At 39.7% G+C, this 144,179-nt stretch overlaps 3 protein-coding genes and 2 pseudogenes across 4 annotated transcripts; 3 read left to right on the top strand and 2 right to left on the bottom strand.

Moving 5' to 3' along the window:
- The first annotated feature begins 28,397 nt into the window (after positions 1-28,397).
- LOC100933769 (mas-related G-protein coupled receptor member X1-like) lies at positions 28,398-29,519 on the top strand. The gene has a single exon (XM_003774271.3). It carries the CDS (start codon positions 28,584-28,586, stop codon positions 29,517-29,519), a length of 936 nt encoding a protein of 311 aa, XP_003774319.3. The 5' UTR covers positions 28,398-28,583.
- Positions 29,520-50,328: 20,809 nt separating this feature from the next.
- LOC100933516 (mas-related G-protein coupled receptor member A-like) lies at positions 50,329-65,598 on the top strand. The gene is made up of 2 exons (XM_031942225.1): positions 50,329-50,550; positions 62,210-65,598. Exon 2 carries the CDS (start codon positions 62,234-62,236, stop codon positions 63,191-63,193), a length of 960 nt encoding a protein of 319 aa, XP_031798085.1. The 5' UTR covers positions 50,329-50,550; positions 62,210-62,233; the 3' UTR covers positions 63,194-65,598.
- LOC116420088 lies at positions 64,171-78,509 on the bottom strand (annotated as a pseudogene).
- Positions 78,510-81,177: 2,668 nt separating this feature from the next.
- On the top strand, positions 81,178-119,506 carry LOC100931439 (mas-related G-protein coupled receptor member X1-like). Of its 2 annotated transcripts, none has more exons than XM_031941747.1 (2): positions 81,178-81,293; positions 116,968-119,506. In XM_031941747.1, the coding sequence occupies exon 2, from the start codon at positions 116,992-116,994 to the stop codon at positions 117,955-117,957; it is 966 nt and encodes a 321-aa protein (XP_031797607.1). In that variant the 5' UTR covers positions 81,178-81,293; positions 116,968-116,991; the 3' UTR covers positions 117,958-119,506. The 2 variants fall into 2 exon arrangements, with proteins under 2 accessions (XP_031797607.1, XP_031797608.1); XM_031941748.1 differs by lacking the exon at positions 116,968-119,506 and adding an exon at positions 92,144-93,630.
- Positions 95,093-96,675, bottom strand: LOC111721510 (annotated as a pseudogene).
- Positions 119,507-144,179: the final 24,673 nt, after the last annotated feature.

Here is a 144,179-nt window from a genome sequence, read left to right as displayed (position 1 = left end):
GCTGCTCCTGCTCCTTCGGGATGCGGTGCCTGACCCCGGCGCTGCCCCCTTCCCCCCATGAGTTCCTGCCCGTCCTACTTTGGCCGTTCCCAGGTGTAGCACCTGAACTTTACCGTCCCGCTGGTAGCGCTTTGGGGGCGCAGGGACATAGGAGGAGGGGGAAGCTGGCTTCCTCTTCTTCCTCTCGCATATTCAAGCCCCGACTAATCCTGCGCTTGGAGCTCAAGGACCTGTTGTTCCTTCCTTCCTTTTCCTCCCCTTTCGGGAAGAAGGTTTAAATTATGTCTGGAACCTGGGGCGGGTCCCCCGGACCCTTACTTCTCCTCCTCTGGGGAGCTGGGGCCCAGGGGGTTGCGCTCCGGCCAGATTTCCTCCTGGTCCGGCTGCTCATTCTCGCCGCGATGCGACTTCGCACTTCTTCCTCTTCTCCCTGAGAGCTCGTGCAGCCACCCCGCGAGGGTCCCGGGACTCAGTGTTCAGCTCCTATTCCAGGGGAGGACGTGTGCTGGAGGGGCCCAGGGCACACTGCAATCCAACGCCCCGTGCTTCCCCCTCCTCGCAGAGAAGGTCGCCTCCATTTGATTTCTCCAGCGATAATGACCTCACTCCTTCCTCAGTCCTTTCAGATCCCATATTTTATCTCGTCTAGACATAGAATAGGGGGATCACATGATAATTTTAAACTTTTATCATTTATATGATCAATTATGTTGATAATATTCTTCAGGTTAAAACATCCTCCCTGTGTTTCTGATATAAAAAAAATTCATAAAGTATAATCTTTGTAATATAGTGTTAGAATTTTTAGCCAATGTTTAGCATTTTTGCCTCCATATTCATTTGTGAAATTAGTCTATATTTTTCTTCCTCTGTTTTTACTCTTTGTGGGTTAGGTATCCATATCATATTTATTTCCTAATCGAATCTGGTAGGATCCAAACTTTGCCTACTATTCCAAACAATTTATTTAATATTAGAATTAGCTGATTTTGAAGGATGGATAAAATTCTCATATAAATCCATCTATATAGTTTTTTTACCCCAGAATTTCAGTTATGGCCTGTTTAATTTTTTTTCCTAAAATATGGCTATTCATAGCACCCTATACCAATATAAGTTTAACACGGCTTCAGTATATAGATATAAAGGGTGATACCATAAGCAAATTATGGGAACAACAACCAATCTACCTCTCAAAGAAAGGAGGAATTAAGGCCAAAGAAGAAGAACTAGAGAGCATCATGAAAGGCAAAGGGGATAATTTTGATTATTATAAATTAAAAGGTTTTACACAAATAAAAACAATTCTGCCGAGTTTAGAAAGGAAGCAGAAAGCTGGGGAAACCAGCCAGTGTTTCTGAGAAAAGCCTCATTTCTAACATATGAAGAGAATCGGCTCAAATTTGTAAAAATACAAGCCATCCTCCCACTGATAAATGATCAAAGGATACAAAGACACAATTTTAAGATGAAGAAATTAGGACCGTTTCTAATCATGTGAAAGAATGTTCTGAATCATTGTTGGTTGCAGAAATGCAAATTAAAGACAGCTCTGAGGTACCATCTCTTAGGTACCATTTCACACCTCTCAGATTGGCTAAGATGACAGGAAAGGTTAGTGATGAATGTTGCAGTGGATGTGGGAGGACTGGGACATTAGTGCAATGTTAGTGGAATTGTGAAGTGACCCAGTCATTTTGGAGAGCAATGTAGAGCTATCATCAAGGGACTATAGGACTGTGCATGCCCTTTGATCCTGTAGTGTTTCTACTAGGTCTCTATCCCATGGAGATCATGGAGGGGGAGGGGGACCCACATGTACAGAAATCTTTGTATTTGCCCTTTTTGTAGTGGCAACGAGCTGGAGATTGACTGGATGCCCAGTTGGGAAGCAGCTGATTGGGCTGTGGTATATGAATGTGATGGAGTGTTGTTACTCTGTCAGAAGCAATGAGCAGGCTGGAAAGACTTGCATAGACTGCTACTGGTAAAGTGAGCAGAACCAAGATAACATTGTGCACAGTAACAACAAAATTATGGGACGATACATTGGGATGGACTTATCACTTTTGAAAAGTATGGCAATTCATATGTGCAAAAATGTTTGTGGCAGCCCTTTTTGTGGCAAGAAACTGGAAAGGGAGTGGATGCCCATCAGTTGGGGAATGGCTGAATAAGTTATGGTATGTGAATGTTATGGGATATTATTGTTCTGTAATAAACGACCAGCAGGATGATTTTAGAGAGGCCTGAAGAGATTTACATCAACTGATCCTCAGGGAAGTGAGCAGAACCCGGAGATCATTGTACACGGCAACAACAAGATCCCAGCCAGCAGGGTCCCTGCCATCCTGCTCCTGCACACTTGGGGACGGGCTAGTTCCTTCTCCTGCATGACCCTGTTTTGGCCTAACAACTGGACCTAGCATTCTTTCTCAGCAGAGGTTCCCTGAATCTTCCCCTATGGAGAAATACCCCACTCTCCATACCACCCAAGAGGTGGAAATTCCTGAGGCTGAGACCAAGTCCTCCTCCTGCCCAGCTCTCCTTATGCTTGCAGCTTGCTGTTTTGTGGCCAAATATAAACCTGAAGGAGTTTATACTTCACTTGGGATAAGCTTCCATCCTGGAATCGTCTCCATAAACAGAACAAAATAGAGTATGAGAGAATGTGAAGAGCAAAAATTGGAGCAGAATCTCCAAGAACAACGATCTTGGTAGGGTATACTTTGGAACTGTCTGACCCACTCTGCCATCTTCCCAGAATCCTCTCTCCCAACTTCCCTTTCAGAGAACTTCTGTGAGGACTAGAAATGGGGCCAATGAATCTGATGAACCCCAGAGATCATTTCTTCCTTAAACTATAGGAAACGCGACTGATAAGTACCCAAGATTAGAAAGATCAGTGGATGAAGAAAAATGGAACAGATGACCCAGCAGTCATTCCTCTGATGCCCTTGTACACAGATAAGTGTTTAGAAAAAACTGAAGTCTTTGCCAGAGACAGTATGGGGCCCTTTGTCTGGAGCTAAGCTGAGGCACCCATCCTGGGTATAGGTAGAATATATGTGGGACTAGGCCTATGGTACTGGGGGAGGAAGGAGGAAAATCAGAGAATAAGAGAGGAACTGCCTTAAACACTGCTCCAAGCCCACCCATCATCCCCAAGTGTCTGGCCAGATGGCTCCTGAGAATATAGGCTCCAGCAGCAGGACCAGGAAACAGGAGAGGAAAAGGGGAAGATCTCAGTCTGAGTCCTTTCCTTATATTCTTTGGATCTGGGGAAGTTTTCTCTGTAGCTTTAATTTTTCCTTAATATTTACATTGATCTCCAATGATGGACAGAAGCAGCTACACCCAAAGAAAAAAAACACTGGGAAATGAATGTAAACTGTTTGCATTTTTGTTTTTCTTCCCGGGTTATTTCTACCTTCTGAATCCAATTCTCCCTGTGCAACAAGAAAACTGTTTGGATCTGCACACATACATTGTATCTAGGATATACTAGGACATATTCAACATATATAGGACCGCTTGCCATCTAGGGGAGGGGGTGGAGGGAGGGAGGGAAAAATCGGAACAGAAGTGAGTGCGAGGGATAATTTGTAAAAAAAAAAAAAAAAAAAAAAATTAATTACCCTGGCATGGATTCTGTCAATAAAAAGTTACTATTAAAAAAATATATATATTTACATTGATCTCTTCGATGCACACAATTGTAATTCTAAATTATATACTTATTTAAATTTTTGTCTTTCTAAGTCAATCTAACTCTCAAGCTCAAATCCTATGAGTTTGACAGCACTGTGAGGACTCTGTGGGGACTGAGGAGCATAGGGGCCATCGATGAGGAAGAGGAGCTGCACCTATGAGTCATATCTATATATTTACACAACTCACACATATCTAGAGTCCATATATACATTGTTCTAAGCATATCTATATGCATGTTTTTATTATACCCTATATACTATACTATACTATATACTTTTTATTATATACTATAATAAACTCTTTGAAAGTAGACACTACTTTGTTTTGTTCTTTATCCCCAGCAATTAGCAGAGTTTCTGGCACTCAGTAGGAGTTTCATAAAATACTTCTTGTGTGTTGGACCTCCATTTGACTGAAGAGTGAAGTGCAGCATATATATATATACATATATATATGTGTGTGTTTATTATTGCTATGTGTGTATATATGTACCTAAACATGTCATATGAATATACATCTGTATTGTTTTGTGTTATGAATATTTTCTGTAGTGTGATGATGCATATGGAAGCCTCTTAAAAACAATTTCTTAATAATTGAAGAAATACTGATATTAAATTACAGGTTAATGAAAATGAAGATAATTTTCTTCCCTCCAAGATTACAGAACAACAAAAAGCTATTCATCGAACTTGGTGTAAATAGAAATAGATATATGTACCTAAATGGTTATGATGAGGATAGGGTTCCTGGTGGTCAGGGAGTTAAATAATGATGTTAGTAGCAGGTTTGTGGTTCAAGGAACCAAATGAAGAGGTTTGGTTCCCCTAGATTCCCCTAGATTTGGCACAGGGCAGGGAGTTGTCGGAACCCCCTTCTGGTGGCACAGAGGTCCTTTCTGAAGAAATTTACAAACCCCAAAAGCTGGACTGGTAAAAGAAGTTTATTATTGGCATTGGGAGGTCAGCCTTTGCTATGCATGAATAGAAAGGCTGAATTTCTTAATGGCAAGGTCCTGACAGAGAAGTAAAATTTCTAGTGGAGGAGTCCTGGCAGAGAGGTATAAAGTCTTGTTAGGGAAATAGGTGAAAAAGATAAAGACAAGGTAACACTGAAAGATAATATCATTTCAACGGGGAGAGGGTTGCTGCTATGCCAGGAAGAGGTTCCTTGGCATGGCATAATATGTCCTCTTCAAGGACTGAGCCCCAAGTTGGCTCATTTTATAACAAAAGCCTAGGCTAGCAGCTCTTGCTGGAGGCTGAGTGTAGCCTGGGCTGGAATCAGAACAGAAAATCTTGGAATTGAATGAATATCTCTGGGATAATTTTCACCTCAATAGGAACCTTCATAAGTAGTGAGTGTTATCAGTGGGGGTGGTACCTGCCTCTCAGGCTAACAGAATGAAGTTGTTTGTCCTGTTTCCCTCGGGTGGAGTCTTTTATATGGGCCAGGATTCAAGGAGACTTTTCTTCGGAATTTTGGAGAGTTTTGGGGTCCCCCTTCAGTTTTAGGCTCCCCTCGTCAGTTATAAATATGTATATGTATACATATATATATATATATATAGTATGTTTATATGTGTGCATTCTGATATGTTCATATATATCTGCTTATATTATATGTATAAATTTTGTAAATGAATAATATACATAAATGCATATCTGTCTTTATGAGTGTATATACATTTCTTTTCCTTATTATAATCTTAAAATCCAGAGCTCCTGCCAGTCCAAACTTCACTCTAATACAAACCTAAAGTCTAGGGAAATAGGAGACTCTTAGATTTGATGGAAAGCTTAGGCATCCAGAGAATACATAATTTCTCTTTCAGAAAAGTTCCATTAGAGCTAGAAAACAGCCCTCTGGGCACCTGTTATAGGAACTCTGTAGGAACTACAACCCTACTTGTAGAACTGTGCTGCTAAGTATGCAAGAATAATGGGAAAGCCCCAGTGCATTGGGGATAATAGTCCATACCAGTCTAACAGTAATTCCTTTTATGCGCTACTATGTAGGTTGATGTTTAAAGAGAATCAAAGTTTTTACTAGAGAGACACCATTCAGGAAGCTTTATCTGCACTGGAAGGCTGTGGGGAGTTCATCTCCTGAGGCTTGTGCTTGTGAATTCCCCACCCTATGTGCCTGAAAGCAAATAGCAAATCATTTGTCTAGGACTATGGGATTGGGAGAAGAGGGAATGGAATATAAGGGCAAGAGAAGAATTGCCCTTGATCTGGCTCCTCTCCCATCCCTTATGCCCCTGACTCTGATCAAGAGATTCCTGAGATTCCAGCATCAGCAGCAGGACCAAGCATAGGAGTCATCAGGAACCCGGAGAGGGAAAAGGCTAATTCTCAATCTGGAGTTTTTCTTTGTAATTATTTGGGATCCTTGGATCTACTGAAGAATTTTCTGTGAGTTTAATCCTTTCTCTATATATTTTCATTGATCCCCTCAATGTGCACTGTTGGAACATTGGTCAATCTAGGAAATGGAGGTTGCAGAAGTTTCTGCTGCAATATTCTAATGTTTTCTTTTCTTCTGAGAGCATGTCTTCGGACATACTTTAATATGGCCCCCAGTAGGAAAGAAAAATTTAATTTGGAGTATTTCAAAAGTTCATACAGCTTTGGAGTATGAAAATTCTTGTTCTCAATTCTCCAGGTTAAGGCTCTGGCTCAGGGTGAGGGGATGCAATATCTCCTTGATTTTTCTCCTAGTCTCAATCTAGATTCACAGATTCACCCTTTCACAGATATTTGTGCCTAAAGAACATAACTTGTCACCAAAGACAGGCAGAACCCAAGGCAATGAAAAATCCAGACGCCTGCACTTATTCATGTTGTGTGCTAGTCATTGGCCTGGTTGACCATAAGGTGAGCACCTGCTACAATATCCCCTCCCCTCTGCCTACCTGGATGTTTGCTACCTCAGGGTACGGACAGTATCTCAAAAGAGTAAGTGATGAACAAAAGTTTATTACAGTTTGGCACAGAAATTAGTGAAAAGATTATTTCATTCCCTTCCTTCTTTTCTAGAAGTGGAGGACTATGGGTGTGCAATATGGTATATTATTGGACTTAGTTCCTAAGAATGTTAGTCGTTCTGATGTGGCATCAAAATTGTGCAATCTAATAAGAGACTGAAGCAGAGGTCTGAGTCACTTCCTTAAAGTGTCCATGGTCCCCTCTAAGAAAGAGAGCTTCAAATTTTCTTTTTGAGTATAGGTATAAATATTTATTATTCCCTTGGTTCATTCAAAGACCCATTAGATTCTCTAAGTTGCTGCCATTGCAATTTTTTCAAGCCAATCAATTTTTATTTCTGAATAAGGCCAATAACTAAACTTACTGTTCACAAATTCTATTATTTTTGGTTGGGTTATGTTGCCAAAAAAAAGCAGTGACATGCCCAACTTCCTGTTACTACTTTTCTTCAAATTTATAGAGGAACAGATTTCACCACTCCAGGGGGTATCTCAGTTGTCTCAGCTGCATACAACTCTATTCTCCCTAATTGTAATCCCTTTCTTCCATTAGGTTGCTTCCTGGCTGGTTGATTGTGTAATCCCTTTCTCCCATCATATGGCTTCCTGGCTGATTGATCATATTGGGGTATTGGACTTCTAGACACTCTCTGGGTGCACCATTGGCTGCCATCATGCCTCAAGTGTTTTTTTGCCTGGGGCCCTGGGGGTGGGCCCCTCATCCTGTTTCCCTGAACCTGTCTACATTCTGAGGCCCAATGGAAGCCTCTGTTGCATTTTGGACATGAGGTACTGGGTCTTGTTCTCCCACCCTGTTTTCTCACTCTGCCTCTATACCAACATTGAGCTTTCAGATGCCCTACTTTACCACACTGAAAGCATTGACAAATCTCTCTGGAAGTCCCTTGCCAGAAGGGACCCTGTCTTCCCATGTTGGGATCTTGGGAAGTCTGCATCATAGTCTGGCTATAAAAGGCATTTGTGCCCACTGTGGCATAGCGTCTTATGAACTCCTCTAAAGGAGCATCCTTGCACAGTCCTAGTATAATTCTTCTGCAGACCTCATTAGCATTTTCCTTAGCAAGTTGCCTTATTAAAACATCTGTTGATGCATTTTCCCCATTAATTCTTGTGATAGCAGTCTGCAAATGTCCCACAAAGTCAGCAAAGGGTTCATTTGGCCCTTGTGTTATTTTTGTGAAGGCCTCAACTTTGTCATTTTTATTGTAAATCAAAGCCCACACTTTTATTGTAAATCGAAGCATTAGCAGCAATTTGCTCATATGCTGCTATGGAATAATTAATCTGTACTGTGACATCTGCATAGGGACCTATACCTGTTAGTAGGTCATGGGTGATTGCAGCATGAACTGCATTTTGACTATTTTGTTGGGCTTGTATCCTACAGAGCTCACTATATTCAGAAAGCCACATGTAGTTTTGTCCAGGTTCTAGGCATACCCTTGCTATAGATTTCCAGTCATTAGGAGTTTCAAAAGCCAAATTCTGTAATAGCATCTTAACATAAGCTGATGTAGCCCCATAAAGAGTGCAAGCCCTTTTCAGGTCTTTGAGGATCTCTGTGTTAAAAGGAGTGTATCTTTGACTTTCTTGACCTGAGGAATTAAACTGGGAAATTTCAGGAAAAATATGCGTTTGGAGTTCTCCCACATCTATACCCTTTTCTTTGGCTTTCATTAAGCCTTGTTGCAATCTACTCAGAGAAGTAGTTGGATGCTGAGGGGGAGGTGCTGGTGCTGTCACTGCCCCCCCCCACTGCCCCTTCTTCCTCCATCCCAGAGGGTAGAGTTGATGGAGGAGAGTCAATCACTTGCTCCTGAGGTGGGGATGAAGCTGCCTCCTGAGGTGGAAAGTCACCACACCCTTGCTCAGTTAAGTCTCCATACCCTGTGGGGATATGGTCATTAATCTCTTCATTGTCTTCCTCAATATCAGGCTTCCACATTTGGCTACTCTGAGCAGCAGCTTTTTTCTTTCTTCTAGGGATAGGGTTTCTTAGTGCTAACTGAATTATATTGTATAAATAGAATGCCTCGATGGAAATTGAATGAGGACCGTTTTCACTGTAATATGTGGACATCTGTTGTCCAACCAGGGACCAGTTATCTCAAGAGATCTGCTCCTGCTCTACGAACCAAGGGGAGATGCGGTTTAATGGACCCACAAGTCTAGCTGCCTGTTCCCAAGTTATAAGTAGCCCTTGTCCTTCTATCAGCTTAAGCATGCTTTCTATAGCACTACTCGTGGGTGGGGTTGAAGGGGTTGGGGGCGGGGATGGAGAGTCTTTAGCTAGCATTTGTCCCATTTCAGCCAAAAAAAAAGATTACTAGTTTAGTTTTTAAGAAAATAAGTTCCCTGTTTGTCTATTAACAATACTCACCCAAGTTCCTGGTCACCAGAGACTTCTTCAGTCCTTGGTTCCCACCGTTGGGCGCCAAATGTGAAGATCGCATATTTTAAAATCAGCCAGAGTCAGGAATTCAGGTTAGGGGAAAATCGTCAATCTTTATTCTCAGTGAAGAAGGATTGGAGGTAGAAGAGAATGGGCAATAGCAATGTGTGCAGCTGAGTCAAGAAGCTAGCTAGACCAGCAGCTACACGACCAGCAGCTATGAGCATAGAACCCAGGGTCAATTTTTCCCAGCCTCTCTTCCTGTCTCTCTGCCTCCACCCACCAAAATCGTCATTTCCTATACAACACATCAGGACTTGCACAGAAAGTGGGTGGGGGCCATTCTTTATCCAATCATGTATATTAATAGAGTATAGCCCAATTACTATTTAGCCTCACGTGCTTGGGACCTCAGTGCATCAACTCAAGCCTCAGCCCATTACACCCTGGTACCTCTGTTCACGCTCCAGGAACCCCCCAATTTACCTATCCCCACCAGAGCTCTCTCTAATTCTTCTTTTCTCAGCAGGGTCTAAACTACTCTCCATTTGTTAAAGAGGTGCTTGGAAACTGCTTGAGTTTGTTTGTTTTTCCACCAAGAATTCAACAACCTCCTGTGTAACACGGCAAATGGTTTAATATCTCTATGACTCAGTTTATTTAGCTGTAAAATGGAAAGATTGTCTAGAGTTTCTCTAAAGCACAGTCCAGTCCAGAAATCTGTGGTCCCATGAATGTATCCAGATTCTCTCACATTGGATAGCATCCTAAAATGTGTCTCCATGAGCACAGAAATCTTATAGAGCTGTCAAACACACAGCCCCAGGGCCTAGAGCTGAATGTTCCAAGCCAGATTACATTGTGATTGGGAAATGTTTAACAAATAAATTTTTAAAAGATATAGATAATGTTAATTTCTTTTCTAAGTCAATGTATGATGTTCAGGCTCCTGTTTCTATTTGAGCTTGATAGTATTTTAAGGATGGTGGGACTCTGGGAAGGGTGAGGACCATTGGTGAGGGATGGGAAGCTTTCATTCAAATACAAGTCTTTTCTGCCCTCTGGGTTGTATTGGTTGTTCAAATGTTTTTAATCATGTTTAAGTAAAATTTATTCTGTGATCTCTGCATTCCTAGGCTGCATCTTCCCATGGGACTTAAAGTGCTTTTGCTTTTTTTTTTTTTTTAATATTAAATATATTTTTTTTAACTGAAGCAAATCACCAAGATTGAGTTGGATCCTTCTAGAATGAGAAGCCATTCAATCTGGGAAGTGGATTTTCTTCTCTGTACCTCTAAGCAGTGAAAAGGGAAGTCAGAGAAGGCTCTCATTAGCACTTAATGGATACTTAGAGTTGAAAAATCTCACTTCTGAAATCCTAAAACATCTGTAGGATAATTATTTCCAGAAAAGAATCTTGGGCAAAAGTTCTGCCTGGATTAGTGTTGTTTGTTGGATAATTGTATTTTTAATGTGGAGAAAAACAAGTATTTTCAGAAAATGGTACCAAAAAAATACAATCATACATGAAACTGCAAATCTATGTACAATTTGCTATTCCTTTGAAATATACAACAAAATTATCACATAATTTTTTATTATTTTTCCTCCCTCTCTACACTAGATATGACTAATATTAGACCCAAATAGGTATATACGCATGCATATGTGTTTGTACATATACATGTATGCATGTGTATATATGTGCATACATGCAACACATACATATATATATATATAATTCTATATGTGCTTCTATTTGTCAGTTCTTTCTCGTAATACAGACAGCATCTTCTTGTGTCTTTTAGAGTTAATTTGGGTATTAATAATAGTCAACACAACTTACACACTCAAAGTTTTGTTTAAAACAATATTACTGTTTTTGTATATAGTGTTCTTTTGGTTCCACTCATTTCACTCTTCCTTATTCCATGCAAGTCTTTCTGTGTTTTTTAAATAAAATCATTAAGCTCATCATTTCTAATACCAAGTAGTATTCCATCACAATCCCACACCACAACTTGTCAAGCCCAGTTATGCCCAGTTTAATGGGCATAATTGCAGTTTCCATTTCTTTGACACCACAAAGAAAGCTGCTAGGAGTATTTTAGAAGGTGTAGGTTCTTTTCCCTTTTGTCCAAATAAGATTTGGAATTAGATCAAGTAGAGGTACTACTGAGTCAAAGGTTATGGGAAATTTAATAACTCTTTGGATATAATTCTAGATTGCTCTTGACAAAGCATTTTGTTCAATCAAAAGAGCTTAATTTATGTCCTGGGGAAGAAAGGAGGGGAATTCATCCCTTTGTCCCACTTTTCTAGAATAAGTATATTTTCCAGATCTATCTATCTATCTAGGCCTAGAGTCAGAATGGCCCGAGTTCATATCCAATCTCAGATCTAGCTATGTGACTATGGGCAATCATTAAAACTCTTCCTATCCTAATTTACTCCACAATAAAATAGTAGTACAAATAGCACATGCTTCACAGGGCTGTGATGAGGGTCAAATGTGATAATATTGGTAAGATCTTTAGCATAGTTCCTAGCATACAGTATTATACCAATGTTTATTCTCTTGCCCTTTCCCTTTCCTCTGTTCTCCTCTTCCTTCCCCTCCCCCTCCCAGCCCATCTCTCTGACTCTGTATATGTGTGAGAGTATGTCTGTTTGTCTCCATCTCTCTCTGTTTTTTTCTCTTTTCTCTTTCTCCCTCTCTTTGACTCTCTGGCTCTGTGTCTGTCTGTCTGTCTGTATATGTGTGTGTGTGTTTCTGTCACTGTCTGCTTCTATATATCTCTTTTTTGTCTCTCTGTGTTTCATTCCCTCTCTGTGTCTTTGTTTCTCTCTCCGAGTCTCTCTCTCTTCTCTAAGTGTCTCTGTGTGTGTGTGGTGGGGGCATGTTTCTGTCTCTCTGTCTATGTCTCTGTCTCTCTCTGAGTGCCTCTGGCTCTGACTCTGGCTCTATCTCTGGCTCTATAGCTCGCTTTCTCTGGTTCTCTCTCTCTCTCTCTCTCTCTCTCTCTCTCTCTCTCTCTCTGTGTGTGTGTGTGTGTGTATGTGTGTTTGTGTGTCTCTGACTCTCTGTCTCTATCTCTCTCTACATATATATGTATATATATAACATGTGTGTATATCTATACATATAAAACATAATTTTATAAACTATACCTCTTCTCACATTAAATAAAGACTTTTAATGTCTATCCTTGGTGAATTATCTGAAAGAATGATAGGGAAGGAAGGTGGAAAGGAGAATGGAAACAGACTTTTTAAAATTTATTTAATAGCTTTTTATTTACAGGTTATATGCATGGGTAACTTTACAGCATTAACAATTGCCAAACCTCTTGTTCCAATTTTTCACCTCTTACCCCCCACCCCCTCCTCCAGATGGCAGGATGACCAGTAGATGTTAAATATATTAATATATAAATTAGATACACAATAAGTCTACATGACCAAACTGTTATTTTGCTGTACAAAAAGAATTGGATTGTGAAATATTGTACAATTAGCTTGTGAAGGAAATCAAAAAAGCAGGTGGGCATGAATATAGGGATTGGGAATTCAATGTAATGGTTTTTAGTCATCTCCCAAGAGTTCTTTCGCTGGGTGTAGCTGGTTCAGTTCATTACTGCTCCATTGGAAATGATTTGGTTGATCTCATTGCTGAGGATGGCCAGGTCCATCAGAACTGGTCATCATATAGTATTGTTGTTGAAGTATATAATGATCTCCTGGTCCTGCTCGTTTCACTCAGCATCAGTTCGTGTAAGTCTCTCCAGGCCTTTCTGAAATCATCCTGTTGGTCATTTCTTACAGAACAATAATATTCCATAATATTCATATACCACAATTTATTCAGCCATTCTCCAACTGATGCGCATCCACTCAGGGAAACAGACATTTATTACTTGCCTATTTTGTGTGACCCGCTGTGCTATGAAATTTATAATTTTAATCTCATTTATTCCTCACAATAACCCTGGGCAGTAAATGACATTATACTCCCTATTTCACTGTTGAGGAAACTGAAATAGAAGTTAAATGCCTTGTATAAGGTCAGCCAGGAAATATCTCAGCCTGAATTTGAAGTCAGGCAGATCTTCCAGAGTCCAGGCCCAGTTCTCTACCCACAGTAGGGACCTGACCAGTTCCCTGGCAATGTCTCTGACTTAATCTTCTTGTCTCTGGAAAGGCCACATTTAATAAGTGTTAGTCCTTTATAAATAGATATTATGAATCACTTGAAATTGAGAAGGGAAGGAAAAGATCTCACCCAGTACAATAAATTGATACAATTATGAGTAGATAAAAACTCTCAAGGGAATTGGTGCTTGCGACTTTGCCATTCCTGAGGTTACAAGCAGAGGCAGGAAAACAAGAAGTATATAAATCCTAGGAAGAAATGAAGTCCAAGATGTCAGACTTGAATTGAGAGTGACCAAACGACAAAAAAAAAGTTATCTTGGACTCCTCATTACCACTCACTTCATAGATTTCAAACTATCTCCAAGTCTTGCTGCTTCTACCCCCATATCATTAATTTATAATCCCATCTCTTCCTTCAGACAGTGACAGAGATCAGTCCCCTAGAACCCAAATTTGTTTTTCTGCAAGACAAATCTGTACACATCACTCTGTAATTTCCATCAATTCCAAGGGTTCCTTTTCATGAGCAGAATCCAATATGAACTTCCCCATTTCAGATTAACAGCTACTGCTAATTAAACCAGAACATGCTTCCCAGCTTTATCGTTCACCCCTCCTCTCTACACTCACCCCAGCACAGCCAGAATTGTTTCTTGCATCATTTGTCAATAAAGAGAAGGTGAAACTACAGCAGTGAGCAATCTAGACATCTGCAGTTAGTCATGTTCTGTAATGGTCAATCACTTGGTTGGGTAAGGAGAAATCTTTCCTGATATTCCTTTCCTGGAGGAAATTACCCTACAAATAGCTTAGGGTAACAGGAAGGAGATATTTCAACTGTGAGTATCCATTAAATGTTAATTAGATCTCTTTGTGGCTTCCTTGAAGTAATTATTCACCTCTTAGTGTTACAGAGAGGTGTGATCCACTTCCCAGAAGGAAGGACTCTTTCCAGTGTAGAATGATGTAACTCAATCTTGGATATTTGTTACAATATTTTTCCTTGTTCTGCGACCAGATTTTCCTGTAAAAACACTGATTTGGGTCATCTGTGCTATTAAAAATGAAAAATTTCCATGGGAAGATGCAGCCTAAAAAGGCAGACACCAAGGAACAAATTTTATTTAACATTTACTTAACATTATCAAACATTAAATTTTATATATAATGCAATCCAGAGAAGAGAAAATATTTGTATTTTAATCCATAAATTATCATGACAGCTCCCCTTCCCTCATTAATGTTTTCCACAGACTCCAGGCCCCAGGCCTTAGTGTTGTCAAACTTAAATAGAAACTGATATATGAAAACCACATATTAACATAGAAAAATAGAAGATTAATATTATATGTATACATATATGCAGTATGTATATGCATGTGTTTTAAATTTTTTGTTAGACATTTCCAAATCACAATTTATTCTGGTTTGGATCACGCAGTCCTGAGCCCAGCACCTATGTGTTTGAAATCTTTGTAAGCTTCCTGTGCTCATGGAGATAGACTGAAGAGTATTTTCTCATGTGGAAGAATCTGGATACATTTATGGGATCATATAATTTTGGACTGAATTGCACTTCAAGTTGTGTGTTTATATATGTGCATTATTACATGGTCATCATATATGTATATCTACATATGTTTTGTGACTATATAACTATATATATGTATATATCTATTTTCACAAATGTCTATATGTTTCTTCCTTATTATACCTTTCAAATCTAAGGCTCCTGTCAACCCAAGCCTCACTCCAATATCCATCTGTATTCTAGGGGAATATAAGGCACTTAGACCTCCATAGAAAGATGAAACAAGAGGAAAACATACAATTTCTCTTTCAGAAAAGTTCTTGAGAGCTAGAAAGAGAATTGATGAACCAGGTGACCCACAGGGAATTTTTCATCCATAAATTTCAGGAAGCTTGAGATGCAGGGATAATGAAAAGAACCAGTGGACTACAGATAATGCACACACCAATCTAACAGTAATTTCTATTATGCTCTAGTAAACACACAGATATTTAGAGAGAATGAAAGCCTTTATCAGAGAAATAACATTTAGGAGACTTTATTTGGACTTGAACACTTTGGAGTGTTCATCATGTGAGGTCAGTGTTTGGAAATCCCCAGCCTTCCTGTCTGAAAGCAAATAGAAAATCTTTTTTGGCTAGGTCTATGGGAGAAAAGGAATGGGAATATAAGGGCAAGAAAGGGAAAAGACTATGTGCTAAACACTGTGCTCATTACTTTCTAGATATTATCCCAGCAGAAGTGTGGGAGTCTGGCCCAAATTGAGGAACAAGACGTTTGTCTCTGAACCTCATTTAATCAAGGAGTGTTCTAAGCTATGTCTGTGATTCTGTGATTGAAATGTACCCTTCATCAATGACCTCATGGGCCATGGCTGGTGAAGGGAATCCCTTTTCCAATGACCAGAAACTGAAATATTAGTTGATAGCTAGATGGTGCCGAGGGCCTGGAGTCAGAAAGATCTTCAGATCTGACCTATAACATTTGTGTGACTCCGGGCAAGTCACTTTAACTCTACTTGTCTCAGTTTCCTCAGTTGTAAAATGGGGTTAATAACAGCACTGACATTGCACTGTTGGGAAGATCTAATATCATAATATTTGTCAGGGTGTCAGGGCCATCATGAGCACTATATCCTATTTACTATTTCCAATTTTGAACAAGGGTCTCCCATCCTATAGGTTTCCCATGTTGGGGGCTTAGTTTTTAGCAATGAGATATCATGTCATTAACCATGGAAGGGGCTGAGGTCACAGACATAAGGATTAGTGATTGGTGGGAGCACACCATGCTTTGGTGACTGATTGATGCTCACCATCGTGTCCATCACATAAGCAATGACAAGAGGACCTCAGGATGCCCCGTCACCATTCTGCTCCTGGACCAGGTGAAACATGGACCTGAAACCACTGAGGAGAGAGGGAGGTCATTGTCACTGGAGGATTCTTTGGGGCTGGATGGTCTCTCCTAGTCAGGATATTCTGGAGGAGATTGTGATTGTGTGTATGAATGTATAATTGTACATCTATGTCTATTGTATGATAGGTACATTTGTGTGTGTTAATTCTGCAGGGTGTGCAACCTGTATAATGTTGTGTTGTGTGAGATGTATGTGTGTGAGAGGCTGGGTCCCCTTCCCCTGCCTTGGTTTCAATGGGGTGCTCCAAGTCACATAACACCCTGACACTACCTTCTGCGCACAGGGACCTCATCAGGAACAGGGTGATGAAAAATGAAGGAGGGACTGGAATAGAGTTCCAGAGACAGAGAATCACAGAGACTCAGAGAGACTGAGACCTGGAGAAAGAGAATGGAAATGAGAGGATGCTGAGCTCCAGACTTGAACTCTAGAGAGAGATACTTATTAGACTAACTCTCTATGATGGGAGAGGAAGCGGGAAAGGAAAGAACCCTTGGGTAGGAAGCTGGAATCTTCTCCTTTTAGGTCAGGAGTAGGGGAGGAGACCTGGGGGGACCTGGGGATTAATTAATCCTGAGAGAAGACAAGGTGGGGGAGCATGGCCCCAAGAAGTTGAGGAGTCTAACCTCTAATCCTCTGCCTTCATTTATTGAGGTTGACAAGGAGAGGACAGGGAGATCTGGCACCTTTTAGGACAAGTGTCCTCTCCTCTTCTTCAAGACAGGGACAGAGACTATCTATTGAAGTGTTCTCCTCTGAACTGGTGTGACATTTGAGGCCTGGACCTCAGTGGGTAAATAAATCCTGGAGCTTCCAATCAGTTAAGGGGCTCCAGAGTGCACAGTGGGAGTGAAGTCAGGAAAACCTGAGTTCCAATCAATCCTATCTGAGATATTCACTAACTTTGGGACCCAGGACCAGTCCTTGACTCTCTGCCTATCTCAGTTTTCTCAATTGTAACATGGTGATCCTGAGAATACTTCCTTCCCAGGGATATCGTGAAGATTCAATGAGATATTTGTTCAGTGTCTGGCATATAAGAGGTGATTAATTAATGCTTGTTTGTTATAGGTCAGAACTCTGAACTTGACACAAAGGATTCTTACAAGGTACTAAGTCAGTGGAATTGATAGAGACAATAGTTATTTAATTTTGCATGGTTCAGTACGATGGCTTTAATCCTACAAGATGTTATGGGCCAGAAGTTGAAACAAGGTACTAAGTGGAATTGAGGAGACAATGGTTAAATCTAGTTTAGCATTGATTTAATCCTACAACAAATAATGGTTTCCTAGTGATATAATGATTGGTGTATACTCGTGTGGGGTATATAAGGAGAAGCTCTTGGAGGTTGAAGCACAAGCCTTTATCAGGCTCCCTTCCTCTCCACACTCACACCAGCACAGCCAGAATTGCCTCTTGTTGGTTCCCATTGTATCTCGTTGGCTCTTTCAGCTGAGCATTTGTGGGGCTGTTCCCAATGTCTGAAACACAGTCTCTCCCCACTCCCCTCCCTCAGAATCCCTCATATACTTAAAGGCTCAGCTGAAGCACATCTTGATTATATTAGTGATCCTTCAATTCCTGCTTCCTTCCACCCCAGTGTTGTCTTTTACCTAGTTTCTTTCTTTTTTTTTTTTTTTTAATTTATTTAATAGCCTTTTATTTACAGGTTATATGTATGGGTAACTTTACAGCATTAACAATTGCCAAACCTCTTGTTCCAATTTTTCCCCTCTTATCCCCTCCCCCCTCCCCCAGATGGCAGGATGACCAGTAGATGTTAAATATATTTAAATATAAATTAGATACACAATAAGTATACATGACCAAAACGTTATTTTGCTGTACAAAAAGAATCAGACTCTGAAATGTTGTACAATTAGCCTGTGAAGGAAATCAAAAATGCAGGTGGGCATAAATAGAGGGATTGGGAATTCAATGTAATGGTTTTTAGTCATCTCCCAGAGTTCTTTTTCTGGGCATAGCTAGTTCAGTTCATTACTGCTCCATTAGAAATGATTTGGTTGATCTCCTTGCTGAGGATGGCCAGGTCCATCAGAACTGGTCATCATATAGTATTGTTGTTGAAGTATATAATGATCTCCTGGTCCTGCTCGTTTCACTCAGCATCAGTTCGTGTAAGTCTCTCCAGGCCTTTCTGAAATCATCCTGTTGGTCATTTCTTACAGAACAATAATATTCCATAATATTCATATACCACATTTTATTCAGCCATTCTCCAAATGATGGGCATCCACTCAGTTTCCAGTTTCTAGCCACTACAAAGAGGGCTGCCACAAACATTCGTGCACATACAGGTCCCTTTCCCTTCTTTATGATCTCTCTGGGATATAAGCCCAGTAGTAATACTGCTGAATCAAAGGGGATGCACAGTTTGATAACTTTTTGTGCATAGTTCCAAACTACTCTCCAGAATGGTTGGATTCGTTCACAACTCCACCAACAATGCATCAATGTCCCAGTTTTCCCGCATCCCTTCCAGCAATCATCATTATTTTTTCCTGTCATCTTAGCCAATCTGACAGGTGTGTAGTGCTATCTTAGAGTTGTCTTAATTTGCATTTCTCTGATTAATAATGACTTGGAGCATCTTTTCATATGACTAGAAATAGTTTCAATTTCTGCATCTGAGAATTGTCTGTTCATATCCTTTGACCATTTTTCAATTGGAGAATGGCTTGATTTTTTATAATTAGAGTTAATTCTCTATATATTTTGGAAATGAGGCCTTTATCAGAACCTTTGACTGTTTTACCTCCAGCCAGTTCCCAAGCTCCAAGAGCTCCCTCTATTTATGTGATCTCCCAAAGGTTAATTCCACCTTCTGGAGGGAGAGGGATTCTGGGTTTATTTCCAGAGTGCTCTCTGGCTATAAGGGAGGTGTGAATTCGGACTAAGCCCTACTAAGCCCTGCATCCTCCCAAACTTGTGAACTCCATTGAGTACTTAGATACTTATGAGCTCTCTAAAGGTGTGAACACAAGCATATTGTTCTATCAGTTCCACTTAGTACCTTGTTTCAAGTTCTGGCCCAAAATATCTCTTTCTAAGATCAAATCAATCACACTGAACCATGCCAAACCAGATAACTATTGTCTCTATCAACTCCAATGTCTTAACACTTTGTAAAGATTCCAACACTCCTCTAGTCCCTTCTTTGCTACATCTTCATTAGTAGAACTTCTCTGATTTCTGTTGGCTTTTTCTTAGACAAATAAAATGGGCTACTCACTGTTTCTGGTGATCTTTGTATGCACAGGTCATGTCAGGATGGCCTATCTACTGTCTTTAGATGTGGAGTTGACCTCAGATTATATCTGGCCTTCCACCTATGAGCCATGCTGATATATTTACACAACTTACACATTTCTAGAGCCCATATATACATTGTTCTGAACATATCTATATGCATATTTTATTATACCCAATTCTATAGTAAACTTTTTGAAAGTAGAAACTATTTTGTTTTTTCTCTTTATCATCAGCAGTTAGCAGACTTTATGGCTCTTAGTAGGAGTTCCATAAAATACTTCTTGTATGCTGGACCTTCATTTGACTGGAGTGAAGTGCAGCATATATATATCATATTATTATAGTTATATGTGCATATGTACATAAACATGCTGTCATATGAATATACATCTGTATTGTGTTTTGTGTTATGAATATTTTCTGTAGTGTGATGATGCATATGGAAGCTTCCTCTTAAAACTAATTTCTTAATAATTGAAGAAATACTGATATTCAATTATAGCTTAAAGAAAATGAAGATAATTTTCTTCCCTCCAAGATCACAGAACAACAAAAAACTATTCATGGAACCTGTCATAAATTTTTAAAAAATATGCACCTACATGATTATGAATGTTTATATTATAGTATATGATTATATGTATGCATTCTTATATGTTCATATATATCTGTTTATATTGTATATCTAAATTTTGTGAATGAATAATATACACAAATGTATATCTGTCTTTATAAGTGTATATACATTCCTGTTCCTTATTATAATAAAATCCAGAGCTCTTGCCAGTCCAAACTTCACTCAAATACAAACCTAAAGTTTAAGGAAATCTGAGGCTCTTAGATCTTGATGGAAAGCTGAGGCAATCAGAGAATACATAATTTCTTTTTCAGAAAAGTTCCATGAGAGCTAGAAAGGAGTCCCTAGGGCATTTCTTATAGGAACTATGTAGGAACTACAACCCTACTTTGTAGAACTATTCTGCTACGTATGCAAGAATAATGGGAAAGACCAGTGCATTTGGGGATAATGGGCCACACCAATCTAACAATCATTTCTTTTATGCTCTACTATGCAGGTTGATGTTTAAAGAGAATCAAAGTTGTTTGTTTTTTACCAGAGAAACACCATTCAGGAAGCTTTATCTTCACTTAAAGGCTGTGGGGAGCTCATCTCCTGAGGTTTGTGTTTGTGAATTCCCCACCCTCTGTGCCTGAAAGCAGATAGAAAATCATTTGGCTGAGATTATGGGATTGGGAGAAGAGGGAGTGGAATATAAGGGTAAATTAGGAATTGCCCATGATCTGGTTCCTCTGTCACCTCTAAAACTTCTGACTCTGACCAAGAGATAGATACCTGAGGTTCCAGCATCAGCATCAGGACCAAGTAAAGGAGTCATCAGGACCCTGGAGAGGGAAAAGGCTAATTCACATTGTGGAGCTTTTCTTTGCAATTGTTTGTGATCCTTGGATCTACTAAAGAATTTTCTGTGAGTTTAATTCTTTCTTTCTTTATTTTCATTGATCCCCTCAATGTGCACAGCTGCAAAATTGCTCAGTCTGGGAAATGGGGGTTGCAGAAGTTTCTGTTGCTATATTCTAATGTTTTCTTTTCTCCTGGGAACATGTCTTCAGACATACTGCAAGTAGAGAGAATTTAGTTTGGAATGTTTCAAAAGTCCCTTCACTTGAGGGTGTGAAAGTTCTGGTCCTCAAATCTCCAGCTCCAGAGCCTGGCTCAGGGTGAGTGAACCCCATATCTCCTTGATTTTTTTCATAGTCTAAATCTGGATTCACAAACCCACCCTTTCACAGATATTTGTGCCTAAGAACATAATTTGTCACCAAAGACAGGCTGAACCCAAAGCAATGAACAGTCCAGACTTATTCATGTTCTGTGCTGGGCAGTGGCCTGTTAGACTATAAGGTAAGCACCTGCTGCAGCATCCCCTCCCTTCTGCCTACTCTCCCTGGATGTCTGCTACCTCAGGGTGGGGATACTATTTCAAAAGAGTAAGTAATGAACAAAAATTTATTACAGTTTGGCACAGAAAATCAGTCAAAGGATCATTACATTTCCTTCCCTCCTTTCTAGACATGGAGGTGGGTCTGAAGCACAGTATATCATTGGATTTAGTTCCTAAATTAGTTAGTTGTGCTCATGTGGGTATTAAAATTGTCCAGCCTACTAAAAGAGACTGAGGCAAAGCTCTGAGCCAACATTACTTCCTTATAGTCTTCATGGTCCCTTCTAAAAGAAAGGGCTTCAACTCTTCAACTCTTCCTCCTGGGGGATAGGTGTAAATATTTATTATTCCCTTTGTACATTTAAAGACCTAGTAGATTCTCTACTTTGCTACCATTGCAATATTTTCAACCCAATCAATTTTTATTTTCGAATAATGGCAATAACTAAACTTATTGTGCATAAGTTTTATTATATTTTGTTAGCTTATGTTAAAAAAAAAAAATCAGTGACGTGCTCAACTTCCCATTACTGTTTCCTTAATTTTTTGAGTTACTCAAAGATCCATACATAGTTGCTTTAAATTTTCTAAATTATTAGTCCATTAGCAGGACTCTCTAAACCAGAGAAATTGTAAAGCCAAAGAAACTGAGCAAGACAGAGATTAGAGACCAATTCAATAATTTATTAAATGGAGAGAAATACTGGGATCCATGTTGATCCCAGGGCTAGAGGAGACTATCATCTCAAAGAGTCTAGCCCCGAGTCTCTGGGCAGGGAGCCTTTTATGGAATAGCAACAATGGAGGGACCTAGGTGGGGATAACCTCATAGAAGGAGGTTACTGATATTCTAATGACATTAAGGAATGTCTATAAAACCTTTATCTCAACCATTAAGAGGGGACGGTCATAACCTTAAGGCAGAATTACCAAATAGGACAATTGGAGGAACTGGTCACCCCATTAAAAGGGAACTTTGGCATTACAAAATGAGATAATCTTTTCTCTCTTAAGCAATTAATTAGCATGTATTTTATGAAACACACTTTATACTCATAAAATAATTGGAGAAGGAAGATATGCAGTCATTTTCAAATATTCCTGAATATTTTTATTTCAGTGGGATTAAGACTTTAACTGAAATTTCCTTTTTAAGACTCCAAAACCTTTTCTTTCAAACCTATAATGTGCACTGAAAATTCATACTGTTTCTAATTGGTCTAAGTAACTGATTTAAACTGCAATATTAACATTAAATTTCACCAACTTTCCTTGTTTTCTTATTTCAAAACAAGTTTCCTTTTTCCTGAGAGCACACTGGGATTCACCTTCAATAGGGAGTACCAATCAGGACTTGCCCAGTGCCCTCAGGGGGAACACTCCTCCACAGCCTCCCAATTGTTTAAAAGCAAGAATAACAGAAGGGAAAATGACCTCCAATTCTATCTTTCTACTATTTATTCTTTTCGGAAAATGGTCTAACTTTGCCTTATTCTGCCTTCTATAAATGAAAATTTTCTTCCTACAATTAACTTATCCCAAAATTAAGTAAAGTTTTTATGGATACCTTTATTCTACTCAAAAGTTAAATCTAATTTCACACATTGATACACCAAAATTTCTGACTTGGAGATTGGTTAGCTGAAACTTTTTCGAGCTTAGCAAATGAGATACAGAACTATTTAAACTTACAAGATTTTTAATCTAATTTCTGTTTTACCATTTCCTAAGTTTTTCCTCTTGAATTCCTATTTTGCTAATTCCTCCTGAAGATATCCAATGATAAATGAAGTAGTTCTCAAAAGGCAAACTTTAGAGTTAAATCTATCTCTAATTATTTTAACGATCCCTTTTAAAGAATGACTGTTCTGTGAATTTTGTTGTTATTACACTTTATTAATCTTTAGGTTTTTATAGTACCCCATGTGTTGATCCTAATAATTTACAAAGAGATGCAAATTTTAATTTCAAAATTTAAAAAAAAATTGGTTTTTTTTTATAACTTGGTTTCCAATAATCTCTTTTTTTAGAGGGATTTTAATTTTCAATTTATTTCTGAATCTTTTATCTTAATCTCCAACAAGGCAAATATGGGAAGAAAGAGAAATTTATCTTCTTTTAAAGATTTTTTTTTCTAAACTTTATTGTTTTTCAATCACACCAAAGAAAAGACATGGTTAAAACACCTATTAGTTTTGGGTTCGCACAAAAAGGAACCAAACAAAATATTTATTGGCCATTCTCTTAAAGATATTCCTAATTGTAGAAAATCCCTTTCCATTAGAAATAAAGAATCCACTATTCAAAAACTTAGTTCCATCATTTACCAAACAGAAATACACAGAATATGTAACGAAACCTAACTTTAAATTATACCTGAACTTCTCCTATTTTTCTTTAGGGGATTTTGAAGTCAATATCTTATCTGTCTCCTAGAGAAAGTATAGAACTGCTGAACATCTTATAGTTGGGGTTCTGTTATCAGCCTGAGAGAATTCTTCTATTCCTTAATTATGCTAATTCTTTTTAATCTAATAATAATGTAATTGAGTAACAATACAAAATGGTGTTATTCTAATTTGCCAGTTGGGTTCACCATTTAAAGTATATCTCCTATTTATTTCCTAATAGATAGAAGAGCTGGTTAGATTTCCATTTCTCAAACTTTTTGCCAAACTATAACCACAGGAAAAAAAATTGAGAATGAGAAAAAATTGAACACTATCAATACTTCATTTGTTCAAAGGTGATCTTGAGAGATTGTTCAATAAAATTCTGTATCTTTCTAAGTAATTAAAAGTTCTACACTTTGAACAGAACAATCCACTCCACCCTTTTTTAATTCTCCAATCAAACTTCAGAACTTAATATGTCTTTTTTTAGTCATCCTCCCAGAGGGAGTCCACCCTGTCCCAACCGGCATCCCCTGAAAGAACTGGGCTTGGCTTTTGAAGTATCCATCTTTCAGCTTATGCCTTCTGAGATATTCCCCCCCCCCCCCCCCCCCCCCCAAACTGGTAGAGTCTATTATGATTTAAAGGAGGTAATGTTCTAACCACTTGAGTTCTATCTGTCTTTTACAGTAATATTCAGGGATTCATTCTGGCAAATCTCCAAAACTTTCAATTCTTAATTTCTTGGTTTAAACTCCAGGGTCCTAAGAATGGTCAACCATAGATCCTTGAGAAGTGAATATTCAGCAAATTTTATACCTGTTTTCTTTAAAACTTTCTGAAAATTGAGCTCTGATGGTCGCTGTCAGACTGAATCCTAAGCAAATACAAGTGAAATAACCCTTGCCATTCCTCATTTTTATAAAGCCAAAAAGAGCCTTCTTCTCAGGTTAGAGGAGGGTGGGATTCCTCCCAGGATAGCTATAGACCTTGACAGCTCCTTACTGAGGTGAGGTGAGAAACCTGTACCCTAAGGCTATAGCCTAACTTTTGGCTCCCTCAAGATGTTGTTAGAGCTCTCTAGTGGGGGAACACTCCTCCACTGCCTCCCATCCAGGAACTGATTAGTGAATCCTTTAGATGGGTTCCTTATCCCATTTTGAAAGACTGAAAGTTCCCCTTTGAGTGCATACAATAAGAGGAAATAAAGACCTCTGAACCAGTTTCTGAGGTGGAGCCATCAGCGAAAATTCTATCTGGAATATACTTCCTATTTGGGTCTTTTGAAGGGCTCAGACTTAAGAGGTTCAGTTCCATACCTCAGCATCCCATTGTAGGGTACAAAAATTATGGGAAATAAAAGAATCCAATCTACAATAAGAGAAACTTAGGTGGAACTCTGGGCCAATGGTCCATAGTCCCCTCTAATGAAGTGGACCTTAGATCTTCCTTCTGATATAAAATGTCCTGTTCTTCCAGTGCCTTGTGTTTATAATATTTGATACTTAAATATACAAAAAATGGTATTGTGAAATAGGGAAATCATTGGCTGATAGAGCTTGCTCTTAAAGTTAAAAAATTACAGAGCAGCATGGGGTCACTGATTGGTGAAGCCTAAGGCATCTCCCCTAAATAAGTGCTCATGACATGATCAAATAATGGTCATCTGCTCATGTTGGACAGGAGAAAATGGTTCTGGGATACCAAAAAATATTGGAGGACTTTCCATGGAATTGAGTCTCTTCTACCACGATGGGATTATCATACTGAGAAGGAAAACTAAGGGAAAGAGGACCTCTAGTTAGATCCATATGACATGACCAGGTAAACTTGCAATCTGCAGCTCATATTTCTGGGGTTTAATACACAGAACTTATCATCAGTATCATTTTGTAATCCTCTGAAATGGATTACTATTAATAGAAACACAGTAGGCATCCAAATGAATTATTTATCACACTGATATATTTTCCTCTTTTTTATTTTTTATGGGTGTGTGGCATGGCGAATACAATTGAAAGGTACTCAAAGATATCTCAAATGAAGAATAGAAGTGTTTATTAGCATCTTAGAATCTCATGAGAAGCGGATGGTCCACTAACTGTAATCATAGAGCGTGGTCGATTTCCACAGCAATTGAAGGGGGTTATATAGAAACAAACACAAAAAATCCATGACACCCCTCTTTCCCTCATCAACCAGTTCTCTCTGCTTAGTGGCAGAAATTTGCCAAATTCTAGTCAGGCCCATCTGGTCAGTTTTATTGTCCGCATCTGTGTTTTCCAAACTTATGGATTTATGGTGGTCAGTTTCACAAGGTTTACAACTGTTTATTTGAGCCAGTATGAACATCCCATTTCATTATCCCAAACCCCTCAGATAATACTGAATCCAAGTTATAGGTTCAATTTACCTGAGTTAATAATTTTATAAGAAACTATATAATCCCCCACAATAAGGAGATTTGTTCAGAAATAAGTAATCCATTAAGCTAGAATAATCAAGGAGACTCAGTTTACCTCAGGCTTCTTCAATCAACAAATAAAGATTAGCCAGTTTATAGACCTCTCAGAATATCTCCAGGCCATTAAATAGTTAGATTTTTCTATAAGCAGTTAAGTAAAGATCCAGGAGATCATCTCAGATATTTCTGCTAGAAGAGTAAGTATTTTATTCTGCTTCCCAGAGCCTTAATGACGAACAGACCTTTGAAATTAGGTATGAAATTACCAAGTGACTTCTGAGAAGCCCTCAGTTTCCAGTTACACTCATGGGGGACAGGATACTAAACTCCCCCTTCCTCAAACTGACTACTTGGAAGCATCTCCTGATAAAAACATAAAGCATTTATTTGGTCCTTAAGCACATCAGAAGAAGGTCCAAGAAGAGGTCCAAGCACATCAACTTGGCAGTGCAGCATGGTGTATGGCACATGGGAGAAACAGAGAATTAATTATGTAGCAGAAGAGATGTGGGTACATGCCCCCTCCTGTTGATTTTTAAATTCATTGGCTAGACTGAAAAGGACACAATCATTGTTCAATGGTCAACAATTCTGTCTACTTCCTGGGGGTTGACTTCCTGAAGTTTAGACCTAAATTCTGACCTACTTTACCCTCTAGTCTCTGAGGAATCTTCCCTGATCCCATTCACTTTGGGTTTAAAAAATTGCTTTTCTATGGGGCAACATATACAACAATATAAATTATGTATAAGGAAAAGTTATTGATAAATATTTTACAGTGTAAATAAATAATTGCATAGATGAATTTATGAATTGATCAAAGAGTAAAGACACAAAAAATGCATGCAAACATCCATGAAATGAATAAACAATTGTCCATTGTTTTAAATTAACTGTTTCAGCCCATCCTTAAGATCAGTGGTTCTCAGAGTCTGGTCCAGAGCATCCTTGAAAAATCCTTTCAGAGAGTCTACAAATTCATAATTGGTTTTTATTTTTAATGTGATCAATATCTATAACTGTAACCCACATAAACAAAAACTCTTTGGACAGATCCTCAATCATTTTTAATAGGATAAAGATATTGGGAACAACAGTTTGAGGACCACTGCTTAAGACTGTCCACATAGATTTTTGAAGGAAGACAAACCTCCATGTACTAAAGAAAGAGGAGAAGAGAGAGGGAAACAAAGGGTGAATCTAACTGTGGTCAGAGAAGAAAGGTGAGACAAGTGTACCCCCAATCTTCTCCAAAAGACTCATTTCTATACCTCTCTGTCACACCATGACAATAGGAAGAGCCAAGAGGGAAAATGAAACCAGCTTTTTTTACTGGCCTACTGGGGTCTTAGGCACCGTGTTTAGAACACCACAAAGCTGTCCCATTTGCTCTTCTAAAGATCTCTGTGAGATTCCTGCTAATTTTGGTCTCATTTTGCAATTTGAAACCAGAGGGAGATAAATGTTTAAATAATGTGTCCAGGGCTACACAGACAATGTGAGTAACTGGTGACAATTTCTGGATAATTAATAGTTTTTTTTTTTTTTTTTTTAATTATGGCTAGGAAATAAAACATTGCTATCAGGACCTTGGCTGGAAGCCAAAGATGCCTCTGGAGAGTACTGAATTTTTAAAAAGTCTTTAGAAAGGGGGCTGTGACAGAGGATGGAAATCAACAATCCCTGAGGGGATGGACCAGGAGCTGGACGAGAGTCTTCTTCTCCACCCCCTGAGGAACTGAGGAGCTTTAGGTACCGCCAGGTTTCTGGGCAAAGACATCCATCTCTCCCCAGCCAATGAGCCATGAACAGTGTTTGTGTAAGAATAATATCTATATAAACTACTAATATCTATATAAACTACCTGGCCGCGATGATGGAAAATCATGTGCCTTGAGGATTTGAGCCAATTCATGCATCAGCAATGTCCTTCAGAGACTGACTGAATACCCTACAAGGGACTGCTTTCTGAAGGAGGAAATAGGAAGGGAAAGTCTTAACCCTAATTGAATAATCAGTTATTAATATCTGTGAAATAATGATTTGTTTCGCTAATAAGTTCTGAGACAAGTTTCTAATTCATTTTTTACCTAGACCTATACCGCTACACATTGTGACGCCCCCTAGCTGCACCCTGGAAAAAGGCAGTGAGGAAGAAGAGGATCTGGCTCTTGAAGGCAGAGAGAGGCACAAATGGCCGGGAAACTCCCTGATGTCCTTCTCTGTCTCTGTGTCCCCAGGGTGTCTGAGAGGAGCAGGGCTCCATGGAGCGCGGACCACCCAACATGACGGTGTCCCCCACACCTGAACATCGTGTACATGATTCTGAGAATTCAACGAAGAGTTCATCTGGGAGCCTTAACTTTGCTGCCTGGCTGAACATCCTCTCTCTGCTCATTGCCCTGCTTGGGCTGGTGGGAAACTGCGCCGTCCTGTGGCTCCTGGGCTTCCGCATCCGGAGGACCCCCTTCACCGTCTACATCCTCAACCTGGCGGCGGCCGACGCCCTCTTACTTTGTTTCTACTTTCTGATCAGTATAAATAGCTATTTTAGATATTTTTTTGATCATTTAACACGGGACATACTGTCATTCCTCACATCCATGTACTACACCGCGGGCCTGAGCCTCCTGGCCGCGATCAGCACCGAGCGCTGTCTCTCCACACTCTTCCCCATCTGGTACCGATGTCACCGCCCCAAGCACACGTCGGCCGCGGTCTGCGCTGTCCTCTGGGCTCTGGCCGGGATGTTCACAATAACATATATTTTCCTTTCTCATGAGATCCGCTTCATCATCTACGCAGGGTATTTCCTCCTCCTCATGTGTGTGATGTGCGTGTCCAGCCTGACTCTGCTGCTGAGGGTCCAGTGCAGCTCCCGGCGCCGGCAGCCGCCCAGGCTCTACCTCCTGGTGCTGCTCACGGTCCTTGTGTTCCTGCTCTGCGGCCTGCCCTGGGGGATCTGGTCTACCCTGAGTTCCCACTTCCACGTAGATCTCATGCATTTTCATCTCCTACAGCTCCTGGTCTGTGTGAACAGCAGTGTGAACCCCCTCATTTACTTCTTTGTGGGCAGACTAGGGAATAAGGGGAGGCAGCCTCTCAAGGTGGTGCTGCAGAGGGCCCTTGGGGATGAGCAGGAGTTGGGAGATGAGACAACAAACACCCCCCACATCAGCAGCCAGGAGACTTCATTCTGAACCTAAGAACAAGATGTTTAGACACAGCAGCCCTTGAAAGGAGCCCCCTGCCCCAGACCCACTAGCAGCTCCTCCCTCCCTGTGAGGAAAATCAGGATTTTCCCTGCCATTATTTATGTGGATGCCTAAAATGTAAACTCTAGGCAATGAACATTTATTAGGTGCCTATTGGATACCAGGCAGCTGGATACCCAAAAAGGACAGAACTCCAAGGCCTGGAATGGGAAGAATCAGATCATATCTAGTCTGAGAAACTAGCTGTATAACTGCACAAGTCACTCAACTCTGCCTCAGTTTCCTCATCTGTAAAATGAACTATCAAGAGAAATGGCAAAGCTCTACAGTATCTTTGCCCAGAAAACCCCAGATAGGGTCATATAACTGAGCAACAAAACTATACCAGGAACTGTACTACTAGGCCCTTCAAAGTATCTCATTTAATCTTCACAATACACCTGGGAGGTATGTGGTCTCCAGATATCCATTTTACACTTGAGGAAACTGAGGCAGGCAGAGGTTCAATGACTTGCTCAGGCTTCCAAAACAAGTATCTGAGACTGGATTTGAACTCAGATCTTCCTAATTCCGTGCGTATTTTGGAGCTCCATAGCTTTCTGGAGGCTCCTTTACCTAGGGACTGATGTCCAGGGTCTCATGTGTCAACAGCCCAGAGGAAGATTTACACAACAAATAGTCACTGTCCCTGTCCTGGAGAGTAGAGGAAGAAGAAACACACACACGCGCACACACACACACACACACACACACACAATTTCCTGTGTAATATTGTGGGATAAATCATTCAGCCTCCATTTGATTTCTCTAGGGATAATGACTTTACTTCTTCTTCTATCCTTTCAAATCCCATATTTGATCTGGTCTGGACACAGAATAGGGTGATCACATGATATTTCTAAAATTTTATTATTTATATAACCCATCTTGTTGATATTTTTCTGTACATTAAAACATCCTCCCTACATTTCTAATATATAAAACCCACTTAGTTATAAAGTATATTTTTGTAATATATTGTTACAATTTTTAGCTAATATTTTATTTAGTATTTTTGCCTCCATATTCATTAGTCAAATTAGTCAATATTTTTCTTCCTCTGTTTTTACTCTTTTATTTTTTATTTTTTCTTATCATATTTTTCTTAATAGGAGGTTGGTAGAAACCCAACTTTGGCTATTATTCCAAACAATTTATTTAATATTAGAATTGGTTAATTTTAAGTGTTGGATAAATCCATCTATACCAAGTGTTTTTTTCCTCAAAGCTCATTTATGACCTGTTCAATTTTTTTTTTCTAAAATAGATCTATTCAAAGCACCCTATACCAAGATATGATTAAAATGGGTTCATGATTTAGACATAAACCACAAAACCATAAGCAAATTATGAAAACAACAAATAGTCTACCTCTGATCTGAATCTGTGGAGAAAGGAGGAATTTATAGCAAAAAGAACTAGAAAGCATTATGAAAAGCAAAATGGATAATTTTGATTACATTAAATTAAAAAGTTTTTTTTATAAAAATATACCCAATAAATGCAAATTTAGAAGGGAAGCAGAAAGATGGGGAAATAATTTTATAGCCAGTGTTTCTGATAAAAACCTCATTTCTAATATATATAGAGAGAATTGGCTCAAATTTGTAAGGATACTAGCCACCAGAGGCAGCTATATGGCACAATGGATAGAGTCCCAGCCCTGAAGCCAGGAGGACCTGAGTTCAAATCTGGCCTCAGACATTTAACACTTCCTAACTATGTGACAAAGGACAAGTCCCTTGACCCCAACTGCCTCAACAAAAAATAAAAAATAAGCCATTCTCCCATGGATAAATGATCAAAGGATATGAACACACAATTTTCAAATGAAGAAATTAAGGCCATTTCTAATCATGTGAAAAAATGTGAATCACTGTTGATTGGAGAAATGTAAATTAAGACAACTTTGAGGTACTACCTCTCTTAGTCAATCGACTAAGATGACAGGAAAAGATAGTGATGAATATTGAAGGGGATGTAGGAGGACTGGGACATTGGCGCATTGTTGAAGGAATTGTGAACCGCTCCAGCCATTTTGGAGAGCAATTTAGAGCTATGCTCAAGGGACTATAGAACTGTGAGTGCCCTTTGATCCAGGAATGTCTCTACTGGATCTATATCCCATTGAGATTATGGAGGAGGAAAGGGGACCCACATGTATAGAAATCTTTGTAGCAGCCCTTTTTGTATTGGCAAGGAGCTGGAGATTGACTGGATGCCCATCAGTGGAAAGCAGCTGACTGGTTGTGTTATCTGAATGTGATGGAGTGTTGTTGTTCTATCAGAAATGATGAGCAGATTGGAAAGATTTGCATGAACTGCTACTGGGTAAAGTGAGCAGGACCAAGACAACATTGTGCACAGTAACAACAAAATTATGTGATGATTCATTGTGATAAACTTATTTCTTTTGAACAGTAACAAGGAAATACCAATGGACTTGAGATAGAAATTACCATCTGCATCCAGAGACAGATGGAGTCCAGTGTCTGGATTAAAGTATAGTATTTCCACATTTTTGTTGTTTTTCTATGTTTGCTTTTTTCCATTTCTCACATTTTTTTTTCCCCTTCTGACCTGTCCTTTCTCATGCAACATGATGACTATGGAAGTATGTTTGGAGGAACTGCACACGTTGAACCTGTATCAGATGGCTAGCTATTTGAAGAATGGGAGGTAGAGGGAGAAAAAATTTGGAGCACAGGAATGTACAGGGGTGAATATTAAGAATTATTTTTCCATATATTTGGAAAAAATAAAATACTATTTTAAAAATGAAAGGTAAAAAAACTATACATACCTACACACACATACATAAAATGTGTGTATATAGCTATTCTATTTGTACTTCTAATCTTGGCAATTTATATTTTTGTAAATATGCTTCCATTTCACTTAAATTGCTAAATATATTGACACATAATTGGACGAAATAACTCCATATAATTGATTTTGTTTCATTTTCATTAATGGTAGCTTAACACTTTTCACTTTTAATATTAGTGATCTGGTTTTCTTCTCTTTTTTAAAAAATCAGTCAATTATCAGTCAATTATTTACCTAATTTATTGAGTTTTTTTTTCTTAAAATCAACTCCCTGTTTTATTTCTTAATTAAATACTACTAAATTCATTTTTGATTTTTTAGGATTTTCAATTTAATGTTTACTTAGAGTTTTTCAATTTGTCCTTTTTCCAGTTTAAATTGAATACCCAATTCCCTGGTCTGTTTTTTTCTGTATTTTATTGATGCAAGTATTTAAGGATAGAAATTTGCTTTGCTTGTATGCCCTGGGTTTTGACATGTTGTTTCATTATTGGTATTTTCTTTAATCAAGTTATCATTTCTTTGATTTCTTTTTTAACCCACTCATTCTTTAAGAATAGGTGGTTTCATTATCATTTACTTTTTAATCAATGTATTTGTGGGCTCTTATTAAATGTAACTCTTATTGAATTGTGTTCTGAAAAGGATACCATTAATGTTTCTGATTTTAACTGTAAAATTTTAATATCCTGATAGATGGTGAATCTTTGTAAAGGTACCATAAAGTGCCAAGGAAAATTTGTTTATTTATTTCTGTTTCTAGTCAATTCTTTCCAGATAGTTATCATATCTAGTTTCTCTGAAATTCCATCCATTTTCTTAACATTTTTCTTATTTACTTTTGGTTAGATTTACCAATCTCATAGCTAAAGATTAAAGACTCACACTATTAAGTATCTATCTCCACCTGTAATTCATTAACTTTTTAAAAGTTAGTTTCTAGAATTGCATATGTTTAACATATATTGATTACTCATCTAGAATAAGGAGGTTGGGGAAAGGGAAAGAGAAAAATCTGGAACACAAGACTTTTGCAAGGGTGAATGTTGAAAGCTGTCTTTGCATGTATTTCAAAAATAAAAAGTGATTATAAATAAATAAATATAATTTGTTTCCATTGTATTTGGTGCATATGAGTTCCATACAGATGTTGAATCATCAAAATATATAACTCTGTTTATATTTTTAAATGAATCAATTTTAGCCTTAACTTTATTAGATATCATGATTGCTATCCCTGCCTTTTTTCCATCAGTTGGGGCGGAATAAATTGTTTGCCACTCTTCATTTTAACTTTGCCTTTATCTCCCATTTATAAATGTGTTTCTTTTTAATAAAATATTGTTGGGCTCTGATTTTAGCTTCATTTTTCTATCTACTTTTATTTTAACTTATCCAGCAAAGTTAAATATAACCTTTCATTTAAAAAATGGACATTTAATAAATGAAATGACTTTTAGGTATTTGTGACATCAATATCAGAATTAAATGGAAATTTTGAAGACTGATTACAAGTGACTCATTAAATTCAGATACCAAATTCAAAATTCTAATCTATGAAAATGTCATCATTATTATTCTTAGGGCTATCATCATTACCAGGTAGTTTGAAACAAAGGTTGAGGCTGGATTGAATGTTATGGAGTGAGTCTAAAAATCAAATTTGGGAGGAAAAACTAAAAAGGGGGAATTATTTTATACAAAAATGGCATGAAAGGAAGAATTGACTTCAGAGTAAAGAGATGGAAGGGAAGATTTGTACTGTTAGAACCTTACTCTCTTGGGAGCTATGTTAAAAAAAAAAAAGAAAGGAACAACATGTACATCTGAAAGAATATTTGAGAAAAGCTCTTCTAAATTTGTAAAGCAATGAGGATGAAAGGAGATGATAAGGGAGAGGCTTTTAGAATGGAATATAAATTAAGATTTAGGAGGGTAGAAGAGAAAAAGGAACGGACTCTTAAAAAGGTGGCTAGAATAAGGAATAGAAGTATAAAGGGAGAGGGTAAAGTAAAGGAGATAAGAGTAAAAAGAGGCTTAGAAAGCCAGTAATGAACAAATATAGGAAGGAAATTCAAAAATGAAAAATTATAATTTTGAAATACTCTATTTTCATGTCAATGATACATAACCTTTACATGAGAAACAATTCCATTCAGAATGACTTTGGCTGCTCTGAGAGATGATTAATAAAGTTCTCAAGTCATCAGTACATCCTGTCATGGTTTCAATGGCCCTTGAGAGTAAGGGGAGCACAGTAACAACAGATTTACTTAAAAATCTGGGCCCAGAAGAGGGAGATTTAATTCAGGGAAAGAGGTCCAAGGAGCAGCCAGAAGGAGATCAGAAAGGGTATTGGAAATTGCTTAGCTAAGTATTCCTTCATAAGCTGGGTTTCTGAAGAACACTTTGATAAAAGTTGTTAATTATAACTAACAAGAAGGTTTGCACAACACTTTCATAGCTTAAAAGTGGGCTGATTCCTTAGAGTCCACACTGCTCTCTATTGTAGTAATGTGGAGCACAGACACCAGCAAAAAAAGGGAATTTCATCAGAAGTCAAGAAGACTCACTCAAGGAATCCCTGCCCATGTTCTGAGGTGGGCATCCAGTCCATCAAACACAGTGAGAAACAGCCTCATTGAGCTTCTGAATGATTTGACTGTATTCCTTCATTATATCTAAAATGTAGATGCTACTGGTCTCCCCATTTTAGACATTGGAAAACTCGAAAGGTTTAAAGAAGCTTTATTAACTAAATAGAGTCAAATATTTAATAAGAGGCAACCTGAAACCAAATTTTCCTGATTCCAAGTTCAAGAATCTGCTATCCTAGAGTCCCTCACATAATCCAAGGGAACACTGGTACTGAGGCAGGTGTAGACAGAAATGTTTGCACTAAAATGATGGAATTGTTTCTGGATCTAAGAAAATAGTGAGTGAACTTTCTGATCTGCCTTATTGTTAGGACACTGATAAGGAGAAAGGCAGTTTAGACATTTTAATTGTCACTCAGTCTATACGTTATCCAAATGTCCTTGCTAATAAAATGACCCAAAGCTTGTACCACTTCTTTGGTTAATAGTTTCTTTGCTGATGAAGAAGGTCTCCTTGCTCACGGTCAGCTCCACTCCTGGACTCTGGACCTCAGGAAATCAGGGGATTGCTTTATCCCTGAACACATTTGCTAGAAGGTTGGTATTTGGCCATCTAATTAGGGGAGGAGAAGTAGAAAAGCCTGCCAGAGTAGCTGGTGCAAAGATGTCCAACTGAAGCTGCTTTCCACAAGAGAATAGCAATAGGATAGGAGCAAAGACCACGTGTCCCTTATTATGGGAAATCTGAAGACAGAGTGGGCAATTTGTCTCAAAGGGGATTTGAATCAGCAGTCTAAGAAGTTCTTTTCTTCTCCTTAGATGTCTATGAACTATCAAAGTCTCCCCATCTACACCCAGTGACAATGGCTTCGTTTCAAACTATCCTGATCCTTCAGCACTGAGTCACTCCATGCATGGAAGTAGCCTGGTTCATCATCTGTGAAACAGCCATGATGTAGGGTAAAAGGTAGGCAGAGAGGACCAATAAGAACATGGTCCATGGAACAACTTAGCAGGAAGGCACCATGAAAGCAATCCCCTTCTTCATCCTGATCAGAATCCCTCCCAGAAAAGGCGGCTTCTCCATATAACCTTGGCAGTCAGGGTCTCCCGCTGTTGGAACTGAAGCATCCCTGAGGCTGGAGAGAGAAGAGCTTGCTTGGGAGGGGTGCTCTAGGGATTCAGGTGTGGTTGGCCCTAGGAGGAAAACAGCAGATGGCTGCTCTACCTGTCCTGAGGAGGAAAGCAGAAGGAATAGCCTCCTCTGAAACCCTGTACCATTCCTGGCCAGTGTCTGCATGGACATGTTGCCCTCAGGGCCCCTACCCAACCCCCTGTTTCTGCAGTGTCTGCTCTCTTCCCTCCCCACATCACTCCCCTCTCCTCCATCATAAATGATTCTCTCATCTCACAGGCAACACTGATGCTTAATATCCTCTCTCCCTTTCTGTTTTTACTTTGCTTGACCTAGTTCTAGATCTGATCATTGTTCTATGTGTGTGATGTAGCAAATCCTAACTCAAAATGACTTCTCAGAGGTCTCTCAAAGTGAAGAATAGAAGCTTTATTCAGAAATTTCATGAGAACTGGAAATCCAATAAACTGGGGTTCCCCAGTAAAAAGGTCACTCCTTCAGAAGTCACGGGAGATTATATAGTCACAACCCACAAGAAATTATGACAACTCTCCTTTCCCCTTATCTGGTCGATTCTCATTATCTTGCTTAATGCCTGGAAGTAACATGGACTTTGTTAAATTTTGACCTGAATTTTATGATGATCAGTTTCACAAGTTTTACAACTATTTTCAAGTATGTTTTATTCGGGTCAGTTTTTTAACTGTTTACAGCTGCTTTACTTTAGCCAATATAAGCACCGTATTTCCCAAATTCCCCAGGTAAACTGAATCTAAGTTATAAGTTCAATCTACTTTAATTAATGGTTCTATAAGAAATCATATAATCCCCCACAAAGAGGAGATTTGTCTAGAGGGAAGTAGTTCATTAAACTAGAATAACCAAGGAGACTTAGTTTACCTCAAGCTTCCTCAATAAATAGAAAATACCCAATTTATAGATTTCTTAGGATATCGCCAGGTCATTAAATAGTTAGATTCTTCTCTAAGCAGTTAAGTAAATGTCCAGGGGATCAGATATTTCTACTAGAAAAGCAAATCTTTTGTTATCCTACCCAGAATCTTAATGATTAACAGACCTTTGAAATTGGGTCTGGAATTATCTGAGATGTCCTCAGTTTCCCGTTCCACCCATGTGATTCAGATATGGCACAAGTTACCTTATTGCAGTCAAAAAAGGAAATAATCATTTTTTTCATGTCTTATCCATGGGAATAGCTCTCTCTGTCTCTGTCTCTCTCTCTCTCCCTCACTCCTCATCTCTCTGTCTCCCCTTCCCTTCCTTTCTATTTCCCTTGCTTTCTTCTTCTTTCCGTCTCTCTTTTTCTCTATTTCTCCCTCTCTCTCCAAATTGACATATAATAAACTAAAAGATTTTTAGGTATCAGAATTAAGTGGAAATTTTGATATAGAAGAGTCAGAAGAAATATAGGAAAAACATTAAAGACTGATCATAAGGCATTCATTAAATTCAAATATTAAATTCTAAATTCTAATCTATGAAAATATTATCAGTCTTGTTTTTAGGGCTGTCATCATTACCAGATACTTTGAAACAAAGATCGGGGTTGGATTAAATTTTATGGAGTGAGTCTAAAAATAAAAATTGGGAGATAAAGGTTAAAAAAAAAGGTATTTCATACAAAGAGGGTATGAAAGGAAGAACTGATACGGAGGAAAGAGATGGAGGGGAAGATTTGTAGTATGAGAGAGAACCTTACTCTCAAGGGATCTGTGTTAAAAAAAAAAAAAAAAGGGGAAGGAACAACATGTACTATTCTAAATGGGCTGATAGAATGAAATATAAAAAACAGGAGAGGAAAAGGAAAAGTTCTCAGTCTGGGTCCTTTCCTTGTATTCTTTGGATCTGGAGAAGTTTTCTCCATGGATTTAATTTCTTACCTTACACATTTACATTGATCTCTTCAATGCACATAATTGTGATTGTAAATTATATACTTATTTAAATTTTTGTCTTTGTAAGTCAATCTAACTCTCAGGCTCAGATCCTATGTAAGTTTGACAGTACTGTGAGGACTCTGTGGGGACTGAGGAGCATGGGGGCCATTGATGAGGGAAGGAAGCTGAAACTTTGAGTCATATCTAGATATTTACACAACTCACACATATCTAGAGCCAATATATACATTGTTGTAAGCACATCTATATGCATATTTTTATTATACCCAATTCTATAGTAAACTCTTTGAAAGTAAAAACTACTTTGTTTTGCTCTTTATCCCCAGCAATTAACAGAGTTTCTGACTCCTAATAGGAGGTTCATGAAATATTTCTTGTGTGTTGGACCTCCATTTGACTAAAGAGGGAAATGCAGCATATGGGTGTGTGTATGTAATATTTTCATGGCTATGTGTGCACATATGTACATGAACATGTCATATGAATATACATCTGTTTTATGTTTTGTATTATATTTTCTGTTTTGTGATAATGCATGTGGAAGCCTCCTCTTAAAAATAATTTCTTAATAATTGAAGAAATGTTGATATTCATTTAGAGGTTAGTGAAAATGAAGATAATTTTCTTCCCTCCAAAGTCACAGATCAACAAAAAACTATTCATGGAACCTGACATAAATAGAAATAGATGCATGTACCTATGTGATTATTAATGTGTATATTATATTGTATGCTTATATGTGTGCATTCTTATATGCTCATATATGTCTGTTTATAATGTATGTATAAATTTTGTGAATGAATAATATACATAAAGGTATATCTGTCTTTATGAGTGTATATACAATCCTTTTCCTTATTATAATTTTAAAATCCAGAGTTGTTGCCAGTCCAAACTTCACTCTAATACAAACCTGAAGTCTAAGGAAATATGAGGCTCTTAGATCTTGATGGAAAGTTGAGGCAACTAGAGAATACATAAATTCTCTTTTAGAAAAGTAGCATGAGAGCTAAAAGGAGCCCCATGGGCACTTCTTATAGGAACTATGTAGAAACTACAACTTTAGTTGTAGAAACTATGTTGTTAAATATGCAAGAATAATGGAAAAGACCAGTGCATTTGGAGATAATGGGCCACACCAGTCTAACAGTAATAACTTTTATGCCCTACTATGCATGTTGATAGTTGATATATGCATGTTTAAAGAGAATCAAAGTTTTTACCAGAGAAACATCATTTAGGAAGCTTTATCTGCACTTAAAGATTATGGGAAGTTCATCTCCTGAGGCTTGTGTTTGTGAATTCTCCATTCTCTGTGCCTGAAAGCAAATAAGCAAATCATTTGGCTAGAACTATGGGACTGGGAGAAGAGGGAGTGGAATATAAGGGTAAGAGAGAAATTGCCCTGGATCTGGCTCCTCTTCCACCTTTTATGCTCCTGATTCTGACCAAGAGATTTCTGAGGAAAGGTGTGAGCATCAGCAGCAGGACCAAGCACAGGAGTCATCAGGACCCTGGAGAGGGAAAAGACTAATTTTCAATCTGAAGTTTTTCTTTGTAATTATTTGTGATCCTTGAATTTACTGAAGAATTTTCTGTGAGTTTAACCCTTTCTTCATATTTTTTCATTGATCTCCTCAATATACACAGTTGGAAAATGGATCAATCTGGTAAATGGGGGTTGCAGATGTTTCTGCTGCTATATTCTAATGTTTTCTTTTCTCCTGGGAGCATGTCTTGAGATATCCTGTAAAATGGTCCCCAGCAGGAAGGGAGAATTTAGTTTGGAGTGGTTCATAAGTTCCACTTGGATGTGAAAGTTCTTGTTCTCATTCTTCCAGTCCCCAGCACTGACTCAGGGTAAGGGGACCCCATATTTCATTGATTTTTCTCCTAGTCCCAATCTGTATCCGCAGACTTACCCTTTCACAGATATTTGTACCTAAAGAACATAATTTGTCATGAAAGACAGGCTGACCCCAAAGCAATGAACAATCCAGACACCCGTACTTGGTCATGTTCTGTGCTAGTCAGTGGCCTGGTTAACCATAAGGTGAGCATCTGCTGCAGCATGTCCTCCCCTACTCTGCTACCTCAGGGTAGAGACAGTATCTCAAAAGAGTAAGTAATAAACAAAAGTTTATTACCGTTTGGCACAGAAAATCAGTCAAAAGGTTATGGCATTTCTTTCTGTGAACTATGTGACTATGGGTGTGCAACACAGTGTATTGTTGGATTTAGTTCCTAAAATGGTTAATTGTGCTGATGTGGGGATTAAAATTGTCCAACCTATAATAAGAGACTGAGAAAGGGCTCTAAGCCATCATTACTTCCTTAAAGTTCCCATGGTCCCCTCTAGAAAAGAGGGCTTCAAATCTGCCTCCTGGGAAATAGGTGTGTATATTTATTATTCCCTTTGTACATTCAAAGACCCATTAGATTCTATAATTTGCTATCATTACAATATTTTCAACCCGATCAATTTTTATTTAAGAATAGTGGCAATAACTAAACTTAAAGTTCACAATTCTTTTGCTTTTGGTTGACTTGTGTTATACCAACAAAAATCAGTGACATGCCCAACTTCCCATTACGGCTTCCTTAATCCTTTGAGTTACCCAAAGATCCAAACCAATTACTTTAAATTAGTCCTTTAGCAGGACTTTTTAAACCAGAGCAAAGAGATAATCTTTTCTTTCTGAATTAGCATGTATTTTATGAAACACATTTTATTTATTTATTTTTTTTTATTTAATAGCCTTTTATTTACAGGATATATGCATGGGTAACTTTACAGCATTAACAATTGCCAAACCTCTTGTTCCAATTTTTCACCTCTTACCCCTCACCCCCTCCCCTAAATGGCAGGTTGACCAGTAGATGTTAAATATATTAAAATATAAATTAGATACACAATAAGTATACATGACCAAAACGTTATTTTGCTGTACAAAAAGAATCAGACTCTGAAATATTGTACAATTAGCTTGTGAAGGAAATAAAAAATGCAGGTGGGCATAAATATAGGGATTGGGAATTCAATGTAATGGTTTTTAGTCATCTCCCAGAGTTCTTTCTCTGGGCGTAGCTGGTTCAGTTCATTACTGCTCCATTGGAAATGATTTGGTTGATCTCATTGCTGAGGATGGCCAGGTCCATCAGAACTGGTCATCATATAGTATTGTTGTTGAAGTATAGAATGATCTCCTGGTCCTACTCATTTCACTCAGTATCAGTTCATGTAAGTCTCTCCAGGCCTTTCTGAAATCATCCTGTTGGTCATTTCTTACAGAACAGTAATATTCCATAATATTCATATACCACAATTTATTCAGCCATTCTCCAACTGATGGACATCCATTCAGTTTCCAGTATGAAACACATTTTATACTCTTAAATTGATTGGGGAAGGAAGACATGGAGTCGCTATCACCAGGGCATGGCTTTAAAAGCATTCCTAGATATTTTTATTTCAGTGAGATTAAGACCTTACCTTAAATTTCCTTTTCAAAACTCCAAAACTTTTTATTTCAAATCTTGAATTTACACTGAAATTCATACATTGTTTTTAATTGACCTAAGTAATTGATTTAAACTGCAATAGTATCTTCTTTGCTTTCTGATTTCAAAAAAGTTTCCTTTTTCCGAGCACATTGGGATTGATCTTCAATGGGGAATTCCAATCAGGACTTACTTGGTGCCCTCATGTGAATTGTTTTAAGTTGTTAAAAAACAATAATAACAATTATTGTTATATAATAACAATTTTTCAATAATAACAGAAAGGAAAATGAACTCCAATTCTACCTTGCTACTATTTATTCTTTTCTGAAAATGGTCTAAGTTTGCCTTATTATGCCTTCTAAGAATGAAAATCCCTTCCTACTGATGTAATAGGAACTGTGTCCCCCTGTTCTTTGGGGGATGGGGTGGACCTGGGTTGGAAAACCCTAAATCTCAACCCTTCCTGACCTTTGGGAGCATCCCCACCTTCCTACTAGATTCTCAGGGGAAACTCCCACAAAAATCTCCAACCAGAGTTCAATTGGAGATCTTGGCCTGGGGCGTAATTACCCCGCATTATTGATCAGTCGCTCAAATTCAGCTAAAAATCACTCCCTAGCCCCAAGCCATAGAAACCTAAATATAATCAAGGTTGAGAAACCTAAACCTTTGCTAATTCCTATCTGGAACTGGCCTGCTGGGAAATTGTTTCTCAGTGTAATAAACCCAGTTTTTGCCAAAAAGCTCATCAACCTCTTTGGCAAAAACTTGAGATACTGGCCTGGGGGCCCCATTGCTGTTAGGATGTGTTCTCATCCCTCATTTCTCACTCTCAACACTACTATAAATTTATCCCAAAATTAAGTGAAGTTTTTAAGTATGCCTTTATTCTACACAAAAATTAAAGTGAATTTCACACATTGATATGTGTGGTAGGACTTTCTGGACTGCCCCGAGCTGGGTCACAAACTGGGTGACCAGAGGCTGTTCTGAGTCTACAAGAATGTCAGAGGTGAGGAAGGGCCTCCCATACAGAAGTTCAAAGGGCTCAGCTTAATGTTCTCCTGGGGAGCAATGCAGACTCTAAGAAGTCCTACTGGGAGGTTCTTCGCCCAATCCTCTTGAGTCTCCAGCCACAGTTGGGTAAGGACTCGTTCAGGGTGTGGTTCATTTTCTCCCCTTTCCCTAAAGCTGGAGGACTCCAGGCAGAGTGCAGTAGGTGATTTTGAGTGCTTTGGCTACAGTCTGACTCACCTGGAAGTGAAGGCCCATTGTCACTCTGCAGGGAGCTGGGCAGGCCGAAGCCAGGTATGGTCTCCTTTAGAAGCACTTTGATACCTCCTGAGCCTTCTCAGTCCTGCAGGGAAAAGCTTCTACCCTATTAGTAAAGTTGCCAACAGAGACCAAAAGCAACTTGAAACCTCTGCAAGGGAGCATATGTGTGAAATCTATTGCCAGTCCTCCCCCGGGTATGTGCCCCTTCTCTGAACAGACTTCAGAGAGGGGAGGCTTAACAGCTCCCTCAGGATTCACTTGGGCAGAAATTGGGCAGGCCTGGCAGACCTTCCTGATTGTTTCGCTCAGCTTGTGACCAGTGAAAATTCGATTCACCGGGGACTGAAGAGCATTTCTTCCCAGGTGCGTGGCCTGATGGAGACCACAGATAAGTTTCCACTGACTTGTCTCTGGGGTTGAGATGGTCTGAGAGTGTTTGGAAGCAGCCAGAAGGACAAAGGGTGTGTCCCCTTCTTCTCCAAGGGCTTGTTCCTATGGGTTATAGAAAGGGATATAAGAATCAGGGAGCTGGGGAATCAAAGGTGCCATGGTCAGGGGTGAATGGGCAGAAGCTCGAACAGCTGAATCTGCAAATTTATTCCCCTTGACCTGAAGCAAGTCTCCCTTCTGGTGTCCTGTACAAAATATAACTGAAACCTCCCTGGGTTCATGGACAGCTTCCAGTAGCTGTAGAATTTCTCCTGCATGTTTAATGGGAGAATTCTTTGCTATCAAAAGCCTCCTCTCTTTCCATATAAGCAAAGTCTGTATAGATGTTCACTCTCATTCCCTTCCCCAGTTCCAAAACTCTGGTCAGGGCAATGAATTCAGCTTTCTGGGCAGAAGTCCCAGGGGGCAATGGCTTAGCTTCCAGGATACTATTGAGGGAATAACCTGCCTTCCCCCCCCCCCCCGCCCCCCGATTTTCAAGAAAACTGGACCCATGTGTGAACAATTCACCATCAAAACCTGTTGTTGCTATCCTGAGACATTGGAATGGAAAGTTTCTGTTTCCCAGAAATCACCTGATTTCTAGGAAACAAAAAATCGGGGGTTCAGGTTTCAGATATAGGTGTACCATGGCCGCTGTCTGCAGGACCCGGGTTTTCCTGCTATTAATTGTTGGGGCACAACGAGCACCAGCAGCAGAGTCGGCCGAGCTTTGCCACATCTCGGCCTCAGGGGCGGCTCTGAGCGCACGGTCCGGTCCACAGACAAACACCTGCACCGGCCTCCCCCTTCTCCCGCTCTGGCTCCGGCTTTTAGCCCTTTCCAGTTAAGACTTTCCCTCCGTCTGGTAGCTGACTGTAATTGCGTGATTTTCCTCCCTGAAGGTGTTGACAATGCGGCTGAAAACGTCACGCTAAGAAGCATGGGAGCCGGCACCAGGCCCCATTCACTCCGCCGGTGACTGAGCAAGCTGGAGGGCAGAGCCCCGGGGCCAGGGCCCGGGCAAGTGCGGGCATGACAAGGACCCGCTGCGCTGATGAACAAGGCTCTGGACAACGGCCTTGTCTGAGCCTATCAGTCACTCCCTTCCCAGCAAGGGGAGCTTGTTACTGGATCCGTTCTGATGGTGAATCCTGGGCCAGCTTCCTGGCTCTCCCTCCCACTATCTTCCTGCAGAGAAAACTATGCATCCAGCCCTACCCAACCACACGGGGGAGCCCGGCCACACGGTCACCACTCCAGGGTTGGGTCAGCAATCAGTCTTGGGGGCACTTCTGGCCCTTCTCCACATGTGGAGGGGAGCAGTGCTTAAAGGTTGCTCTGACTCTCAGAGGGCGGCCAGACTCCATCGCTGCTTCCCGGGAGAAGCCGCCCATTGATCGGGGCTGCCGGACACAGAGTTGTGACTGCAACCCCTGGTCTAGAGGCACCTGCTACCTCCTCTCTCACCCCTCGCCCCAGGGCTCTGACGCTGGAAATGGTGACATGGTATGAAGTGACCCCTACAGAAATTACATTTAAGTGAGCCAGAGTCGCCCAGCGTCTCAGCTGGATCCGTCCGAGTGGAGAAGTGGAAAGCAGTCATGTTAAAGGCTTGGCCAGCTTCAACAAGAGTCTGCCCTAGTCCTTGTTCCAGGGCTGCAAGATCCAAAGCAGATTAAATTGTAATTGGGAAATGGTGAACAAAATTATATATAATTAAATTTTTGCTTTTCTAAGTAGATAAGTAACTCTCAGGCCCCAGTTTCTATTTGTGTTTGACAGCACTGGGAGGACTCTGTGGGGCCTGGGGAGTGTGGAGGCCAGTGATGAGGGAAGAGGAGCTCTCCTGACCATTGATGGATTCAAATATAACTCTCTTCCTGTCTCTGGGTTGTATTGGTTTGGTTTGTTTTTGATTGGGTTAAGGAAAGCTTGTCCTGTAATCTGTGTATCCCAAGGCTGCATCTTCCCCTGGGGATTTGGGCCCCTTTGCTTTTTTAGTACCAGAGATAACCCAAGTCACTTGTTTGTAGAGGAAACCCTTGTTGGGGAACTTAGACAAACAAGCAAATGGGGCAAATCAGCAAGATCAAGTTGGATCCTTCTAGAATCTGAAGATGATTCATTCTGGGAAATGGTTCACATCTCTCTGTACCTCTAAATGGTAAATAAAGGCTTGGTTCAAGGAAGCCAGAGTGGGCTCTCATTAGCACTTAATGGACACTTAGAATTGAAAAATCTCCTTCCTGTTATCCTAAGTCATCTATAGGGCAATTACCTCCATGAAAGGAATCTTGGGCACCATTTCTGCCTGGACAAGGCATTTGTTGTTTTTATTTATTTTATTTTATTATTGATTGATAGAATAAGACAATAATTTTTATAATAGTGAGATAAAAACGATGATCATAGATGAAACTGCAAATCTGTTATATCCAACTGGCTATTCCTGTTGAAATTAAAACACAGCTATCATGTAAATACTTTTTTTTTAACCTCCCTCTCAATCTAGACATGACTACATTAGACACAAATAGCTGTATATATAAATATGCTTTATATTTTTTCCTATGTATAATAGTCAAAATAGCTTATTTACCCAAAATCATTCTTAAAATAGTATGGCTGTTATTGCATAAAATGTTCTCTTGATTCTGTTCATTTTTTTCTTGATTATTTTATGAGTCATTCCATGTTTTTATAAAATCATTGAGTTCATCATTTCTTTTAGCCCAATAGCATTCCATCACAATCATATGCCAGAACATGTTCAGTCATTGCCCAAATCTCTTCTGTCCTCTGGGTTGCATTTGGTTTGGTTTGGTTTTGATCATGCTAAAGAAAGCTTGTCCTTTTAGATCTGCATGTACGAGCTGCATCTTCCCATGGGGATTGGGCCCCTTTGCTTTTTTAATATGTAAGGTGACCCAAACCAATGGTTTCCAGAGGAAATCCTCATTGGGGAACTCAGACAAAAAAAAAAAAATTGTGCAAATCAGCAAGATTGAGTTGGATCCTTCTAGAGCCAAGGAAGGGGGTCACACCTCTCTGTACCTCTAAGTGGTAAATAAGGGCTTGGTTCAAGGAAACCAGATAAAGCTTTCATTAGCACTTAATGGATACTTACAGTTGAAAAATCTCCTTCCTGTTATCCTGAAACATCTGTAGGATAATTACCTTCAAGAAAAGAATCTTGGGCACACTCTCTGCTTGGACAAGACACTTTGTTATTGTTTTGATTGATAGAATAAAAAGGTAATTTTCATAATAGTCCAATAAAAAGATCATAATACATGAAGCTGCAAACCTGTTATGTACAACTTATTTCTTTTGAATTTAGAAAAAAAAGCCATATAAATATTGCTTCCCTCCCACCTAGACATAACTATCATTACACACAAATTGGTATGTGTATAAATATATGTTATATATGTGTGTGTGCATATGTGTGTATATACACATTGTGTATATAGTATCAGTTCTTTGAATAGAGAGACTATTCTTCATATCTATATTATACTTAATTTTCATATTTATAATAGTCAAAATAACTTTTTCACTCAAAGTCATGCTTAAAAGAGCATTGCTCTCAATGATCTCTTGGTTAGATTCCTTTTACTTTCCATTATTTCATGAAAGTCTTTCCATGTTTTTTAAAAATCATTGAGCTCATCATATCTTATAGCACAATACTATTACATCACTATCATATACCAAAACTTGCTTATTTATTTTGCAATTGATGGGAATTCCTGTAATTTCCAGTTCTTTGACCCAACAAAGAAAGCTGCTAAGGCAGATAGAGCACTGAGCCTAGAGTCAGGAAGGTCTGAGTTCAAATCCAATTCCTAGACATGTGACTCTGGCCAAGGCAATATATCTCTTCCTGCCTCAATTTACTAATGATAGTATCCATCTCACAGGGTTGTGATGAGGATCAAATAGAATAATATTTGTAAGATTAGTAACAAAGTTCCTGGCATATAATAAGTACCATATTGATGCTTATTGTGTTGCCTTTTGCCTTTTTTTCTTTAAGTCTCTCTCTCTCTCTCTCTCTCTCTCTCTCTCTCTCTCTCTCTCTCTCTTTCTCTCCATATATATATATATATGTATATATATATATATGTCTGTATGTATACATATATGAATCTTACATATCTATACAAATTTAATAGAATCTTTAAAAACCTATTTCCCTTCTCACATTAAGTAATTATTCTTTAGTGCCCACCCTGGGTGAATGGTCCAGAGAGGAAAACAGAGATGGAGAAAGGGAAGGAGTATAGAAATAAACTTTATTAGGCACCTACTATGTGCTACCCACTTGCTAAGCACTTTATAAACTTTATCTCATTTGATGCTCCCAACAACCTGTGAAGGAGATGACATAATTCCCATTTTATCATTTAGGAAACTGAGATATAGGCTCAGTGACTTGTACAAGGTCAGCCAGGAAGTGATTGAAACTGGATTTGAAGTCAGGCAGATCTTCCTGAGTGTGACCTGACCATATCAGTATCAATGTCCCTCACTTAGACCTCTTGACTTTAGAAAAGCAATTTTAAAGTAAATCTTTGTTCTCCAAAAATAGATAAGTCACTTGAGAGTAATAAGGAAAAGAGAACTCACATAATATAAAAAAAATTAGTACAATCCTAAGGGGAGAAAACTCGATGCAAATTTTGCTTCTGATTTTGTCATTCCTGGGGCTACAAGTGGAGGCAGGAAACCAAGAAGTTTGCTGTCTAAATACTAGGGACAACTGAAGGCTGGGATGTCAGGTTTGGATTGGGAATGACCAGAAAGGAAATTCTGGAGTCATCTTGGGCTCTTCATTCTCACTAACTCCGTGTATTCAAACTATTTCTAAATCTTGTTCCTACCTCCAGGACATCACTAAGTTACATCCCATCTCTCTCCTCAAACAGTGACAATCATAGGTGAGGCCTTCAGTTAGGCAATCTGTTTTATTACCACACAAATCTGCAAACATCACTCTCCAATTTCAATAGACTCCAATGGTTTCCTCTCATAATCCAATATTTAATTCTCCATTTGGGATTAACACTCCTTGCTAACTAATCCTTTCCAGCTTTACCAAGCTCTCCTCCTACTTTCATACCAGCACAGCCACAATTGCCTCTTATTGGTTCCCATTGTGTCCAACACTCTCCTTGAGCTGAGTATTTGTGGGGCTGTCCCCAGTGTCTGGAATGGAGTCTCTCCCCACTCCCCTCCCTCAGAAGCCCTTGTGTATTTAAAGGCTCTGCTCAAGCAAATCTTGACTGTATCAGTCATCCTCTAAGTCCTACTGCCTTCTACCCCAATGCTGTTTCTTACCCAGTTTCAACATGACTCCAATTAGTGGTATATTCAAAATGGGTTTCTGGTGAGTACCGTGTGCCCTCTGTTGAAAGAGATTCCTGGCCCTTAATTATGAGAGAATGCTATGTGGTATTTTGTACCCACCTTGAGGGATTGCCTTGAGGTGATTGGAAGAGAGAAATTTTCTAGGAGGGTGGTTAAAGACAGAGAAGAATGGCTCCCTCAGGCCCTTCAAGCTGTAAACTCATTTCAAAGCCTGACTCTTCATGTCCCTAGAATTCCAAGGCTTGAAGCCCCAGAGCCCCTAAGAGCAGACTTCCCCCAGCAGAGAATTCCCTCTTCTGATCTGAGCTGAGATCTTGTAGTGCTCTGGTTTGCTTTCTGGAGGTTTTTGGACCAGCCTTACTTTCAGCAGAGTAATCACCACCAGAATAGCCAGGGATAAAGTCCAAATTCTTTATGATTTCCTTCACAGGCTGTCTCCTTGCCTGGGGCCCAGCTAGCTTTCTTGTGGCCTTCAGAAGGGCCTTGGTCTCCTAAAGAAATGCAAGAGGACAGGCCAGCCACCGCCAGACTGATGAAGATGGAATGTCTCTCCTTGGCTCCGAAAGCTTGAGCTCCAGCCTCCAGTGTTCTGTCTTCTCCAAGTCTGTTCATGTCCCCTTCTAGATCTGACTCTGGCCTCTTAAATACTCTATTACAATTAAATACATTCATCATACTGAGTATAAGCCAATAATTATATCACTAGGAAACCATTATTTGTTGTAAGATTAAATCAATCATACTGAACTAGAGAACTTTTCATCACCATGTTAAACTAGATAATTATTGTCTTATCAATTCCACTGATTTAACATCTTGTGGTAGGACTAAATCAATCATACTGAACCTTAAGTATACTTCTCCAGAGTTTTGGCCCATTACAAGATCTGATCACTCTCGGAATCAAAGAGGTCACCTCCTATAGACCATTGTTTGGTACAGTCTCATCAGTAAAACTTCTCTGATTTCTGTTGGCTTTTACTTAGACAAATAAAAAACTTGAAACTTGATACTCACAGTTTCTGGTGGTCTTTGTATGGTCCTGTCAAGTTGGCTGATCTACTCTCTTCATATGTGGAGTTAACTTCAGATTATATCTGTCCTTCCACTTGTGAGCCATGTGTATAAAAACTCACACACTTCTAAACCCATGTATATATTGTCCTAAACATATCTATATGTATATTTTTATTATACCTAATTCTATAGAAAGCCCTTGGAAAGTAGAAACTGTTTTGTTTTGTCTCTATCCCCAACTATTGACAGTTTCTGGTTCCTTAGGAGTTTCATAAAATACTTATTGTGTATTAGACCTCCATTTGACTGAAGAGGGAAGTGCAATATATATGTGTGTATCTGTGTTTGTGTGTAATGATCATATTATTATTGCTATATGTGCATATATGTACATAAACATGCAGTCATTTCAATATACATCTGCATTATATTTTGTTATAAATATTTTCTGTAATGTGATGATGCATATGGAAGCCTTCTTTTAAAAATAATTTATCATTCAAAGATTTTTTTTTTTTACCAGAGAAACACCATTCAGGAAGCTTTATCTTCACTTGAAGGCTGTGGGAAATTCATCTCCTGAGACTTGTATTTATGAATTCCCCTCCCTCTGTGCCTAAAAGCAAATAGCAAATTATTTGGCCTAGGACTATGGGATTGGGAGAAGAGGGAGTGGAATATAAGGGTAAGAGAGGAATTGCCCTGGATCTGTGGCGCCTGGGATCAAATCCCTTATGCCCCTGACTCTGACCAAGAGAACCTGAAAGGTTCAAGCATCAGCAGCAGTACCAAACATAGGAGTGATCAGGACCCTGGAGAGGGAAAAGGCTAATTCTCAATCTGGAGATTTTTCCTGGTGATTATTTGTGATCTTTGGATCTACGGAAGAATTTTCTGTGAGTATAATCTTTTTTTATATATTTAAATTGATCTCAATGTGCACAGCTGGAAATTGGTCAATCTAGGAAATGGGGGTTGCAGAAGCTTGTTCTGCTATATTCTTTTTTTTTTTTAATAATAATTATAACTTTTTATTGACAGAGCCCATGCCTGGGTAATTTTTTACAACATTATCCCTTGCACTCACTTCTATTCTGATTCTTCCCCTCCCTCCCTTCACCCCCTCCCCCAGATGGCAAGCAGTCCTATACATGTTAGATATGTCACAGTATATCCTAAATACAATATATGTGTGCAGAACCGAACAGTTCTCTTGTTTGTGCTGCTATATTCTAATGTTTTCTTTTCTCTTGGGAGCATGTTTTCAAACATACTTTAATATGGCCCCCAGTAGGAAGGGAGAATTTAGTTTGCAGTATTTCAAAAGTTCTTACCCTTGAGGGTGTGAAAGTTCTTGTACTCAATTCTCCTAGCCCAGGCTCTAACTGAGGGTGAGGGTGATGTGGTTTGAATGCTCTCAATTCCTGGTGGTCAAGAGGTCAGTGGCAATAAGAGAGTTGTTAGGAATCCCCTTTAAATGGGCCACAGGTTTTAGGAGAGAAAGAGTTCACTCATTCCTGAATTATTAGTTGCAAAATGAAAGTTTCTTGTTGGACAGAAATCAGTTTCTAAGGGACTGACTTCTATGGTGGCAGAGTTCTATTTGGAAAAGGAGTTTTGGCGCTGAGAGAATGCTCAGCTGGCAGGGTCCTAGCAAAGTGCATGCGCCATCTGCAAAGACCTTAGTTGAGAGAAGCTGTTATATTGGGTCTCTTGATGGGGGCTAGGACAGACCCGATCTCCTATTGAAATTAACACACTTCAAAGCGCTGCTTTTTGACCAGGATTTCCAATTGAATCAAAGACTCTGGCATCCTGGAAAGAACTTATCTGGGGAGATATCTTCCCCAGGAGGGGCTAAGACTCTGAAAGGGATCACAGATGAAAAGGAAATACAGTTTCTTAAAGGGACCACAACTTTAATAAAGGAAACAGTTCCCTCAAGGGGACCCCATATCTCCCTGATTTTTCTCCTAATCTCAATCTGGATTCACAGACTCACCCTTTCACAGATATTTGTGCCTAAAAACATAATTTGTTACCAAAGACAGGCAGAACCCAAAGCAATGAACAATCCAGACACCTGCACTTAGTCATGTTCTGTGCAGGTCAGTGGCCCGATTGACCATTAGGTGAGCACCTGTTCCAGCATCCCCTCTCATTTGCTTTTAGCAAGACTCTTTAAAACAGAGCAAAGAGAAGTTTAGGCCTAAGGTCTGACCTACATTACCCTGTAGTCCCAGAAGAATCTTCACTGGTCCCATTCAGTCCCTCCTTTTTGTTTCCTACCTTGGAAGATTCCTCATATCAGTCCTGACACATCTTTTCCTCTAGGACATCCTCAATATCGAGGTCTTCAGGCTTGTCCCTCTCTTCAGTGTCAATGGTAACCCACCCTCTACCATTTAGAACCAACACCCGCACATCAGTGGAAGCTTTTACTAGGACCATTGTAGCTAGAAATCTTGAACTGTTCTAGGGACTAATGCTGCTTAAAGCACTGAGCAGGAACTAGAGACTCTGCTTCCACCAGCCCCCACCATTTCTCTTGAAAACCCTGTCATCACAGCCAATAGACTGGTATCTGGCAGGCAGCGTTATCCATAGAACCTCAGCACTGTCAAGCTCCGGGGGTCTCAGGGCCATCATCCCATCATTCCCCTCTCAAGTAGTCCAGATCCAAATTCATTTGCAACAAAGGACCAAAGGTCTCCTCTTCTGGATCTGCTTAGGACTGATGGGGGGCATAGAGCCGGTCCTAACTAATGGGGTCCTGACTGAGGAGGGGAGTCATGTAACTTGTAGATGGATTTAGCAGCATTAGGGTGCTGAATGTTAGAATCAGGTATCAGGTGATTTCAGGCTGACCAAGTATTGGAATTTCATGGCTGAGAATCTGGAAAAAATAACTCTCACAAGTAGATTAAAAATGCAAGGACCAATTTTTTTTCATGATTTGTGTCACTTTCTCTGCTACTTTTTCATTCTTCATATTTTAATTTATTACTTCTTGGTCTCTTCTAACTTTGTTGCCTTCCCCTTGCCCAATTCTAATTTTCTTTCTTGAGATTCTGGACCTCCTTTTTCAATTGGTTGACTTTTTTTTCATAATCTTCTTTTTTCTTGTATTGTTTTTATTTTTATTTTCCCTCAATACCTCTCATTTGATTAAAAAAAATAAAACCCGAGTAAGTCAGTTAACCCCAATTGCTTCACCAAAAAACAAAAACAAATAAACAAACAAAAAACCACTTTTTGAGTTTTTCTATGAATTCTTTTTGGGCAGGTTGTAATGCCGGAGAAACTGAGGCAAGATAGAGATGAGAGAGTTTTTAATATTTTATTAATTGGAGAGTATTATTGACTGGACAGGACTCTTGTCTCAAAGTATCCAGTGGCAAATGTGAGAATCCCAAGTCTTTTATAGGACTTTGAAACAAAGAAAGAAAAGAGCAGGAAGTTTCAGGACCATTTGGTTCTAGCAGGATGAGGGTATAGGGGTGGGGGGGGGGGAGGCTATAAATTCTTACTAGGAAGCCAGAGGCCAATGGGACTGGGAGAGGAAGGAGGGAAATAGGAGACTAAGAGAGGAACTGCCTTGAACCCTGATCCAAACCCACCTGCCATCCCCAAGTGTCTGGCCAGATGACTCCTGAGAATACAGGCTCCAGCAGCAGGACCAGGAAACAGGAGAGGAAAGGGGAAGATCTCAGTCTGAGTCCTTTCCTTATATTCTTTGGATCTTGGGAAGTTTTCTCTGTAGCTTTAATCTTACCTTAATATTTACATTGATCTCTTCAATGCACACAATTGTAATTGTAAATTATATACTTATTTAAATTTTTGTCTTTCTAAGTCAATCTAACTCTCAGGCTCAAATCCTACGTGAGTTTGATGCACCGTGAGGACTCTGTGGGGACTGAGGAGCATGGGGGCCATTGATGAGGGAAGGGGAGCTGCTATGATCATGGATGGATTCAAATACAAATCTCTTCGGTCCCCTGGGTTGTCTCCGGATTGGTTTTGGTTTTTGATCATGCTAAGGATAGTTTTTCCTGAGACTTCTACACTCTGGGGCTGCATCTTCCTGTGGGATTCAGGTCTTTTTGCTTTATTGACCCAAGTCAGCATCTATGGAGGAAACCCTTACTGGGAAACAAGGACAAAAACAAAACAAAACAAATGGCAAACCAGCAAGATTGAGTTGGATCCTTGTTGAGTCAGAAGAGTCATTCATTCTGGGAAGTAGTTCACACCTCTCTGTTTCTCTAAGTGGTAAATAAGAGCTTGCTTTAAGGAAGTCAAAGACGGCTCTCATTAGCACTTAATGAACACTTAGAATTGAAAGTTTTCCTTCCTGTTATCCTAAAACATCTATAGGATAACTATCTCCTAGCAAGGAATCAGGCACAATCTCTGCCTGGACAAGGCATTTTGTTGCCTTTATTTTTAATTGATAATATAAAACAATAAGATTCATAACAGTGCAATAAAAAGATGATCATATATGAAAATTTAGTTATGAGCAACTTGCTATTTCTTTTGAATTTAGGACAAAATCATCATGTAAATATTTTCCTCTCCCTCTTAATCTAGACATGGCTACCATTAGATACAATCAGTTGCGTATATAAATATGTGTTTTTATATATGTATAAATATATATGTGCATATGCATGTGTGTGTAATTATTCTATACATATTTTGTTCTGCCACAGTTTCCTTGAATTATTCTACTTCAGTCTTTCTAATGGCAACCCCCCCCCCTTCTTGACCATTAGGACTGATATAATTCAGGCTGGGAGCCTTGATCACTAGCATTCCATAGAGCCATAAAATGCAGATGGTTTATTTCAAGATAGGTGAGCACATCTTCTGTTTCAGGCATCCTGACTCCTGGTCCTCCTAATTTATCAGGATTTATAATCCTTCCTTATCCCCAATCTGTCAGGACTGAATTTATGGTCCATTCTTCCAAGTTCCTGCTCACCAGTGCTCAATCCTCCTCTGCCTATGTTTTCCTTATCACTGAAGTCCTATAAGAATCCCTGAAATCTGTCGCTCCCTGCTGAATACTTTAAGACAATAGTCCTATTCAGTCGAGTAGTCAAGCTCTCCATTAAAAAATATTAAAAACTCTCTAATCTCTATCTTGCCTCAGTTTCTCCAGCACTGCAATTTCTATTTATTGATTCATTCTCTGAATAAAGAGACTTTTCTTCATATCAATTTTATTTTTAATTTTCATATTTATAATAGCAAAAATAACTTATTCACTTAAAATCATTCTTAAAACAATATTTCTCTTACTGTATGCAATGTTCTCTTGGTTCTGCTCATTTTACTCTCCATTATTTACTGAAAGTCTTTCTGTGTTTTTCTGAAATCATTAAACTCATCATTTCTTATAGCACCATACTATTCCAGCACAACAATACACCAAAACATGTACATTTATTCTCCAGTGGATGGGTATCCTTGCAATTTCCAGTTATTTGATTCTACAAAGAGAGCTTCTTTTCCTTTTTTTCCTAATCATCTTCAGAAATTGACAAGAAGTAGTATTGCTGGATCTCGGGGTATAGGAATTTAAATAACTATTCATTTCAGACTGCTGAAAAGGTATTTTTAAAAGCTAACATCTTCATTTATTTCTTGGGGAACAAAAAAGGGGCATCCATTCCTTTGTCACACTAGGATTTTTTTGGCAATTCAATTGGGGTTAAGTGACTTGCCAAAGGTCACCCAGCTAGGAAGTATTAAATGTCTGAGGCTGCATTGGACTCAAGTCCTCCTGACTCCAGGGCCCTGGTCTTTATTCTTTGTCTTTAGGGATAGAAGTGAAGGGGATGGACATAGGATCTCCACGACCTCCTTTCTCCTCATCTACCATCAAAAGTGGCTCTGGCTAGTCTTACTCTACCCCCTAGTCCCTCCTACAATTCTCTGTATACACCAAACGATTGAACCAGCACAGAATAGTTGGAAAGGTCATTTTCCAAGCATATGCTAATAGAGTATTGTCAAATCGGTAATTAGCCTTAAGTGCTTGGTTGTCCGACCTCAGTGCATCAAGTCAGAGTTTCAGCCCCTTACACTTATCTATCTAGGAAACTGGGCAATACAGTGGATAGAGAGCATGGCCTAGAGTCAGGAAGGTCTGAGTTCAAATTCATTCTGAGTTCCTAGACATGTGACTCTGGGCAAGACAATAAACCTCTTCCTACCTCAACTTACCAATAATAGCATCTACCTCACAGGATTGGGATGAGGATCAAATGGAATAATATTTTTAATATCATTAGCAGAATTCCTGGCATACAGTAAGTTTTGTATTGATGCTTTTGTTCTTTACCTTTTCCTTTGAATCTCTATATATCTCTCTCTCTGACTCTCTTTGTCTCCTTCTCTCTCCATATATATTTATAAATATGTATCTAACATATTTAGACATATACAATAGAAGCTTAAAAAACCTATTTCCCTTCTCACATTAAATAATTACTTTTTAGTGCATATCCTGGATGAATGGTCCAGAGAGAATAATAGGGATAAGGAAGGGAGGGAGAACACAAATAAACATTTATTAGGCACCTACTATTTGCTACCCATTTCCTAAGCACTTTATAAACTTATCTCATTTGATCCTCACACCAACCTGGGAAGTAGATGTTATTATATAATCTCCATTTTACAATTCAGTAAACTGAGATACTGCTTAAGTGACTTGTACAAGGTCAGCCAGGAAGTATCTGAGAGTGGATTAGGAGTCAGGCAGGTCTTCTTGAGTCCAGACCCAGCACTCTTCCTGGCTGCCCCATCAGCAGTGTGTTCTGACCCCTCCAGTACCAATGTCTCTCACTTAGTCTTCTTGTCTTTAGAAAAGCAATTTTAAAGTAAGTCTTTGTTCTTCAAAAATTTATATTATGAATCACTTGGAAGTAGCAAGAGAAAGAGAATATAAAAAATAGTAAAATTATACAGAGATAAGATTCAATGCCAATTTTGCTTCTGATTCTGCCATTCCTGAGGCTACAAGTAGAGGCAGGAAACCAAGGAGTTTGTTGTCTAAGTACTAGGGAGAACTGAAGGCTGGGATGTCAGGTCTGAATTGGGAATGAGCAGAGAGGAAACTCTAGAGTCATCTTGGCTTCTTCATTCTCACTAACTCTATGTATTCAAATTATTTCCAAGTCTTGTTTCTACCTGCAGGACATCCCTAAGTTCCAGCCCATCTCTCCCCTCAGAGACAATGACAGCCTTCAGCACCCAAATCTGTTTTACTACCAGACATCAGCACATATCACTCTCCAATTTCAGCAGACTCTCTCTCATCACCAAGATCCAATAGGTACTTCCCTGTTTGGGATGAACAGTCTTTACTAACTAATCCAGAACCATCTTCCCAGCTTTATCAGGCTGCCCTCCTCTCCACACTCACACCAGCACAGCCAGAATTGCCTCTTGTTGGTTCCCATTATATCTAGCTGGCTCTCTCAGCTGAGCATTTATGGGTCTCTCCCCACTCCCCTCCCTCAGAATTCTTCATGTACTTGAAGACTCAGCTCAAGCAAATCTTGACTCTATTAATCATCCTTCAATTCCTGCTGCCTTCCACCTCAATATTGTCTTTTACCTAGTTTCACCTTAAAGCTCCAATGAGTGGTGACCCAAAATAGGCCTTTGTGGAGTACTGAGTCTATTGTTTTGAAAGAGAATCCCGGTCCTTAATTATGAGAGAATGCTGAGTGTGGTGTTTCATACTCACCATGAAGTGATTGGAAGCAGATCAAGAGAGATCCTCTAGAAAGGCAGTTAAAGATAGAGATAGAATGGCACCCTCAGGCCCTTCAAGCTGTAAACTCATTAGAAAACCTGACTCTCCAAGTCCCTAGAATCCCAAGGCTTGTAGCCTTAGAGGCCCCTAAAAGCAGACTTCCCCCAGGAGAGAATTCCCTCTCCTGATCTAAGCTGAGATCCCATCTCTCTCTGAATCAAGGAGGTCACCTCCTCTAGACCCTTCTTTGGTACATTCTCAACTTTAGAACTTCTCTGATTTCTGTTGGCTTTTGCTTAGACAAATACCACACCTGCTACTCACTGTTTCTGGTGATCTTTGTATGGTCATGTCAGGATGGTGGATCTACTCTCTTCAGATGTGGAGTTGACCTCAGATTATATCTGGCCTTCCACCTGTGAGCCAAGTTGATATATTTACACAATTCACACATTTCTAGAGCTCATATATACATTATTCTGAATATATCTACATGCATGTTTTTATTATACCCAATTCTATAGTAAGCTCTTTGAAAGCAGAAACTGCTTTGTATTTTCTCTTTATCCCCAGCAATTAGAAGACTTTCTAGCTCTTAGTAGGAGTTCCATAAAATACTTCTTGTGTGTTGGACCTTCATTTGACTAAAGAGTGAAGTGCTGTATATATATATATATATCATATTATTATAGTTATGTGTGCCCATATGTACATAAATGTGCTGGCATATGAATACATGTCTGTTTATTTTCTGTTTTTTCTGTATATACATATTTTCTGTATTGTAATAATGCATATGGAAGCTTCCTCTTAAAAATAATTTCTTAATAACTGAAGAAACAGTGACATCGAATTAGAGGTTAATGAAAATGAAGAGAATTTCCCTCCCTCCAAAATCACAGAATAGCCAAAAACTATTTGCGGAACCTGGCATAAATAGAAATAGAAGTATGCACCTAAATGGTCATATTATATTGTATGCTTATGTGTGCATTCTTATATGTTCATATATGTCTGTTTATAATGTAGGTAGGTATTTTGTGAATGAATAATTATACATATATGTAAATATCTGTCTTCCTAAGTGTGTATACATTTTTTTTCCTTAGCTCCTGCCAGTCCAAACTTCACTCTAATACAAAACTGAAGTCTAAGGAAATCTAGGATCTTCATGGAAAGCCGAGGCTTTCTCTTTCTGAAAAGTTCCATCAGAACTAGAAAAGAGCCCCTGGGTACCTGGGTACCTGTTATAGGAACTATGTAGTAACTACAACCCTACTTGTAGAACTAGGCTGCTAAGTAGGCAAGAATGATGGGAAAGACCAGGGCATTGGGGATAATGGGGCCACACCACTCGAAAATATTTCCTGTTATGCCCTACTATGTAGGTTAATGTTTAAAGGGAATCAGTCTTTACCAGAGAAACACCATTTAGGAAGCTTTATCAGCCCTTGAAGGCTATAGGGAGTCCATCGCCTGAGGCTAGTATTTGTGAAATCCCCACCCTCTGTCCCTAAAAGGAAATAGCAAATCTTATCCATTACAACCCCAAGAATTTCAAACAATCAATTAAGAACTGTTCCTACAGAACTGGAGAATATCCAAATCGTTTTGCATCAGTGAGAAATTGATCAAACTCTAGAAATAATTGTAATCTGCCTTCTCCCTTCCTTCCCATTCATAGTTTTGCATAAAATCTCTATTTTCCCTGCAACAAGAGATCTCCTGCCTGGGAGAGCTTCCAATTTGCAAACTGTATTCTTCACTTTGAAAGTGATGAATTAAACTTGGTCAGGACCTATGCTTTGAAGCTCTGGCTGCATGGAGAATGCCAGTTTATTACCAAGGAGTATCTCTTCCCCAGGGAGGATCCCACAGGCTTTGCTGAGCAATTCCCATTCACCCTGTATTCATACACATCCGGGTATCTGGAACTATATCAATTAATGGTTACCTTAGTTAGGGAAATTAACCAGTCTAATTTTGATTGGCAATTCACTGGGCTCCTCCTTGAGACCGCAGCACAGCTGGCAGTTTCTCTTGCAGAGCAAGATAAAAACAATAAAAAGGAACTTGGGGAAGCAAAAAGGAAATCTTTCCTTGCAGCCCTTCTGCAGGGCAGCAGCTCATTTCTTATTGTCTCTACTCTGTATCATCAAAATCAAGCAGTGCAGGAGTTTGTTTTACTTGTGGAAAAGCAAGTCATGGGAGGAAAGAATGTAAGAGGGAGCTGAAGGAGATGCTGCAAACAAAAGAGAAAGCCCCCAGACAACCCTGAAGGACTCGCACTCTATCCCTATTCACTCAGCATGATCCAGCTACAGGCAGGGGCAGCAGGAGGGCTGGCACAAGGAGGGGGATATTCAGGCCACCATGCTGCTGACTCCTGTTGGAAGTGGCTCCTTGCTCATACAGGGCCAAGAACGGTCTGTTCTGGTTGACACTAGTGCCACATTCTCAGTGTTAAACCGGGCTCCTTTCCCCACTCTCCTCCCCCCAGAGTGAAGAGTGTATCTCAGCTGGGGAGATTGCTAAGAAGAACATTCCAGCCTATATCTCAGAACCTCTCTTCCTTTTTATGGTAGGATCAGTACCTTTCACCCTTTTGTCTTAGTCCTTGAGACTTTTATTAGGATGTGACCTGCTCCATAAATTACAGGCCACTACTTCATTTGATCTTAAAGGAACCATTACATTGTGCCTTTTATCCCTGACACCCTGCATCTCGGAAAGTCTCCCCATTCCTTTAGGTCTCTTTCCCTTCACCCCTTCTGGACATCCAGCACTTAATCAAAACCTCTTTATCTTGGGATTTTCAGAGGCTACTGATATCGGGTTAGTTAGTAGTATTATTGTTGTGCAGCTGGACTCATCTAAATCCTTACTCTCCATGGGTGAATTTCTCCTCAGCACTGAAGACTTTGAAGGATTGTGACCTCTTATCAATGCCTATCTATTTAAGGGCTTCATTATTCTCTGTACTACCCAGTGAGCACACCCATCTTTCTAATCCATAAGTCTGGTGGATAGAACTGGAAGAAAATAACTCTTTGAAAATTAGGATTGGGAAAGTGGAATAAAATTCCATTAAAAGATTGAAAAATTAAGAAAATCTGATAGAAAAACAAGTGATCTGGAGAACAGATTGAGAAAAGACAATATGAGAATTGTCAAACTACCCAAAATTTAATAGGATACTTTTAATATCCTATATTAATATAGGATTAATAAAAAATAATATAATAAAAATGTATTTTTATTTTAATAAAATAAAAATAAATAATAAAAAAGAATCTGGATACATTATAGAATAAGGAAGTAAAGTAGAAATAGAATCTACTGACCATCCACTCTAAGAGATCCTATGAAGAAAATTACAGGAATGTCATAGCCTTGTTTCAAAATGTCCAAATAAAAGAGAAAATATTGTAAGAAACAAGGAAAAAAAATTAAATACTGAGGAAAATAATCAGTATTTCATAAGACCTGGTAGGTTCTATACTAAAAGACAGTAGATTTTGGAATATAATGTTTCAAAGAACAAAGTAAAAGGATTGTATCCAAGAATAATCAATGGATTAATTCATTTAGAATGAATGAAAATGTCTATTAGATGGACTGAATTTATGAATTAATAAAAGAGTAAAGAAAATGGCATGCATACATTCATGAAATGAATTAACTAATGTCCATTGTTTTAAATGAAGTGGTTCAGTCCACCCTTAGGCCTGTCCACATTGGGTTGAGAAGGAAGCCAAATCCCCTTGTACTAAATAAAGAGGAGAAGAGAGAGGGAAACAAAGGGTGAATTTGAGTGTGGTCAGAGAAGAAAGGTGAGACACATGTACCCCCATCTTCTCTAAAAGACTCATTTCTATACTTCTCTGTCACATCATGACAAGAGGGAGATGCAAAGGGGAAAATGAAACCAGCTTTTTCTAATGACCTACTTGTGTCCTAGACACAGTGTTAAGCACACCACAAACACTGCCTCATTGGATCTAAAGATCAATGTGAGGTTCCTGCTATTTTTGGTCTCATTTTGCAATTTGGAACCCGAGGGACACAAATGTTGAATAATATGTCCAGGGTCATACACAATATAAGTAATGACAAGTCCAGGAGACAATTTGAGGGTAATAAATAATCAGTTTTTTAATGATGGCTAGGAAATAAGACATTGAGATCAGGATCTTGGCTGGAAGCCAAGGATGCCTCTGAAGAGTATTGAATTCTTCAAAAGTCTTTAGAAAGGAGGCTATACCTGAGGGTGGAAACCAAGAAGCCCTGAGGGGGTGGACCAGGAACTGGGCAAGAGTCTTCTTCTCCACCTGTTGAGGGTATGAGGAGCTTTAGCTGCCTCCAGATATCTGGACAAAGACATCCATCTCTCCAGCCAATGAACCACGAACAGTGATCCGGGTAATAATAACCTATGTAAGCTTCTCTTTAGTGATGGAAAATCATGTACCTCAAGGATTTGAGCCAATTCATGCATCAGGGATGTCCTTTAGAGTTGGTGGAATAACCTACAAGGGACTGGTTTCTGGAGGAAGAAATAGGAAGGGAAATTCTTAACCCTAATTGAATAATTAGTTATTAATATCCGTGAAATGATGATTTTTCTCACTAGTAAGTTTCCAATACAAGATTGTAATTCATTTTTTCCCTAGACCCACCTCTATGCACTGTGGCGCCCCCTAGGGGCATCCTAGAAAAAGGCAGAGAAGATAGAGAGAGGCATAGCCTGATGTCCTTCTCTGTCTCTGTGTCCCCAGGGTGTCGGAGAGGAGCAGGGATCCATGGAGCGCGGACCACCCAACATGACGGTGTCCCCCACGCCTGAATGTCCAGGATATTATTCCAACAATTCAACAGACTACAATGAAAATAAGAGTTTATTTAAAAGATTTCTCTGTTATGACCGGATGAACATCCCCTCTCTGCTCATTGCGCTGCTTGGGCTGCTGGGGAACGGTGCCGTCCTGTGGCTCCTGGGCTTCCGCATCCCGAGGAATCACTTTTCCGTCTACATCCTCAACCTGGCGGCGGCCGACGCCCTCTTCCTTTGTGGTTCCTTTCTTAAATCCATACATCCGTGTTTTGGAAAGTTTAGGGATTTAACATGGGTAATACTGTTCTTCCTCAAATATCTGTTCTACACTGTGGGCCTGAGCCTCCGGGCCGCGATCAGCACCGAGCGCTGTCTATGCGCGCTCTTCCCCCTCTGGTACCGATGTCGCCGCCCCGAGGACACGTCGGCCGCGGTCTGCGCTGTCCTCTGGGCTCTGATCGGGACGCTCTGGTTACTTTCTTTTGTTCTTTTGTTTACTTTTTATGAAGTGATTTATATCTTCCTGATCGCAGGTGCGCGGCTCCTCCTTCTCACCCCGGTGCTGTGCGTGTCCAGCCTGACTCTGCTGCTGAGGGTCCAGTGCAGCTCCCGGCGCCGGCGGCCCCCCAGGCTCTACCTCCTGGTCATGCTCACGGTCCTCATGTTCCTGCTCTGCGGCCTGCCCTGGGGGGTGTTGGATTTCATGAATGTTTACTTCAAATTAAACGTGTCTTGTTGGCCCTATGACGCCTTGGCCTGTGTGAACAGCAGTGTGAACCCCCTCATTTACTTCTTCGTGGGCAGACTAGGGAATAAGCGGAGGGAGCCTCTCAGGGAGGTGCTCCAGAGGGCCCTTGGGGATGAGCAGGAGTTAGGAGGAGGGACAACAAACACCCCCCACACCAGCAACCAGGAGATCACAGTCTAAACTTAAGATGTTCAGATACAGCAGCCCTTGAAGTGAGCCCCCTGCTCCAGACCCAGTAGCAGCTCCCCCCTCCCTGGGAGGAAAATCAGGATTCCCCTGCCATTATTTATGTGGCTGCCTAAGATGTGAACTCTAGGTGATGAACATTTATTAGGTGCCTATTGTATGCCAGGCATACAATATATCCAAATATATCCAAAAAGGACAGAACTCTAAGGCCTGGAATGGGAAGAATTGAGGTCACATCTAGTCTAAGAACGTAAGCTGTATAACCCTGCACAAGTCCCTCAACTCTGCCTCAGTTTCCTCATCTGTAAAATGAACTATCAAAAGAAATGCCAAAGCTCTCAAGTATCTTTGTCCAGAAAACCCCAGATAGGGTTATATGACTGAACAACAAGACTATACCAGGAACTGAACTAAGTTCCTTCAAAATATTGCATTTAGAGGCTGAAAGGTGGCCCACTGGATAGAGCAGCAGCCCTGAAGTCAGGAGGACCCGAGTTCAAATCTGGTGTCAGATACTTAACACTTCCTAGCTGTGTGACTCTGGGCAAATCTCTTAAGCCCAATTGTCTCAGCAAAGAAAAAAAAAATCCGGTTTAATCCTCACAATATAGCTGGAAGGGATGTGTTCTCCACACATCCATTTTACACTTAAGGAAACAGACACAGGCAGAGGTTTAATCACTTGCTCAGTCAAAACTAGTAATTATCTGAGACTGGATTTGAATTCAGATCTAATTCCAGACTTTGGAGCTCTGTAACTTGCTGGAGGTTCCTGTATCTAGGGACTTCAGGGTAAAGGTTCATGTGTCAATAGTCCAGAGGAAGACTTCTAAAACAAATGGTCACTGTCCCTATCCTGAAGAATAGAGGAAAAAGAAACACAAACACATACATACAGAGAAAGAGAGAACAACTATTTCCTGTGAAATATCCTGGAAGAAATCATTGAGCCTCCATTTGATTAGATTTTTTTTTTTTTAATCCCAAATAGCCAGATCTTTTCCTTTGTAATTCAGCTAAGAGGAACACAGAAGACAAAAATACAGACACACACACAAACACAAACTGCTTTTTTAAATCAATCAAGCTTCTGTTCTCAGCCCCACCTTGGGATGGAGCAAGGAGGGGAGTCCTGGAGCAGAAGCTTTAGGAGCCGGCTGGCCAGGTATTGATGGTTCCTTTCCATTTACATTCAGTGCTCAGTTCCTCCAAGTGCACCTTATAATAGACTGCTTTCAAATATAGTTTTATTGGACTCATTCCATCAACTTCTTGGAGTTGTCTGGGTTTCAAAGTCTTTGTCCCAACTAGGAGCTCCATACATCCTAGAGAAGTGACCATTGGCCAATTACTTTTCCCTTGTGAAAATTTAGACTTTCCAGACAGAGCTTTGGGGAATCATGGAGGTGAAGCTGTTGGGAGAAACTTTGCCCTCTAATAACAACTGGAAATTCTGAGTAACTAGGGTTAATGCTTTTACATGGAAAGGATCCTTAGCTGACTGGCAATCCTGAATGTCTGGATGAAGGTAGAGGAGAATCCTTCCCATTTCCAAAGAAAAGCCCCTTAGCAGAGGATTTTGTAGGGGTGAAGATTTTATGGCCTCATTGGTCTTACAACCAACAGCCCAGCTGGTGGGCCCTGGAACATTCGGTAGGTCTTGGTCCAAAGCAAGTCTGGTATCAAAGGTGGCAGCAGAAGAGACTGCAGATAAAAGGGTGACTGATTCTTTGCCATTTCACCACAGAGGACAGGTAATTAGCAAGTGCTGGGATCATCCTTTGTGCTCCTCCTGTTTGCTGTCACCAATATCCTGCAGGAGAAGTCTAGGAAACGCCATCACAATGTGGAAGATTTGGGATTCCGAATCATTTGAAGAAAGTGGTGGTAGTAAAGCTTGGGATTTATGGGCTTTGTCTTGTTCCATATTCGCTGACTATATTCTTTCATGGTATCATCATCTCGTGACTTACCTGAGAAACATTTTGAAAAATGATAGTTGTGTGTCTATCTGCTTGTGTAAGTTTTCCTTCATTTTAATTAGCAACTCAGGAGGTTTAATTCACCTTTTTTCATTTTATTCTCAGCCTTCATTTCTAGTCCCTTTTCTTCTCCAGCTTTTTAAAGCATTAATCTCTTCTTAACTTCCAGCATTTTCTCTTCCAGGTCCCGAATCAGCTGCTGGGTTTCAGGATAGAACCATTAACAGATAAAATGTTTTTCATAATTGCCAAGATTAGTTCAAAATCACCATCCCCTTTTCCCAACTTTTTCTCAAGGGCGTGAGTCACCCGGATCCTTTGTAAAGCCAGAGGTTTTGCTCCTAACTCTGTCTTCATTCCTTCCATTTTCCTTTTTAAACTTTCAAGCTTTGAATCCCGCCATCTGCCGCACATTCCCCCGCGGGACTCACTTTACTTGCTTCCCCCCCTTCCTTCTAGTCCAGTAGTTGTCCTTTAATTCGCTTCTTCATTCTGAGCAGCTGCCGAACCATATTCCAATCTCCAGCCTCCTCCTTCTTTCTTTCTCTCCAGCCTCTTTCCTAGAGGACGCGGCTGGAGGGGCCGCAGATCTGCTCCGGGCAGTGGGCACGGTCCGTGGGTGCCAGGGTCTGGCGCAGATGGCAGCGACCCGGCCCGGTTGGGCGCTAGGCGCTGGGCCCTCGGCACCAGCTTCTCCTCTCCCCACACCTCCTTGCCCGGTGGACCGGAGGAGACAATCGGCCCTTTATCCCCAGCACCTGGGCGGTGCGTGGCGTGTCCTCATCCTCCCCTTCAGCCGCGTAGTTGACCCGGGCAGCCGCTCCCCTCCGCGGGCCCTGGTCCCCAGTACGCGTTTCTCCTCCTTGCGCTCTCTGCCATCCTCGCTAGTGCTGCTCCTGCCCCGGCGCTGCCTCCCTTCCCTCACAAGTTCCTGCCCGTCCTACTTTGGTCGTTCCCAGGTGTTGTAACACTTGAACTTTACCGTCCCTGCTGGTACCGCTTTTGGGGCGCAGGGACATGGGGGGAGGGGAGCGGGCTTCCTCTTCTCCTCGCAAATTCAAGTCCTGACTAATCCTGTGCTGGGAGCGCAAGGACCTGTTGTTCCCTCCTTCCTTTTCCTCCCCTTCCGGGGACTCTGGTTTAAATTCCCCGGGACCCCTATTTCTCCTCCGGGGAGTTGGGGCCCAGGGTGTTGCGAACCGACTGGAGCTCCTTCTGGTCCCCCCGCAACTGCGCTCGGCTGCCAGGACTCAGTGCTCAGCTCCTCCCTCCTCCAAGGGGAGGACGTGTGCCGGAGCAGCCAAGGGCGAGCTTCAATCCTCCGCCACCCCACTGCCGTGCTTCCTCCTTCTCCCAGAGAAGGTCGCCTCCATTTGATTTCTCCAGAGATAATGACCTTACTCCATCCTCAATCCTTTCAGTTCCCATATTTTACGTGGTCTACACATAGAATAGGGGGATCACATGATAATTTAAAATTTTTATTATTCATATAATCAATTATGTTGATAAGATTCTTCAGGTTAAAACATCCTATATGTGTTTCTGATATAAAACCCACTTTGTCATAAAGTAATCTTTTTAATACAGTGTTATAATTTTTAGCCAATGTTTAGTGGTTTTGCTTCCATATTCATTAGTGAAATTAGTCTATATTTTTCTTCCTCTGTTTTTACCATTTGTGGGTCTGATATTCCATATCATATTTATTTCTTAACAGGAGGTTGCTAAAATTCCCACTTTGCCTATTGTTCCAAACAATTTATTTAATATTAAAATTAGTTAATTTTGAATGTTGGAGAAAATTCTCTTATAGATCCATTTTTACCAGGTATTATTTTCCCCTAAAAGTTCATTTATGGCCTGTTCAATTTCTTTTTCTAAAATAGGTCTACTCATAGCACCCTATACCAAGATAAGTTTAAAATGAGTTCAAGGTATAAACATAAACATATGATACCATAAGCAAATTATGAGAACAACAAACAGTCTACCTCTCAAATCTCTGGGGAAAGGAGGAATTTAAGCCAAAAAAGAACTAGAGAGCATCGTGAAAGGCAAAAGGGATAATTTTGGTTATAATAAATTGAAAGGCTTTACACAAATAAAAACAATACTGCCAAGTTTAGAAGGGAAGCAGAAAGCTGGGGAAACCAACAAGTGTTTAAGAAAAGGATTTTCTCATTTCTAGCATATATGAAGAGAATTGGCTCAAATTTGTAAAATACAAGCCATCCTCCCACTGATAAATGATCAAAGAATATCAACACAATTTTCAGATAAAGAAATTCAGACTATTTCTAATGATGTGAAAGAATATTCTGAATCACTCTTGATTGGAGAAATGCAAATTAAAACAACTGAGGTACCATCTCTGATTGGCTAAGATGACAGGAAAAGATAGTGATGAATGTTAGAGGGAATGTGGGAGGACTGGGACATTGGTGCATTGTTGATGGAACAGTGAAATGGTCCAACCATTTTGGAGAGCAATTTAGAGCTATGCTCAAGGGACTATAGAACTGTGCATGCCCTTTGACCCAGCAGTGTCTGTACTGGGTCTGTATTCCCTGAAGGTCATGGAGGGGGAAGGAGACCCATAGGTACAGAAGTCTTTGTATCTGCCCTTTCTGTAGTGGCAATAGGTGGTATATGAATGTGATGGTGTGTGGTTATTCTATCAGAAGTGATAAGCAGACTAGAAAGACTTGCATGGACTACTATTGGATAAAGTGAGCAGAACCAAGATAACATTGGCACAGTAACAACAACATTATGTGATGATCCACTGTGATGGACTTATCTCTTTTGAAGTGTGGTGATTCAAGGAATTCCAATGGACCAATGATGGAAACTGCCATCTGCAGCAAGAGACAGAATTCTGGATGCTAGATCTGGATTAAAGCATAGTATTTTCACATATTTGCTGTGATTTTTGTTTCCTTTTTTTTTCCTCTCACATTTTTCTTTCTCCCTCTTGACCTGGATTTTCTCATGTAGCATGATGAATATGGAAGTATGTTTGGAGGAACTGCACATGTTGAACCTGCACCAGATGGCTTACTATTTGGGGGATGAAGAGAGAAGGAGAAAAATTTGGAACACAGTATTTACAGGGGTTAATATTAAGAACTATCTTTGCATGTATTTGAAAAAATAAAAGGTAAAAATATCTATACATACATACACATATACATACATCAAGTGTGTATATAGCTATTCTATTTCTACTTTTAATCTAGGCAATTTATATTTTTATAAATATGCTTCCATTTCACTTAAATTGCTAAATATATAGACATATGATTGGACAAAATAACTTATTACAGTTGATTTCATTTCATCTTTATTAGAGATAGTTTAAACACTTTGCATTTTTAATATTAGTGATGTGGTTTCCTTCTCTATTTTTTTTCATTAAAATAGATAAATAAGTGGCTAATGTGATTGGGGATTTTCAACTTGTTCTTTTTCCCATTTTAATTGCATGCCCAATTCATTGGTTTGTCTTTCTCTACTTTATTGATGTAAGTATTTAAGGATATGAATTTTCCCATGATTCTTGCTTTGCCTGTATCCCACAGGTTTTGGAATGTTGTCTCATTATGGTATTTCTTAAATCAAGTTATTGTTTCTTTGAGTTATTCTGTAGCTCACTCATACTTTAAGATTACGTTGTTTCATTGCCAATTAATTTTTAATCTGTGTTTCTGTGGTCACTTATTAAATGTATCTCTTATTGCATTGTGATCTGAAAAAGATATTTTAAATATTTCTGATGTTAACTATAAAATTTTATGTCCCAATAGATGTGAATCTTTTTAAAGGTATCATAAAGTGCTGAGGAAAAATGGTTTATTTATTTCTATTTCTAGTCAATTCTTTACAGATAGCTATCACATACATCTAGTTTATCTAAATTTCTATCCATTGCCTTAACTTTTTTCTTATTTACTTTTGGTTAGATTTACCATTCTCAATGCCAAATATTAAAGACTCACACTATTAATGTATTAATATGTATAGTTCATTAACTTTTTAAAAGTTAGTTTCTGGAATTACATATATTTAACATATATTGAATACTTGTAGTCTAGGGAAAAGAGAAGGAGAAAAATTTGGAACACAAGGCTTTGCATGGGGTGAATATGGAAAGCTATATTTGCATGTATTTCAAAAATAAAAAGTTATTATTAAAAAGTAAAATAAAAATCCATTTCCATTGTATTTGGTGCATATAGTTCAGTACAGAACTCATTATCTCATATCAAAATATAGCTAATGAAATTATCTTTTTTAATTGAATCTATTTTAGCCCTAATTTTGTTTGAGATCATGATGGCTATTCCCATCTTTATTCCATCAGGTGAAGCACAGTAAATTGTTTACCACTCTCCATTTTAACTCTGTATATCTCTTACTTATAAGTGTGTTTCTGGTAAACAACATATTGTTGGGTGCTGATTTTTACTTCATTTTTCTATCTGCTTTTATTTTAATGTACCAGCAAAGTTATAGATATTATTTTTTTTTGGCTGACATGATTGGGATTAGGTGATTTGCCCAGGGTCACAAAACCTGGAAATGTTAAGTATCTGAGGCTAGATTGGAACTCAGGTCCTCCTGACTTTGGGACTGGTACTCTATCCACTATACCGACTAGCTACCCCCTAATTTTTCATTTAAAAATTTGACATTTAATAAACTTAGAGACTTTTAGATATTTGTCTAAATTTAGTAAAATTTAGTAAAATGACCCAATGATAATATCAGAATTAAATGGAAATTTTGATATAGATGATTCAGAAGAAATATAAGGAAAGACTAATTATAAGGAACTCATCAAATTCAAACATTAAATTAATAATTCCAATCAATGAAAATGTTATCAATATTATTCTTAGGTCGAAAATCATTACCCAGTACTTTGAAACAAAGGTTGAGGCTGGATTGAATATTATGGAGTGAGTCTAAAAATCAACATTGGGAGGCAAAGGTAAAAAGGAGGAGTTATTCCATACAAGAGAGGCACGAAAGGAAGAACTGATATAGAGATGCAGGGGAAATTTTAGTAAAATGACCCAAAACGTGTACCGCTTCTCTGGTTAATATTTTCTTTGCTGATGAAGAAGGTTTCCTTGCTCACAGTCAGGTCCACTCCTTGGACTTTGGACCTCAGGAAATCAGAAGATTGCTTTATACCTGAACACATTTGCTGGAAGGCTGGTGTTTGGCCATTGCATCAGGAGAGTAGAAGCAAAAAAGGCTGCCAGAGTTGGTGGTACAAAGGGGTCCAACTGAAGCTACTTTCCACCTGGGAATAGCAACAGGACAGGAGCAAAGAACACATATCCCTTAATTTGGGAAATCTGGAGACAGAGTGGACCATTTGTCTCAAAGGGGATTTGAATCAACAGTCTAAGAAAGAAGTTCTTTTCCTCTCCTTAGATGTCTATGGAGAATCAAAGTCTCTCCATCTACACCCAGGGACAATGGCTTCATTTCAAAGCATCTGTTCCTTCAGCACTGAGTTACTCCATGCATGGAAGCAGCCCGATTCATCATCTCTGAATGAGCCATGACTTAGGGGAGAAGATAAGCAGGGAGGACCAATGAGAACTCAGCAGGAGGCCCCATAAAAGCAATCCCACTCTTTATTCTGACCAGTCCCAGCTGCATCCTCTCTCCAAGAAAAGAAAGCTTCTCCCCACAGTCCTGTCAATCAGGGTCTCCTCTCTTGGGACTGAAGTGTCACTGAGATTGGAGAGAGAAGAGCTAGCCTGGGAGGGGTGGTCTGAGGCCTCAGGTGTGGTTGGCCCTAGGAGGAAAACAGCAGAAGGAATGGCCTCCTCTGAAGTCTGGTGCCATTCCTGGGCAGTGTCTGCAAGGACATGTTGCCCTCAGGGCCTCTACCCAACCCCCTGGTCCTGCAGTGTCTTCTCCCCTCCCTCCCCATATCATTCCCCTCTCCTCCATCACAGAAAATGATTCTCTCAACTCACAGGCAATGCTGAAGCTTGGTGTCCTCTCCCCCTTTCTGTTTTTAGTCTGCCTGACTTAGTTCTAGATCTGATTGCTGTTCTATGTGATTCAGATATGGGACAAATTACCTTATTGCTTGTCAAAAAAGGAACGAATCAATTTTCATGTCTCACAAATCTCACACACGGACATAATACCTCTCTCTATCTCTGTCTCTCTCCTTCACTCCTACTCCCTCTCTCTCTGTCTCCCTTTCCCTCCTCTCTCTTTCCCTTGCTTCCTTCTTCTTTCCCTCCTTCTGTCTTTGTTTCTGCTTCTGTCTTTTTTTCTCTGTTTCTCTTGCTCTGACTCTCTCTTCCTTTCTCTGTTTTTCTCTTTTTCTCTGCCCCCACTCCAGTTTTAGATATGAGACAATAATATCTACAGAAGGCCAGTGATTTGCTCACAGGGGACGAGATAGTGTCATATACAAGTGTCCTCATTGCCAGACCAGCATTCCACTCATCTCTTTCAGAAAAGATCTCTTGAGATCTTTCTAATAAATTCCACTATGTCGGGCACTGGGCTGTTGTATTTGGACTCAAATGCCTCATGGGAAAGTTCTGAGGTAGAACTAAGGAAAGGAACCCATCAAAAAGAAGTGAATCAGCTGAAACAAAGGAAGTCAGTTTGGGAGGAAACATGATATTGATATGAGATAAATCCCAAAAGAGGAAATTGGCCAGATGTTTAGCAGAAAACATCATTGCTCAATTTGTACCTAAAAAGGAGATTGAGAAAATAGCACTGATTATTGCCTCACAGGTTGACTTTTTTTCTTTAGTTTGTGAGATTCTAGCTAAATGTTCCATTCAAAGTCAATTACTTTAGAAGTTTCCAAATTCACACAAGCCAGGAAAGGGTCAAATGCCCAGGTTCTAACTGAAGAATGCTTCCCTGTTCACCTGAGATTGTCACCAGTGCAGCCCCACAAACCTGACTCTTCCAAATGCCAATACAAGCTTTTTATTGTCCTTTTATTCCTATCAATTACTTTTACAATCAACCATTCTTGTCCTTTGTTTTTAAAACCACTTTTTAAAAAACTTTCTATAAAATTTTATAAACTCTATCCTATATATTTTAGTAAAGGGAGAAAGCAAGAGAAACTTAGATTCTGAAAATAGATAATATCTAAATAACTTTGGAACCAATGTCACAGAATTTGTACCACATGTCCAGCAGAGCATAGCCCATATAATATTTACAAATTGTCCAATATATAATTTAGAAAGCAACATAGTATAATGGGGACAAACTAGAACCATTCCCAATAAGGTCGGGAACAAGGTTGCCCACTATCACCATTACTATTCAATATTGTATTGGAAATTTTAGCTTTGGGAATCAGAAAAAAAAAAGAGAGATTAAAGGAATTAGAGTCGGTCATTAGGAAACCAAATTATCACTTTTTGCAGATTATATGAAGGTGTAATTACAGAACCCTAGAGAATCAACCAAAAAACTAGTAGAAAAAATTTGCAACTTTAGCAAAGTTGTAGGATACAAAATAAATCCACATAAATCATCAGCATTGTTATATACTATCAATAAAGTCCAGCAGCAAGAGATACAAAGAAAAATTCCATTCAAAATAGCTGTTGCTGGTATAAAATATCTGGGAATCTATTGCCAAGGGAAAGACGGGAACTGTGTGAGCACAACTGCAAAACTCTCTCCACACAGATAAAGTCAGATCTAATCAGTTGGAAAAATATCAAGTGTTCATGGATAGGTTAAACTAATATATAAAGATGACAATACTACCTAACAATCTACTTATTTAATGCTTTGTCAATTAAACTCCCAAGAAATTATTTTACAGAGCTACAAAAAATAGCAACAAAGTTAATCCAAAAGAACAAAAAATCAAGAATTTGAAGGAAAATAATGAAAAAAAAAATGCCAATGAAGGTGGCCTAGCTGTGCCAGACCTAAAACTATATTATAAAGCAGCGGTCATCAAAACTGTTTTGTCCTGGCTAAGAAATAGAGTAGTCAATCAGTGGAATAGGTTAGGTTCACAGGACAATATAGTCAATTACTTTAATAATCTAGTGTTTGACAAACCCCCAAATCCCAGATTTGGGGATAAGAATTCACTATTTGACAAAAACTGCCTGGAAAATTGGAAACTAGTATGGCAGAAAGTAGACACTGACCAACATCTAATACCGCATACCAAGATAAGGTTGAAATGGGTTCATGATTTAGACATAAAGAATGATATTATAAGCAAATTAGAAGAACAAAGAATTGTTTACCTCTCAGATCTGTGGAGAAAGAAGGAATTTGTGAGCAAAGAAGTGGAGTTCATTATTGAATACAAAATAGATAATTTTGATTATATTAAGTTGAAAAGTTTTTATACCCGCCCCAACAAAAAAACCTAATGCACAAAATATTAGAAAGGAAGCAATATATTGAGAAAACATTTTTACATTCAAGGGTTATGATAAAGACCTCATTTCTCAAATATAGAGAGAATTGACTGACATTTATAAGAATTCAAACCATTCTCTCATTGACAAATGGTCAAAATATATGAACAAACAATTTTCAGAGGATGAAATTGAGATTATGTCTAGTCATTTGAAAAGGTGCGCCAAATCACAAATTATCAGAGAAATGCAAATTAAGATGATTGTGAGATACCACTACACACCTCTCAGATTAGCTAAGATGGCAGGAAAAGATAATGACGAATGTTGGAGGAGATGTGGGAAAATATATTGTTTTTGGAATTGTGAATGGATCAGGCCATTCTGGAGAGCAATTTGGAACCATGCTCAAAAAGTTATCAAACTGTGCATCCCCTTTCGTCCAGCAGTGTTTCTACTGAGCATATATCCCAAAGAGATCATAAAGAAGGGAAAGGGACCTGTATATGCAAAAATGTCTGTGGCAGCCCTTTTTGTAGTGACTAGAAAATGAAACTGAATGGATGCCCATCAGTTGGAGAATGGCTGAATAAGTTATGGGATATGAATGTTAAGGAATATTATTGTTCTATAAGAAACAACCAGCAGGATGATTTCAAAGACCTGGAGAGACTTACATGAACCGATGCTGAGGGAAGTGAGCAGAACTAGGAGATCATTGTAAATGGCAACAACAAGATGATATGATGATCAATGCTGATGGATCTGACTCTTTCCAACATTGAGATGACTGAGGCCAGTTCCGATGATCTTGTGATGGGGAGAGCCATCTACACCCAGAGAGGACTGTGGGAAATGAGTGTGGACCACAACATAGGATTTTCACTCTTCTTGTTGTTTACTTGTCTTTTGTTTTCTTTTTCTTTTTTTTCCCTTTTTGATCTGATTTTTCTTGTGCAGCAAGATAATTGTTACACCCCTATGGACTACTCTAACCTGGTAGCTCCTTTTTAATCTAGTCTTAATGCGGTTCTTCAATGGCATAGCTAGGTCACACTTAACCTGTCTTTGGGCACCAACCTGGATCCCATAGAGACAGACCACCAGGAGGTAGGGGTGAAGTGAAAGAGAACTTTATTCTTAGATAGCACATATTTATACCTCCCTGAGGTTCTGGGGGCAAAGGGAGGTCCTCTAGGAACCAGGACAGGCAGGTCATGACAGGATTGGCCCAAGAAGGAGGGAGGTGGGCTAGGCTTTGAGAGCACTAAGGAGAGAGAAGTGGTACCTGGGATCAGACATCGTCTCCTGGGGCTATGCCCTACCTCCATGTGAGACTCGCCTGGGCTTCAGAACCTCTCATCCCTCAGGTCCTCCCACATGCCTTGAACTGCATTCCTTACTTCTAGAGGCTTTTTAACTCTTACAATAATTGTATACATATGTATACATATATTGCATTTAACATATATTTTAACATGTCTGATATATTTGGATTACCTACCATCTAGGGGAGTAGGAGGGGAATATTTGGAAGACAAGGTTTTGCAAGGGTCAATGATGAAAAATTATCCATGGATAGGTTTTCAAAATAAAAAGCTTTAATTAAAAAAAAAAAAAAACCATTTAGAACTGAAGAGAACTCTCCGGATGTGGTCTAAGGAGATCATACATCATTCAAGTTGATCCTTAGACTTCTGCTAATTTAGAATTACATCAAGTTGTTTTCTTCTATTTCAGGACTTGACTTTTATATAAATGCAACTCTCACACTGATGAGGTCATTGGCAGTGCAGAGAGTTGTGGGAACCCCTCTTTGGTTGGGATAGGTCCTTCGTGAAAGAATTCATGAACCCGAAAAGTTAGACTGGCAAAAAGAAGTTTATTGTCACTGAGAAATCAGCTTTTGCTAGGAGGCTGACTTCCTCAATGGCAAAGTCCTGACAGAGAGATAAACAGGGATGTGGAGACATCCTAGCATAAAGATAAAGAGGGGTTAATGCGGAGAAGAATGTCTTCTCTGTGGCCAGGGGTCCTCACAGGCAGCTATGCCAAGGAGAGGTCCCTTAGCTTGGCATGGTCCTGCTTTTTGGGCCTCTGCAAAGAAATGAGTTTAAAATTGCCATTTTTAGAAGGAAATCTGAGACTGAAGTTTCACCTAAATAAGATTCCTTCAGTGCTCTCACTGCCCCCAGGCCTAGATGAGATCACTTACTGGGAGTGGTCCTAAGTCAATTTTCAACTCAATAAAGTTATCAGGTCCAGATCTCTAGCTGGGCATAAGTAGGAGTGGTCCTACCTAGATAACTGAAGGAAACCACTTTATCTTGATTCTCTGTGGTGGGCCTGTTAAGAGGAGAGTTTCTCAGAGTTCCAGGAGACTTCCTCCTCCCTTCAAGAAGAGTTTCTCAAGCTTTTAACCCAAAGTCAGAACAGTTTCAAAGTTCCCCTAATCAACTGATTTGAAGAAATTCAATATAATTTTGTTGTTAAAATAAATAACATCCTTAAAAAAAGCAACATAGTGTCTTAAATATATTTAATTTAATTAAGAGATACAAACAGGTGACCTTTTTAAGTAAGTTACCAGAGAACTGTTTTCAATATCCATTTTTAAAATTAAAATCAAGTCAAATGCAGATGTAAATTTCTAGTAGCAATACTTCAATATTAATACATACATATTTCTATAATTTTATTCCCAAATGTATCAATAGAAAATAATTCTATCAAATACAATTTAAATTTAAACATGCAGAGAAATTCCTGTCACATTTTTGGAAGGAAACTCCTCTTTCCCCTCAAAAACTCCATGCTTTTGGACTCCCCCAAAATTTTTGAAGTGGTAAACTATCTTAGACCAGAAGTGGAGATATATGCCCTACACAAAGTGGCAATGGCTTCTATCTCTATCCCACCTAAATTTAGAGTTAGACCACTCCCTTTTACAGGGTCCAGAGTCTCCTGAGAAGGGTTTTTGGGACTCTGGGGAGATTGGAGAATGCAGGGACCCATCTATAGAGAAACTCAGGTTTCTTCCAGAGCATGCAATGGAGGGTTTGGGGGAGCCTGTCATTCTTTGGAGAGGCCAAACTGGACACAAGTTCAAATACATTGGTCCTGGCCATTCCCCAATTCCCTTTGGAAGAGAAGTTTGAAAAGCTTAAGAAAAATTCAGGTCAGTTTGCATCAAGATGCCTGACAGGCAAACAGAGACTAACAGACTTACAAACAAGGGTTTTATATACAAATATCCAGATCTTTCCCTTTGTAATTCAGCTGACTGAGAGAAATACACGGACACACACACACACACACACACACACACACACACAAACTGCTTTTAAATTCCTTTCCTTTCTGTCTAGTACAGAGTTGTTGCCTCCCTACTTCCTGCAGAAGAATCTCTTCTACAACGCCATTTCTTTACTGCTTCTTTACTAGAGTTTCTTGTAAATATCTTTTTTGTGACCTCTTTTGTATTCCAGTGTGGAAATCTCTATACTCCGGTGATCCCAGATCACTAACATTTACTCATCCCCAGATTTCCTGGATTCTTCTCTTCCAGGATTATATGAGAGGTATGTCCCAGGGGTTCCCACTCCTTGGTGCCTTAAATTCCCCATTTTACCAATCTGTCTGATCCCTCAGACCGATGAGAAAGCCCCAGCCACCAAAGGCAATACTAGTGAATGGAACCAGGTGAAGATTTCCCAGCTGTAAGAACTGAGGCCTAAACTTCAGAAAGTCACATTATCCCTATTCTCAAAGGGCTGTAAGGCAGAAAAGCTCAGACCCCAGCTTCAGGAAATTACTATCCCCCAGGAAATAGACAGCACTGATGACCATTGGTCAATAGTTACTTCCTTTTCACTCCATCCAATGGACCCAAGTCTTTTGCTATTTAAGCCATTCCTTGTTCCCAGCCTGGGCCCACACACCATATGGAGCTGCTCAGCTGGTGAGCTTGGACCTCTCCTTGGAAGGACCAAATAAATGCTTCCTGTTGCTGTCTGAAAATGCCTGAGGTGTCACTTTGGCTAAGGGGCTCTAGCACCCTTCCCACACAATTTATGGGGCTCGGTCCAGGATCTGTGACTTCCCAGAGAGATGGCTGGATCCTGATTCACGGCAGGCGCCAAGATGGGTTTTCTCCAGCCATCCTAGGGATCACACTCTCAGTCTCCCTCTCAGTGGAACATGGGCCAGAGGCAGAGGCCCTCAGATAGAAACAGGAGCAGCTCAAGGGTGAGGAAAGTCAGGTAACCTGTGCCCATAATGCAGAAGTGAGAGGCTCCGCCTGTGCCCTTGGGGAGTCCTTGGGTGGAAGGGGACCCTGGGATCACCGAGGCTTAATGATGCAAGGTTAGGGGTTGTAAGGGTCTGGAGAGGAAGCTCCCACAGCCCAATCAGGAAGTAAAGAGACCTTAATGTCTGAGGCACCTGGATGTGATCTCCGGGATCAGTGAGGCCGCCTTCTGAGCCAAAGCTCTGGTCGTATTGAGATCGCATCATCAACAGGTGATGTCTCCTTCTCTTATTGGCTGTGAGTGTGACCTCATAGACCTGATATAAGGAGTGGGGACCAGGAAGTAGGGCAAGGGCAGGATATGAACATGTGGAATAAAGATCTTGAGCTTGTGAGCCTCTGTCTTTGGATGCTCTGTTGGACGTGAGACCACTGCTCTGGGAGGCGGTGGCCAGAGACCCCTGAAGACCTCTGATTGGGTAAGACTGGTAAAGAACCACTGTGTAAAAAAGTGGCCAGAGATCGTCTGAGCTGCACCCCTGTTCATCATGCATGTCAGGTCTCATACTGATGACAATAAAGTAGCTGATGTCCTCCTTTACCTTTATGTGGCCCCTGCTCCGATTCCCCTGCCCATAAGGCACATGCCTCGTGTCATTTATCTGCCCGCTCATGGCGGAGGCTGTATGGCACCTCTAAGGCAGAACCTGCAGCTGTTGTTCGTTGCTGCCCTACTTGTGCTCCTTCTGTCCTCCTCCTCGAAATACTGGGAAGAATCCTTGTGGTGAGTCACCCAGTGCCTCATGGCAAATGGACACTACTCATGTTAAGAGGTAAAGCACCCATGTAACCATGGACACGCACTCTCAATTCCTCATGGCCTCACTCCATCCTAGGGAAACCATTAAGCATGTGATCAGCCACCTTTCTCATTGCTTCTCCATTGCAGGAGTCCCATGGGCACTTAAGACAGATGATGGACCAGGTTTTACATGTTCTGCCTTTTGTTCCTTTGGCACTGAATTTGGCCTTGCCCGTTCCACTGGCATCCCCTATGACCCTAAGGGCCAAGCCATAGTTAAATGGGCTAATCGTACCCTCAAGATGCTCCAATCTAAGCAAGAAAAGGGAGTGTTGGGGTTTGTACAACTCTCCCCCTGACTCAGGTAAGCTTAGATGTGGTGATATACACACATAATTACTTATAATTTTCACATTAGGAATGTGGCTCTCACCCCAGCAATGGCTTCTGGCACACACAGAAAGTGCAACTCACTAACAGACCGGCCTACAAGGACAAGGACCCTCCGCAGTGATGTGGAAAGGCTTAGATGGTATCTGGAAGGGCCTAGGTTGGGTCAAGGCTTGGGGTCCCAGATATGCTCTTGTTCCATATGCAGACCCAGCAGCAGAGGAGTGGATCCCAACCAGGCTAATCCATGACTTGGGGAACCAAGAAGAGAAGGACCAGACGACAAAGGGGTCGCCAATGATGAGAGCCCAGAAGGATTGGCCGGATGTCAGCAGCCCTGCAGACTCTGATAGCAGCCATGTCCCTTCTGACCATGACACCAAAGACGGCAGACACAGCTCTAGTGCAGCAGCTGAATTGGACTGTCCTGGGTGATGTGCAACACCTGAGACTGACAGAACTGACAGGGGGGTTGTGCACTTCTCCCACAGTCTCCATCTGTTCATATGGTGGCCAGGGGAGAAGCTTCACCCTGTTTTCCACTTGTAGACAAGGCCTCTAAATCAGTGGGAGAAAGACCAACACGCCCACCTGCCAGGTAGTGAAGCAGGGCTGTGGGACATGACTTTCCTTGTATACACCCCCTCTGAGCCTTTCTTTACTAGATACCAAAGGTTCATTAAATGGAAACCTGACTTGTGACATCCCACCTGCCTGAACATGATTTTGGTGAGTGGGTTGAACACCATGGTAGCCTTACTTGATTTTGGCCCCTGCTGGGCCTAGTTCTTATTGTTTTGTTTTGTTTCCTTTTGTTCTGTTTTATACACTCTTGCTAGGGTCTTTTTACAAATGGATCAAGCCCAACACAAACAGGAGGTTGTTGAGCGTCCCGGAAGTAATTTCTGTAATCACAGACTGCCCCATGGCCAGGACCCTGGTCATACTGAGATAGCTTCATAACGGGAGACGGCTCCCTCTTTGCTTGGCTGTGCATGTGACCTCACAGACCCTTTTAAAGACCACCTGGGTCTCCTGGGGTAGCTGAGCCAAGTGGATGGATAGCCAAGAGAGATAAGGTGTTTGATAGGGAACATGTGGGTCTCTCACAGACCTGGTGTTCACTTGGGAGTTAATTGTAGAGACTTTAAGCCCTCTTAGTTAAGTTGAGTTAGTCCATGAGTCCAGAGTTAAGTTGAGTCCATGCACTGAGGTCAGGACAGCCGAGCACTTGAGGCTAATTACCAATTGAACAATACTCTATGGGCATTTGCTTGGAAAACGCTCCTTCCCACTATCCTGTACTGGCTCAATGATTGGGGTATACAGAGGATTGTAGGAGGGACTGGGGGGCAGAGTAAAATGAGCCAGAGTCACTTTGGTGGTAGAGGAGGAAAAAAGAAGGTTGTGGAGATTCTGCTTCCATCCCCTTCACTTCTACACCTAGAGACCAAGAATAATGGCCGAGGACTTTTGCTTATCCTGACTCCAGCTGATTCTAAGGTGTCCTGGGTGCTAGTGCAGTCATCACAGTTAACAGGACAGGGCATTAGGTGAGCAAGTATAATAAAGACTTTAAGTTTGCACATGGCTGTTCTTGAGCGCGCTATTGGTTATTAAACTACGGTTTGAGAAATCATAGTCAGAGACCTCTGAAGGCCTCTGCATCAGGTTAAAGTTAGTTGACACTGCAAAAGTTAGTGGCCAGAGGGTTCTCTGACACCCTAGGAATTAGGAGAGACTGGCAATGTGAAGGTTACACAACCTTCTAGGGCATTTGCAAATGAAGTGACTGCCCAGGGTAAGTATTCCTGTTCTTTACACACTGTGTAATCTCACTGATCAAGCCAACTATTGTTGATGGTAATTAGCTTGATGGGATGAGCGGCCCCACTAAACATAGAAGGGAATTGTAAGGGTCCGGAGAGGAATCCTGCACAGTACAATCAGGAAGTAAAGAGACCTTAATGTCAGAGACAGTTGGATGTGGTCTCTGGGATCGGTGCGGCCCGCCCTGTGAGTGGAAACTCTGGTCACATTGAGGTTACATAATCAACAGGAGATGTCTCCTTCTCTTATTGGCTGTGCGGGTGACTTCATAGGCCCGATAAAAGGAGTGGGGACCAGGAAACAGGGCAAGAGCAGGGTGTAAAGACATGGAATAAAGACCCGAGCTTGCAAGCCGCTGTCCTCAGGTGCTCTGTTGGAAGTGAGAACCAGTGCTCACAGAGGCAGTGGCCAGAGATCCCTGAAGACCTCTGATTGGGTAAGACTGGTAAAGAACCACTGTAGGACACAGTGGTCAGAGATTTCTGAAGGCCTGGGAGCTAGGCAAGACTGATAACCAGTAATCTCTGGGTGAGAGGTTACAAGGAGTGGCACTTGTTGAGCCAGAAGGAAGTCCTGATAAATGGCACAGAACAGGGGGGCTCTGGAAGACTGCTGGATAGGCCAGGGCCTCGGGGATTGCGGGTCAGAGGTGAGAGGCTCTGTGTGTTATGGCATCTCAAGCCATGAGAATACAACTGCTCTCCCAAGAAGGGAAAGGGGAAGGAGAAGTCCAAACCCAAACCTTGAGAGCAGAAATCTAACACACCACCAGAGACTGCACTTGGTGAGAGATGGCTATTTGGGTGGGGAAGGGACGGCTCTCTTCCATGTCATTTTTGTCTGGGTGTTTCTGCAGAATGTCTGCATCATGCCTGTTCTGTGAGCTAGATTTTATTACCTGGAAAGATTTAAAATGCAGCCAGTGAGAAAAAGAACTTCTAAGCTACAGTTAGAACACGGGAAGATGCTTTTGGCTCTTGCCTTAAAAGGGAAAAAAGCCTAACTTTTTGTCTGGACCCCAGCTGTGGCCAAGCTGGGGGCTACAGAAATAAAGTCAGCTAATAGTGGAGAGCAGTCACTGGGGAGTTTGGCAATTGGTGGTTTCCAGATTGCAAAAGTGCTCAGCATAAAACAGATGCTATCTGAGTGTTAACTTCTTTATTGGATTTAATTGCTTCATAGTGGGCAGCCTTATATGGGTTTTTAGATATGATCAACATACAATGCCAGGGATGAGATAAATGATTTTCTTTACGTGTAATTTGGAAGCAAATACAACTAAATTAAGGCCCCTGAAGAGGATAGTGCATAGAGTAAAGAGAATCTCATTCTCTTTCTCCCTGCTTCCTCCATTACCTGACTGTAGCAGGGATGCATGGACAAGGAGTGAGAGGGTGAGAATACTCAATCAGTTCAGTGAAACTTGTTAATTGGGATATAATAGTAAAGCAGTTTTAAAAGAGCTCTAATTAAAGCCCACAAAAGGGATATGAAAATTGTAATCTCTGATTAGAATCCCTGAATAATAACTTGTTTCATTGATCCCAATGAAGGATGAGTTTGCTGATCTCCAACTTTGTTAAGTAGGAACAACTTCTAAAGATTTAGACTGGGAATGCTGAGCTTAACATTACCTCCTTAGATATCAAGATGAGTTTTAAGTTTCATATGATGAATCTCTTACAATTACAATTACATGAAATGATAACTATTAAATGCTATGTGCTAGAATTGTGAATTTGTTTACTTTAAGCACGAGATCTTAGAAATTTTTGTACAAATATTGAAACATTCCTGGAAATTTAAACCTGTATTTGATTTGATGTTGGGTTAAAAAATAAGTTATTAAAACAAAGTTCTGGTAACTTAACTGAAGAAGTCACACGTTTGTATTGTCTAATTAGATGAAATACAGTGCTTTCTAAAATGCACATAAGGGTAATTGGCATAAATTGTGAGCTATGGTTTGAAATTTTGTCAGCTCTGCTGGAAATATGTGTAAGTTTTATGAAATTAGGTCCAATGCTATTTACTTATTAGCCATATTGTAAGTCATTATATTTATATTGTAAATTTTTTTTTTATAAGGTGATTTTAAAAACAAGGGACAAAAAAGATTGATTTGCAAAGCAAGTGATAGATTTAATGGAACATCAAGTTAGAATATCACAAAATAAAATATTGATTTTTAAAATAACTTTTTTTAAAAATTGGTGTACATGTTAAAATTGGAAAGGATTGTAAAGTACATGAGATTCCTTTCCATTTTTGTGATAGGCTTTATGTCTTATTTGGTTGTTACTTATGAAAATTGTGACATTGCTAATTAAATTATTTGGGTTTACTGTCACAATACTGAAATCTAAAATTATTAGGCATTATGTGGGGTAGGTAGGCACTAGATGATGATGGACACCAAAAGTTGGGGTTTGGGGTTCAGTATGTAAAGAATTCACATTGGCCATTGTCTTTGGCAAAAGGTAGATTTATTATGGACAGGGCAAGCTCCTAGTGGAACTTGCCATTTGCCAGGAGAAAGGGACATGTCCTAAGCTGACAGATCAAATCCTAAAAAGAACTTGGCTCCTAAAAGCATTAACTCCAAGGAGGAGAAGAAGGGTTGAGAAGCTTAGTGGAGTTAGGAGAGATCATGTGGCATGAAAGAAGGGGAAAGACAGCACAAAGCAGAGTGCCTTGGTGGGCTAACCCAGGGGAGGGCAGCAGCCATAGGTAGATTTTGTTGGGAGGATTTGGCCCCAGGGATATGCCTGGGATTTCTGGGGTTGGACAGGCAAAGGGAAGCAGACTTCAGCCTCTGCTTTGTGAAATTTGGGAAAAGCTTGGCTCTGGGTGTAAGTACCAGAGTCCTTACCTTAGGTTTCTGGAGGTCTTTGATTGGGAATTTTGGTAGTTAATCTAAAATTTAGCATTGAAAGCTGTATACTAATTATTTGCTTTAATGCAAGATCATTTTATTGATTTTACTGCTTAACAATGTAAGAAACTTTTAAGAGGTTTGTTAGAACTACAAGTTCTCTGAAAATGACTGTTTCTACCAGAATGAAAATTCCTACCAAGGTCTCCATCTGTCTTCAGCAAATTATTTAATATTTATTTCAGTGCCTCTCAGGCTGAGGCCTTGCAGTATCAGTTTTGACCGATTATGATCATACCCCTGCTTTTTCCTCCTATATCTAATTTCTGTAGTCAGAAAAACGGTCAGCAGAAGCCATGAGCACAATCCAAGTTTGCACATATCTTGTTTGGTAGCCCAGCCCTGGAGGCTTCTCTGGCTGCTCCTATAGAACCCTTAACTTTCTGGCTTCTGGGAGGAGAGTTTCCCTGTCTGAAGGCCCACTTTCCCTAACAGTCTGTTAAGTATTTGGGCCATGAACTAACTCCCACTTCCTATTTTTTTACTATGGGTAGAAGCAGATAATCTTATCCCTCCCTGATCAGGCCAAGGCTTGTAAGACCCTGAAAGCTAAACTGACCTCTCCCTCACCCCAGCCCTACCTAAAGGCCTTTATACTGTATGTTGATGAAAGGAGGGCTTGGTCCCAGGGGTCTGGACTCAGTCTCTGAGACCCATCCCAGACTCCTTGCTTACTTCTCAAATAAACTAGGTGTCTTTAGGGGGACCCTCCCACCTAGAGCAATGGCTGCCAGTCTTTCCAACTGAGGAAGCTTCCAAACTCATTGGCCAATCATTGGAGATTCTAACTCCCCACCAAGTTCAGACAATGTAGCCCTCTCCCGGAGCTTCAGAATCGGGGCAGGAATGAGAGGGAATATCCATACTGACTCCAAGTATGCCTTTCAGGTTTGCAGGCTCATGGGCCTAAATGGAAAGAAAGGGGATTTATTTATTTTGAAAGCCAAGCAAACATACCCAGTAAGCATGCAGGGGACCAATTACTGCAAGCTGTGCATGGACCTGGAGAGGTTTCTGATATGACTTGTAATGGACACCAGAAGCGGGATTCACTTCAGGCCAAGGAAACAGGCTTACAGATTCAGCCCCTTGTGCTGCTGCTTGTTTGCCCATGACCATGGCACCTTTCCTTCTGCAACCACTAACTCCTACATTCCCTAATTATGGCTCCCAGGTAAATAAATTCTGAAAGGGCTGTTAAACCCTCCCACCCTGAGGTTTATCAGGAGGAGGGATACACACTTAGGAGAGGACTGGCAGGTGGATTTTGCACATGTTCCCTGGCAGGGTTTCAAACTGCTTTTAATTTTTGTTAACACTTGTAAAGATAAAAGCTTTGTCTTATACGACTGAAAAGTTTTTGCTAAAAGAGATCCTACTCACTTAAGGCCACACTGTTCCACACATTGCCCCTATTCCTTTGAGGAAACAAAAGCAGGAATTTGGGGGAAATATTCTTTGATATTTATTCTAGGAAAAACTGTTTGGAGAAGAGATATTCATGAAAGCCTCATCTTCCCCTCCCCCCCCCTCCGTCTTTCTTTGGGTGAGGTTCCTGGTTATGTCCCTAGTAACCCCCATACTGACAGCACTTTGGTTTATTCTTTTCTTTTTTCTCATATTTTGTCCTTGCGTTTTTAATCTTTTTGTGAGAGGTGTTTCTTCCAGACTCCATGCCATGAAATCCAACTACTGGGTCTCTCTGAAATCCCCTGAGACCTCATTCTGACATTCAGCAGCCCCTAGATGCTTCTGACACCACCTACAAGTCCCTTGTCTCCCCCTCCTCAGTCTGGGCCCCCCTGGGCAGGACCAGCTCTATGCCCCTTCTCAGCCTGAAGCCTTTCCAGAAGATGAGACCTTCGTCCCTTTGGCCCAAATAAATCTGGGTCTGGACTGTTTTAGTGGGGATGATGGGATAATGACCCTGAGGCCCCTGGCCTTGACAGAACTGTAGTTCTATGGGTGACACTGGTAGCCAGATGCCAATCTGCTGCTCTGTGATAACTAGGTTTCCAAAAGAGATGGTGTTAGTTGGTGGAAGCCGGGTCTCCGATTCCTTCTCATTTCTTTAAGCGGCAATATCCCATCACCCACTTGCTTATGCACCAAATCACTACAATAGTTGAAGATTTCTCAGCTGAGATGGATCCTGAAAGCTCCCACAGATGTGCGGGTGCTGGTTCTAAATAGTAGAAGGTGGGTCACAGATAATACTGGAGAGAGGGACCAGCCTGAAGGCCTAGATAACAAAGATGTCCTAGGAGAAGAAATGTATCAGGATTTGTGAGAGAAATCTTCAAATGTATGAAATAAAGAGAAGGGACTGAATAGGACCAGGTGAAGATTGCTCAGAGGCTGGAGGACCTTGGGGCTGAGTTTCAGGAAGTTCTGTGATCCCTGTTCTCAGAGGGCTGTAGGACAGAAAAAGGTCAGACCCTAGGTCTATGCTTCAAGAAGTTATGTGTCCCACCGGAAGTAGACACCAATGCTGACCACTGGTCAATGGTTGCTCCCTTTTCAGTCCATCCAATCAACCCAAGGATTTTGCTACATAATTCACTCCCTATTTCTCCCCGGGCTACACACCATGTTGGATGGCTTAGCTGATGTGCTTGGACCTCTCCTTGCAAGGTCCAAATTTTCCACTATTAAAATATTAAAAACCTAATTTGAGTCTTGCCTCAGTTTCTCTGGCATTACAAAAGGAGAAACAAGAGTTTGCTTGTGGAGTGTGCTCTAGAAACACATGTGCCTGCCCTTCCCTCTGCTTCTGAAGGAGAGTTTCCAGGTCTCATTTCCAGTTTCTGTTCCCTTCCCTCCCTCTCAGAACTACTTCCCCTCTATTACAGCACAGGAAATGATTCTTTACATCTCACCAGCAATGCTGAAGTGTGATGTCATTTCTCCCTTTCTGATTTCACTCTGCATGATCTAATTCTAGATCTGTTCCTAGTTTATGTAGTTCAGCTGGTATGTTACAAATTACCTTATTGTAGTCAAAAAAAGAGCTTTCTCATGTCTCAAGCATGGGAATCTTATCTCTCTGTGTCTTTTTCTTTCTATCTCTCTATCTCTGTCTCTGTCCTGGTTTTAGAGATGAAACAATAGTAGAGGCAGAAGGCTAGTGACTGGCCCACAGGTGAGTAGCTAGTGTCACATGCCCCATCCTGGGCATCCTCACTGTCAGACCAACATTCCATTCACTCCTGCTCAGAAAAGATCTGGGAAGATCTTTGCAATAAACTCTATCATGACGGGACACTGGCCTAACACACTTGGACTCAACTGCCTTATGGGAAGCATCTGAAATGGCCCAAAGAAAAGAAACTCCTCAAGAAGTTCTGAATCAGAGTAAATGTACACAAAGGAGGTCAGTTTTGTAGGAAACGTGACATTGAGGATTCTGTCAAAGAATCCCCCCCCCCCATGAATCTCATGTTGGAAATATTCCAGTTATTTGGGGAGGAGGGAGGGAACATCATTGAAAATTTGTACCTAAAAAGGGAATTGAGGGAATACTACTGGCTACTGCCTCACGGTTGACTTTCTCCTCTAAACAGAATCTTTAGGAAACTGATGTACAGACACATGAAAAAAAAATTTTTAAACTAAAAACAAGGAAAATTAGGAGCAGAATTAAAGCAAAATCTAGCAAGGATAGGAAAGATATGTTTGAGTCTGTATTGTGGGGGTATGTGTGTGTATGTATGTGTATGTATATATCTACATAAGTATATATAAATATATCCTTTCTTAATAATATAACAATAACAAAAAGAAGTAAAAACGTTCACAGCAAAAAACAAAAAATAATTTATAAGGAAATAAAGAAAAGATGGACATTCATGAATATATATATATGTACTTTCTTGAACTGGCATTTGTTGTTATATATTTTGACTTCACTCTGACTTTCTGCTGAGCACATCTCAATGTTCTCTTTCCTTTCATTTTTTTTTCATTCCTTTTCTGTTTTTCTTTTATCTTATTTTGTTTCTTTAAACAAAATGCATTTTAAAAAATTAAAAGTAAAGACAAGGCAATAGGACCACCATCTAACTACTATCTCTCCATGTTAATAGTCTCTCACAATCAATAGATTAAAAATTTGGGGCTAGTAAACCAGCGGGCAGACTTCCTTATGGTATTACAGAAACAAAACAACTGGAAAGATGCCTACGTATCTGGGCAGACAAAATGCCTTGCTGGAATAACAGTAATGGGTTAAGATGGCATTACAATACACATTTATGTAAAAATAATTGTGATTTTCATAATTACTGTTATGATAATAATCTAGATTTTTAAGAGTTAACATTTTCCTAGCAGACTTCGACTTGGGAGTCAGACTTCTACACTGTAGCTTAAAATAATCAATTATTGACAATGGTTTCCTGTGAATGTTAAAAAGATTGTAGAGCCTGCTCATATCACAGAACTCTGTATCCCCATCAAGTAACCACCCCAAGGATTTCAAACAATCAATTAAGAACTGTTCCTACAGGACTGGAGAATACCCAAATTACCTTGCACGAGTGAGAAATTGATCAAACCCTAGAATTAACTGTATTTCAATCTGCCTTCTCCCTTCCTTCTGCTTCATAATTTTACATAAAATCTCCACCTTCCCTGCAACAGGAGGAGATTTCCTGCCTGGGAAAGCTTCCAATTTGCAAACTGCATCCTTTACTTTGAAAGTGATGAATTAAACTTTGGTCAGGACCTATGCTTTGAAGCTCTGGCTGCAAGGAGAACTCCAGTTTTTTACCAAGGAGTATCCCTTCCCCAGGGAGGATCCCACAGGCTTTGCTGAGCCGTTCCCATTCATCCTGTATTCATACACATCTGGGTATCTGGAACTGTATCAACCAATGGTTACCTTGGTTAGGGATATTGGTGCCAAAAAAGCTACTTGGGAAGCTCCAGAGCAGAATTTTAAGTATCTTGGGACTCAGAGGCTGAGGAAAGGAGCACTACCATTTCACTCAAGTTGTGGGTGAAAAGCGCCTTGAGGTTACACCCTTATGGTCCCTTAACCCACTGATTTAACAAAGCTCCCAGATGCTCCCAGATCCCTGGGGATCTAACGTTTCATTTCATGATAGACTCCCCTAAGCTTTTGTTGCCAACTCAGGCCTCAGTGAGGCAGGTCTGGCTTCTTTCTAACTGGGTTAATAATCTTCCCCCCCCCCCCCCCATTAAGCTGACTAATTTTGATTGGCAATTCACTGGGCTCCTCCTTGAGACCGCAGCACAGGCAGAGTCCAAGTGTGTTAGGCCAGTGTCCTGTCATGACAGAGTTTATTGCAAAGATCTTCCCAGATCTTTTCTGAGCAGGAGTGAATGGAATGTTGGTCTGACAGTGAGGATGCTCAGGATTCCAGTCTGGCATGTGACGCTAGCTAGTACCTGTGGGCCAATCACTAGTCTTCGGCCTCTACTATTGTTTCATCTCTAAAACCAAGACAGAGAGACAGAGACAGAGAGATAGAGAGACAGAAAGGGCAGTTTCTTTTGCAGAGCAAGATTAAAAAAAAAAAGTAAAAAGGAACTTGGGGAGGCAAAAAGGAAATCTTTCCTTGCAACCCTTGTGCAGGGCAGCAGCTCATTTCTTATTGTCTCTACTCTGTATCATCAAAATCAAGCAGTGCAGGAGTTTGTTTTACTTGTGGAAAACCAAGTCACAGGAAAGAATGTAAAAGGGAGCTGGAGGAGATGCTGCAAAGAAAAGAGAAAGCCCCCAGACAACCCTGAAGGACTCGCACTCTATCCCCATTCACTCAGCATGATACACCTACAGGCAGGACTGGCAGGAGGGCTGGCACAAGGAGGGGGATATTCTGACCACCATGCTGCTGACTCCTGTTGGAAGTGGCTCCTTTTTCATACAGGGCCAAGAAGGGTCTTATATTGACACTAGTGCCACATTCTCAGTGTTAAACCGGGCTCCTTTACCCACTATCCACCTCCCAGAGTCAAGAGTGTATCTCAGCTGGGGAGATTGCTAAGAAGACCATTTCAGCCTATATCTCAGAACCTCTCTCCCCTTTTATGATACTATCAGTACCTTTCCCCCTTTTGTCTTAATCCTCGAGACCCTTAGCCACTTACTAGGATGTGACCTGCTCCATAAATTACAGGCCACTATTTCATTTGATCTTAAAGGCAATGGATGAGTAGGCTAGAATCTTTCAAAGGTGGGTCTGGTTGAGACCCCCTCAGCCACTTACGAAGGTGGATAGGATTTCGAGAGTGATGAGAACTTTTATATTTAGGCAAGGGGCAATTTGGAAAAGGATAGCTGTGGGGGCAATTACCTTGGTCCTTTTGTCCCTGACACCCTCCATCTCTGAAAGTCTCCCCATTCCTTTAGGTCTCTTTCCCTTCACTCCTTCTGAACATTCAGCACTTAATCAAAACCCCTTTCTCTTGGCATTTTCAGAGGCTGCTGATATTGGGTTAGTTAATAGTGTTATTGTAGTGCAGCTGGACTCAACTAAATCCTTACTCTCCATAGTTCAATTTCTCCTCAGCACTGAAGACACTGAAGGATTGTGACCCCTTATCAATGCCTATCTATTTAAAGGCTTCATTATTCTCTGTACTTACCCAGTGAGCACAGCCATCTTTCTAATCTATAAATCTAGTGGATAGAGCCTAATCCTTGAAAATTAGGATTGGGCAAGTGGAATAAAATTGCATTAAGGGACTGAAAAATTAAGAAAATCTGATAGAAAAACAGGTGATCTGGAGAACAGAACGAGAAGAGACAACATAAGAATTGTCAGAATACCCAAAAGTTATAATAAAAAAGAATATGGGTACATTATTGCAAGAAATTAGTAAGGAAAATTACTAAAAGTTATGGAATAAGAAAATAAAGTAGAACTAGAAAGAACCTACTGACCCTCCCCTCTAAGAGATCCTATGAAGAAAATTGCAGGAATGTCATAGCCTTGTTTCAAAATTTCCAGATGAAAGAGAAAATATTGCAAGCAACAAGAAAAAAATTAAATACTGGGGAAAATAATCAGTATTTCATAAGACTTAGTAGGTTCTATACCAAAGACAGGAGATTTTGAAACATAATGTTTCAAAGAACAAAGTAAAAGATTGTATCCAAGAATAACCAATGGAATAATTCATTCAGAATGAATGAAAAGGTCTATTAGATGGACTGAATTTATGAATTAATAAAAGAGTAAAGAAACAGAAAATGGCATTCATACATCCATGAAATGAATTAACTAATGTCCATTGTTTTAAATGAAGCGCTTCAGCCCACCCTTAGGCCTGTCCACATTGGGTTTAGAAGGAAGCCAAACCCCCATGTACTAAAGAAAGAGGAGAAGAGAGAGGGGAAACAAAGGGTGAATTTGAGTGTAGTCAAGAAGAAAAATGAGACACATGTACCCCCATCTTCTCTAAAAGACTCATTTCTATACCTCTCTATACATCATGACAAGAGGGAGATGCAAAGGGGAAAATGAAACCAGCTTTTTCTAATGACCTACTTGTGTCCCAGGCACAGTGTTAAGCACACCACAAACACTGCCTCATTTTATCTTCTGAAGATCTCTGTGAGGTTCCTGCTATTCTTGGTCTCATTTTGCAATTCGGAATTCGAGGGACACAAATATTGAATAATATGTCCAGGCTTACACCCCCAATGTAAATAATGACAAGTCCTGGAGACAATTTGGGGGTAATTAATAATCGGTTTTTATTGATGACTAGGAAATAAAACATTGAGCTCAGGATCTTGGCTGAAAGCCAAAGATGCCTCTGAAGAGCATTGAATTCTTTAAAAGTCTTTAGAAAGGAGGCTATACCTGAGGGTGGAAACCAACAGTCCCTGAGGGGGTGGACCAGGAGCTGGGCAAGAGCCTTCCTCTCCATCTACTGAGGGCATGAGGAGCTTTAGCTGCCTCCAGGTATCTGGACAAAGGCATCCATTTCTCCCCAGCCAATGAACCACGAACAGTGATCCGGGTAATAATAACCTACATAAGCTTCTCTTTAGTGATGGAAAATCACGTACTTCAAGGATTTGAGCAAATGCATCCATCAGACATGTCCTTTAGAGATGGAGGAATAACTTCCAAGGGACTGGTTTCTGGAGGAGGAAATAGGAAGGGAAAGTCTTAACCCAAATTGAATAATTAGTTATTAATATCCGTGAAATAATGATTTTTCTCACTAGTAAGTTTCCAAGACAAGATTATAATTCATTTTTTCCCTAGACCCACCTCTATGCACTGTGGCGCCCCCTCGGGGCATCCTAGAAAAAGGCAAAGAAGATAGAGACAGGCATATCCTGATGTCCTTCTATGTCTCTGTGTCCCCAGGGTGGCTGAGAGGAGCAGGGATCCATGGAGCGCGGACCACCCAACATGACGGTGTCCCCCACGCCTGAATATCCAGAATATTATTACAACAATTATATAGACTATAATGAAAATGGGATTTTATTTAAAAGACGTCTCTATTATGACGAGATGAACATCCTCTCTCTGCTCATTGCGCTGCTTGGGCTGCTGGGGAACGGTGCCGTCCTGTGGCTCCTGGGCTTCCGCATCCCGAGGAATCACTTTTCCGTCTACATCCTCAACCTGGCGGCGGCCGACGCCCTCTTCCTTTGTGGTTCCATTCTTAAATCCATACATCCGTGTTTTGGAAAGTTTAGGGATTTAACATGGGTAATACTGTTCTTCCTCAAATATCTGTTCTACACCGTGGGCCTGAGCCTCCTGGCCGCGATCAGCACCGAGCGCTGTCTATGCGCGCTCTTCCCCCTCTGGTACCGATGTCGCCGCCCCGAGCACACGTCGGCCGCGGTCTGCGCTGTCCTCTGGGTTCTGACCGGGATGTTCTGGCAACTACCTTTTCTTTTGTTTACTTTTTATGGTGAGATTTACATCTTCCTGATCGCGGGTGCGTGGCTCCTCCTCCTCACCTGCATCATGTGCGTGTCCAGCCTGACTCTGCTGCTGAGGGTCCAGTGCAGCTCCCGGCTCCGGCAGCCGCCCAGGCTCTACCTCCTGGTCCTGCTCACGGTCCTTGTGTTCCTGCTCTGCGGCCTGCCCTTGGGGATTAGGGATTTCATGTATTTTTACTCTGAATTAGGCCTCAGGCTTTATTGGCTCTGTGAACCCCTGGCCTGTGTGAACAGCAGTGTGAACCCCCTCATTTACTTCTTCGTGGGCAGACTAGGGAATAAGCGGAGGGAGCCTCTCAGGGAGGTGCTCCAGAGGGCCCTTGGGGATGAGCAAGAGTTAGGAGGAGGGACAACAAACATCCCCCACACCAGCAACCAGGAGATCACACTCTAAACTTAAGATGTTCAGACACAGCAGCCCTTGAAGTGAGCCCCCTGCTCCAGACCCAGTAGCAGCTCCCCCCTCTGGGAGGAAAATCAGGATTCCCCTGCCATTATTTATGTGGATGCCTAAGATGGGAACTCTAGGTGATGAACATTTATTAGGTGCCTATTGTATGCCAGGCAGCTGGATATCCAAAAAGGAAAGAACTCTAAGGCCTGGAATGGGAAGAATTGAGGTCACATCTAGTCTGAGAATGTAAGCTGTATAAGCCTGCACAAGTCACTCAACTCTGCCTCAGTTTCCTCATCTGTAAAATGAACTATCAAAAGAAATGCCAAAGCTCTCAAACATCTTTGTCCAGAAAACCCCAATTAGGGTCATATGACTGAACAACAAGACTATACCAGGAACCGTACTAAGCCCTTCAAAATATTGTAGTTAGAGGCTGAAAGGTGGCCCCCTGGATAGAGCAGCAGCCCTGAAGTCAGGAGGACCCGTATTCAAATCTGGTCTCAGACACTTAACACTTCCTAGCTGTGTGATTCTGGGCAAGTGTCTTAACCCAAATTGTCTCAGCAAAAAAAAAAAAAAAAAAAATCCAGTTTAATCCTCACAATATACCTGGACAAGATGTGTTCTCCACCCATCCATTTTACCCTTAAGGAAACAGAGACAGAAAGAGGTTTAATCACTTGCTCAGTCAAAACTAGTAATTATCTGAGACTGGATTTGAACTCAGATCTAATTCCAGACTTTGGAGCTCCATAACTTGCTGGAAGTTCCTTTATCTAGGGACTTCAGGGTAAAGGTTCATGTGTCAATAGCCCAGAGGAAGATTTCTAAAACAAATGGTCATGTCCCTATCCTGAAGAGTAGAGGAAAAAGAAATACAAACACATACACACACACAGAGAGAGAACAACTATTTCCTGTGAAATATCCTGGAAGAAATCACTGAGCCTCCATTTGATTTCTTTTTTCTTTTTTTTTTTTAATCCCAAATAGCCAGATCTTTTCCTTTGTAATTCAGCTAAGAGGAACACAGAAGACAAAAATACAGACACACACACAAACACAAACTGCTTTTTTAAATCAATCAAGCTTCTGTTCTCAGCCCCACCTTGGGATGGAGCAAGGAGGGGAGTCCTGGAGCAGAAGCTTTAGGAGCCGGCTGGCCAGGTATTGATGGTTCCTTTCCATTTACATTCAGTGCTCAGTTCCTCCAAGTGCACCTTATAATAGACTGCTTTCAAATATAGTTTTTATTGGACTCATTCCATCAACTTCTTGGAGTTGTCTGGGTTTCAAAGTCTTTGTCCCAACTAGGAGCTCCATACATCCTAGAGAAGTGACCATTGGCCAATTACTTTTCCCTTGTGAAAATTTAGACTTTCCAGACAGAGCTTTGGGGAATCATGGAGGTGAAGCTGTTGGGAGAAACTTTGCCCTCAAATAACAACTGGAAGTTCTGAGTAACTAGAGTAAATGTCTTTTTTTTTTTAATTGGAATGACCAATATTTATGCTAGAAATCAGATAATGAAACATTTCACTTCTGTTTGATAGAGAGCTGGCGAATTTTTTCTCTCTTTTTTTATCATAATAACTTTTTATCAACAGAACCCATGCCAGGGTAAATTTTTTACAACATTATCCCTTGCACTCTCAGCATCAGTTCATGTAAGTCTCTCCAAGCCTCTCTGTATTCATCCTGCTGGTCATTTCTTACAGGACAATATTCCATAACATTCATATACCACAATTTACCCAACCGTTCTCCAATTGATGGGCATCCATTCATTTTCCAGTTTCTAGCCACTACAAGTAGGGCTGCCACAAACATTTTGGCACATACAGGTCCCTTTCCCTTCTTTAGTATGTTTTTGGGGTATAAGCCCAGTAGTAACACTGCTGGATCAAAGGGTATGCACAGTTTGATAACTTTTTGGGCATAATTCCAAATCGCTCTCCAGAATGGTTGGATTCGTTCACAACTCCACTAACAATGTATCAGTGTCCCAGTTTTCCCATATTAGGGTTAATGTCTTTATGTGGAAAGGAGACCCTTAGCTGATTGGCAATCCTGAATGTCTGGATGAAGATAAAGGAGAATCCTTCCCATTTCCAAAGAGAAGCCCCTTAGCAGAGGATTTTGTAGGGGTAAAGATTTTATGACCTCATTGGTCTCACAACCAACAGCTCAGTTGGTGGGCCCTGGAACATTCGGTAGGTCTTGGTCCAAAGCAAGTCTGGTATCAAAGCTGGCAGCAGAAGAGACTGCAGATAAAAGGGTGACTAATTCTTTGCCATTTCACCACAGAGGATAGACAATTGTTTGGCAAGTGCTGGGATCATCCTTTGCCTCCTCCTGTTTGCTATCACCAATATCCTGCAGAAGAAGTCTAGGAAACGCCATCACAATGTGGAAGATTTGGGATTCCGATTCATTTGAAGAAGGGGGTGGTAGTAAAGGTTGGGATTTATGGTCTTTGGCTTGTTCCATATTCGCTGACTATATTCCTTCATGGTATCATCATCTTATGACTTACCTGAGAAACATTTTGAAAAATGATAGTTGTGTCTATCTCCTTGTGTAGGCTTTCCTTCAATTTAATTAGCAACTCAGGAGGTTTAATTCACCTTCTTTGCTTTTATTCTCAGCCTTCATTTCTAGTCCCTTTTCTTCTCCAGCTTTTTAAAGTATTAATCTCTTAACTTCCAGCATTTTCTCTTCCAGGTCCCGAATTAGCTGCTGGGTTTCGGGACTGAACCATTAACAATTAAAATGTTTTTCATAATTGCCAAGATTGGTTCAAAATCACCATCCCCTTTTCCCAGCTTTTTCCCGAGGGCGGGAGTCACCCGGATCCTTTGTAAAGGGAGAGGTTTTGCTTCTAACTAATCTTCATTTCTCCTATTTTCTTTCTAGATCTTCAAGCTTTGAATCCCGCCACCTGCCGCACATTCCCCCGCGGGACTCACTTTACTTGTTTCCCCCCTGCCTTCTAGTCCCGTAGTTGTCCTTTAATTCGCTTCTTCATTCTGAGCAGCTGCCGAACCATATTCCAATCTCCACCCGCCTCCTGCTTTCTTTTTCTCCAGCCTCTTTCCCAGAGGACGCGGCTGGAGGGGCCGCAGGGCTGCTCCGGGCAGTGGGCACGGTCCGTGGGCTCCGCCACAGATGGCAGCGCCCCGGGCCGGGGTGGGCGCTAAGCGCTGGGCCCGCGACACCAGGTTCTCTCCCCACACCTCTTTGCCCGGGGAGCGGTGCGTGTCCAGTGCGCGGCGTTTCCTTGTCCTCTCCTCCATCCGCGTATCTGACCCGGGCAGCCGCTACCCGCCCGCGGGCCTGGTCCCCAGAACGCGCTTCTCCTCCTCTTGCACTCTGCCGTCGCCGCTAGTGCTGCTGCTGCTCCTACTCCGTCGGGGCGCGGTGCCTGGACCCGGCGCTGCCTCCCTCCCCCCATGAGCTCCTGCCCGACCTACTTTGGCCGTTCCCAGATGTAGCACCTGAACTTTACCTTCCCCGCTGGTAGCGCTTTTGGGGCGCAGGGACATGGGGGAGGGGAGCGGGCTTCCTCTTCTTCCTCTCGCAAATTCAGGTCCTAACTAATCCTGTGCTTGGAGCGCAAAGACCTGTTGTTCCCTCCTTCCTTTTCCTCCCCTTCCGGGGACTCTGGTTTAAATTCCCCGGGACCCCTATTTCTCCTCCGGGGAATTGGGGCCCAAGGTGTTGTAAACCGACCGGACCACCTTCTGGTCCGGCCGCAACTGCGCTCGGCTGCCAGGACTCAGTGCTCAGCTCCTCCTCCAAGGGGGAGGACATGTGCTGGAGCGGCGCAGGGGCGCTGCAATCCGCCCCCCATCCCACCGCCGTGCTTCCTCCTTCTCCCAGAAAGGGTCGCCTCCTTTTGATCTCTCCAACGATAATGACCTTACTCCTTTCTCAGTCCTTTCAGTTCCCTTATTTTATCTCATCCAGACATAGAATAGGGGGATCACATGATAATTTTAAACTTTTATCATTTATATAATCAATTATGTTGATAATATTCTTCAGGTTAAAACATCCTCCATGTGTTTCTGATATAAAGCCCACTTGGTCATAAAGTATAAGCTTTGTAATACACTGTTATAATTTTTAGCCAGTGTTTTGTTTAGTATTTTTGTCTCCATATTCATTAGTTAAATTAGTCTATATTTTTCTTCCACTGTTTTTATCATTTGTAGTTTGATATCCATATCCTATTTATTTCTTAATTGGTTGGTAGGATCCCAACTTTGCCTATTATTCCAAACAATTTATTTAATATTATAATTAGTTAATTTTGAATGTTGGATAAAATTTTCTTATAAATCCATCTAGACCAAGTGGTTTTCCCCCCCTAAAAGTTCTTTTATGGCCTATTCAATTTCTTTTTCTAAAATAGGTTTATTCATAGCACCCTATACCAACATAAGTTTAAACTGGGTTCAAGATATAAACATACAGGGTGATACCATAAGCAAATTATGAAAACAACAGTCTACCTCTCAAATCTGTGGAGAAAGGAGAAATTTAAATCCAAGGAAGAAAAAAGCATTATAAAAGTCAAAATGGGTAATTTTGATTATAATAAATTTAAAGGTTTTACACAAATAAAACCAATGCTGCCAAGTTTAGAAGGGAAGCAGAAAGCTGGGGGAACCAGAGTTTCTGAGAAAAGCCTCATTTCTAACATATATGGAGAGAATTACCTCTAATTTGTAAGAATATAAGCCATCCTTACACTTATAAACGATCAAAGAATGCGAACACATAATTTTCAGATGAAGAAATTAAGGCTATTTCTAAAGATGTGAAAGAATATTCTGAATCAATGTTGATTGGAAAAATGCTAATTAGCAACTCTGAGGTACCAACTCTGATTAGCTAAAATGTCAGGAAAGGAGTGTTGAATGTTGGAGGGGATGTGGGAGGACTTGGACATTGGCGCATTGTTGATGGAATTGTTAAATGACCTAGCCGTTTTGGAGAGCAATTTAGAGCTATGCTCAAGGGACTATAGAACTGTGCATGCCCTTTGATCCAGCAGTGTCTGTACTGGGTCTGTATCCCTTGGAGATCATGGAGGGGGGAAGGAGACCCATAGGTATAGAAGTCTTTGTATCTGCCCTTTTTGTAGTGGCAACGAGCTGGTATTTGAATGTGATGGACTGTTGTTATTCTATCAAAAGCGATAGGCAGGCTGGAAAGACTTGCATGGATTGCTACTGGTAAAGTGAGCAGAACCAAGACAACATTGTACACAGTAACAACTAAATTATGGGATGATCCATTGTGATGGACTTATCTCTTTTGAGGTGTGGTGATTTGAAGAAATTCCAATGCACTTGTGATGGAAACTGCCATCTGCATCAAGAGACGGAATTGTGGACGCTAGGTCTGGAATAAAACATAGTATTTTCACATATTTGCTGTGATTTTTATTTGTTCACTTTTTTTTTTTCCTCTGACATTTTTTTCCTCCCTCTTGACCTGGATTTTCTCATGTAGCATGATGAATATGGAAATATGTTTGGAGGAACTGCACATGTTGAACTTCTATCAGTTGGCTTGCTATTTGGAGGATGAAGCAAAAGGGAGAAAAATTTGGAGCCCAGTGTTTACAGGGGCTAATATTAAGAACCATCTTTGCATGTATTCAAAAAACTAAAATACCTATTTAAAAAAATTAAAGGTAAAAAATATTTATACATACATACATACACATACATAAAGTGTGTGCATACAGCTATTCTATTTCTACTTCTAATCTAGGCAATTTATATTTTTGTAAATATGCTTTCATTTCACTTGAATTGCTAAATATATTGACATATAATTGGACAAAAATAATTTCTTACATTTGATTTCATTTCGACTTCATTAGTTGTAGCTTAACATTTTGCATTTTTAATATCAGTGATGCGATTCTTTCTCTATTTTTTAGAATTAAAATAGATAAATAATTGTCTAATTTGATTGGGGAGTTTCAGTTTGTTCTTTTTCCCATTTTAATTGCGTACCAAATTCATTAGTCTGTTCTTTCTCTACTTTATTGATGCAAGTATTTAAGGATGTAAATTTTCCTGTGATTTTTGCTTTGCCTGTATCCCATAGGTTTTGAAGTATTGTCTCATTATTGATATTTCTTAAATCAAGTTATTGTTTCTTTGATGACTTCTTTAACCCACTCATACTTCAAGATTAGGTGGTTTCATTGCCAATTAGTTTTTAATCTGTGTTTCTGTGGTCTATTATTAAATGTAACCCTTCTTGCATTGTGATCTAAAAAGGATACTTTCAATATTTCTGATTTTAACTATGAAATTTTATATTCTAATAGATAGTGAATCTTTGTAAAGGTATCATAATGTGCTGAAAAAAATGGTTTATTTATTCTGTTTCTAGGCAATTCTTTCCAGATAGCTATCACATCTAGTTTATCTAAATTTCCATCCATTTCCTTGACGTTTTTCTTATTTACTTTTGGTTAAATTTACCATTCTCAATGCCGAATATTAAAGACTCACACTATTAAAATATTAATATCTATGATCCACCTATAATTCATTAATTTTCAAAAGTTAGTTTCTAGAATTGTATATGCTTAACATATATTGATTGCTTGTTGTCTAGGGAAAGGATGTGGGGGAAAGAGAAGAAAAAATTTGGAATGTAAAGCATTGCATGGGGTCAATGTTGAAAGCTATCTTTGTCTGTATTTCAAAAATAAAAAGTTATTATTAAAAAATTAAATTAAGTTAAAATAAGTTTCCATTGTATTTGGTTCATGTAGTACAATACAGAACTCATTATCTCATATCAAAATATAGCTAGTTTTTATCTTTTTTAATTGAATCTATTTTAGCCTTAACTTTAATATCATGATTGCTATTCCTGCCTTTTTTCTCTCAGGTGAAGCACAGTAAATTGTTTGCCATTTTCCATTTTAACTCTGTATATCTCCCACTTATAAGTGTGTTTCTGGTAAACAACATATTGTTGGGTTCTGATTTTTACTCCATTTTTCTATCTGCTTTTACTGTAATGTACTGGCAAACTTTAATATAATTTTTTTTTTTTGGTGACACAATTGGAGTTAACTGACTTGCCCAGGGTCACACAACGAGGAAGTATTAAGTGTCTGAAGCCAAATTTGAACTCAAGTCCTCCTGACTTCAGGGCTGGTGCTCTATTCCCGAAACCAACTAGCTGCCCCCTAATTTTTCATTTTAAAAATTGACATTTAACAAACTAAAAACCCTTTAGATATTTGTGACAACATTATCAGAATTAAATGGAAATTTTGGTATAGAAGATTCAGAAGAAATATAAGGAAAACATTAAAGACTGATTATAAGGGACTCATTAAATTAATAATTCCAGTCAATGAAAATGTTATCAGTATTATTCTTAGGGTGTAAATCATTACCCAGTACTTTGAAACAAAGGTTGAGGCTGGATTGAATATTATGGAGTGAGTCTAAAAATTAACATTGGAAGGAAAAGGTAAAAAAGAGGAATTATTTCATACAAAAGAGGCATGAAAGGAAGAATTGATACAGGGATGAAGGGGAAATTTTAGTAAAATGACCCAAAGCTTGTACCACTTCTCTGGTTAATAGTTCCTTTGCTGATGAAGAAGGTTTCCTTGCTCACAGTCAGGTTCACTCCTTGGACTCTGAACCTTAGGAAATCAGGAGATTGCCTCATACCTAGACACATTTGCTAGAAGGCTGGTGTTTGGCCATCTCATCAGGGGAGGAGAAGCAGAAAAAGCTGCCAGAGGAGCTGGTGCAAAGGTGTCCAACCAAAGTTACTTTCCACATAGGAACAGCAGCAGAACAGGAGCAGAGAACACATGACCCTTACTAGGGTAAATCTGAAGATAGAGTAGGTGATTTGTCTCAAAGGGGATTTGAATCAACAGTCTAAGACAGAAGTTCTTTTCCTCTCCTTAGATGTCTATGGAATATCAAAGTCTCTCCATCTATACTCAGAGACAATGGCTTCATTTCAAAGCATCTGATCCTTCAGCACTAAGTCACTCCCTGCATGGAAGCAGCCTGGTTCATCATCTGTGAAACAGCCATGACATAGGGGAGAAGGTAGGCAGGGAGGACCAATGAGAACATGGTCCATGGAACGACTCAGCAGGAGGGCCCATGAACGCAATCCCTCTTTTCATCCTGACCAGTCTCAACTGCATCCTCCCTCCCAAAAAAGGCAGCTTATCCCCATAATCCTGGCAGTCAGGGTCTCCTCTATTGGAACTGAAGTATCCCTGAAGCTGGAGAAATAAGAGCTTGCCTGGGAGGGGTGGTCTAGGGCCTCAGCTGTGGTTGACCCTAGGAGGAAAAAGGCAGATGGCTGCTCTCCCTGTCTCTAGGAAGAGAGCAGAAGGAATGGCCTCCTCTGAAGCCCTGAACCATTCCTGGCCAGTCTGTGCATGGACATGTTGCCCTCAGGGGCCCTACCCAAACCCCTGGTTCTGCAGTGTCTATTCCCCTTCCTCCCCACATCACTCCCCTGTCCTCCATCACAGGAAATGATTCTCTCATCTCACAGGCAATACTGAAGCTTGGTGTCCTCTCCCCCTTTCTATTTTTACTCTGCCTGACCTAGTTCTAGAACTGATCATTGTTCTTTGTGATTCAGGTATGAGACAAGTTACCTTATTGCAGTCAAAAAGTCATAATTTGGAAAGCAACATAGGATATTGGGGACAAACTAGAACCAAAAAAGGAACTAATTGCCTTTCTCACGTTTCACTCATGTGAATGGCTCTCTCTGTTTCTGGCTGTCTCTCTCCCTCACTCCTCTTCTCTCTCTCCCCTTCCCTTTCTCTCTCTTTCCCTTGCTTTCTCCTTCTTTCCCTCCTTCTGTCTATGTTTCTGCCACTGTCTGTCTGTCTGTCTCACTCTCTGTCTCTTCCTTTCCCTCTTTTTCTCTGCTTCCACCCCAGTTTTAGAGACGAGACAATAATAGATGTAGAAGGCCAGTGATTTCCCTACAGGTGACTAGGTAATGTAATATTCAAGTGTCCTAACTCCAAGGTCAGCTTTCCACTCACCTCTTTCAGAAAATACCTGTCAAGATCTTTCTAATAAAGTCCATCATGTTGGGCACTGGCTGTCTCATTTAGACTCAAATGCCTCATGGGAAGGATCTGAGGTGGTACTAAGAAAAGGAACACATCAAGAAGATGTGAATCAAAGTTAGCTTACACAAAGGAAGTCACTTTGGGAGGAAACATGATATCGAGGATTCTGTGAGACCAATACCCCATAAATCCCAAAAGTGGAATTTGGCCAGATGTTTGGCAGAAAGCATCATTACTCAATTTGTACCTCAAAGGGAGATTGATAAAATATCATTGACTATTGCCTCACAGGTTGATTTTTTTTCCTCAAGCTTGGGAAATTCTAGCTGAATGTTCCATTCAAAGTCAATTACTTTATAAGTTTCTGAATTAACACAAGATAGGACAGGGTCAAGGGCCCAGATTCTACCTGAAGAATTCAGGCCTTTTCACCTGAGGTTGTCACCAGCACAACCCCACAAACCTGACTCTTCTGAATGTCAATACAAGTTTCTTATTGCCCTTTCATTCCTATAAATTGCTTTTACAATCAACCAGTCTTATTCTTTGATTTTAAAACCACCATTTAAAAAACTTTCTATAAAACTTTATAAACTCTACCTCATATATTTTATTAAAGGGAGAAAGCAAGAGAAAATTAAAGATTCTGAATATAGGTAATATCTAAATAACTTCAGACCCAATTTCACAAAATTTATACCACATGTCCAGTAGAGCACAGCTCTTACAATTTTTACAAATTGTCCAATATATAATTTAGAAAGCAACATAGGATATTGGGGACAAATTAGAACCATCTCCAATAAGATCAGGGGTGAAACAAGGTTGCCCACTATCACCATTACTATTCAATATGGTATTGGCAATTTAGCTTTGGGAATAAGAGAAGGAAAAGAAATTAAAATGCTTCTGAGGCATCACGTTGGATAAGGGTCTCTAGCACCTGTCCCACACAGTTTATGGGGCTTGTCCAGGATCTGTGACTTCCCAGAGAGATGGCTAGATCCTGATTCAAGGCAGGTGCCAAGTTGGGTTTTCTCCAACCATCCTGGAGATCATACTCTCAGCCTCCCTCTCAGTGGAACATGGGCCAGAGGCAGAGGCACTCAGATAGAAACAGGAGAAGCTCAAGGGCAAGGAAAGTCAGGTAACCTGTGCCCATAATTCAGAAGTGAGAGGCTCAGCCTGAGCCCTTGGGTGGTCCTTAGGTCAAAGGAGACCCTGGGATCGCCAAGGCTTAATGATGCAAAGTTAAGGGTGGTGCATAGTGAGCCAGAAGGAAGTCTGGAAGACTGCTGGATGGGCCAGCCCCTTCGGGTTTGGGGATCTGAGTCAAGAGGCTCTGTGTGTTATGGGATCTCAAGCCATGAGATTGCAGCCACTCTCCCCAAAAGGGAAAGGGGAAGGAGAAGTCCAAACCCAAAACTTCAGAGTAAAAATCTAACACACCACCAGAGAGTGCACTTGGTGAGAAATTGCTATTTGTGTGGGGAAGGGATGCTCCTCTTCCATGTAATTTTTGTCTGAGTCTGGGTCTGAGTCTTTCTGCAGAATGTCCATGTCATAACTGTTCTGTGAGCTAGATTTTGTTACCTGGAAAGATTTAAAATGCAGCCAGCGAAAAGAACTTCTAAACTGAAGGTAGAACACTGGCAAAGAAACTCTTGGCTCCTGCCTTAAAAGGTAAAAAAGTCTAACTTTTTCTGTGGACCCAAGCTCTGGCCAAGCTGGGGGCTACAGAATGAAGTTTGCTACTTATGAAGAACAATCATTGGAGAGCTTGGCAATTGGTGGTTTCCAGATTGCAAAAGTGCTCAGCATAAAACAAATGCTCTCTGAGTGTTAACTTCTTTATTGGATTTAATTGCTTCACATTGGGCAGCCTTATATGGGTTTTTAGATATGATCAACATACAATGCTAGGGATGAGATAAATGATTTTCTTTGGGTGTAATTTGCAAGCAAATTCAACTAAATTAAGGCCCCTCGAGGAGGACAGTGCATGAAGTAAAGAGAATCTTTTTCTCCCTCCCTCCCCCATTCCCTGACTGTAGCAGGGATGCATGGACAAGGAGTGAGAAGGAGAGAAAGAAAGCATACTCAATCAGTTCAGTGAGAGTATGCAGCTCTGAATTGAGGGTTGCAGGGGGCATGGGGGAGTAGTAAAAGAGAACACAAAAGCTGATGTCAATCAAAAAAATATATGAATAGTAAGTGAAGAGGAATATTTTCTGGAATTCTTCCTAAAATATAAGTTCGTTAGGCTTCTTAAAACTATTTTATGAGTAAGATTATTATCCCTGAGAAATAACTTGCATTATCTTGGTCCCAATGGAGTTTGAGTTTACTGATAATCTCCAATTTTAAGTAGGAATAACTTCTAATTATTGGCTTTTACACTGGGAATGCTGAGCTTAACATTACCTCCTTAGATATCAAGATGAGTTTTAAGTTTCTTATGATGAATCTTTTACAATTACAGTTTCATGAAATAATAACTATTAAGTGGTATGAGTTAGAATTGTGAATTTGTTTATTTTAAGCACGAGATCTTAGAAATTTTGTGCAAATATTGAAACATTACTGGAAATTTAAATCTGTATTTGATTTGATTTTAGGTTAAAAAATAAAATTAAAATAAAGTTCTGGTAACTTACCTAAAGAAGTCACATATTTGTATCATCTAATTAGATGAAATGTAGTGCTTTCTAAAATGCACAGGGGGTAATTGGTATAAATTATGAGCTATGCTTTGAAATTTTGTCAGCTCTGCTGGAAATATGTATAAGTTTTATGAAATTAGGTCCAAAGTTATTTACCCATTAGCTATCTTGTGAATCTTTATTTATATGTATATTGTGATTTTTTAAAAAGTGATTTTTAAAACAAGGGATAAGAAAGATTGATTTGCAAAAGCAAGTGATAGTTTTAATGGAAGATCTAGTTAGAATATCACAAAATAAAGTATTGATTTTTAAAATAACTTTTTTTATGGTGTATATATTAAAATTGGAAAGGATTGTAAATTACATGAGATTCCTTTCCATTTTTGTGATCGGCTATGTTACGTCTTATTTGGCATTCACTTATGAAAATTGTGAAATTACTAATTAAATTATTAAAAATGCTTATTGTAATAATATTGAAATCTAAAATTGTTAGGTATTATGTGGGGTAGGTAGGCACAAGATGATGATGGACACCAAAAGTTGGGGGTTGGGGTTCATCATGTAAAGAATTCACATTGGCCATTGTCTTTGGCAAAAGGTAGATTTATTATGGACAGGACAAGCTCCTATGGAACTTGCCATTTGCCAGAATAAAGGGACATGTCCTACACTGACAGGCCAAATCCTAACAAGAATTTAGCTCCTAAAAGGATTAACTCTAAGGAGGAGAAGTGGGGTTGAGAAGCCTAGTGGAGTTAGGAGAGATATCATGTGGCATGGGGGAAGGGGAAAGACATCACAAAGCAGAGTGCCTTGGTGGGCTAATACAGGGAAGGACAGCAGCCATGGGGAGATTTTGTGGGGAGGATTTGGCCCCAGGGACATGACTGGGATTCCTGGGGTTGGACAGGCAAAGGGAAGCAGACTTCAGCCCCTGCTTTGTGAAATTGCCGGGTTCGGAAAAACCTTGGTTCTCAGCTACACCCAGAGAAAGAACTCTGGGTGATGACTAAAAACCATTACATTGAATTCCCAATCCCTATATTTATGTCCACCTGCATTTTTGATTTCCTTCACAAGCTCATTGTACAATATTTCAGAGTCTGATTCTTTTTGGACAGCAAAATAACGGTTTGGTCATGTATACTTATTGTGTATCTAATTTATATTTACATATATTTAACATCTACTGGTCATCCTGCCATCTGGGGAAGGGGGTGGGGGGATAAGAGGTGAAAAATTGGAACAAGAGGTTTGGCAATTGTTAATGCTGTAAAGTTATCCATGTATATAACCTGTAAATAAAAGGCTATTAAATAAAAAATTAAAAAAAAAAAAAAGAAAGAAAAACATTGGTTCTGAGTGCAGAGTACCAGTGTCCTTACCTTTAGGTTTCTGGAAGTTTTTGATAGGAAATTTTGGTAGTTAATCTAAAATTTAGGATTGAAAGCTGTATACTAAATATTTGCTTTAATGCAAGGTCATTTTATTGATTTTACTGTTTAGCAAAGCAAGAAACTTTTAAGAGGTTTGTTAGAACTGCAAGTTCTCTGGAAATGATTATTTCTACCAGAATGAAAATTCCTACCAAGGTCTCCATCTCTCTTCAGCAAATTATTTAATATTTATTTAAGTGTCTCTCAGGCTGAGGCCCTGCAGTATCAGCTTTGACTGATTATATTATATTATGACCATGTCCCTGCCTTTTCCTCTTATACCAAATTTCTGTTATCAGACAAGTGGTCAGTAGAAATGATTAAGCCCTGGATCTTTGTTACTTAGACAGAGATGCAAATAGTTGAGATACACATCAGGGTAAAGTTTATCATACAACTGCCTTTAGTATCTAGTATAGGCTGTTTTCCTGTCCTAAATTCAAAGGTTTGCCTTTGATCCAAAATGTAGTGTTTACGTTTTGTTTCAGTCGTTAGATTATTAATTTATTAATTAACAAGCAGTCTCTCCTATTTCAATAAGAAAAGGGAGTATTAATGAGCCAAGTTATTGTAAGATTCAAGACCTGGAATGGATTCTTATTTCCTGGCCCTCTATAATGAAATAATTAAAGATTGTGGAGAGCAATCTTAAATTAAGCTAAAAGAGTTAGTAAACTGCCTGTGTCTCTTCACTCAGCAATACTACTATTTGTTCTATTTCCAAAAATGATTAAGGAAGAAGCATATTTTAGAATGTTTATAGTATCTTTCTTTGAGGTGGCAAAGAACTGAAAACTGCAGGGAGGCCCTTTAATTGGAGAATGGCTGAACAAATTGTGTTATGTGATGGTGATGGAATACTACTGTGTTGCAAGAAATGATGAGCCCTATGACTTTAGAAGAATATGGTAAGACTTACAAAGAACAAAATGAGCAGAACCAAGAGAACATTGGATACAATGATAGCACTTTGTTTTAAGAACAACTATGAGGAATTTTGTCTATCATACATACCCAAAGTTACTGTAAAGGACATATGAAGAAAGACATTATCTGCATCTAAAAAAAAAAAGATCAGATAAATAGAAGTATGTGTAGGATAATTTTATATACACACACATCTATTTATGTCTAATGGCAACCATCTCTAAGGGGAAAGGGGAGGGAATAAAACAAATTACATTATAAATTTGTTGTGAATTTGAAAGGAAAAAGGATGTTGTGCAGGGTACATATGCTATTTCATATACAATTGTCTTTTTACTGTTTTATGTTACATAAATGCTTGTTTTATTCCATAAATTTTAAAAATAGCAAAAAAAAAAATTGGTGTGAGGGCTTAGAGTACTAATGTCAATGGTCATATGGGGTGGAAGCAGTTAGATCACAAGGCATCAGAGGAAAAGAGACATGATCAGCATTGGGGGGAAATGCTGAGATAATCTTCCACAAGGGGCCATTTTCCAATAGTTCTGAACCCTGGCTGGCAAGTGCTGCTGCATAGGAAACCACAGAGACTTCTCCAAACTCATGGCCTCCCTTGCTGTGGCCTCAGTTTCAGAGCAGAGACTCCTGCAGACAGTCTCAGGACCAGAGAAAAGAGCAACATCTCCAGGTCAGTCACCCAAGTGACATTCATTGTCTTGGGAACATTGTTCCCCCTGCCCCTGATGAGAATGGGAGGAGGGATGATGAGGTGTGAGAATTGGGGTGGGGAATCCCCTTTGGTGGGCACAGATCCAAAGTGAAAGAATTCTCAAAACCCAAAATCTGTGTGACCAAAGGGATTTTTATTGGTACTGAGAAGCCAGCCTGTTAGGAAGACAGACTTCTTAGTGGTAAAATGTCTTGTCAGGGAAATACACTAGAAGAGAATATCTTCACAGTGGGCAAGAGTCCTGGCAGGCAGCTTTGCCAAGAAGACAGCTTCCTTGGCAGAGCATAATCCTGTTTTGGACTTCTGCAAAGATTCTGGGTTCAGAGTTGTCTTTTATTAGCAGTCTGAGGCTTGGGCTTCAAGGCAAAATTGAATGAGCATCTCTCAGTTGTTGACAATCCTGGGGCTTAGATCTCTAATAGAAAACCGAGATCACTTATCTTAGAAGTCTGAGTTACTGGGAGTGGTCCCAGACTAATCTTCAACTTAATAGAGAGTGTGAGCACATCTCTGGCCAGATCTCCAATTCTATGAGATCACTTACCTGCCCTGAAGTGTGGGTCTGTGTCAGAGGAGAGTTTCAGGGTTCACCACCATCAGGGAGAAAGGGACGTGTCCCCTGTCACCTTTGGAGAATGTGGTATTTGACAGAGGGCTGAAGTTTCTGGAGCAAATCTAAGGGAATCATAGATAGAAAAGTAAATTTATCTCCCTTTCTTTCCCCTTTTTCTTATCTCAACAAAAATTCCTATTATGTTTTTGACTTCATGGTGTATACGTCCACCCTCCCTTCCTGCTCTGACTGTATCTAATTAATTAGTTTAGCAGGGAGGTAAAAGAGATACCTTCAGATCTAGACACCCCAAAAGTGAATAACCTGAATTTAGGGCTTCATTTTACTGATCTTAAAGCAGGTTTCAGCAGAGAAGATATTTCTCTAGTTTCTACCCTTTTGCTTACTCCAGGAAGCAGTTTCCCTCTAATCACTTTGTCTTCTGAGAATTATAAAAGGTCAGAGTGAGCAGGGACATCAGTAAAGCCTTCCCATAACTAAGCAATTCCATTCAGAAGGAAGTTATAGCCAAAGAATTAGAGAACATCATGAAGCGCAAAATGGACAACTGTGATTACATTATATTAAAAATTTTTTGCACAAACAAAACCAACTCAAACAAAATCAAAAGGGAAGCACAAAGCTGGGGGAAACTTTTGCAACCAGTGTTTCTGATAAAGGCCTCATTTTTAAAATATGTAAAGAACTGTGTCAAATTGATAAGAACACAAGTAATTCCCCAAGTGATAAATGGTCAAAATATATAAAGAGATAACTTTCAGATGAAAAAATTGAAGTCTTATAGTCATGTGAAAACATGTTCTAAGTCACTATTGATTAGAGAAATGCAAATTAGGATCACTCTGAAGTCCCATGTCACATCTCTCAGATTGCTAAAATGACAGGAAAAGGTAATGATGAATGTTAGAGGAGTTGTGGGAAAGATGGGACATTAATACATTGTTAGTGGACTTGTGAACTGATCCAACCATTCTGGAGAGCAATTTGGAACTATGCCCAAACAGCCAAAAAACTGTGCATGTCCCTTCATACAAGTGCCACTATTGGAACTGTATCCCAAGCAAATCATAAAGGAGAAAAAAAGACCCACATGTGCCAAAATGTTTGTAGCAGCTTTTTTATGCAGGCAAAGAATTGGAAAATGAGTGGATGCCCATCACCTGGGAAATGGCCAAATAAGTTATGGTATATGAATGTTATAGAATACTTTTGTATCCAGAGAGAGAACTATGGAGACTGAATATAGATCAACACATGCTATGTTCACTTTTTCTCTTTTTCTACTGTTTGTTTTCTCTCATGGTTTTCCCTTTTGCTCTGTTTTTTTTTCTCCTACCATAATTCATAACGAAATGTGCTTTTTAAAATGAATATAATGAATGAATATTCAAAACAAAATAAAACATTAAAAAATTTCCCTTCATATTATGGTACTCCTGGAACCATCTCATTAGTCTCCCTCATTTCACAAAAGGGGGTTGAGCACTAATGGCATGTCCAGGATGACAGGAAGAGATCCCTGAGAAGAGCAATGATATGTCATCCATTTCAACTTTCTCTCTAATGATAATGTGTGTTTTTCAACATTATTGGTGATAGGAATTCTATGCTCATGATGTAGCTTTAATTAGGTATTGTGCAGAAGGGCTATACTTTAGTATTTAAAATCAATCAATTATTATTTTGGCAAGACAATTGTGGTTATGTGACTTGTTCAGATTCACACACCTGCTAAATGTCTGGGGGCAGATTTGAATGCAAGTCCTCCTGAGTCCAAGGTTTGTGCTCTATCCCCTGTGCCATCAAGATGCTCCTCTTTAAAAATCTGTCATCTGGAAGAGGAATTAGTCTTCTTAGTTTAACCCCAAAGGTACAACAAAGATGAATGGTTAGAAGATCCTAAGAGAAAAACCAAGGCTTGCTATCAGGAAACATTTGCTAACACTAAGAGCTCTAATGACTTCTCTGGTAAATAGAAGATCCCCCTTCATTTCTTTTCTTCAAGAAAACAAAAAAATTCTTAAAACAGATTTTAAACTTCACCTAACTTTAGTTCATGAGATTCCCTAAATCCTAATTAAATTTCCAGACAAACTGAATTGCCATTTGGTTATTTTCCAATTCACACAAACACTTTCTCTTTTGTGGTCCAAGAAAGGGTGAAGATGTCAGTTTTGGTTTGTTGTTTTTTTTTTTTTTTAACTGAAAGGGCCCTTAGAAGTCTGACTCTTGATAACTCAAAAACAGAACATTCGTTGTCAGTGTTTTCAAGATAAAAATCTAACTGCTTTTTGTTTTCCTAAAGTTCACAAACGCAAACTCTTCTGTTAACACAACCAGTGCAAAGAGATTACAATTTACATATCTCTTTATTGGGCTTTGATTAAAGTTGCTTTAAAACTGCTTTTACTATCCTATCTCAAATAACAAATTTCACTGAACTGAGTGAGTATATTTTCTTTCTCTCCTTCTCATGCCTTTGTCCAAATCTCCCTGGTGCAGTCAGGGAAGGAGGGAAAAGGGAAGAAAGAAAGAGACTCTCTTTCCTCTATGTACTATCTTCCTAGTCTGGGGAGGGCTTAATTTAGTTGAATTTCTTTCCAAATTACTTTACACACACAAAAAAATATCATTTATCTTAGCATTGACATTGTATGTTGATCACATCTAAAAACCCCCATAAAGTTTTTAAATACGAAGCGATCATATACAATATAGCAGTTTTATATAGAATTTGTTTCATGCTAAGCACCTTTGCAACAATGTGATCTTCACAACAATCATTACTGTTTCTCTTGACAAGTTAAAAACTGGGCAGAGAAAACTAATTTGCCATAAATTAGGTAGCTAACACACATCCACAACTGAAACAGAGAATGGTGGGCTCACCAAATGCAGACTGAATGGTTTTCTTAACTCACACCACCATGCGGGGTGGTTGCAGGGGCACCCAGATTCTTCCCAGGCAATTACTGGACAAAACCTGCCAAAGACCGGGTGACTGGTGCCATGATATCCCTTTGATGGTAGGTTCAGGTGCCTGGGTTCACAAAATGCTGACCATGGGCCTTACTCCCACTCCATCTCTATTCCCCCAAACTGGGTTGCGATGTTTGGACAAGGTTGTGTGGGGTCCCCACAGCTGTTGCTGCTTCCCATATTTCTGCAGGTGAGGCAGAAGAGAACATGAGCTTCTTAATCTGTTCTGAGATGAGAGGAGTTAGCAAACAGAGGGAGCTGGGCTATATCAACCTTGTTAGCAATCCCCACACTGAGATGTACTCAGAATTCTGGGGAGGGGAGTGAAGTGGAGTGGAGTGGTCCATCCCTTCATATCTTCTGGGATGCTTTCCCATAGAACCACAAGGAGAATGCAGACAAAATAGGAGACAAGGATGGATGGGTTAGAAAAAACTTGCTATTTACCTAGTTTTTTTTTTCTTTTCTTTCAGAATGGAGTAAATTTCTGGAATTATCCCCAATGTATCAGGAATTTTTCTTGCAGTTTTAAAACGAATTGCCAAAACTTTTAAAATGGCCAAACCTTCTAATCATTGCTCTCAAAACCTTGAGAATCTGCTAAGATGTTATTTTCATTTTAATTAGCTAACTTTATTTCTGTAGACCCCAGCTTGGCCAGAACTGAGGTCTACAGGACAGTTAGCCTTTCTCCCCTTTTAAGGTGTGAGTCAAGGTTGTTAAGAAATATTTCCCAGGATTCTAACTACAGCATAGAAGTTTTTCTTCTTCCTGGCTATATTTTAAATCTTTTCCGATAACAAAATCTAACTCTTAGAACAGACATGACATGGACATTCTGCAAAAAGACACAGACACAGACAAAAAGTATGTGGAAGAGAACCATGCCTTCCCCACACAAAATGTAATGCCGGAGAAACTGGGGAAGGAGAGAGATTAGAGAGGTTTTTAATATTTTATTAATGGGAGCGTATAATTGACTGGACAGGATTCTCATCTCAAATTATCCAATACTGAATGGGAGACTCTCAAACCCTTAAATACCTTTTAGAGACAAAGAAGAGGGAAAAGGGCATGAAAGCTTCTGTCAGGATAGGGGAGGCCATAAATCCTAAAAACCCAGAGACGGGATGTCTGAATACACAGAAATAAAGATGTCAGTGAGATATCTTGGAATATTTTAGAGGGATATTGTAAATTCTTGAGGGCAGAAAAGAGTCAAGAGGTCTACTCTCTTATTTATCTTGCTAACAATTTATAACCTTAGAGTAAATAGTCCTCAGTCTTAATGGACCAGAGGAGGAGTTTACAATGAAGGGGAATAGTTAGGGAGACTGAGATAAGGGAAACTAGTACCGGGAAACTGAGGTAGAACAGTTCAAAAGAGACTGTGGCATAACAAAAACAGCACTATCTCATCAAGTGCACTAACTCTCTGGTGGTATTTTTAAATTTTTGCTCCTTTCCCAGATCCCTTCTGGGGAGAGCAGCTCCAATCTAGTGACTTGTGATTTTGTATATCACAGAGCCAACTTCTTCACTCTGATCCCCAGGTCTGATGAGGCTCCCCCCTCCAGCAGTCATCCAGAGTCCTCCTTCTCTGTGCCATGTATCAGAGCTTCCTTCTAGCTTACTAGATGCCATGCCTTTCCTTGGATTACTAAAATGATCCCAGGGTCCCATTCAGCCTAAGTGCAGCCCAAGGCACAAGCAGTGCTCTTACCTCTGGATGATAGTATGCATAAATCTCCTGTCCTCTTGCCTTTGGACTTCTTTGGAGACTTATTTGTGCTTCTACGATGGGCCCATACTTCACACAAAGGGAAACTAGGAGTCCAATCTCGATACCCTCCTTTTTTTTTCTTTTTTTTTTTTTCTAATAACTTTTTATTGACAGAGTCCATGCCTGGGTAATTTTTTTTTTTACTACATTATCCCTTGCACTCACTTCTGTTGTGATTTTTCCCCTCCCTCCCTTTACCCCCTCCCCTAGATGGCAAGCAGTCCTATACAAGTTAAATAGGTCACAGTATATCCTAGATACGATATATGTGTGCAGAACCGAACAGTTCTTTTGTTGCACAGGAAGAATTGGATTCAGAAAGTGAAAATAACCCGGGAAGAAAAACAAAAATGCAAGCAGTTTACATTCATTTCCCAGTGTTCTTTCTTTGGGTGTAGCTGCTTCTGTCTATCCTTGATCAATTGGAACTGAGTTAGATCTTCTCTTTGTCAAAGAAATCCACTTCCATCAGAATCCATCCTCATACAGTATTGTTGTTGACGTATATAATGATCTCCTGGTTCTGCTTATTTCACTTCGAATCAGTTCATGTAAGTCTCTCCAGGCCTTTCTGAAATCATCCTCCTGGTCATTTCTTACAGAACAATAATATTCCATAACATTCATATACCACAGTTTACCTAACCATTCTCCAATTGATGGGCATCCAATCATTTTCCAGCTTCTAGCCACTACAACCAGGGCTGCCACAAACATTTTGGCACATACAGGTCCCTTTCCCTTCTTTAGTATCTCTTTGGGGTATAAGCCCAGTAGAAACACTGCTGGGTCAAAGGGTATGCACAGTTTGATGACTTTTTGAGCATAGTTCCAAATTGCTCTCCAGAATGGCTGGATGTATTCACAATTCCACCAACAATGTCGATACCCTCCCTTTTAACAGAAACCCCAGCCATCTCTCTGAGAAGTCACAGATGCTTGATGAGTTCCCATAAACTGTGTGGGATTGAAGAAGGGACCCTGAAACTCTAAAACTCCTTGAAGGAGAAAATCTCTCAACTCTGACTCAGTGAGGGACCCCACTGGAGGGAAACAAAACAGTTTCATTCTGTTATCTAGGTGGGGTTGATTCAGTCCTGAACTAAAAAGTTCCAACTCTATTGAATTAAAGAAGCTCATTAAATTCTATTCAAATTCCAGCTCAAGCTGAAATCCAGCTTGTAGATGAACCAACTTGGGACTTCACCAACTCACCCCCTTCAGCTTTTAGCCAAAGCTCCTATTGTAAAAGAGCCAATCTAAAATCCTCTCTTTACAGAGGTTCTAGACATGCCATGCTATGCCATGCTAGGCTATAACATGCTATGCCAAGGAAGCCTCTGCCCACTGGGATAATATTCTTTTCCAGTGCCACCCTCTCTTTATCCTCACCTATTTCCCTAATGAGATTTTATGCCTCTCTGTCAGGACTTCTAATCTTACTTCCCAATCCCTATAATAAGCTTCTTTTATCAATCTAGGTTTTGGGGTCTGTAAATTCCTTTACAGAGAACCCCTGTGTAGCCAGAAGGGGATTCCCCAAAACTCCCTACCCTTGCACCGAATTCCAAGGGGATCCAGGGGAGCCAAACCTCTCCATTTGGTTCCCTGAACCCTGAACCTGCCACTAGACCTTATCATTTAACTCCCTGACCAAAAGAAACTCTAATTTCATTTTGATTCTCCAAATCTAGACCTCATCATTTGGTTCCCTATGAAAGGGAACCCCAAAATGTAAACCTCATCATATTTTTGGTTCCCATACTGGGAGCCCCCAAAACTAGACTTTGCCTCATCAGGATAGGGTACTAGATCCCCCCTTACCCAAATCAATTACTCAGAGGCATCTCCAGATACAAATAGAAAGCACTTATTCCATCATTGCAAGAAGAGGTCCAAACACATCAACTGGACAATCCAGCATAGTGTATGGCACATGACAAAAAAAGCCAATGAATTATATAGCAGAAAAGACAATGCTACACCCTCTCTTTACTGTTGATTTTTAAATACTTTGGATGGGCTGAAAAGGAAGTAACCATTGATCAATGGTCAACAATACTGTCTATTTCCTGGAGGTGATATGACTTCCTGAAGACTAGGTCTAAAGTTTAACCTACTTTATGTGACTGGGGAATCTTCACTAGTACCATTCACTTTGATTGTAAAATATTGATGTTCTGTGAGGGACAGCATATACCACAATATAAATTACATGCAAGGAAAAGTTATTGATAAATATTTTAAATATAAATAACTAATAGGATGAATGAATTTGTGAATTGATCAAAGAATAAAGAAACAGAAAATGGCATGTATACATCCATCAAATGAATTACCAAATGTCCATTGTTTTAAATAAAATAGTTCAGCCCACGCTTAGGCCTGTCAACATTGGGTTTAGAAGGAACCCAAATCTCCATGTATTAAAGAAAGAGGAAGAGAGTGGGAAACAAAGAGTGAATTTGAGTGTGGTCAAAAAGAAAAGTGAGGAAAGTGTACTCCCATCTTCTCCAAAAGACTCATTTCTATACCACTCTGTCACATCATGAAAAGAGGAAGAGGCAAAGGGAGAAATGAAACTAGTTTTTTCTAATGATGTACTCATGTCCTAGGCACAATGTTAAGCACACCACAAACACTGCCTCATTTGATCTAAAGATCTCTATGAGGTTCCTGCTATTTTTGGTCTCATTTTGCAATTTGGAACACAGAGACACAAAAGTAGAATAATATGTCCAGGGTTACACAGCCAATGTAAGTAATGACAAGTCCTGGAGACAATTTGGGGGTAATTCATAATCAGTTTTTTAATGATGGCTAGGAAATAAGACATTGAGATCAGGATCTTGGCTGGAAGCCAAAGATGCCTCTGGAGAGTATTGAATTCTTTAAAAGTCTTTAGAAAGGAGGCTACATATGAAGGTGGAAACCAACAGTCCCTGAGGGGGTGGACCAGGAGCTGGGCAAGAGCCTTCTTCTCTACCTGCTGAGGACATGAGGAGCTTTAGCTGCCTCCAGGTATCTGAACAAAGGCATCCATTTCTCCCCAGCCAATGAACCATGAACAATGATGGGGTAATAATACCTACATAAGCTTCTCTTTAGTGAGGAAAAACAATGTACTTCAAGGATTTGAGCAAATTCATGCATCAGAAATGTCATTCAGAGATAAGCTGTGTAATCTACAATTGGCTGATTTCTGAATGAAGAAATAGGAAGGGAAAGTCTTAATCTTAATTGAATAATATTTTTTTTTCCTGAGACAATTGGGGTTAAGTGACTTCCCCAGGGTCACACAACTAGGAAGTATTAAGTGTCTGAGGTCAGATTTGAACTCGGGTCTTCCTGACTTCAATGCTGGTGCTCTATCCACTGTGCAACCTAGCTGCCCCAAATAATGAGTTAGTAATATGGGAGAAATAATGATTTTTCTCACTAGTAAGATTCTGAGAAAGTTATAATTCATTTTTTCCCTTGGCCTACACCTCAATGCACTGTGACACCCCCTAGCTGCACCCTAGAAAGAGGCAGTGAGGAAGAGGAGGCTCTGACTCTTGAAGGTAGAGAGAGGCATAAATAGCCGGGAAACTCCCTGATGTCCTTCTATGTGTCTGTCCCCAGGGTGTCTGAGAGGAGCAGGGCTTCATGGAGCGCGGACCACCCAACATGACGGTGTCCCCCACACCTGAATATCCAGGATATGGTTCTGATGATTCAACAGAAAATAGTGAAAATGAGAGTACATTTGGAAGCTTTAACTTTTATGGCTGGATGAAGATCCTCTTTCTGCTCATTGCCCCGCTTGGGCTGCTGGGGAACGGCGCCGTCCTGTGGCTCCTGGGCTTCCGCATCCGCAGGAACCCCTTCTCCGTCTACATTCTCAACCTGGCGGCGGCCGACGCCCTCTTCCTTTGTGGCTCCTTTCTGATCTATGTAGATGAGTTTGTTAATATTTTTTATTATTTAACTTGGACAATGCTGTTCTTCCTCAGATACATCTCCTACACCGCGGGCCTGAGCCTCCTGGCCGCGATCAGCACCGAGCGCTGTCTATGCGCACTCTTCCCCATCTGGTACCGATGTCGCCGCCCCAAGCACACATCGGCTGTGGTCTGCGCTGTCCTCTGGGCCTTGACTGGGATGTTCTGGCTAGTACATTTTTTCATTTGGGAATTTGTATCTCCTCCCAGTTTAAACTTCTTCACCATCCGGGGGGCGTGGTTCATTCTCCTCACCTGCGTCCTGTGCGTGTCCAGCCTGACTCTGCTGCTGAGGGTCCAGTGCAGCTCCCGGCGCCGGCGGCCCCCCAGGCTCTACCTCCTGGTGCTGCTCATGGTCCTCGTGTTCCTGCTCTGCGGCCTGCCCTGGGAGATCGAAGATTTCATGTATATTCACTTCAACATACATTTGATGCCTTATTGGCTTTTTGAACCCCTGTCCTATGTGAACAGCAGCGTGAACCCCCTCATTTACTTCTTCGTGGGCAGACTAGGGAATAGGAGGAGGGAGACGCTCAGGGAGGTGCTCCAGAGGGCCCTTGGGGATGAGCAGGAATTAGGAGGTGGGACAACAAACACTCCCCACACCAGCAGCGCAGAGACTACACTCTGAGCTAAGAACAAGATGTTCAGACACAACAGCCCTGAAATGACCCCCTTACCCCAAGCCCAGTAGCAGCTCCCCCCTCCCTGGAAGGAAAATCAGATTCCCCTGACATTCCTTATGTTGGTGCCTAGGATGTGAACTCTAGGTGATGAACATTTATTAGGTGCCTATTGTATGTCAGGCAGCTGGATATCCAAAAAGGACAGAACTCCAAAGCCTGGAATGGGAAGAACTCAGGTCACATCTAGTCTGAGAAACTAGCTGTATAACCCTGCAGTCACTTAATTCTGCCTCAGTTTCCTCATCTATAAAACGAACTATCAAAAGAAATGCCAAAACTCTCAAGCATCTTTGTCCAGAAAACCCCAGATAGGGTCATATGACTGAACAAGAAGACTATACCAGGAACTGTACTAAGCCCTTCAAAACATCTCATTAAATCCTCACGATATAGGGTGGGGGAAGGGAGGAGGAGTATGTGTTCTCCAGATAGTCATTTTACACTTGAGGAAACTGAGGCAGGCAGAGGTTCAATGACTTAATCAAGCTACCAAAACAAGTAAGCTTATGAGACTGGATTTGACCTCAGATCTTCCTTATTCCAGGCCCAATGAATGCTCTGTGTACTTTGGAGCTCCATAGCTTGCTGGAGGCTCCTTTATGTAGGGACTGAGGTCCAGGGGTTCATGTGTCAACATCCCAGAGAAAGACTTCCATAATAAATGGTAACTATCCCTGTCCTGAAGAGTAGAAGAAGAAACACACACACACACACACACACACACAGAGAGAGAGAGAGAGAGAGAGAGAAAGAGAGAGAGAGAGAGAAACAATTTCCTGTGAAATATCTTAGAAGACATCATTCAGCCTCCATTTAATTTCTCCAGTGATAATAATCTTATTCCTTCCTCAGTCCTTTCAGAACCCATATTTTATCTAGTTTAGATGCAGAATAGGGGGATCACATATTTTTAAACTTTTATTACTTATATAATCAATCATATTGATAATGTTCATTAGGTTAAAACATCAAAAACCCTTTATTTCTGATATAAAACCCACTTGGTCTTAAAGCAGAATCTTTGTAATATATTGTTATAAGTTTTAGTCAATATTTTATTGAGTATTGTTGTCTCCATATTCATTAGTGAAATTAGTCTATATATTTTCTTCCTCTGTTTTTACTCTTTGTGGGTTAGGTATCCATATTATATTTGTTTCTTAATAGGAGATCAGTAGGATCCCAACTTTGCTTATTATTTTAAACTATTTCATATTAGAATTAGTTAATTTTAAATGTTAGATAAAATTCTCTTATAAATCCATCTACACCAGGTGGGGTTTTTTCCTTAGAAGCTCATTTAGGGCCTGTTCAATTTCTTTTTCTAAAATAGGTGTATTCATGGCACCCTATACCAAGATAAGTTTAAAATGGCTTAGAGATATAAACATAAATGGTGGTACCATAAGCAAATTGTGAGAAGAGCAAGTAGTCTATCTCTCGGATCTTTGGAGAAAGGGGGAATTTATGACCTAAGAAGAACTAGAGAGCATCATGAAAGGGGAAATGGATAATTTTGATTACAATAAATTAAAAAAGGTTTTGCACAAATAAAACCAATTCAGTTCAGCCATAACCAATTCAGCCACTTCCTTCTTTTTTTGTCTCCAGCCTCTTCCTTATAGGATGAGGCTGGAGGGGCCGCAGGACAGCTCGGGGACAGTGGGCATGGTCCACTGGGCATCGGAGTCCGGCGCAGAGTTGGCAGCATCCCGACCCAGGGTGGGCGCTAGGGTCTGGGCCCTCAGCACCAGCTCCCTTCTCCCCCCACCTGCTTGCCCAAAGCACCGGGGGCGACAGCCGGCACCTTATCCCCAGCATCAGGCTGGTTTGCGGCGTGTCCAGTGCAGGGCGTATCCGGCGCTTCTCCGACTTTCAAACTCTGCCATCCCCGTTAGCGTTGCTCCTGCCCCCTCCCCTACACACACACCCCTGGCCCCCAGGTGCGGTGCCTGCCCTGGCGCAGCAATCCACTGCCCCATGCTTCCTCTTGCTCCCAGAGAGGGTCGCCTGCTTTTGATTTCTCCAGCGATAATGACCTTACTCCTTCCTTAGTCCACTCACATCCCTTATTTTATCTCGTCTAGACATAGAATAGGGTGGTCACATGATAACCGTAAACTTTTATTATTTATATAATCAATTATATTGATAATATTCTTCAGGTTAACACATCCTCCCTGTGTTTCTGATATAAAACCTACTTGGTCCATAATAGTTCCTTTGCTGATGAAGAAGGTTTCCTTGCTTACAGTCAGGTCCACTCCTTGGACTCTGGATCTCAGGAAATCAGGAGATTGCCTTATACCTGGACACATTTGCTGGAAGGCTGGTGTTTGGCCATCTCATCAGGGTAAGAGAAGCAGAAGATACTGCCAGAATAGCTGGTGCAAAGGAGTCCAGTGGAGGGTCACAGGCAGTGGGGAAACTCTAGGTGAGGTATAAGACCCTTCAGCCCAGAACCTGCTGACAATGTCTGATTTGTCTCCCCTCCTCCCTTTGGTGCTCTCACCCTTTCTGAGAAGTCAGGGAGCACAGGACCACCTATGTTCTACCTGAAGCAAGGGATACTTAAAGTAAAAAGAGGCATTTACATATTAGTAGCAGGGTGCTTATAGTTAACACATGCTTAATGTGCTGTGATGATGTAATGTTCCCCATAGTTAGCTCTTACAGAGTAAGCTGTGGTGATGTAGTGATGTATTGATTCTACAATTGGCACATGCTCAGTGTGCCATAGTGATGTAATCCTACTGAGGTATTTAAGGGCTGAAAGGACTTGAAATAAATGGACTCCATCTTTGAGCCTCCTCATGAGTCTCCTGCACTAAGACCAAGGACTCGGGCTGTTCCCAAGATCCTCCAGAGAGCTAGTTTGGATGGTATATTTTGGCACTCCAGCATGTCGATTCTAGAAAGCATAGTATATTTGGGCACCCCAATTTTGGGGCTCTAGAAAGCATGCTACAGTGTGTAACTGAAGCTACTTTCCACATGGGAACAGCAGCAGGACAGGAGCAAAGAACACATGTCCTTTACTATGGGAAATCTGAAGACAGAGTGGATGATTTGTCTCAAAGGGGATTTAGATCAGCAGTCTAAGGCAGAAGTTCTTTTCCTCTCCTTAGATGTCTATGGAGTATCAAAGTCTCCCCATTTGTCCCCAGAGACAATGGCTTCATTTCAAAGCATCCTGATCCTTCAGCACTGAGTCACTCCATGCACAGAAGCAGCCTGGTTCATCATCTCTGAATGAGCCATGACGTAAAGAAGATAGGCAGGGAGGATCAATGAGAACATGGTCCATGGAATGACTCAGCAGGAGGGCCCATGAAAGCAATCCCTCTCTTCACCCTGACCAGTCCCAGCTGCATCCTCCCTCCCAGAAAAGGCAGCTTTTCCCCATAGTCCTGGCAGTCCAGGTCTCCTCTGTTGGGACTGAAACATCCCTGAGGCTGGAGAGAGAAGACTTTGGCTGGGAGGGGTGGTCTGGGGCTTCAGGTGTGGTTGGCCCTAGGAGGAAAACAGCAGATGGCTGCTGTCCCTGTCCTGAGGAAGAGAGCAGAAGGAATGGCCTCCTCTGAAGCCCTGTACCATTCCTGGCCAGTCTCTGCATGGACATGTTGCCCTCAGGGCCCCTACCCACCCCCCTGGTTCTGCAGTGTCTGCTGCCCTAACTCCCCACATCACTCCCCTCTCCTCCATCACAGGAAATGATTCTCTCATCTTACAGGCATGGTGTTCTTTCCCCCTTTCTTTTTTTATTTATTTAATATTTTATTACTTATCTAGATAAAATGATAAAAAAAGTTTTGTCTACATTAACATTTTTTTCTATTTTATGTGAAAAAACAATAAAAAAAGCAAAACAGAAAAGAAATTCAAAACAAAATAAAATAAAACTAAATTGAAGACTATCATATGCCCAGCAGAACATCAGGGAGAAAGCAAAATATATAACAAATTACCAGATCAAGAAAGTATATACATACATATATATATATATATATATATATATATATATATATATATATATATATATAAGAAATTATATTCATAAATGTCAGTTTTTTCTTTACTTGCTTGTAAATTGTTCTTTGGTTCTCTAGTGTGTGCCTTATTTATTCTTTTTTCCCTCTTTCATCCCCCCAAGCAAGCTGCAGTTAAGAAAAGATATATTTATGTATACATATGTAAATATACACATATGTATATATATATATATATACACACTTCCATCCACACACTTCCCACATACACAAACCTTTCCTATCCCTGAAGCTTCTTTAATTAAATTCTGCTCAATAACTTGCCCTGCTACTACTTAACCTCCTCCCACCCAAGGAACCCTCCCTTGTCTTCTTCCCTCACCCTTTACTTCCCCTTCAGTCCAACCCTCCCCCCTTATTTCTTTATAGAGTTTGAAAAATTCTATGCTCTTGATGATGAAGGGGATACAGCTTCTAAGGGAAATATAACAATAACCCTAAAGTCCCCTGACCTTAGAGTGCTATTGTTCTAATAATCTGTCCGTCAATGATTCTTATAAATGTGTAAAAATGTTATTATGAATTTATAAAAGGAAATGAACAAATAAAGGCATGCATACTTCCATTAAATAAGTAAAAAATATGTTACATTGAATTAAGTGTCTCAGACCACCTTAAGATCTGTCTGCATAGGTTGTAGAAGGAACCAAATCCCCATATATTAAAGAAAAAGCAAAAGAGAAAGGAAAATGAAAGACTGAATTAATATGAGGTCAGAGAAGAAAGGAGAAACAAATACACCCCCACCTCCTCCAGAAGACTCATTTCTATACTTCAGTGTGACATCATGACAAGAGGAAGAGGGAAAGAGGAAAATGAAGCCAGATTTTTTTTTAATGGCTATTATGTGTTTGGCACAATATTAAATGCTTTACAGATATTATCTCATTTGATTCTCTGAAGATATTTGTGAGATTGGGACTATGATTGACCTCATTTCACAGTCGGGGAACCTGAGGGAGAGAAATGTTAAGTGGCTTGTCCAGGATCACACAGCTAATATGACTAATGAAAATCTGAGAGAAATAATTTTGGGGTAATTAATGACCAATTTATTAGCTATGACTGGCAAATAAAAGATTCAGGTCGTGGCCCTCCTGAAAACTAAAGACTGGAGACCACTGAATGCTTAAAAAGTCTTTGGAAAGGGGAGATGAGGTGTTTGAAGGTGGAAATCAATTCTGATTGGTTAACAATCACTGAGGGGATGGACAAGGAATTTGGCTGAAAGCTTCATCTCCACCTTCTGAGGGCAAGAGGAGCTTCAGCTGCCTCCAGGTAGCTGGATAAAAGCATCCATCTCTACCCAATTATTAAACAATGAACAATATGGGGGAGAGTAAGACTAACACATAAGATGGTCTTTGTAAGATTCTTTGGGGTCCTACCCATGAAGGAAAATCTTAGATCTTGAGGATTTGAGCAATCTCATCCATCAGCAATGTCCTTCAGAGGCTGACTGACAGGGGACTGGTTTCTGAATAAAGAAATAAGGGAGGACAAGTACTAATCCAAATAGAATGTTTTGTTCTTATGAGAAAAATGTTCTTTTCTCTCACTAGAAAGTGTCTGAGACTAGATTTTAACTCATTCCTTACTCTAGGCCCACATCTCTGTACACTGTGGCATTGCCTAGACACATCCTAGAGAAGGAGAGTGGGGAGGAGGAGGAAGGTAGAGATGAGAGTAAATCTCTGGAGAAAGAAACCCTGATGCACTTCCTTGACTTGGTGTTCCCAGGGCTTCTAAGAGGAGCAGGGATTCCTGGGACAGGGACCAATGGCCATGGAATTATGTTCTTGACAACGAAGTGAATATTAGCACTGGAGTTTAGTTCTTTTTCTGAGGTTCCTGAAGAATGTTATTTCTCCATCTGGATGCAGATCTTCTTTCTGCTTATTGCCCTGCTTGGGCTGATGGGGAACAGCATCACCCTGTGGTTCCCCTTCATTCAGAGGAACCTCTTCTCCGTCCTACATCCTCAGCCTGGCGGGGGCCAATGCCCTCTTGCAGCTCCTTTCTGTATTCCATAAACAACTTCGTTACCTATTTTAATTATTTTTTTCGAGCATGCTGCAGTGACGACCTTCCAATATCTCTCCTACACTGCGTGCCCGAGCCTCCTGGCCGTTATCAGCACCTAGCGCTGTCCATCCGCACTCTTCCTGCTGTGGTACTGGTGTCAGTGCCCCAAGCACGGTCTGCAGCTGTGTGAGCTGGGCTCTGGGTTCTGGCCAGCCTACGCCGGACAGCACATTTTCTCTTTTGTTTTTATGAGAATCAAGCCCATTTCTGCGGCTTTTTCATCATCCAGGGTGTGTAACTCTTCCTCCTCACCTGTGTGATGTGCGTGTTCAGCCTGACTCTGATGCTAAGGGTGCAGTGCAGCTCCCGGCACCGGCAGCCCCCCAGGCTCTACCTTTCCTGTTCACGGTCCTTGTGGTCCTGCTCTGCGGCCTGCCTATGGAGAGAGGGGATTTCATATCTAAACTCTGATAAAGTTTTCCTGCCCCAATTGTTCCATCAGCTCCTGACCTGTGTGAACAGGAGCATGAATCCCATCATTTATTTTTCCTGAGGAGCCAAAAGCATAAAAAGATGGAGTCCCTCACAGTGGTCCTGCCGAGGGTCCTGGGTGATGAGCAGGAGTTCAGAGCGGGGATGAGGAACAGCACACCCCCCCCAATGCCAATAGCCAAGAGATGTCATTCGGAGGCTAAGAACAAGATGTTTAGACATGGGAGCCCTTGGAAATGAGCACCCTGCCACAGATCTGACTGCAGCCCTTCCCATATACCTAGGAGAAAAAGCGAGATTCCCCAGCCATCCCTTGTATTAGTGTCTAGAGTTGGAACTCTAAATGGAGAAGAAACATTTGCTAGGCGGCTGGACAGGACTTAAGATAGAACTCTAGAGAATGAAATGGAGAAAAAACAGAGTTAGATATGGTTTGAGACACCAGCTGTGTGATCCTGGGCAACTATTAATTCTGTTTGCCTTCATTTCCTCATTTGTAAAAATGAGCTAGCAAAAGAAATAACAAACCAGTCAAGTATTTTTGCACCCCTCCAAAAAAAAAAAAAAAAAAAAACCAGATAGGGTCATGAAGTGTCACATGACTGAATTATAAGACTACTTCTGGAACTGTCAGATGTTTTACAAAAAACTCATTTAATCCTCACAATATACCTGATATAAAGGTATTCTCATGTTACTTTACCTAGTAGTTAGGTATTCTTGTGATATCTATTAAACTTGAGGAAATTGAGGCAGGAAGAGAATTTAGTGACTTTTTCAGGGTCCCAAAGCAAGTAAATATCTGAGACTGGATTTGAATTCCAAATTTCCTGACTCCAAGTCCAAGTTCATTTTGGAGACCCCTAGTTTGCTAAAGGCTCCTTTAACCTAAGGAGTGAGGTCCAGGAGCTCATTTGTCACCAGCCCAGAAAAATACTTCTACAACAAATAGCCACTTCCCCTTGTCTTGAACCATAGAGTTAGAGGAAATACATCCTCAAAAGCCTCATGTCTCCCTGTCCTCTCTTTGTCAATTTCTGCAAATGAAACCATAGATTTGGCAATCAGACATCTATCGGTCATGTTCTTTCCCCCTTCTCTCAGATTTGATCCACAAGGTTCCCTCGAGGTTCATTCCTTTTCTTAGCTAATCTGTAAGTGGTTTTTAATTTTACTTTTAAATCCAGTTAGTCCTTGTAATTTTTTCTTAGGAACCTCATTTATGGCAGTTCAGTTTCTTTTTCTAAAATTTGTTTTATATAGTCTATTTTCTCTTCTACTAATCTAGGCATTTTTTAATTTTTAAAAATATTCTTCCATTTCACTTAAATTGTTAAATTTGTTGGCATATGATTGGACAAAAATTATTTATAATTGATTTGATTTCATCTTCATTACTGATTAAACACTTCATTTTTAATTCTAGTGATTTCATTTCTTTTTTAAATCAAATGAATCAATTGTATATCTGTTTTCTTGATTTTTTTCTTGAAATCAATTCTTAGTTTTCTTTATTAATTCAGTTGTAAAAAATCAGTGTAAGTAATCACATCTTTACTTTTAGAATTTACATTTTAGAGTTTAAATGGGAATGTAGTTTGTTCTTTTTCTAGTTTTTTTTTTTTTTAATTTCATATCTAATCCATTAGCCTGCTTTTTCTGATATTTATTTAAAGATTTATTTTTTCCTCTGATTCTTCCTTTAACTGTATGCCATAGCTTTTGGCATGTTGACTCATTATGGCATTTTCTTCAATGGAATTATTAATGGTTTCTATGACACTTCATAGAAACCATTAATAATTCCATTAAATTCCATATAATTCCACAATTTTTCCACAATTCCACATTTCCCCACAATTTCAAATTCCATAATTCCCAAAATTCCACATTTTTTAATCTACTCATTCTTTAAGATTAGGCTAAACAAGCTCTGATTAGAGTTTATGTTTCTGTAATCCTTTATTAAATAATTTGTTAAATAAATAATATCTCTATGACTCAGTTTATTTAACTGTAAAATGGAAGGATTATCTAGAGTTTCTCTAAAGCACAGTCCAGTCCATAATTCTGTGGTTCCTTGAATGTATCTGGATTCCCTCACATTGGAAAGCATCTCAAAATCTTTTTCCATGAGCACAGAAATCTTACAGAGCTGTCAAACACACAGTAGCAGAGTCCAGAGCTGCATGCTCCAAGCCAGATTAAATCGTGATTGGGAAATAGTTAACAAAACAAATTTTTAAAAATCACAGATAATGTTAGTTTTTTTTTTCAAGGTCAATATGTGACTCTCAGCTCTGGTTTCTATTTGAGTTTGACGGTATTGTAAGAACATTATGGGACCCTCTGAAGGGCTGAGGCAATTGATGAAGGAAGCAAAGCTTTCATGATCATTGATGAATTCAAATACAAGTCTTTTCTGTCCTCTGGATTGTATTGGTTTTTCTTATATTTTTGGTCATTTTTAAGTAAAACTTATCCTGTGATCTCTGCATTCCTAGGCTACATCTATCCATGGGAATCAAAGTCCCTCAAAATTGAAGCAAATCACCAAGGTGGAATTGGATCCTTCTAGAATTAGAAAGGTTATTCAATCTGGGAAGTGGATTTTCCTCTCTGTACTTTCCTCTCTGAAGCCAGAGAGAGCTCTCATTAGCACTTAATGGATAAGTAGAGTTGGAAAAATCTTGCTTCTTAAATCCTAAATCATCTGTAGGATAATTACTTCCAGGAAAGAATCTTGGGCAAAATCTCTGCCTGAACTACATTTTGTGTTGTTTGTTGGTTAATTGTATTTTGAATTTATGGGGAAAAACAAGAATTTTCAGAACATAGTACACCAAAAAGACAATTGTACATGAAACTGCAACTCTATTATGTACAATTTGCTATTCCTTTGAAATACACTACAAAATTATTACATGATTTTTCAGTTTTTTCCTTCCTCTCTACACTAGAGATGACTAACATTACATACAAATAGGTATATACATATACACCCATAAACATACATACATATGTGTACATGTGCATATATTCATGTGTGTATGTATACAACACAAACATATATAATTCTATATGTGCTTCTACTTATCAGTTCTTTCTCAGGATATAGATAGTATCTTCTTATGTCTTTTAGAGTTAATTTGGATATTAATAACAGTCAACATAACTTATTCACTCAAAGTTTTTCTTAAAATGATATTGCTGTTAAGAATATATAGTGTGTTTTTTTGGTTCCACTCTTCCTTATTCTTGTTGTGCAACAGTTTCCTTTTATTGTTTTGCCTCAGTTCCCTAAATTGTCCTGCCCAGTTTTCCTAAATTGTTCTGCCTCAATCCCCCTGGTTGCAACCCCCCCTTTACTGTTCATGAAGGCTGAGATAACTAGAGTTGTAGAGATCTGGCCACTCTAGCATTCCAAAAGATAAAACTCCAGATGTCCTATCTCAGATACCTAATTGGCATCCTCTACCTTTAAGTTCCAGACTTCATGTCTCTAACTGACTACCCCCTTCACTCCCAGTTTATCAGAATTTATAGTTCTCACCCCCAACCTGTCAGAATCAGATTGAAGATCCCTTCTTGGAAATTCTCGGTCTCAGTATTCGAACTCCACCCTTTTCACTCTTTGACTTCCAGAGCTATATATAATTCATTGGAATCTCACATTCTATGCTGATGCTGAATGCTTTAAGACATCAGCCCTGGGACCAAAATGGATCCTTTGTTCCCAGAATGTTAAGGGACAGGTCAATTCTCTGAGAGCCTCCACAGCTGTGGATCATAACGTGTGAAGGAGTTGCAAGGCAACCTTTGCTGACACAGTTGTTGCAGACTGGGAATGAGAAAAATTGGAGGCAGAGGGAAGAGGAAGGAGGTCAGACAATGCAATAGCCTCTCAATCAGAAGTCAGAGTACAGCAACTGCCTCTCAGTCTTCTTGTATCATCCTCTCACAAAAGAAGATCCATTCTGGGTTGGAACTCCAGCAGCCACTGTCAGGTGGCTCCTATATATTCCAACAGCTCTCCCGTGTATTTCAACACCAGAAAAGCTCTCCCTTTCAGAAATTCAAATAAAATATTAAAAACTCTCTTATCTCTATCTTGCCTCAGTTTCTCTGGCATTACATTCTATGCAAGTCTTTCCATGTTTATTTTAAATAAAATCACTAAATTCATCATTTCTAATACCAAATAATATTCCATCACATGTAGATGGCTGAAACTATTGAGTCAATGCACTGAGGTCAGGACTGCCGAGCACTTGAGGCTAACTACCAATTGGACAATACTGTATGGGCATATGCTTGGAAAATGGTCCTTTCCACTATCTGTACTGGCTCAATTATTGGTGTATACAGAGGATTGTAGGAGGGACTAAGGGGTGGAGTAAGACTAGCCAGAGTCACCCTTGCCAGTAGATGAGGGAGAAGGTGGTTGCGGAGATTCTGCTTCTATCCTGTTCAATCCTGCGTCTAAGACCAAGAATAAAGACGAAGGACTTTTGCTTATCCTGACTCCAGCTGATTCTGAGGTATCTGGGGTGCTAGCGCAGTTGTTATAATCACAATCACATACCACAACTTATCCAGCCATTTCCCAATTAATGGGCATAAGTGAATTTTCCAGTTATTTTCCACCATAAAGAGAGCTGCTAGAAATATTTTAGAATGTGTAGGTTCTTTTTCTTTTTCCCAGATCTTCTTTGGAATTAGATCAATTAGAGGCACTGCTGAGTCAAAAGTTATAAGTAATTTAATAACTTTTTAGATATAATTCTACATTGTTCTTGACAAGGCATTTTGTTAAATCAAAAGAGCTTCTTTTATGTCCTGGGAAAGAAAAGAGGGGAATTCATCCTTTATCTCACTTTTCTTGAATAAGTATATTTTCCAGAGCTACCTGTCTACCTAGGCCTAGAATCAAAATGGCCTGAATTCAAATACGATCTCAGATCCTAGCTATGTGACTATGGGCAATCATTAAAACTCTTCCTACCCCAATTTAATCAACAATAAAATAGGAATAAAAATAGTATCTGTCTCAGAGGGGCGTGATGAAGGTCAATTGTAATAATATTTGTAGGATCTTCAGCATAGTTCCTACCACACAGTATTATATCAATGCTTATTTTCTTGTCCTTTCCCTTTTTTCTGGTCCTCTCCTCTCCCCCCTCCCCAATTCTCTCTGTCTCTGTGTATGTCTGTGTGTGTTTATTTGTCTCTGTCTCTCTTCTCGCCTTCTGTTTCTCCCTCTCTCTATCTCTGGTTGTCTGGATCTGTGTGTGTGTGTGTGTGTGTGTGTGTGTGTATGTGTGTGTGTGTGTGTGTGTGTATTTTATTTTAGTTTGTCTGTCTTTGAGTCTCTGTGTGTTTATGTCACTCTTTGTCTCTCTCTCCCTTTCTCTCTGTCTCAGTATCTCTGAGTCTCTCTCTCTGTCTCTGAATCTCTCTGTTTCTGAGTCTGTGTGTGTGTGTGTTTCTGTCTCTCTGTCTGTGTCTCTGTTTCTGTCTTTCTGTCTCTCTTGGAATGTCTCTATCTCTGGCTCTGGCTCTCTCTGGCTCTTTCTCTTTATGTGTTTGTGTGTCTCTGACTCTCTCTGTTTCTGTCTCTGTACAGCTTTCTATGTATACATATATAAAACATATGTGTGTATGCATATCTATGCATAAAAAACAAAATTTTTCTAAAATTATTTCCTTTCTCACATTAAATACTTTTAATCTCTAATCTTGGTGAATGATCCAGAAAGAAGGACAAGGAAGGAAAGAGGGAAAGAATATAGAAAGACACATTTATTACTCACCTGGTTTGTGCTACCCATTGTACTAAGAACTTTATAATTTTATAATTTATAATTTTATCTCATTTCTTCCTTATAACAACCCTGGGAAGTAAATGACATAATCCCTATTTCTCTGTTGAGGAAACTAAGATAGAGGTTAAATGTCTTGTACAATGTCAGCCAGGAAATGTCTAAGATTGGATTTGAAGACAGGCAGATTTTCCTGAGTCCAGGCCCAGTTATCTACTCACAATAGATGCCAATTCCCTAGCAATGTCTCTGAGTTAATCCTCTTGTCTATAGAAAAGGCAACATTAAAATAAGTGTTAGTCTTTTATAAATAGATAGGGAAAGGAAGGAAAAGATCGCACCAAATATAATAAATTGATACAATTATGAGTAGACCCCAAAATTTGGGGTCTCATTCCCACTCACTTCATATATTTCAAACTATTTCCAAATCTTGCTGTTTCCACCACCCTGACATCACCAATTTATAATCCCATCTCTTCCCTTAAACAGTGACAAATATAGGTAAGGCCCCCAGCACCCAAATTTATTTTTCTACAAGACAAGTCTGCACACATCACTCTTTAATTCCAATAAATTCCAATGGTTCCTTCTCATGACCAGGATTCAATATGAAAATTCCCATTAATTAGCTATTACTAACTAAACCAGAACATACTTCCCAGCTTTATCCTACTCACCCCAGCACAGCCAGTATTGCCTTTTGCATCATTTGTCAATAAAAAGAAGGTGAAGCTACAGCAATGAGCAATCTATAATTAGTCATGGTCTATAATGGTCAATCACCTGCTTTGGTAAGGAGAGACCTTTCCTGATATTCCTTTCCTGAAGGAAATTATCGTACAAATGATTTAGGAGTACAGAAGGAGATATTTCAACTCTGAGTATCCATTAAATGTTAATGAGATTCCTTTCTGGCTTTCTTGACCCAACCCTTTATTCACCTCTTAGTGTTACAGAGAGATGTGATGCATTTCCCAGGATGAATGACTCTTTCCAATGTAAAACAATGTAATTTAATCTTGGGTGTTTGTTACAATATTTTTCTTTAATTATCCAACCAGATTTTCCTGTAAAAATCATTGATTTGGGTCAGCTTTGCTATTAAAAATGGAAACCCCATGGGAAGATATAGCCTAAAAAAGCAGACATCACAGGACAAGCTTGACTTAAAATTATCAAATATGAAATAATATATATGCAATTCAGAAAAGAGAAAAGATTTGTATTTGAATTCATAAATTATCATGACAATTCCCTTCCCTCATTAATGACCTCCACACACAGCAGGCCCTATAGAGTCCTCACAGTGTGATCAAACTTAAATAGAAACCTAAATAGAAAGCCACATATCGACATAGAAAAAACAGAAAATTAATGTTTTATGTATGTATGTATGTATATACATATATATAGATATAGATATAGATAGTATGTGTGTGTTTTTAATTTTTTCTTATAAAGTTCCAAATCACTATTTATTCTGGTTCGGATCATGCAGCTCTGAATCCAGCATCTTTGTTTTTGACATCTTTGTAACTTCCTATGCTCATGGAGATAGACTAAAGAGTATTTCCTCATGTGAAAGAATCTAGATATAGGATCATATAAATTTGAACTGAATTGTGCCTCAAGTAAATGGGTCCAATATGTTGTATGCTTATATATTTGCATTATTACATGGTCATATGTATGTATATATATGCATATATATAGTGATTATATAAGTATACATGTATATACCTGTTTTCATAAATATCTATATTTTTTTTCCTTATTTTAACTTTAAAATCTAAGACTCCTGCCAATCCAAGCCTCACTCCTACATCCATCTGTATTCTAAAGAAATACAAAGCTCTTAGACTTCCATGGAAAGTTGAAGCAAGAGGAAAACATACAATTTCTCTTTCAGAGAAGTTCTGTAGGAACTAGAAAGAGAATTGATGCACAAGGTAGCCCACAGGGAATTTTCTTCCATAAATTTCAGGAAGCTTGAATAATAAATATGCACAAATAATGGGAAGGATCAGTGGATTGGGGATAATGGACCACACCAATCTGACAGTAATTCCCATTATGTTCTAGTAAACAGGTTGATGTTTAAAGAGAATCAAAGTCTTTATCAGAGAAATACCATTTAGGAAACTTTGTCTGGACTTGAAGACTCTGGAGAGTTCATCAGCTGAGGTCAATGTTAGAAATCCCCAGCCTTCCTGTCTGAAAGCAAATAGAAAATCTTTTTGTCTAGGTCTATGGGAGAAGAGGAATTAAGGAAAAGAGAGATAGAAGAATTGAGTAAAGGTCTACTATGTGACAAGCTCTGTGCTCATTACATTCTAGATATTATCCTAATTCAAGTCTTGCCAGGACAAGTCTGGAAGTCTGGCCCAAATTGAGGAATAAGACTTTTGTCTCTGACATTTAATCAAGTAGAGTTCTAAGCTATGTCTATCATTCTGTGATTGAAATGTCTGTCCCCTTTATCAATGACCTGGTCATGGATGGTGAAGGGAATCCCTTTTCCAATAACCACAAAGTATGAAACATTAGCTGATAGCTAGATGGTGTAGGGGGCCTGGAGTCAGAAAGAAATTCAAATCTGATCTGCAACATTTGTGTGTTCTTGGGCAAGGCATTTTAACTCTACTTGTCTCAGTTTCCTCAGTTGTAAAATGGGGTTAATAACAGCACTGACATTACACTCTTGTGGAGATCTAATGTGATAAATTTGTAAGGTCCTTACTATAGCATCAGGGCACATCATAAGCCCTATATAAATGCTTATTCTCTTCTCTATTTGCAATTTTGAACAAGGGTTTTCCATCCTGTAGGTTTTCCATGTTGACTATCAATCACATCACTAACTATAGGAGGGGCTGAGGTCACAATCAACTGGTATTAGTGATGAATGAGAGCACACCATACTTTAGTGACTGGTTGATGCTCATCATCTTGTCCATCACATAAGCAATGACAAGAGGATCTCAGGATGCCCTGTCACTATTCAGTTTCTTGACCAGGTGAAATGTGAAAACAGAAGTGGAAAGCTGAGTAGATTAAAAACCATACGCCTGTGATATGTTGTTTACAAGAAATATATTAGAAACAAAGAGATACATACAAAGTAAGTGTAAAAGGCTGAAGCAGACTTTATTAAGCTTCAGCCAAAGCAATAAAAGCAGAGGTAGCAATTCTGATCTCAGATAAAGCAAAGGTAAAAATAGATCATTACATCATAGATACAAAAGAGATAAGGAAGGAAAGTACATCTTGTTAAAGAGTCCCATAGACAATGAAGTGGTACTAATACTAAATGTATGTGAACCAAGTGATACAGCATATTAATTCTTATAGAAGAAGTTAATCCAATTATAGGAAAACATAGACAGGAAAACTCTATTAGTGGGCACCCCAACCTCCCCCTCTCAGAATTACATAAATTTAACCACTAAATAAACAAGAAAGACAATGGAGAAGATAATAGAGTCTTAGAAAACTTAGATATGATAGACCTCTGGGGAAAATTGAATAAGGATAGAAATGAATATGCATTTTTCCCAGCAGTACCTGGCATCTAGACAAAAATCTCACAATCAAATTCAGAATGCAGAAAAAGTAAATAGTTCATTTTCAGATCATGATGCAATAAAAATTACATTTGATAAGAGGCCAGGTAAAGAGACTAAAACACAATTGGAAATTAAGTTATCTAATTCTAAAGAATGAGTTGGTCAAAGAAATCATAAAAACCAGTAATTTCATCCAGGAGAATGACAATAATGAGATCATGTATCAAAACCTGTGTGTTACATCCAAAGCAGTTCTTGGGAGACATTCCCTTCATTTTAAATATATAGACTATATATATATATTTAATACATATTCTTTTATGGATCATGTAGGAAAGAAATTTTCTATCTCTAGTTATATGAATGAAATAAAGGGAAGATCAATAAATTGTGCATGTAAATAAAAAAGCTAGAAAAAGAACCAATAGACAACATACAAAATAGATAAACATTTAGTCAATTTGATTAGAAAAAAGAAAGGAAAAAAACCTAATAACCAGCATGAAAAATGGAAAGCATGAACTCACTACTAAGAAAGAAGACATTAAAGCAATAATTAGGAGCTATTTTGCCCAATTGTATGCCAACAAATCTGACAATCCAAATGAAATATATGAATATTTAGAAAAATATAAATTGCCCAGATTAAGAGGAGAGGTATAAACTACTAAACCTAATTTTAGAAAAAGAAATAGAACAAGCTATCAATGAAATCCCTAAGAAAAAATCCAGGGCCAGATGGATCTACAAATGAATTCTGCCAAATATTTAAAGAATAATTAATTCTAATACTATGTAAAATGTTGGGGGAAATAGGCAAAGAATCTTACCAAATTCCTTCTCTGACATTAATATGATGCTGATATCTAAATGAGGAAGAGCCAAAATAGAGAAAGAAAATTACAGACCAATCTCCCTAATAAATATTGATGCAAAAATCTTAAATAAAACATTAGCAAAAAGATTACAACAACTTATCAGCAAGATAATACACTATGACCAAGTAGGATTTATATCAGGAATGAAGGGCTAGTTTAATATAAGGAAAACTATTGACATGGTTGACTATACCAATAACAAAACCAACAGAAATCATATAATAATCTCAATAGATGCAGGAAAAGCTTTTGACAAAGTACAACACCTATTCCTATTAAAACCATTAGTGAATATAGTAACAAATGGAGTTGTCCTTAAAATGTTTAGCACCATCTATCTAAAACCATCAGCAAGCATAATTTGTAATAGGAAGAAGCTAGATGCATTTTCAATAAGGTCAGGGGTGAAACAAGAATATACATTATCACTACTATTATTTAATATTGTACTAGAAATATTGGCTCTAGCAATAAGAAAAGAAAAATGAATTAGAATAGGCGATGAGAAGAAAAGAACTATCACATCTTGACAGATAGTATGATGGTATACTTAGGGAATCCTAGACAAAAACCTATTTGAAACAATGAACACTTATAGCAAAGTTGAGGGATATACAATACAAAGCATCAGCATTTCTATGTATTACTAACAAAACTCAGCATTGTGTTAAAAAGATAAATTACGTTTAAAATCATTATACACAAAATAAAAAATTTGGGTGTCTACATGCCAAGAGAAATCTAGGAACTATATGAATACAAATAAAAAACACTTTTCACACAAATGAAATCATATCCAAATATCAAAACTATTGGGAAAATAGCAATTGCTCATGAGTAGGCTGAGCTAATATAATAAAAATGATAATCCTACCTAAATTAGTCTACTTGTTGAGTGTCCTACCAATCAAACTCCCCCAGAAAATTATTTTATAGACCTAGAAACAATAATAACAAAATTCACCTGAAAGAACAAAATAGTCAAATTTATCAAGGGAATTGATGGGGAAAAAATTTACAAATCAGGTGGCTAACAGTACCAGATCTAAAAGTCTATTATAAAGCTTCAGTAATCAAAACCATATGATACTGGCTAAGAAGTGAAGTTGTAGATCAGTGGAATATTTTAGCTACACATGACACAATCATCAATAGCTGTAACAATCTGGTGTTTGATAAAATAAATTCCAGTTTCTGGGCTAGGAACTCATTATTTCACAAAAATTTCTGGGAAAACTGGAAAATAATATATCAGATACTCAGCATAGACCTACATCTCATACCCTATACCAAAATAAAATCAAAATGGGTACATTATTTGGGCATAAGGGTGATACCATAAGCAAATTAGGAGAACAAGTGATACTTCTATCACTCTGGGATAAGAGAGGAATTTAAGACCAAAGAAGAACTAGAAAATTATGAAATGCAAAATGGACAACTTTGATTACATTAAATTAAAAAGGAGTTGCACCAAAAAAAATCAATGCAACCAAGATTAGAAGGGAAGCAAAAGTCTGGGAAAACAATTTCTTTCAGCCAGTGTTTCTGATAAAAGCCTCATTTATAAAATATATGATGAACTGAGTCAAACTTATAAGAATACCATTCCCCAGTTGACAAATGGTCAAAGGATATGAACAATTTTTAGATGAAAAAATTAAAGCCATCTACAGTAATATGAAAAAAATGTTCTAAATCACTATTGATTAGAGAAATGCACATTAAAACAACTCTGAACTACTACTTCATATCTGTCAGATTGGCTAAAACAACAGGAAAAGATAATTATAAATGTTGAAGGGGATATGGAAAAACTAGAACACTAATGCATTGTTGATAAACTTGTGAAATGATACAACCATTCTGGAGAGTAATTTGAAGCTATGCCCAAAGGCCTACAAAATTATACATATTCTTTGATACAGCAGTGCCACTACAGGGGCTGTATCCCAAGGAAATCATAAAAAATGGAAGAGGACCCAACTATGCAAAAGAAAAAAGAAATAGCTTATTTTGTGGTAGCAAAGAATTGGAAAATGATTAAATGCCCATCATTGGGGAATGGCTGAATAAGTTATGGTATATGTATGGAATATTATTGTTCTATAAAAATGAGGAACAGGCTGATTTCAGAAAGGCCTAGAAAGATTTACATGAATTTATGCTTAGTGAAACAAGCAGAATCAGGAAAACACTGTACACAGAAGGTCTGTGTGATGATCAGCTATGACAGAGTTGGTTCTCAACAGATCAGTGATCCAAGGCAATCCCAATAAACTTTGGATGGAAAATATCATCAAAATACAGAGAGAGAACTATGGAAATTGAATGTAAATCAATACATGCTATGTTCATTTTCTTTTTTCTTGTCTTTTTTTTCCTTGTGGTTTTTCCCTCTTGGTCTGATTTTTTTCATTCCCAACATAACTTATAAGAAAATATGTTTTGAAAAAATAATGAAATGTATGTATTAACCAAAAAAAATTTTAACAATGTTGTTTCTACATGTAACTGGGGAAAATAAAAAAAAGTAGAAACCATTTTATGTTTTCTCTTGTTAGCGCCAGGAATTAGCAGAGTTTCTGGCTCTTAATAGAAGTTTCATAAAATACTCCCTTGGTGTTGGTCTGCCTTTTGATAGAAGAGTAAAATATATACATATATATTTATACTTTATACATATACATATACACACACAAATATTTTACATATAGGTGTGTACAGATATATACACATCTATGTGCAATATTAGTCAAGTGTGCATATGCTTTCATATTAATATATATCTATATTATGTTTTGTGTTATGGATAATTTCTGTCATGTAAGGTTGCATATGGAATTCTTTTCTTAAAAATAATTTCTTAATATTTGAAAGAAATACTGAAATTCAATTAGAGGTTAATGAAAATGAATATAACTTTACTCCCTCCAAATTCACAGAACATCCAAAAACTATTCATGGATCCTACCTTAAGAATGTCTGACATAAATAAAAATATGTATATGTTTCTGATCTGGAAAAACATCTAATAATATAGCAATAATTTTAAGGTCCCCCTATCTTAGGGGGTTCTGTCATTACAGGAATGAGATGAAAGCCTTATCAGTTCCCCTCCAAGTATGAGGTGTGCAACACCTTTTCCTCCTGGACCTGATATCTGACCTGTTGTCTACTTCTCAAAGAAATTTGACTCCGTGTCCTTAGGGGAACATCTTGCCTTTGAGCACTGATTGTCACAGCCCTTTTAATTGAGGGAAGCCTCTAAACTCACCATTGGGTTCAGAGCAATTTGGAAGCCAAAGGGCATCAGTGGTTTGCAAGTGAGAGGCTCACCAGCTATTATGCTCTCCTGCCAGACACTCCCAACTTCACTCCCTAGTGGACCACACCCACAAACCTGCCACTCTGCTCCTTGACAAACTTGACATTACAACTCAGATGGTGAATAAGGTTCACTGATGGGTTCAGTTTTCTTGAAAATGAGGAAAGGAAAGCAGATTATTCTGTGGTGACCTTTCATAGCTCCTTGGAGGCAGAGATTCCAAACATGCCGGTCATGTGAGGACCCCCTGTCCACTGGACCCTCTGTCCAGTGCCCTCCTTATCTCTACCTTCACCTATCTCCTTACTTTCAAACTCAATAATAAACCTCTTTTATCAGTCTAGCTCTCAGGCTAATAAATGCTTTTATTGGGAACTTGGAAAAAAAAAAAATTGCACCTTGGAGGCTAAACCATTTCCCCCTGGAACTTCTGCCCAGAAATCTGAACCTATTGCCCTTACTTGGGCTTTGGAACTGATGAAAGGAATGAGAGTAAACATCTATACAGACTTCAAATGTGCTTTTCAAATTTTGCACACTTATGGAGCTATATGGAAAGGAAGGGGACTTTTGACAGCAAAAAAAAAAAAAAAAATAAAAAAAAATTCTTCTATTATGCCCTACACCCTAAAGACAGCTTCTAATCCCAGAAGTAAGCCATTGGGAACTTCTTTTTGGCCTGCCCAGCTTTTTGCAGAGCAACAAAGGCCCAGCCTTTACTTCTCTAAAAACTCCAAAAGGGGCTGAGGCACTTGAGATTAGCTATCTTTCTTTCTTTTTATTCTCCACTTTTTCCAGGTATATCTTTAACAACAATCCAAGGATGAAAGCTTTGCTCTTAGTATTTTTCTCCAGCTGTCACTTTGTGGAACCCCCTCTCCCCCAGTGGAAAGATAACTCCTGTGGCCTCCCAGGTAATCACACATGCTTGGTAATGTAATCACACCTGCCTAGCCTGTGCAAAGCTTGCTATATTTCCAAGCTGTACTTTCCCAGGCATTCTGGCCTGTTTAATCTGCACTCAGTCAGCAGTAACCCATGTCATTCTCACCTGGCACAAACTCCCCCACTTCCATTTGCTCATGGGCGGGGGGAAGGTTGGGAAGCTGTAGGAGCAGAGATACTTAGATTTCTGGCGTTTCCATGGGTTGTGCATTACACAAACTCCCAAGTCTTGAGTCAGCCTGAAAAACTCAGTGGGCAATGGGGGCATTCAGGATTGTTGGGTGGGTCATCACCATCCTCAAGGCAGACCACAGATGGGACCTGAAGCATTATTTGCAAAGATCCCATTCCCAAATGTCATGATCCCCACCCTGGATGCTACCCCATTTAAACTAGCTACTTCCCCAGGAGAATAACCTTAATCTGAGTAAACCCTGTTCTCCTGCCAGAAAGGATCTTATCCACATAATAACTGTTGAACATCCATTTCAACATTATTCTGGAAAACTCACTCATGATGCTTCTACACCACCTTCCTTGATGCTTCTTCATAATTTCCTGAGAACTAACATTCTGATTGATATAATGCCATGTGATTATAATCATCCTTGGGGAAAACTAACTAGGAAGCTAATGCAAAACTTGACCTCAGGTAACCTCTGTGCACGTAAGGGACATGCTTTTCTTTGTAAAATGGCTTTTCCATTCTACTTCGATGTTTCTGAGGGATGGGTCAAAAGGAATGCCTCTGACTGGAACCCTCCCCAACCTGTAATCCTCTCTACCCAATGCTAAATACATTTTAAACATAATGGTGTTTGCACCCTAGATCATCCTAGTGCTCCTTTCACTGTGTATATGGCCACTGCTTCAGACCCTGCCCCCATCCTTTCAAGGAACAAAAGAGGGAATTTGGGGGAAGCATTTTTTGGTATTTGTCACAGGAAAAGCTGTTTGGATGAGAGACTTTCATGATAGCCCCCCCAGCCTTCTTCTGGGTGGGGTTCCTGGCTATTGTCCCTACTAACCCCTATACTAACTCCACTTTTAATTGTTTTTTTCCCTCATATTTGGCCTCTGCACTTTTAACCTATTTGTGAGATTTGTTTCCTCTAGGCTCCAAGCTATGAACTCCCAACTATTTGTTCACCATGAATACCATGGGCTAACTGATTCTAATACCCAGAAACCCTCGGAATGCTGTTATTGCCATCTCAAAGACATCTGCCTCCCCTTCCCCAGTCAGGACTCCACTAAGCAGGGACAGCTCCAATCCCCTTATCAGCAGGAAGCAGCTCCAGAAGATGAGATCTCCATCCCTCTACCCCAAATGAATTTGAAGTATGACTGCTTGAGTGAGGAAAAATTAAGGAATATAGTTTCTAAGGGAGACAGCAATGATTTTGAGATCTCCTGCTCTTAGGGGGCTCTTGTTCTAACAATCTGTCAATAATTGTAAAAGTCCTGTGGCCAAGGAATATTATAATATTTCTTCCCTTAGATCTTAGGGAAGATATATTAGTGATCCTGAGGTCCTCCAACCTGAGGGCTTTTGTTCTGGCAATCTGTCTGACAATAATTGTAAAAGTACTCTGGCCCTAGAATAGTCCTACAAACATTACTGAATGACAGACAGATAAAGTGTTGGTCAGTGAAAACTGAGACAATAGTGAATAAGGCCACCCCTCAAACCAACCTGAAAGCCATAAAGTTAGAATATAAGTAATATGAAGCTCTGATCCAATTCTGTCCTATAAATCTATCTCCATTCTCTCATTTCCTTGCAAATCTCTTCTGGAATTTAGCCTCCTTCAATTATTACAATTTCAATAATCTTTTCCCCTTGACCAGGAAATGGGTTCAAGCCGGCAAATTTTTTGAGATACCTTGCAACAATGGTCTGTGATCTGAGACTTTGGGGTCCCCTTCCCAATCTCAACAGCTAAACAGGAACAGCTCAGACTGGAGAAATATAAATTATTAGTTCCCAAAGTGATATTCAGGACAAAATCTAATCATCGACCTTCTGGGCTGATCCCTTCAAGGTACTGACCTGAGTTTGCATCTAGGCAACAGGGATAGCTGGGGGATAGAATGTATAGAGTGTCCCACTTGGAGTCAGGAATATGGGTTTGTACTCTGTTCACACTGTTTCTTCAGATAATTCAGATATTCCAAGACCCAGTTCTCTTCCCCATTCTGGGGAGCAAAGACAAAGCTCTAGAAGTCATCTTTCACATCCTGTGTGCCTAAGGTTGGGAAGACAGAACAAATGGAATTTATTTGGTTTGTTAAAGACCATGCAAGACAGTTTAATTGTTTGTTTGTTTTTCCATAAAGAAGTCATCAACTGTCAGTGTCACATTAGGTCAATCACTTAACATCTCCAGACTCAATTTACTCAACTGTAAAATGGAAGAGTTCTCTAGAGATTCCTTGAACCACGATTCAGTGCAAAGTCCTATGATCCCATAAATGTATACAGATTCTTTCACATAGGGAAACACTCTTCAATCTATCTCTATTTGCATAATCTATTCCTATAAGCATACGAATCTTATTTTAAAAAAAAATCAAACATATAGCTCCTGGATCCAGTCTATATGCTCCAAAATCAAATTAAATAATAATTGAATATTGTATATTTATTTAAATTTTGGGGTTTTTTTAAGTCAATCTAACTCTCAGGCCTCAGTTCCTATGTGAGTTTGACAGCACTGTGAAGCTCTGTGGAGACTGAAGAGTGTGGGTGATGCAATTAGTGGCAGTGCAGAGAACTGTGGGAATCCTCTCTGGTCGGAGACATACAGGTCCAATGTGAAAGAATTCATGAACCCAAAAAGTCTGAAAAGGAAAAGGGATTTTTACTGGCACTGAGAAGCCAACTTTGCTAGGAAGGCAGACTCCTCAGTGGCACAGTTTTGTCAGAAATATAACAAAAATTATCACTGAGAAGAGAATGTTTTCACAGTGAGCAAGAGTCCTGGTAGGCAGCTGTACCAAAAGGACAAGTCCCTTGGCAAAACATAATCCTACTTTGAACATCTGAAAAGATTTGGGGTTCAAAATAGTCTTTTTATAAGAAGTCTGAGGCTTGGTTCCCGTTGAAAAGAGAGTCAATGCCCCCAGGCCTAAATACTTGGATATTTCAAGTCACTCAATAAGAAAAACAGGCCCAGATCTTTTGAAGACTTCCCCAGAGCTTGGAATTTCCTGAGGAGGATTGGGCTACCTCCAAAAGATCAATGGAGGGTGATTTGACCAAGGTCTCCATTTGAATGAAGCCACTTAACTTGTCTAGGAACATATGCTTTCCCAGACTTTTGGGGAGTCTGACACACTGAATTCCCCTTCTTTTGCAGATCAAAGGGGACACAGTTTCAGAGTTCATCCCCATTGCTTCTCCCCCAAAGTCAAGGGGGACAGTTTCAGGATTCACTCCCCCATCACGGAAGTCTTTGATGAGGGAAGGGGAGCTGCTATGATCATTGATGGATTCAAATACAAATCTCTTCTGTCCTCTGGATTATATTGGTTTGGTTTTGATTTTTGATCATGCTAAGGAAAATTTGTCCTGTGATCTTTACACACCCAGGCTGCATCTTCCAATGGGGTTTAAGGTCCCTTTACTTTATGAATACCAAAGATGACCCAAGCCAATGATCTATACAGGAAACCCTTGTTGGGGAATTAGAAACAAAACAAACAACAACAATAAAAAAATTGGGGCAAGTCAGCAAGAGTGAGTTGGATTCTTCTTGAGTCAGTGGAATCATTCATTCTGGGAAGTGGTTTATACCTCTCTGTACCTCTTAGTGGTAAATAAGGTCTTGCTTAAAGGAAGTCAGAGAGGGCGCACATTAGCATTTAATAGACACTTAAGCGTTGAAAAATCTCCTTCCTGTTATCCTAAAACATCAGTAGGATAATTACCTCCAAGAAAGGAATCTTAGGTACAATCTCTGCCTGGACAAGACATTTAATGCCTCCCGACTCTAACCTTAACCCTAAATTTTATTTTTAATTAATAGAATAAAGCAATGTTTCATAACACTCCAATAAAAAAGGTGATCATTTATGAAACTGCAAATCAGTTATGTGCAACTTCTATTCCTTTCAAATTTAGAACAAAATTTTCACGTAAATATTTTTCCCTGCCATTGATCCTAGACATGACTATTATTAGACATAAATAAGTGTGTGTGTAAATATGTTTATATACATACATATAAATATATGTGTGTGTGTACATTTGTATGTTTGTATAAAATTATTCTATACATATTTCTACTTCTTAGTTCTTTCTTTGAATAAAGAAACTTTTCTTCATATCTATTTTGTACTTAATTTTCATATTTTTATAGTACAAAACAAAACTAATGCAGACAAGATTAGAAGGGAAGCAATAAACTGGGAAAATATTTTTACAGTCAAAGGTTCTGATAAAGGCCTCATTTCCAAAATATAGAGAGAATTAACTCTAATTTATGAAAAATCAAGCCATTCTCCAATTGAAAAATGGTCAAAGGATATGAACAGACAATTCTCAGATGAAGAAATTGAAACTATTTCTAGTCATATGAAAAGATACTCCAAGTCATTATTAATCAGAGAAATGCAAATTAAGACAACTCTAAGATACCACTACACACCTGTCAGATTGGCTAAGATGACAGGAAAAAATAATGATGATTGTTGGAGGGGATGTGGGAAAACTGGGACATTGATGCATTGTTGGTGGAGTTGTGAACGAATCCAACCATTTTGGAGAGTAGTTTGGAACTATGCTCAAAAAGTTATCAAACTGTGCATACCCTTTGATCCAGCAGTGTTACTACTGGGATTATATCCCAAAGAGATTATAAAGAAGGGAAAGGGACCTGTATGTGCACGAATGTTTGTGGCAGCCCTTTTTGTAGTGGCTAGAAACTGGAAACTGAATGGATGTCCATCAGTTGGAGAATGGCTGAATAAATTGTGGTATATGAAAATTATGGAATATTACTGTTCTGTAAGAAATGACCAACAGGATGATTTCAGAAAGGCCTGGAGAGACTTA

This window comes from Sarcophilus harrisii, chromosome 6 (genome assembly GCF_902635505.1).
Source record: "Sarcophilus harrisii chromosome 6, mSarHar1.11, whole genome shotgun sequence".
Taxonomy (NCBI): Eukaryota; Metazoa; Chordata; class Mammalia; order Dasyuromorphia; family Dasyuridae; genus Sarcophilus; species Sarcophilus harrisii.
The sequence above is the reverse complement of the archived record's forward strand: the minus strand, read 5'-3'. Positions and strand labels throughout refer to the sequence as shown.

Bases quoted from the DNA above. Each gene is read 5' to 3' on its own strand.
- LOC100931439 (XM_031941747.1), top strand. From the start codon at position 116,992: ATGGAGCGCGGACCACCCAACATGACGGTGTCCCCCACACCTGAATAT.
- LOC100933769 (XM_003774271.3), top strand. From the start codon at position 28,584: ATGGAGCGCGGACCACCCAACATGACGGTGTCCCCCACACCTGAACAT.
- LOC100933516 (XM_031942225.1), top strand. From the start codon at position 62,234: ATGGAGCGCGGACCACCCAACATGACGGTGTCCCCCACGCCTGAATGT.